The 104,891-nt window shown below is 47.7% G+C and overlaps 2 protein-coding genes across 3 annotated transcripts; both read left to right on the plus strand.

Moving 5' to 3' along the window:
• The first annotated feature begins 39,207 nt into the window (after positions 1 to 39,207).
• FLT4 (fms related receptor tyrosine kinase 4) lies at positions 39,208 to 82,064 on the plus strand. Of its 2 annotated transcripts, XM_049648343.1 has the most exons (30): positions 39,208 to 39,372; positions 54,160 to 54,256; positions 54,873 to 55,117; positions 55,314 to 55,426; positions 55,545 to 55,707; positions 55,924 to 56,063; positions 56,373 to 56,541; positions 56,820 to 56,937; positions 59,527 to 59,681; positions 59,848 to 60,010; positions 61,432 to 61,558; positions 62,626 to 62,734; positions 63,717 to 64,079; positions 64,361 to 64,507; positions 64,610 to 64,741; positions 64,904 to 65,010; positions 65,306 to 65,441; positions 65,890 to 65,994; positions 66,352 to 66,465; positions 66,642 to 66,730; positions 66,864 to 67,011; positions 67,518 to 67,612; positions 68,195 to 68,317; positions 69,435 to 69,546; positions 71,346 to 71,445; positions 71,754 to 71,859; positions 72,368 to 72,513; positions 73,769 to 73,889; positions 75,001 to 75,086; positions 80,633 to 82,064. In XM_049648343.1, the coding sequence occupies exons 1-30, from the start codon at positions 39,306 to 39,308 to the stop codon at positions 80,832 to 80,834; spliced, it is 4,098 nt and encodes a 1,365-aa protein (XP_049504300.1). In that variant the 5' UTR covers positions 39,208 to 39,305; the 3' UTR covers positions 80,835 to 82,064. The 2 variants fall into 2 exon arrangements, with proteins under 2 accessions (XP_049504300.1, XP_049504299.1); XM_049648342.1 differs by lacking the exon at positions 80,633 to 82,064 and having other exon boundaries at positions 75,001 to 76,117.
• Positions 82,065 to 102,184: 20,120 nt separating this feature from the next.
• On the plus strand, positions 102,185 to 103,694 carry SCGB3A1 (secretoglobin family 3A member 1). Its single transcript, XM_049648420.1, has 3 exons — positions 102,185 to 102,282; positions 102,935 to 103,224; positions 103,548 to 103,694. The coding sequence occupies exons 1-3, from the start codon at positions 102,228 to 102,230 to the stop codon at positions 103,569 to 103,571; spliced, it is 369 nt and encodes a 122-aa protein (XP_049504377.1). The 5' UTR covers positions 102,185 to 102,227; the 3' UTR covers positions 103,572 to 103,694.
• The last annotated feature ends 1,197 nt before the right edge of the window (positions 103,695 to 104,891 follow it).

Here is a 104,891-nt window from a genome sequence, read left to right on the forward strand (position 1 = left end):
TGTTGAATGAAATAAATCACTCAGAGAAAGACGGATATCGTATGTTTTCACTCATATGTAGATCTTGAGAAACTGAACAGAAGACCATGGGAGAAGGGAAGGGGAAAAAAATAGAGACAAACAGGGAGGGAGGGAGACAAACCACAAGAAACTATTAAATACAGATAACAAACTGAGAGTGGATGGGAGGTGGGAGGGAGGGGGAAATGGGTGATGGGCATTGAGGAGGGCACTTGTTGGGATGAGCACTGGGTGTCGTATATAAGCCAATTTGACAATAAATTATATTCATAAAAAATAATGCCGCATTGCATATTTCAAAGTCATTAAGAAACTAAGTCTTAAAAGTTCTTACCACAATAGAAAAATTCTGTAACTATGAATGGTGATAGGTGTTGATTAGACTTGCTGTGGTGATTATTTTGCAATATATCCAAATATCCAATCATTATGTTATACACCTGAAATAAAATGTTATCTGTCCATCATATCTCAATAAAAAAGAACACATTGGATAAAAAAAATCAGAACTTAGAGGTAGCAACTTGATATCATTTTAGACACCTAAGAGCAATATTATCTGGGCCTAAAATTTGATCCCTGTTTTCAAGGTCAGGCTTTTCTTCACCCTAATCTTTGTTTTCTGCACCTTAACAGATCCTGTAGGCCTTTGTGTCTTTCTTTTCTAATAAGTCTGAGTCTATGGGATAAGAGACATGACCTGGCAATGCGAGGTGGAACTCAGAAGTCAGCTCCCTTACAAACACTCTGACTGAAGTTAATACGATTAGTTCGATGGTGCACACTTTGGAATACTTAGACTATTTAAAAGTTTTTGATGTTCTAATAATTACCCCCGCTTCTTTGTTGTTGTTTTTTAAATCTTTTTGCCTGCATTTCAATTATTATCACTTAGTGAATGACCCAAGTCCTTTTATTAGACCAAGTAGTTTTTCAAAGTAGTTGTGACAATCTGTACTGCTCTCAGCAAACAGAAGGAAATATGATTCTATATAACCTATATCTAAAGGGATGTACATTAATGAGATATACAAACGGTTTCTAAAACCCAGGAGTTGGACCTTCATTCTTATGCAAAAAAATGTTGACAATATTGACTTTTCAACCTCCCAGTGTTTCATCAGCCTCTTGTGCTTCAACGCCCTTTTTAAAATAAAAAAGAGGAAAAACTCATGATACTACCACAATATGAATGAAATTATCCTAGGTATTTAAAGGTAGCCCTCTACTCTGTTAAAGAAATAAATCTTGGGGTGCCTGGGTGGCTCAGTCGGTTAAGTGTCTGACTTCAGCTCGGGTCATGATCTCACAGTTTGTGAGTTCAAGCCCCACGACGGGCTTTGTGCTGACAGCTCGGAGCCTGGAGCCTGCTTTGGATTCTATGTCTCCCTCTCTCTCTGTTCCTCCCCCGCTCGTTTCTCTCTCTCTCTCTCTCTCTCTCTCTCTCTCTCTCTCTCAAAAATAAATAAAGATTAAGAAAAAGTTTAAAAAAAAAAAGAAATAAATCTTGGGGCACCTGGGTGGCTCAGTCAGTTGAGGTCTGACTTCAGCTCAGGTCAGGATTTCACGGTTTATGGGTTCAAGCCTCACTTCGGGCTCTGTGCGGACAGCTCAGAGCCTGGAGCCTGCTTCAGATTCTCTCTCTCTCTCTCTCTCTCTCTCTCTCTCTCTCTCTCTCCCCCCACTCACCATCCCCCCTGCTTGCATTCTTTCTCTCTCTGTCTGTCAGAAATAAATTTTTTAAAAAAGTTTTAAAAGAAAGAAATCTTAATTGTAGACACAATAAAGTAAAACATAATCATATTTCTGTGATCCAACAAATACCATGTTGAATAATTCTTTTCAACCATTAATTTTTAAACAGCTTTATTGAGACATAATGTACACACCATAAAATTTACTGATATTAAGATTACACTTCAAGAATTTTTAGTATCTTTACAAAGTATGTAAGTTTCACCAAAATCTAAGTTTATAACATTTCTGTTAACCCAAAAAGAAAACTTGTGCCTGTTTGCAATCACTCCCCATTCTTACTCCCAGACCCAGGCAACCACTGTCTCTGTAAATTTGCTTTTTCTAGACATTTCACATAAACAAACTCTTACAATATGTGTTCTTTTGTGTTGAGTTTCTTTCACTCAGCATAATATTTTTGAGGGCCATCTATGTAGTAACATGTATTAATGCTTTATTACTGGTTTTTTGGCTTAAACAGAAACTTATTTGCTCATAATGCTGAGATCAACTTGTCAGCAGAGTGGATTTCTTCTGAGGCCTCTCTCTTTGGCTTGTAGATGACTGTCTCCTCCCTGTGTGCTCACATGGTCTTTCTTTCTTTTTTTCTTTATTTAATTTTTGATTTTTTTCATGTCTATTTATTTTTGAGAGAGAGAGACAGAACGTGAATGAGGGAGGGGCAGAGAGAGGGGAGGACACAGAATCCAAAGCAGGCTCCAGACTCTGAGCTGTCAGCACAAAGTCCAAAGCAGGGCTTGAACTCACAAACCATGAGATCATGACCTTGAGCCAAAGTCGGACACTTAACTGACTGAGTCACCAGATGCCCCTCACATGTTGTTTCTTTTGTGTATGTGTGTGTCCTAGCCTCTTCTTCTTATAAGAACAAGTCATGTCAGATTAGAACCCACCCCAGTGACCTCATTTAAACTTAATTACCACTTTGAAAACTCTATCTCCAAGTACATTCACATTCTGAGGTACTCAGGGCCTCAAAGTGTGAATTGTACAAAGACACAATTTAACCCATAGCACTCTATCCTTTGGTTCTCCAAAATTCATGTCCACCCATGCAAAATACATTTGCCTTATCCCAACAGCCACAAAAGTCTTAACCTATCCCAGCATCAACTTTAAGTCCAAAATACCACCTGAATAGCATCTAAATCAGGTATGGGTGAGATTAGAGGTACGTTCATCTTAAGGCAAAATTCTTCTCTAGTATTGAAACAGTGAAAACAAACAAGTTATCTGTTTACAAAATGCAACGGTAGGACAGACATAAGATAGAAATTTTCATTCCCCAAAAAAAAAAGAAATTGGAAGGAAGAAGGGTAACAGGTCCTAAGCAAGCCCAAAACCTAGCAGGGCAAATTCCATTAGATTTGTAAGTTATTCATATATTTAGTGTATTATATCAACATCAGCACTAGAATTCACATCTTTGCTTCTTCAGCCTGCAATACTTCTACAGAACTCATTTATCAACGTAAATATATGCAGCTAATCTCAAGATGCTTTTGTGGGAAATTCCACCAGATTTTAAGGCTAGAGAATAATCCTCTTTGGCTTAAATGTTCTGTCCTCCAGACCAGCCAAGGTAGTGGCCCTGCTCCCTCAGCCCTGAGCTGCAGCCCCAAACCCTCTAGAATGAAGAAGGAGACAGTCTTGCTGCCTGGGCACTTGCCTCTAAACCCATGGGGGCAGTGACAGCCCTGCTGACCTCTGAGCTCCTTTTGGGGTCATTTTTCCTTGTTACTGAAGGATGATGCATGTTCACATCCAGAGAGCTATGCCATTCCATTTCCTGCCTATGGAATTCCAGAAGTTTGATGGGCTTTCTTCATTTCATCCCACCTCTGGCCCTCCTCAATCCAAGCTACAGTGCTTCTACTGAGATGGCTGATTGAATCCACATGTTCCACACCCACAATCTCTGTAATGGAGGTTGTTCAGCCACACATGGTGTTCTCTATGAGCACAGCTTCTCATTTTTTGCAATATGGATAAACAATTTTTCGAATCTTCACATTCTGGCTCCTTTTTGCTTGATAATTCCTTTTTCAATGATTTCTCTCCTCTCACATTTCACTATAAGCAGTCAGGAGAGTGCAAGCCATGCTTTCAACATTTTTCTTGGAAATATCCTCAACCAAATATCCAAGTTCAACACTTACAAGTTCTACTTTTCACAACACATGGAAACATAGTTTGGCCAAGTTCAGGATTGGCCAAGTTCCAGTTTGCAATAACATATTCCTCATATTCATCTGAGATTTCATGAGGAGAACTTTTAAAGTTCGTATTTCTCCAGAGAGGGGAGAGGAGCTGGAAATGTAGTTAATAATTTATCATGGCTAGGTAAAGAAAACTCCATAAAATCTCTATAGTAAGGGTGTGGAGAGCTTTGAGGTCAGTGAACACAACCATATACCAGGAGGGTGATGTGATCCAACTCTGTGAGAACAGAAGCTTCTGCTCTCAGGACCCTTCCAGATCTTGCCCAATGTATCTCCTTACCTGGCAGTTCATCCATGTCCTTTATTATATCCTTTATTATATAATAAACCAGTAAACATAAGTGTTTCACTGAGTTCTGTGAGCTGTTCTAGCAAATAATCAAATCAAAGAGGAAGGGGGTGATGGGAATCTCTGATCTATAGCCAACTTGGACAGAAGTTGTGGGTAACCTAGGGACTTACTACTTGCAGTTAGCATCTAAAGTGGGGGCAGTGTTGTGGGACTGAGCCCTTAACCTGTGGGATCTGACTCTATCTCCAGGTAGATAGTGTCAGAGTGGAATTAAATGGTAGGAAACCCAGCTTGTGTCACAGAATTGCTTGGTGTTGGGAAATCCCACACACATCAGGTGTCAGAAATGTGACTGTGGTAGCCATGTGAGAGTAATGGAGAAACACACAGAAGGAAGAATGAGGATTTTTCCTACATACAAGGTTTCAAAGGTTTGCTCTTGTGTTTTTGTTTTTTGTATCTAGAAATCGTGTAGCTTTAGCTCTTACATTTAGGTATATGATATATTTTAAATTAACTTTTGTGTGTTATGTAAAGTAATTGTCCAAAGTCATCTTTTTGCATGTGGCTATCCAGATGTAGTAGCATTATTTATAACTTTTAATGCTTATTTATTTTTGAGAGAGAGAGAGACAGAGTGTGAGCAGGCAAGGGGTAGAGAGAGAGGGTGACACAGAATCTGAAGCAGTCTCCAGGCTCTGAACTGTCAGTACAGAGCCCAATTCAGGGCTCGAACTCACGAACCATGAGATCATGTCCTGAGCTGAAGTTGGACACTTAAGTGACTGAGCTACCCAGATGTCCTGCATTATTTATTGAAAAGACTATCCTTTACCCCCACTGAATTGTGTTGACACCTTTGTTCAAAATCAATTAATCTTAAATGTAAGAGTTTATTTCTGGGCCTCTCAATTCTATTCCACAGGCCTGTATCTCTTTTCTTATGCCACTATCAAACTGTCTGATTACTGTAGCTTTGTAACAAGTTTTAAACTTGGGAAGCATAAAAGACCCTGAATAGCCAAAGCAATCTTGAGAAAGAAAAACAAAAGTGGAGGCATCACAATTCCAGATTTCAAGTTATATTACAAAGCGGTAGTAATTAAAACAGAATGGTAGCAGCACAAAAATAAATACATAGATCAGTGGAATAGAACAGAAAACCCAGAAACAAACCCACTATTATATGGACAATTAGTCTTTAACAAAGCAGGAAAGAATATCCAATGGGAAAAAGACAGTCTCTTCAACAAATGGTGCTAGGAAAACTGGACAGCAACATGCAAAAAAAAAAAAAATGAAACTGGGCCACTTTTTTACACCATACACAAAAACAAACTGAAAATGAATTAAAGACTTATATGTGAGACCTGAAACCATAAAAATCCTTGAAGAGAGCACAGGCAGTAATCTCTCTGACATTGGCCATAGCAACATTTTTCTAGATATATCTCCTGAGGCAAGGGAAATAAAAGCAAAAATAAACTATTAGAACTACATCAATAAAAAATTTCTTCACAGTTAAGTAAATAATCAATAAAACTAAAAGACAATGGGGTGCCTGGGTGGCTCAGTCGGTTGAGCGTCTAACTTCAGCTCAGGTCATGATCTCACAGTTCGTGAGTTCGAGCCCCACATCAGGCTCTGTACTGACAGTTCGGACCCTGAAGCCTGCTTCTGATTCTGTGTCTCCCTCTCTCTGCCTCTCCCCCACTTGCACTCTGTTTCTCTCTCCTTCAAAAATAAATAAACATTAAAAAAATTAAAACTAAAAGACAACCTACTGAATGGAAGAAGATATTTGAAAACGACATATCCAATAAGAGGCTAGTATCCAAAACAAATAACGAATTGATACAACTCAACACTGAAAAAAACCAAATAATACAATTAAAATGGGCAGATGACATGAACAGACATTTCTCCAAAGAAGACATCCAGATGGCCAAAAGACCCATGAAAAGATGCTCAACATCACTCATCATCAGGGAAATGCATATGTAAACTACAATGACATATCACCTCACACCTGTCAAAATGGCTAATGTCAAAAACACAAGAAACAACAAGTGTTGGCAAGGATGTGGAGAAAAAGGAACCCCCTCGCTTTTGTTGGTGGGTATGCAAATTGGTGCAACCATTGTGGAAAACAGTAAGGAGGTTCCTCAAAAAAAATTAAAAATAGAACTTAACCTATGATTTAGGATTTGCACTATTGGATATTTACCCAAAAAGTATAAAAACACTAATTCAAAAAGATACATGCACCCCTACGTTTATACCAGCATTATTTACAACAGCCAAATTATGGAAGCAGCCCAAGTGTCCATAGATGAGTGCATAAAGAAGATGTGGTGTATATATATACCATGCAACATTATTCAGCCATCAAAAAGAATGAAATCTTGCCATTTGCAACAACATGGATAGAACTAGAGAGCATCATGCTAAGCAAAATAAGTCAAAGAGAGACAAATACCATGTGATTTCACTCATATATAGAATTTAAGAAACAAAACAGATGAACATATGGGAGTGGGGGAAGAAAAAAGAGAAGGGGAAGCAAACCATAACAGACTCTTAAAGATAGAGAACAAACTGTGGGTTGATGGAGGGAGGTGGGTGGGGGATGGGCTAGATGGGTGATGGGTACTTTTTTCAGTTTATTTATTTATTTTTGAGAGAGAGAAAGAGCATGTGGTGGGGGTGGGGTTGACAGAGAGAGAGGGAGAGAGAGAATCCCAGGTAGGAGTGCAGAGCCCAGTACAGGGCTCAAACTCATGAACCATAAGATAATGAGTTGTACACTTAACTGACTAGGCCACCCAGATGCCCCAGGTGATGGATAGTGAAGAGGGTACCTGTTGGAGCGCCTGTGGCTCAGTCTGACTTCGGCTCTAGTCATGATCTCACAGTTTGTGGGTTGGACCCCCGAGTTGGGTTCCTGCTTTGGATTGTGCCTCCCTCTCTCTCTGCCACTGTCCTGCTCGCTCTCTCTCTCTCTCAAAAGTAAATAAGCATTTAAGAAAAAGAGGGTACCTGTTATGATGAGCACTGGGTGTTATATGTAAGTTATGAATCACTGAATTCTACTCCTGAAACCAATATTGCACCGTATGTTAACTAATGAATTTAAATAAAAATTTGAAAAGAAAAAAAAATCTATAGCTTCATCTCTACCTCCCCCTTTGTACTATTATTGATATAGATAATATATATGTTCCTTTATATGCTAAAAAGCAACAATACAATTTTATAATTATTGTCTTACGCACTTATTTTTAAATAACATAAGAGAAAAAAGAGAAAATATATAATTATACTGTTTTATAATTATCTACATACTTGCTTTTATTGATATTTGTTCTTTCTTCATTTACTGTCTGGTGTTGCTTATTTTCACATTGAAAAAAAAACTTGCTAAACTATTTCTGGTAATGCAGGTCTGCTAACAGTTAATTTCTTCATTTTTGTTTATCTGGGAATGCCTTTATTTCATCTTCATTTTTGAAAAATATTTTTGCTCAGTATAAGATTCTTAGCTGAGAGGTTTCATCACACTGAATATATTATCACACACATGTGTCCTCTGTTGTTTCTGAGGAGTTAGCTTTATCTTGTTGCTTTCAAAACTCTCTCACTATCTTTAGCTTTCAACAATTTGACAATGAGGGGACCGTGTGGATGACTGAATATATCCAACATGGGGTTCATTGAACTTCTTGGATGTATGGATTATTTTTCATCAAATATTTTGGGACATTTTTGGCCAATATTACTTGAGGGTTTTTTTGTTTTGTTTTGTTTTTCTGTCCTTCAGGTACTCCCATTATGCTTAGTTGTGTCCCACAAGACTCTGAGGCTCTTTTTCTTTTTCTTCATTGTTTTAACTTTTGTTTTTCAGATTGCATAATCTCTATTCCTCTGTCTTTAAGGTATTGATTCTTTTTCCTGCCAGCTCAAATCTAGAGCACCTCTAGAAATTTTTCATACCAGTCATTTTATTTTTAATTACAGAATTTTCATTTGTTTTTTAATAATCTTTACCTCTTTAATGATAGTCTCCATCTGATGGATTATTGTCATAATTTTCTTTAATTGTTTAAATATGGTTTTCTTTAGTTCTTTGGACATATTTATACTAACAGCTTTGAAATATGTTTACTAATTTCAACATCTGGGCCCTCTAAAGACAATTTCTATTACCTAACTTTTTTTCCTATTATAAGTCATATGTTCCTGTTTCTTTGTATAGATTTTTTTTGTATAGATTGTATAGATTTTTTTGAATACTGGAAACTGTAAATATCAGATTGAAGTAATTCTGAATTTTGGTCCCCTAGGGAATGTTGTTTTTACTCTTTTTTGCTTTTTCAGTGACTTTCCTTTAAACTCAGCTTTCCCTGTAGTGTGCAGCCCCTGGTGTGACTGCTTAATAGTGTCACACTTAATAGTGAAAGACTAAATGCTATCCTCTATAATCAGAAACAAGGCAAGGATATCTCCTTACACAAGTTACATTCAACATTGCATTAAAGGCTCTAGAAAGTATAATAACTCAAGATAAAGATTTCCATTTAGATTTTAAAAGAAGTAAAACTCTTTATTCGCAGATGACATAATCTTTTAGATAGAAATTCCAGTGGAATCTACCAAAAACTACTAGAAATAAGTGACTTTAGCAATGTTGCACCATACCAAATCAATAAACAAAAATCAATTATATTTCTATGGACTCACAAAGACCATTGGAATTCAAAATATAAAAATCAACAAAAATGATAAAACAGATGAAATAAAATAAATAAAAAACACTGGAATTGAAATTAAGAAATCAAGAAACAGACTCTTAACTACAGAGAACAAACTGATGGTTACCAGAAGGGAAGTGGGGGGGCGATAGGTGAAATAGGTGATGGGGAGTAAGAAGTGTGCTTGTTGTGATGAGCACTTAGTGTTGTATGGAAGTGTTGAATCACTGTATTGTACACCTGAAACTAATGTTACACCATAAGTTAACTAATTGGAATTTAAATACAAACTTTTAAAAAATTAAATTAAATTAACTTTTTAAACTTGCAAATAAGTCTGATAATAAATACATATGACCCGCACACTGAAAACTACAAAACATTGCTAAGAGAAATAAATAATTAAGAAAGAAAGAAAGAAAGAAAGAAAGAAAGAAAGAAAGAAAGAAAGACTCTCAGTTGATTGACCTGAAGATGAAATATTGTTAAGGTATCAATTCTTCCCCAAATGGTCTATAGATCTAATGCAATCTAAATTTAAATTTCAACAGGCTTTTTTTTTTTAATAGAAAATGATGACCTGTTTCATATGGAGATGCAAAAGACTTAGGAGAGCCAAAATACATTTCAAAAAGATGAACAAAATTGGAAGACTTGCACTATCTGATTTCAGGACTTTTTAAAAAACCATAGGATTCAAGGCAGTTTGTCATTCATATAAAAATACACAAATAGATCAATGAGGTCCAAAAACATACCCACATATATATGATCAATTAATTTTTAAAAATCAGTCATTTTTTATAAAAAAAAAACCTTCAAAGTTGTATTAGAAGAAATAGATAAAAATCAAGTACAGGGAGAGGAATATTAAATAATCACAATTACCAAGATGTAAATACATTTTTAAATGCAACCAAACCAAATGAAATTGAAATCTAAATCCTCAAAGGATGTTTTTAACACAATGATTCTAAAATTCCCTTAAAAAAATGTACTAGAAGTAGATAGCAAAAGACCACCAAGATAAGAGCAGATATTACAGCATATTATAAAACAACAAACTTTAAAGCTTTTGACACGAGTACAAAAGTAGAAATATAGAGTACAGTAACAGACTGGAAAACCAAAAAAAAAGAAAGATGATGATATATGTGTATTCTTTTTTTTTTTTTGTACAGTAAGCTTATTTAAAAAGGAAGTAGGTATAGAGTAGTGGGAAGTATTGTGGTAAATATATAACAATTCAGCAAAAATAGTTATGTTAACTCCACAATTTATATGCCAAATGAACCCCAGATATATTCATTAACTAAATATTTCAAATGAGGTCATAAAAGAATTATATCCTGGGGAAAATAATAGAAAATACAACAAGTATTTATTAGTTCTGAGTCAGATTTTAAAACTGGTAAGGAGGGGTGCCTGGGTGGCTCAGTCGGTTGAACATCTGACTTCAGCTCAGGTCATGATCTCACAGTTAGTGAGTTCGAGACCGGGGTTGGGCTCTGTGCTGACAGCTTGGAGCCTGGAGCTTGCTTCAGATTCTGTGTCTCCCTCTCTCCCTGCCCCTCCTCTGCTCACACTGTGTCTCTCTGTCTGTCTCAAAGGTAAATAAACATTAAAAGAAAAAAACAAAGAATGGGTGAAAATATTTGGGAATCACATATCTTGACAAGGTTCTAGTATCCAAAATATATAAAAGACTCCTTTGAGTCAATAACAAAAAGACAAAATATTCAATTTAAAAAAATGGACAAGGGAGGTGAAATAGACATTTTCCCAAAAAAGATATACAAATGACCAACAAGCCTATGAAAAGATGCTCGATGTGATTAGTCATTTGGGAAATGCAAGTCAAAACCACAGTAAAATACCACTGCATATCCACTAGGATGGCCACCATAATCAACAAAACAAAAAATGTCAAGTGTTGGCCAACACATGGAGAAATTGGAGCCCTCATACATTACTAGCAGGAATGTAAAATGGCACAGCTGCTATGGGAAGCAGTTTGATGGTGCCTTAACAAATTAAGTTAGAATTACCATAGACCCAGCAATTCCATTTCTAAGCATGTGCCCAAAAGAATTGAAAACAGGCCCTCAAACACATACATGTACACATATGTTCATAGCAGCATTATTCACAGTAGACAAAAGGTGAACACACCCTCAATGGCTATCAACAGATGAATGGATAAATATGCAGTCTATCCATACAATAAAATACAGTTCAGTCACAAAAAGGAATGAAGTACTGATATGTGCTACAAAATGGATGAACCTCAAAAGCAATGCTAAGTGAAAGAAGCCAGACACAAAAGTCCACAGACTGCATGGTTCTATTTCTATGAATATCTAGAACAAGCAAATTACAGAGACCCAAAGCAGATTTGTGGTTGCCAGACAATGAGGAGAGGGGGAATCAGGATGCCTGCTTTATAAAGAAAGCATCTCCTTTTGGGGAGATGAAAATGTTATAGAACTAGATATTGGTGATGGTTGCACATTATAAAGTACTAAGTCCCACTAAATGGTACGCTTCAAAATGATTAAAATAGTGAATTTTGTTATGCGAATTCTACCTCAACAAAAAGGAATGAATTATGGATAAAATAACTTAGATGAATCTCAAAAGCCTTATGCTATGTAAAAGAAGCCACTTCTAAGGCCTACCTACCTCTTGCATGATTGCATTGTACAATATTCTGAAAAAGGCAAATTACATTAGTGGTTGCCAGGTGTTGGGGCTGCAGGACAGCATAAAGGAATTTGGGCAAATGATAAAATTGTGTATCATGATTAGGGTAGTTGATACACCCATCTATGCATTAGATGAAATTTACAAAACTGCATATCACAAAATTTTATTGTAACTAAATTTTAGAATAAAGCTTTAAATGGGTACAGTATTAATGGTGTCTTTTATTTTCTGGGTTCTGGTGTTTTGACATCTGGAGTCATGGGGACGCCAGAGGGGCTCCCCCTCCAGGGTCTCCCAATTCCCAGAGACAGCGAACAACTCCCAGGAGAGAGAGTGCATCTTTCATATGCAAACCACATAACCCAGAGACCACCCCCAACCACCTCCTTTATTGGCTTTCACACTCTGCCACCTGCTCTAATCTCATCCAGAGCCCCCTAAAATTATTCAAACTAGTCAATCCTAAGTCTGCTGACCCTATGCTTCCCTCTGTGGCCCCTTAGTGTGGCAGCATGTACCTTCTTCCTGGGATCTTTTCGATGGCAATGACTTCATCATCTGTTGGCCTAGCCAGACCCATATAATAATAAAACCTATATTCAAAAAAAATTTTGGAATCACCAAGACACTTCCAAAAAAGCCTAAAGGGATGTGATTTGCTATACCAGACACCAGGATTTATTCCTGATTATTCCTGATTATGCCATAATGATGAAGATGGTTTGGCACAGAGATAGATGAATAGACCAATAGAATAGAGCAGAGAGCCCAGAAACAGACCTAGCTCATATGCAACTTTCAAACAGGTCCTAGCTTGACAGTTCTGAGGGTCTGAGGAGGTGACTCAATTTCCGTATTTTAAGTATTTTGCATTTTTTTGCAAAGAAATAAGTAAGTCTTAATTTCATGAGTAAAAGATTCATTTCACCATGGGTCTTCTGTGGTTTTCTTCATATATAAAGGGAAGCTTGGCTTGTTTCACCAGCTGCTTTACAAGGGCTGAGCCCCTATCACTGAAAGGATGCAAGCCAAAGCAGAGGTCCCATGCAGAGGGTACTGTGCAAGGTCAGAAGACAAGCTATCACCTCTCATGGCCCTTCCAACTTAAAGTTCCCACTGAGTAGCCCTGAGAGGTCATTCATACATGTGTCTACAAGAGCTCCTTATACAGGCCTAATGGGTCCTTCTTGCATGAGCAAGTAAGTAGAAAATCCACAGATAATGGAGGTGTGTGGAGATCTGGCATACCAGGCAGTGCTCCTCACCTCTGTGGCCCTTCCTGATTGCATGATGCATCCCCAAAGAGATGGCCCCTACTTGGGACCATAGATGGCAGGGGCATGTCCAAACTAGCGACAGAGTAATGCTATGGGGCAAGTCAGTTTCCAATAAGAAAAGTGAAGATGAATATAGTACCTACCTCACAGAGTTGTGGTGAGGCCAATAGATTACAAAGGAGCAAGGAGCTCCTACTCATTCACCCCTATATCCTGAGATCCTGTCACATAGTAGGAGTGCAAGGTGTCACTACTGAATGAATAAGCAAATAAATAAATGCATGGAGTACTTACCATGGGGGCTGGCCAGTCAGCACTCAGTAAAATATAACTGGATTGGTCACCTATCTTAAAGAGGGATTTTCTTCTCTAGGCACACGCACCTAAGCACCAGTGGAAAGGGGAAAGATGGACCCTCTTGACTCACATTGTCTACACAGCTCTTCTTCAAAGTAGTGCAGCTCGTCTCTCCCTAAGTATGCTCTTCTCCATAGGTATAAATTATGTGAATTTGAAATTGCATGCTAAAAATCATTCATAAGTCCTCTCTTTGTGCACAGTTTTTAAAAATAATGTGAATCCTTCTAAATTAAAAAAATATTGGGGCAGTGATTTTTTTCGTATGTTTCTGGATTTTTTTATGTTTCTGGACTTTTTTGGTTAAGTTTTTATTTAAATTCCAGTTAGCTATCACACGGTGTAATATTAGTTTCAGGAATACAATGTAGTGATTCAACACTTCCATACATTATCCTGTGTTCATCATAATTGCATTCCTTAAATTCCACATATTAGTGAAATCATAAGGTATTTGTCTTTCTATGACTGACTTATTTCACTTAGCATAATACGTTCCATGCATGTCATTGCGAATGGCAGTGATTTTTTTCATTTTTAATATTTATTTATTTTAATATAACTTATTGTCAAATTGGCTAACATACAGTGTGTAAAGTATGCTTTTGGTTTTTGGGGTAGATTCCCGTGGTTCATTGCTTACATACAATACCCAGTGCTCATCCCAAGTGCCCTCCTCAATGCCCATCACCCATTTTCCCCTCTCCCCCACCCCCCCACCAACCCTCAGTTTGTCCTCTGTATTTAAGAGTCTCTTATGGTTTGCCTCCCTCTCTATAACTATTTTTTACCCCTTCCCTTCCCCTGTGGTCTTCTGTTGAGTTTCTCAAGATCCAGTGATTTTTATAGGTAAGCAGTTTTAGGTTCATGGCCACACAGCACAATATAGCCACACGGTGGCGCCCTTTAGGAAGTAACCAAATTTTTGCTGCAGTTGCTTAGGATCTTGAAACCCAGGCTGCAATATCCCCACATCTCACCTGCAAGTGGTCTCTCACTATGCTTGCTTGCTTGCTTTCTCCCTCTCTCTCCCTCCCTTTCTTTTCTTTCTTTCCTTCCTTCTTCCTTCCTTTTCCCTCTTTCTTTCTTTTTCTTTCTCCCTCTCTCTCCCTCCCTTTCTTTTGTTTCTTTCCTTCCTTCTTCCTTCCTTTTCCCTCTTTCTTTCTTTCTTTCTTTTTCTTTCTTTCTACAATGTGACTATACTATTTTAAAATTCTTATCATACTGTAAGCTGTGTTTCCCAGAAGTACCACAGTAGTGTACCACATTCATTAGGTGGCAACATTAGTGCCAGAGCTGAGAAACACAAATAAGAATCAGTGCTTGAAATTACATGTGCTACAATGTTATGAAGCCAATGAAACTTCTACTACAGTATGACATGCTATAATGCCAGAGAGTCTGTGAGGTAAAAGAGACAATGTGGAGAAGAGAAAATACAGAAAAATTAACCTTGATAAATATATGGTTTCAACTATGCAGGGCCTTTAGAAAACTAGAACCATTCAAAAAGACTGTGTTCCTAAGTTGCCCTCCACCAGAGACAGATGGAAGAAATCAAATCCTGTTCTCCACAATAGCCCATTAGGTATTTGAGTACCAGTACTATCCCCATGTAGGCCAATCTCAGGGGTAAATGAAATCACAATTGTGCCCTGTGCAGGGGAGGGAATGAGGATGAGCAGGTAGGGTGGCCTGTAGGGTGGGGTCAGGGCTGCTGGTGTGTGTAGGGGGAGGGGCTCCACCTGGGCATCTTCCTCTTCCTCCATTCAGGTGGGCCCTGAAGAGTGGAACAGCAGCACCCTGACCATGAGGCAGTGTCTCAATTGGCAGGTCCTGAGATCTATTCATCCTTCCCACCTGTGTCCCCATCTGCCTTCCTTTCTCTCACTTAAAGGGACAATGTTTGCTCTGTCATTTGTACTTTTTTTCAGTTAATCATATCTCAAGGGCATCTCCCCAAGTTAGTGCATATAAAGCAAGCACCACCTTTTAATGGCTATCTGGGATTTCATGATGTGAAGCTAAATTAACCTACTTAACCAAATCCCTTCTTGAGCTTTTCTCTGTCTCACAAATGCGGAAGTTTTGACATGGATATATTGTAACTCAGAGGCACATAAATGCATGGCTCTTTATCCATAATTGAATGAAGTTACTACCGGACAACATCCTCTGTTTCCACAGATTCTGTAAACACACTTGTGCCTACATGTCCCTTTAGTCATTTCTGAATTGAATCTCAGTTCCTCTCAAGCTAACTCAGGCTCCTTTGGGTAAATGCTTGGCATGTCAAGGTTCCCCCAATTCTCCATCAGCTCCCCTCATCCCTGAGGGTGATCTAAGTTTGGGGAGGTTGTAGAGGCTCCCCAGAGTTCACTCTCCACTCTTCAGCAGCTCTGGGCAGAGTTAGGGTCTCCCCTGTATGTAATCACTGCCATGCGGCTGGCTGGCCTGGTGCCATTACCTCCTGTCGTGACCCTGGCTCCTCCAGGCCACACCTGCTACAGGGTCTTATAGAAACCAATTCCAGGACCTCTCTTCAACATTCCTGGCATGCACTGCATGGGGCCTTCCCTGGAGGATGTCTTGGGCCTGTCACTCGGGGCATCTCCCTCAGCCTTTTCTTGTCTACTCTCCACAGGACCAACAGCAGTGTGCTGGACATGGGCTTATCTTTGGTGCTCATGTTATTTCCAGGCAACCCCCAGAATATGGCACTGCCTCTGTGTCCTGAAGTAGCCCCCAACCATCATCTCAAGACCACCTTCCTGGGCCAAGGCCCAATTACTGGGGACATGACATACCCCTGAGAATCCAGGCCTCATCAGACTTGGGTCCCTACACTTCTTCCTGTCTACCTATGATACACATGTCTCTCCTCGGAAAAATGGTTCTTATATCATAGCTACTTCCCTATTTTGTGCCTTCATTTTTTAAATTCTGTGGTCTGAGTCTTCTATTCTTGGCCTTTCTGGAGTTCAACCCAAAATTTCATTCTAACACTTGGAAATCAAAAGCCAACTAGTTTTCAGGTGGTTTCTCTACTCTGAGCTTGATTATTTTTTTAAGTTTTTATTTTCATTCCAGTTAGTTAATATACAGTGTAATATTAGTTTGGGGTGTACAATATAGTGATTCAACACTTCCATACATCACCCTATGCTCATCCCAAGTACACTCCTTAATCCCCATCACCTATTTAATCCATTCCCCCACCCATCTCTCCTCTGGTGACCATCAGTTTGTTCTCTATAGTGAAGAGTCTGTTTCTTGGTTTGTCTCTCCTTTTTTTCCCCTATGATCTTTTGTTTTGTTTCTTTAATTCCACATGAGTGAAACTATATGGTATTTGTCTTTCTCTGATTGACTTATTTCACTTAGCGTAAGACTTTCTAGCTCCATCCACCATGTAGCAAATGGCAAGACTTCATTCTTTTTTTATGGCTGAATAATATTCCATTGTATGTATATGCCACCTCTTCTTTATTTATCTGTCGATCGACACTTTGGATGCTTCCATAACTTGTCTATTGTAGACAATGCTTCTATAAACATAGGGGTGCATGTATCCCTTTGAATTAGTGTTTTTGTATTCCTTAGGTAAATACCCACAGTAGTACAATTGCTGGATTGTAGGCTGGTTCTATCTTTAACTTTTTGGGGAACCTCCATACTGTTTTTGTACAGTGGCTACACCAATTTGCATTCCCAATAGTGTAAGAGGGTTCCTCTTTCTCCACATCCTTGCCAACATCTGTTGTTTCCTGTGTTGTTAATTTTAGCCATTCTGACAGGTGTGAGGTGGTATCTCGTAGTGGTTTTGATTTGTATTTCTCTGATGATGAGTGATGGTGAACATCTTTTCATATGTCTGTTAGCCATCTGTATGTCTTCTTTGGAGAAATGTTTTTTCATGTCTTCTGCCCACTTTTAATTGGATAATTTGGCTTTGGGGTGTTGAGTTTTATAAGTTCTTTGTATATTTTAGATACAAACCCTGAATCGAATATGCCATTTGCAAATATCTTCTCCCAGTCTGTAGGTTGACTTTTAATTCTGTTGGTTGTTTCCTTTGTTGTGCAGAAGCTTTTTATTTTGATAAAGTCCCAACAGTTTATTTTTTGCTTTTGTTTCTCTTGCCTCAGGAGACATATCTAGAAAGAAGATATAGCTGATGTCAAAGAAGTTACTGCCTGTGTTCTCCTCTAGGATTTTGATGGTTTCCCATCCCACATTTAGGTCTTTCATCCATTTTTAATTTATTGTTGTGTATGGTGTAAGAAAGTAGTCTAAGTTTCATTCTTTCGTATGCAGCTGTCCAGTTTTCCCAGCACCACTTATTGAAAAGACTTTTTTTCCACTGGATATTCTTTCCTGCTTTGTTAAAGATTAATTGACCACACAGTTGTGGGTTCACTTCTGGGTTTTCAATTCTATTCCACTGACTATGTGTCTATTTTTGTGCCAGTACCATACTATCTTGAGGACTACCGTTTTGTAATATAACTTAAAGTCTAGAAATGTGACATCTCCAGCTTTGCTTTTCTTTTTCAAGACTGCTTTGGCTATGCAAGGTTTTTTTATGGTTCCATACAAATTTTATAATTGTTTGTTCTAGTCTGTGAAAAATTCTGGTAGTATTTTGATAGGGATTGCATTAAATCTATAGATTGCTTTGGGTAGTATAGACATTTTAACAATGTTTGTTCTAATCCATGAGCATGGAATATTCCATTTCTTTGTGTCATCTTCAATTTCTTTCATAAGTGTCCTATAGTTTTCAGAATACAGGTCTTTTACCCCTTTGGTTAGATTCATTCCTAGGTATCTTGTGGTTATGGATGCAAGTGTAAGTGGGCTCCATTCCGTGATTTCTTTTTCTGCTGCTTCATTATTGGTGTATAGAAATGCAACGGATTTATGTACATTGATTTTATATCCTGCAGCTTTGCTGAATTCATGTATTAGTTCTAGAAATTTTTTGGTGGAGTTTTTTGGGTTTTCTACATAGAGTATCATGTCATCTGCAAATAGTAAAAGTTTGACTTCTTCCTTGCTAATTTGGATGTCTTTTATCTCTTTTTGTTGTCTGATTGCTGAGGCTAGGACTTCAAGTACTATGTTGAATAGAATTGGTGAGAATGGACATCCTCGTTTATTCTTCACCTTAGGGAAAAAGCTTTCAGTTTCTTCCCATTAAGGATGATATTAGCTGTGGGTTTTTTCATAGATGGTCTTTATTATGTTGAGTTATGTTCCCTCTAACCCTTTGTTGAGGGTTTTTATCATGAATGAATGTTGTACTTGTCAAGTGCTTTTTATGCATCTATTAAAATGATCATGTGGTTCTTATCCTTTCTTTTATTAATATGATGTATCACATTGACTGATTTGGAAAATGGAACCACCCTTACAATTCAGGAATCAATCCCAGTTGATCATGGCAAATGATTTTTTTTTATGTATTGTTGGATACAGTTTGCTAGTATTTTGTTGAGGATACGTGTATCTACATTTATCAGAGATATTGGCCTGTAGTTCTCTTTTTTAGTGGGATCTGTATCCAGTTTTGGTATCAGGATAATGTTGGCCTCATAGAATGAATTTGGAAGTTTTCCTTCCATTTCAATTTTTTTGGAATAGTTTGAGGAGAATAGGTATTAACTCTTCTTTAGATGTTTGACAGAATTTGCCTGTGACGCTATCTGGACTTGGACTTTATTGTTGGGAGATTTTTGATTACTGACTCAATTTCTTTACTGGTTATTGGTCCGTTCAAGTTTTCTATTTCTGCCTGTTTCGGTTTGGGTAGTTTATATGTTTCTAGGAATTTATTCATTTCTTCCAGGTTGTCCATTTTTATGACATATAGTTTTTCATAATATTCTCTTATAATTGTTTGCATTTATATGGTGTTAGTTATTTCTCCTCTCTCATTTGTGAATTTATTTGGGTCCTTTCTCTTTTCTTATGGTAAGTATGGTTAGAGGTTTATCAATTTGATTAATTTTTTCAGAGAACCAGATTCTGGTATCACTGATCTGTTCTATTATTTTTTAGTTTCTGTATCATTTATTTCTGCTATAATCTATATTGTTATTTCTTTCCTTCTGCTGGTTTTAGGTTTTATTTGTTCTTCTTTTCCTAGCTCCTTTAGGTATCAGGTTAGTTGTTTGAGATTTTTCTCTCTTCTTGAGGTAGACCTGTATTGCTATGAACTTTCCTCTTCGAACCACTTTGTTGCATCCCAAAGATTTTGGACTACCATGCTTTCATTTTCATTTGTTTCCATGTATTTTTTAATTTCCTCTTTGATTTCCTGGTTGACTCACTCATTGTTTAGTAGCATGTTATTTAACCTCCATGCATTTGTGGTCCTTCCAGATTTTTTGTGTCTGACTTCCAATTTCATATCATTGTGGTGAGAAAAGATGCATGGTATGACTTCAATCTTAAATTTTTTGAGGCTTCTTTTGTGGGTTATTCTGTGATCTATTCTGAAGAACATTCTTTTAAAAAAATTTAATGTTTATTTTTGAGAGAGAGAGAGAGTGAGCAGGAGAGGGGCAGAGAGAGAGGTAGAGACAGAATCTGAAGCAGGCTCTGAGCTGTTAGCACAGAGCCAGACACGGGGCTTGAACCCATGACCCATGAGATCATGACGCAGGCCAAAGTCAGCTGCTTAACTGACTGAGCCACCCAGGCACCCCTATTCTGGAGAATGTTCTGAGTGCACTTGAAAAGAATGTGTATTCTGCTGTTTTAGGATGAAATGTCCTGAATATATCTGTTAAGTCCATCTGGTCCAATGTCATTCAAAATCATTGTTTCCTTCTTGATTTTCTGTTTAGATTATCTGTCCATTGATGCAAGTGGGGTGTTAAAGTCTCCTACTATTATTGTATTATTATTCATTAGTTCCTTTATGTTTGTTATTAACTATTTCATGTATTTGGGTTCCTTATGTTGGGTGCATAAATATTTACAATTGTTATTTTTTTCTTTTTGGATTGTCCCCTTTATTATTATATAGTGTCCTCCTTTGTCTCTTGTTACAGTCTTTGTTTTAAAGTCTATTTTGTCTCACATGTTGCCACTCAAGCTTTCTTTTAACATCTATATGCATGATCTATGTTTCTCCATCATTTTCAATCTGCAGGTGTCTTTAGGTTTGAAGTGAGTCTCTTATAGGCAGCATATAGACAGGTCTTATGGTTTTTTTAATCCATTTTGTTACCCCATGTCTTTTGATTGAAGCATTTAGTCTATTTACAAAGCATTTACCAACTGATATGTATTTATTGCCATTTTATTACTTGTTTTGTGGCTATTTTTGAAGATTTTCTCTGATCCTTTCTTTCTCTCTTTCACATTTTGCTAATTTTCTTTACTGATATATCTGGAATTCTTTCCCTTTATTCTTTTTATATCTACTAGCGGTTTTTGATATACGGTTACCATTAGGTTTGTATATAACCTCTTCTGCACATAGCAGTCTATATCAAGTTGAATGGTCATTTAAATTTGAACCCATTCTTTTCTCCTCCCTCCCCCCACATTTTAGGTATATGTTATTATACTTCATATCCTTTTTTGTGAGTTCCTTGACCTATTTTTTTACAGAAATGTTAGTTTTTACTGTTTTTGTGTTTCCTGCCTTTATACTGTCACTTTTGTTCTCTCTTTCCACTCAAACAGTCCCTTTTAATATTTCTTGCAGGGCTAGTTTAGTGGATATGAACTCCTTTAGTTTTTGTTTGTCTAGGAAAATCTTTATCTGTTCTTCTATTCTGAATGGTAGGCTTGCTAAATAAAGTATTCTTGGCTGCAGATTTTTCCTATTCAGCATGTTGAATATATCATGCCACTCCTTTCTGGCTTGCAAAGTTTCTGTTCAAAAATCTCCTGCTAGCCTTATGGGCTTTTCCTTGTAAGTTGCTGACTACTTTTTCTGTTTTTACAGATTTTTTCTTTATATTTTGCAAATTTAATTACAATATGTCTTGGTGTGGGTCTGCTTCTATTGATTTTGATGGGCATTCTCTGTGCCTCCTGGAACTTGATGTCCGCTTCCTTCCCCAGATTAGGGAAGTTTTCAGATAGAATTTCTTCAAATAAATTTTCGACTCCCTTTTCTCTCTCTTCTTCTTCTGAGACTGCTATAATACAACTGTTATTACATTTAATGGAGTCACTGAGTTTCCTAAATCTAATCTTGTTTTGTGTAATTCTTTTCTCTCTTTTTTTTCAGCTTGATTACTTTCCATTACTCTGTCTTTTAGGTCATTAATTCGTTCTTCTACTTATTCCAGCCTGTTGTTCAATCCATGAATCATGTTTCTCATTTCATTTATTGAGCTTTATTTCTGCTATGTTATTCCTTATTTCTGTGTTAAGGGTCTCACTCATGTTTTTCAGTCTTTTCTCAAGTCCAGTGAGTATCCCTATTATTATTATTGCTTTAAATTCTCTATCAGTCATGTTATTTATATCTGTGTCACTTAGATCTCTGGCTATGTCCTTGTCCTATTCTTTCATTTGAGATAAATTTATCTGTCTCTTCATTTTGTCTGCCTCTCTGTGTCTGTTTCTCTGTGCTAAGAAAGTAAGCTATGTTGGGGCACCTGGGTGGCTCAGTCAGTTAAGCATCCAACTCTTGAGATCAGCTCAGGTCATGATCTCATGGTTTGTGAGTTCAAGTCCTGCATCGGGCTCTTCACTGACAGTGTGGAGCCTGCTTGGGATTCTCTCTCTCTCCCTCTCTCTCTGCCCCTCCCCAGCTTTCTCCTTCTCTCTCTCCCTCAAATAAATAAGTACACTTAAAAAATATTTAAGAAAGTCAGCTATGTTTTCTGCTCTCAGAGTAGTGACTTTAATGCAGATGAGGTCTTGGAGTGCCCTGCAGTGCAGTGTCCCCTGTTCACCAGAACCTGGCACTTCAGGAGAGTAATTTATTTGTGTTGCTTATGCCCTGTTGTTGTGTCTGTCACTTTTCCTTTCAGTGCAGCCATCTGCACTGACTCTCTGCCTGTTGTGGGCTATGCCTGCTCTCTGTGATATTAGTGGGACCCATGCAGGCCAAGTCTGAGGGGGTGTGTGCACTAGGGAGCATGAGTGCAGAGTGGCAGTGTTTAACAAAGTTTGTGTTGGGCCACTAGTCTTATGCCAGATCCCCTGAAGCACTGCAGTGGCTGGGGGCTACATGCCAGAGTGGTTCGGGACACAAGTCTGGGTGTGGTGGGGCAGCTGGGTGCTGTGTGCAGTTGCCACTGTACGCCTAAGTGGGTGCAGCTTACAACAGTGGCAGGGGGCATGGCAGTTGGGCACTGTGTTATGGCTGGGCAGGGTGCACATGCAGCTTTAATCAAATTTGCCCTGAGCCCTGGGCTGAGACAAGTGTCTGTGCAACCCCACCTCCTGCAGGTGGTTCTGTGTTTGTGCTGGAGGTCAGGGAAGGAAAATGGCACCTGTCAGCTCTCTCATTTTCAGAGAAGTCCCCCCAATGCTGAAAAATCAGTATGAACAGATCTGTCCTGGTTTGCCCTGGCATTATGTACACTGTTGTTTTTATGTTGCCTCTCCACACAGGCTGCTATCTCTTTAAGGGCAGCGACCCAGCTGTCACTCACCCTCCCCCACCCACGAGTGCTCAGTTGTCTGACTTTCAAAGCTCCAGACTTTGGGTGTCCCACTGGTTTTACAAACTCACAGAATTCAGCCCCTCTGGTATTAAAGGCCAAACATTATGGGGATTAGTCTTCCCCATATGAGCTCCTGGGTGTAAGGGCCCTTTTCTCTGCCCTCTTCACACATGCAGCTCCCTCTCTGCTGTCAGCAGCCTCCCTTTGCCTCTCTTACATTCCTCTAACCTTTCTCTTTTTTTAGTAGGCTCCCTGTCCAACATGGGACTTGAACTCATGACCTTGAGATCAAGAATCATATGCTGTACCAACTGAGCCAACCAGGTACCCTTGATCTTCCTAACCTTTCACCTGCACTTCTCCTCTATATTTAGTTATGGAGTTTGTTCTGCCAGTCTTTGGATCACTCTCTGGCTTATTGACTTGGATGTGGATGATATCTAGTTGTAAACATGGGACAGGTTGAGCTTAGCGTTCTCCTACTCTGCCATCTTCCCCAACACTTACCTCTGTTCTGAGCTCTAAAACATTTAATTTCAAAGTCAGACCAGAGTTATTATTTGGTGATTCCTCTGCTTTCTATAATCCAGCAGACTATCCTTAACATGTACATGCCACAGTGGTGGTAGGTTCTAAGAGTGTAAAGAGAAATTCTCTTGGCTAAAATCAAGGAGATAAGAAATCAACGTCAACTTTTGATGGAAGGAGCTTCAAAGTCACATAGCAAAAGTGCATGGACATAGGAACAAGTAAGAGATGGTGGCCATCTTTGCAATCTACCTGCCACATTAATAGAAGAGAAAATATGTAATAATAAAAAACACTTAACCCAACTTGAGCTACGACTCAATGCAATCCAATTCAAACTCCCAACAAGTTATTTTGTGGATATGGATAAGCTGGTGTTAAAGTTTAAGTGGAGAGGCAAAAGACCCAGAATAGCCAACTGGATTTTGAAGAAGAACAAAGCCAGACATCTGACATTACCTAACTTCAAGACTTATTATAAAGCTACAGTAATCCAGACAGTGTGTATTAGCAAAAGAATAGATAAATAGAGCCATGGAACCTAAATAGAGTCAACTGATCTTTGACAAAGGAGCCAATGCAGTACAATGGAAAAGAGTCTTTTCAACAAAAGGCGTTGGAACAATTAGGCATCCACATGCATAAAAATAAATCCAAACATAGACCTTACACTCTTCACAAAAATTAACTCAAAATGGAGCATTGGCCTAAATGTAAAATGCAAAACTATAAAACTACTAGAAGATAACATACGAGAAAACCTAGATGGCCCCGGGAATAGTGGTTACTTTTTAGATGCAACACCAAAAGCATGGTCCATAAAGGAAAAAACTAGATTTCATTAAACCTAAAATTTTCTGCTTTGTGAAAGGCAATTGTGAAGAGAACAGTAAGACAAGTCACAGACTGGCAGAAAATATTTGCAAAAGACACATCTGATAAAGAACTGTCAACCAAAATATAAAAAGAACACTTAAAACTCAATAATAAAAACAACCAAATTTAAAAAGGAGCCAAAAACTTGAACAGATATATGGATGGCAAGTAAACACATGAAAAGATGATCCACATTGTATGTCATCAAGGAATTGCAAATTAAAACAACAATGAAATACCACTACACACCTATCAGAATGGTCAAAATTCAGAATACTGATAACACCAAATGCTGGGGATGACATGGAACAATAGGAACTCTCATTGATTGTTGATGGGAATGCAAGATAGTATAGCCAATTTTGAAAGGAAGTTTGGTGGGTTTTTTCAAACTAAACATACACTTACCACATGATTCAACAAGGAGTTGAAAACTTATGCCCACACAAAAACTTGCACACATATGTTTATAGCAGTTTTATTCATCATTGCCCAAACCCAAAAGCAACCAAGATGTCCTTCAGCAGGTGAATGGATAAATAAACTGTGGTACTTTCAGACAATGGAATATTATTCAGCACTAAAAAGAAATGAGCTATCAAGCCATTAAAAGATACAGAGAAATCTGAAATGCATATCACTAAGTGAAAGAAGCCAATCTGAAAAGGCTACACACTGTATGATTCTAACTATGTGGCATTCTGGAAAAGGTAAAACTATTGAGACAATGCAAAGATCAGTTGTTGCCAGGGGTTAGGGGGTAGGGAAGGTTGAACAGGCAGAGCACAGAGGATTTGTAGGGCAAACTAATCTGTCATAGTGGATATTTGTCTAAACCCATAGAATGTACAAATCATTAAACCCTAGTAACAACTATTGTCACTTTGGGTGACAATGTGTCAATGTATGTTCACCAATTGTAACAAATGTACTGACCTGGTGAAGGATGTTGATAATGGGAAAGGCTACACATGTGTGGAAGCAGGGAGTATATGGGAAATCTCTAGAGCTTCTGCTCAATTTTGCTATGAACCTAAAATTACTCTAAAAAATAAAATATATTTAAAGCGTTCAATTGGTCCATAAAAAATAAGAAAGAAGAAATAAATTAACAACAAAAAGATAGGACAAATAGGAAATGAATGACAAGATGATAGACATAAACCCAAATATCTTAGTCATTACATTAAATGTAAAGGCACTAATGTCAGGTTGTCAGCCTAGTTTCTTTTTTAAGTCAACTGAATGGTGTTTATCAAATATTTTAAACATAAGGGAATAGTTACAGTCAGTTATGCTATAAAAGACTTATTTTGAATATTTGAATTTTATTCAACACAATTGACATATTAGGAAACAATTTGACCATAGCACACATTTTGCATTTGCTCTTGTGTGATTTCATTTTCAAGAAATATTAGTAAATGTAGAAAATGTACCCACTCCCAACTGACTCAGCCATATAGAAGTGCAGAAAAGCACAAAGAAACATACCTCCAACACCTAGCATCCACCTTACCTCACCATGTGTTTTATGAGCCATATCCATTCATATGTGGTGTAACAACTTCCAATTCCATCTGATTTCAGATAATCTCCCTTCCATCACTTCACACCGACTCATAAACTGCAATGCTTCCAACAACCATTTCCACAAGCAACCTTGAATTTTATTCAGGGTAAAATGCCATATTTACTGAAGTATTTATCTACTCCTTAACCATTTAATGTGTATAAAACTGTGCTACTAATTCACATGCTATACAATTCATCCATTTAAAGTATATAATTCAATGCCTCTTTGCATATTCAGACAGTTGTGCATCCAACACCAGAATCAATTTTAGGTTTTATAACATTAAAAAGAAACCTAGTAGGGAATACAGGTATGCTGTTTCAAAGGGGCACATGCACCCCAATGTTTATAGTAGCACTATCAACAATAGCCAAAGTATGGAAAGAGCCCAAATGTCCATCGATGGACGAATTGATAAAGAAGATGTAAAAAAGATAAAGAAGATATATATATATATATATATATATATATATATATATATATTATATACATATATATATACAACTATAGATAGATAGATAGATAGATATAGATATATACAATGGAGTATTGCTTGGCAACCAAAAAGAATGAAATCTGGCCATTTGCAATTAAGTGGATGGAACTAGAGGGTATTAGGTTAAGTGAAATTAGTCAGTCAGAGAAAGACAAATATCATATCACTTCACTCATATGAAGACTTTAAGATACACAACAGATGCACCTAAGGGAAGGGAAGCAAATTTAATATAAAAACAGGGAGGGGGACAAAACTTAAGAGACTTTTAAATATAGAGAACAAACAGAGGGTTGCTGGAGGGGGAATAGGCCAAATGGGTAAGGGGCATTAAGGAATCTACTCCTGAAATCATTGTTGCACTATACACTAACTAACTTGGATGTAAATTAAAAAATAAATAAATTATTAAAAAAAGAAAAAAAGAAACCTAGTAGGGAGTGCCTGGGTGGCCCAGTTAGTTAAGCATCCAACTTCAGCTCAAGTCATGATCTCACGGTTCATTGGTTCAAGTCCCAGGTCAGGTTCTGTGTTGACAGGCTCAAAGCCTGGAGCCTGCTTTAGATTCTGTGTCCCCCTCTCTCTCTGACCCCTCCCCCACTCGTGCTCTATCTCTCTCTCTCTAAAAAATCAATAAACATTAAAAAAACAAGAAAACTAGTACTCTTTCACTATCATTCTCCTATGCTCCCTTGCACCAGCCTTAAGCAACTACTATCATATTGTAGTATGTATCATTACTTCATTCCTTTTCATAGCAGAACAATATTCCACCGTATGGATATAACCCCATTTAACTTCCCCATTCATCAGTTGGTAGAAATGAGTTGTTTCACCTTTGGGTTATTCTGAATAATGCTGCTATGAACATTTGTTTACATATTTTTGTGGACATATATTTTCATTTCTCTTGAATATATACACACCAGTGAAATTCTTGGGTCATATGGTAACTCTGTTTAACTTTTTGAGGAACTGCTGAATAGTTTCCAAAGTAGTTCCCACCAGAAGTATGTGGGAATTCCAGTTTCTTCCCTTCCTCACCAAAACTTGTTATTGTTAATTATTTTGATCATGGCCATCCTAGTAGGTGTGAAGTAGCTTCTCATGGTGGTTTTGATTTGCATTACCTTGATGACTAATGACTTTGAGCATCTTTCGTGTTATTATTGGCCACTTGTAGCTCTTCTTTGGAGAAGTGTCTATTTAGATCTTTTGCCCACGTTTAATTGAATTGTCTTGTTATTACTGAGCTGTAAGAATTATTTTTTGAGAGAGAGAGAGAGCATGAGTGGGGGTGGGCGGGATGGAGAGAGAGAGGGAGGCAGAGAATCCCAAGCAGGCTCCACACTGTAAGCACAGAGCTCAATACGGGGCTCAAACCAATGAACCCATGAGAGTATGACCTGAGCCAAAATCAAGATTGGATGTTTAACTGAATGAGCCACTCAGATGCCCCAAAGAGTTCTTTATAGATTCTAGATACAAGTGCTTTATCAGGTATATGATTTGAAAATATTTTCTCCCATTCTATAATCTGTTTTTTCATGCTTTTGCTCATGCCTTTTGGTGTACAAAATTTCTTAATTTTAATAAATCCCAGTTTATCCATGTTTTTCTTCTGTTGCTTGTGCATTTGGTGTCAGATCTAAGAATCATTTACCAAATCAAAAGTCACAAAGATTTACCCCTAAGTTTTCTTTCAAGAATTTTACAGTTCTGGTTCTCACATTCAGGTCTTGATACACTTTGAGTTAATTTTTGTATATGGTGTAAGGAAAAGGTCCAACTTCATTCTTTTGCATGTAGCTGTCCAATTATCTGAGCACTGTTTGCTGAAGAGACTATTCCTTTCCCATGGAATGATCTTGGCACCCATGCCAAAAATCAGTGGGTCCCTCTCAAAAATAAATTGACCATATACAAATAAGTTTATTGCTAGACTTTTAATTCTACCCTATTGATCTTTATGTCTACATTATGCCACTGCTATGCTGTCTGGATTATTGTTGCTTTATGGAAAATTTTGAAGACAAAAAGTCGTGAGTCCTCCATCTTTTTTTTTCTTTTTCAAGATTGTTTGCAATTCTGGGTACCTTGGGTTTTAGAACCAGCCTGTCAACATCTGTAAAAAGGAATTTTATGGGAATTACCTTGAATCTATAGGTCAGTCCGGGAAGTATTGTTATTTTCACAATATTAATTAATATTAATGTCATCGTCACAATTCCAATCCTAAAACATGAACTATCATTCCATTTATTTAAATCTTTAAAGTTTCAGTAATATCTTGTAGTTTTCAGGGTATAATTTTTTAACTTCTTTTCTTAAATTTATTCCTAAGCATTTTGTTTATATGTACATACAATTGTTTTCTTAATTTCATTTTCAAATGGTCACATGTGTGGTTCAGGTGAACCTATTCCTATTCTTTTAGTGCTTTTATCACAAAAAGGTACTGAATTTTGTCAAATGCATTTTCTGCATCAATTGATATAATGTTGTGGACTATTTTTTTTAGCCTCTTGAAATGTGCACTACACTAATTGATTGTCAAATGTTAAACTAACCTTGCAATACTGGAATGAATCCCTCTTGGTCATAATGTATAGTTACTTTTACATGTTGATAGATATTAGTTGTTAGTATTTTGTTGAGGATTATTGCATCTATATTCATAGAAAATATTAGGGTGTGGTTTTCTTTCCTTATGATGTTTTTGTTTTGTTTTGTTTTGGTATCAAGGTAATAATGGCTTCATAGAATGAGTTAGGATGTGTCTTAGGAGGGTTTGTGAACAATTGGTATTAATTCTTTAAATGTTTCATTGAATATACCACTGAAGCTATCTGGGCCTAGGCATTTTCCTTGTGGGTAGTTTATTTGGTTCCTAATTCAATCTCTTTACTTACTCCAGGTATATTCAGATTATCTATTCTTTCTTGAAGTCAATTTTGGTAGTTTGTATATTTCTAGGAATTTGTACATTTCACTTCAGTTATGTAATTTACTGGCATACAATTGTTCATACTATTCCTTCATACTCCTTTTTCTTCTTGTAAGGTCACTGGTAATGTCTCATATTTCATTTTTTTATTCTACTAATTTGCATTGTCTCCTTTTCTCTTAGTCTAGCTAAAGGTTTGTCAGTATTGTCAATTTTCTTCATAAAATTAACTTTTTGCTTCATTAATTTTCTATATTGTTTTTCTATTCTCAATTTCATTAATTTCCCCCTGGATCTTATTATTTCCTTTCATCTTCTTTCATAAAGCTTAGTGTATTCTTCTTTTTCTAGGGTCTTAGGGCAGAAGGTTAGGTTACTAGTGAGATCTTTGTTCTTTTCTAATATAGGCATTTACAGCTATTACCTTAGCTGCATCCCATACGTTTTGTATGTTGTGTCTTTATGTCATTGACCTCAAAGTATTTGCTAATTTCCTTTTTGATTTCTTCTTGGACCATTGGGTATTTAGAAATGTGTTGTTTAATTTCCACATGTGTGTGAGTTTCCCAAATTTCTCTCTGTGGTTGATTTTTCATTTCAATCTATTGTAGTTAGCATGCTTTGTCTAATTTCAATTCTTTTACATTTATTGAAATTTCCTTTATAGCCTAGCATATGGCTTCCTCGGGGACTCTCACTTGTGCACTTGAGAAGAATGTATGTTTCTGCTATTGAAAGTTTGAGTGTTCTATAGATCCTATGGATCCAACTGGTTTTAGTGTCATTCAAGTCTTCGATTTCCTTGTCGATCTTGTGTCTAGTTGTTCTATCCATTATTAAAAGTAGGGTTTAAAGTATCCAACCCTGCAGTTAATAGACTATTTCTTCCTTTATTGTGTCAGGTTTTGATTCATATATTTTAATGCTCTGTTGTTAGGTGCATATTTTTTTATAATTACTATATCTTCATGATGGATTGACCCTTTTATCATAATAAAATGTTCCTGTTTATCTCTAGTAACATCATTTGTTTTAAAGATTATTTTGACTGATATTAGCCCAGCCACACCAGGTTTTGTATGGCTGCTGTTTGCATGATGTATCTTTTTCTAGCCTTTTACATTCAATCCATTTGTATCTTTTAATCTAAAGTGTGTATCCTATAGACAGCATATTGTTGGGTCTTATTTTTGTACAGTCTGATCATCTCTATCTTTTGAATAGATTATTCAATCCATTCACATTTATTATTATTGATATAGATGGGTTTGTTTACCATCTCATTTTTCCTGTTTTCTATATGTCTCATGTATTTTTTGTTCTTCTATTTTCTTCTTCTATTGCTATTCTATTCTCTTTTGCAATAATATCTTCTTATGTAACTTTAATTTATTTAATGATTTTTTTAAACTTTTTTTGTTGTTATTTCCTTAGTGATTGCTCTTGGGCTTACACATACATCTTAACCAATCACAATCTACTCATATTTGTACTGACTCAATCCCAGTAAGATATAGGATATACCCTTTTTTTGTGGTATTATAGTTGGACATATTCCATCCCTGTTACAAATAGAATACACTGTTAAAAATTTAAGGTTTTAATTAGAACTTTACATAATTTTATGTCTTTAATTTAATTTTTTAATTAAATGTCTATTTTAATTCCAGTATGGCTAACATACAACTAACATATTATGTTAGTTTCAGGTGGACAATCTAGCGATTCAACAACTCTATACATTACTCAGTGCTCATTATGATAAGTGTATTCTTTAATCCCCATCACCTATTTCACTCATCCCCCCACCCACATCCCCTCTCATAACCATCAGTTTGCTCTGTAAGAGTCTGTCTCTTGGTTTGTCTCTCTCCTTTTTTGTCCTTTGTTCATTTGTTTTCTTTCTTAAATTCCACATATGAGTGAAATCATATGGTATTTGTCTTTCTCTGCCTGGCATATTTCACTTAGCATTTTGCCCTCTGGCTCTATCCATGTTGTTTCAAAAGGCAAGATTTCATTCTTTTTTGATTCTTTTTTATGGTTGAATATATTCCATTGTGTATATATGCCACATCTTCTTGTTAATTTTATCTTTTAAAGAAGCTGAGAGGCACCTGGGTGGCTTAGTCAGTTAAGCATCCAACTCTTGATTTCTGCTTAGGTTGTGATTTCATAGTTCATGGGACCAAGCCCACATCAGGTTCTTCACTGACAGCATAGAGTCTGCTTGGGATTCTCTCTTCCCCTCTCTCTATGCCCCTTCCCCACCACTGCTTGCTCACATGTGCTCTCTCCCTCTCTCTCTCAAAATAAACTTTTAAAAAATATAAAGAAGCTGAGATAAGAAAGGGGATCAAGTATACAGTTATAGCTTCTGTCACTTTAGCCTTTTCATTTACCATTTCTGGATTTCTTTATATGTTACTGTGGCTTCAAGTTACTACCCAGAGTTATGTCTTCAACTCAGTACAGCTTTGCTCACACTCTCCTCCCTTATGTTATTATTGCAAATATGTTACATTTCTATATTTTAAAGGATCAACAAGATATTACATACATATTATTTTATATAATTGTTTTTAAATCTGTTAGGAGTAGAAAGGAAAGGAAATATTCATTTGAACTGTCTTTTATAATTACTGTTATTGGTGTTCTTTGTTTTTTCACATGAAATTGAATTATTATCTGTGATCACTTACTTCCAGCCTGGAGAAATTCTGCAGTATTTTTTGTAAGGTGAATTTTCTGGCAGCAAATTCTCTCAGATTTTATTTATCAGGAATGTCTTTATTATGTCTTCATTTTGAAAGGGAGTTATATTATCTATGGGATTCTTGGTTGACAGGGTTTTTTTTTCTTTGAACACTTTGAATATGTCATCCGAGTGTCTTCTGGCATCCATTGTTTCTGCTGAGAAGTCAACTGTTAATCTTACAGGGAATTCCTATAGGTGATGATTCATTTTTCTCTGGCTGCTTTAAAGATTTTTCTCTTTGGGGCGCCTGGGTGGCTCAGTTGGTTGAGTGTCTGACTTTGCCTCAGGTCATGATCTCACGGTTCATGGGTTCGAGCCCTGCATCAAGCTCTGTGCTGACAGCTCAGAACCTGAAGCCTGTTTCAGATTCTGTGTCTCCCTCTCTCTCTGCCCCTCCCCAGCTTGCACTCTGTCTCTCTCTGTCTCAAAATAAATAAACATTAAAAAATTTTTTTTTCAAGATTGCTTTGGCTATTCAGGAGGCATCACAACCCCAGACTTCAAGCTATACTACAAAGCTGTAATCATCAAGACAGTATGGTACTGGCACAAGAACAGACACTCAGATCAATGGAACAGAATAGAGAACCCAGAAATGGACCCACAAACGTATGGCCAACTAATCTTTGACAAAGCAGGAAAGAATATCCAATGGAATAAAGACAGTCTCTTCAGCAAGTGGTGCTGGGAAAACTGGACAGCAACCTGCAGAAAAATGAACCTGGACCACTTTCTTACACCATACACAAAAATAAACTCAAAATGGATGAAAGACCTCAATGTAAGACAGGAAGCCATCAAATCCTCAAGGAGAAAGCAGGCAAAAGCCTCTCTGACCTTGGCCACAGCAACTTCTTAGTCAACACGTCTCTGGAAGCAAGGGAAACAAAAGCAAAAATGAACTACTGGGACCTCATAAAAATAAAATCTTCTGCACAGCTAAAGAAACAATCAGCAAAACTAAAAGGCAACCAACAGAATGGGATAAGATATTTGCAAACGACGTATCAGATAAAGGGTTAGTATCCAAAATCTATAAAGAACTTATCAAACTCAACACCCAAAAAACAAATAATCCAGTGAAGAAATGGGCAAAAGACATGAATAGACACTTCTCCAAGGAAGACATCCAGATGGCCAACCGACACATGAAAAAGTGTTCAACATCACTCATCATCAAGGAAATACAAATCAAAACCACAATGAGATACCACCTTACACCTGTCAGAATGGCTAACATTAACAACTCAGCCAACAACAGATATTGGTGAGGATGAGGAAAAAGAGGATCTCTTTTGCATTTTTGGTGGGAATGCAAGCTGGTGCAGCCACTCTGGAAAACAGTATGGAGGTTCCTCAAAAAACTAAAAATAGAACTACCCTACGACCCAGCAATTGCACTACTAGGCATTTATCTATGGGATACAGGTGTGCTGTTTCGAAGGGACACATGCATCCCCATGTTTATAGCAACACTATCAACAATAGCCAAAGTATGGAAAGAGCCCAAATGTCCATTGATGGATGAATGGATAAAGATTGGTATATATATATAATGGAGTATTTCTCAGCAATCAAAAAGAATGAAATCTTGCCATTTGCAACTATGTGGATGGAACTGGAGGGTATTACGCTAAGTGAAATTAGAGAAAGACAAAAATCATATGACTTCACTCATGAGGACTTTAAGAGACAAAACAGATGAACATAAGGGAAGGGAATCAAAAATAATATAAAAACAGGGAGGGGGACAAAACAGAAGAGACTCATAAATATGGAGAACAAACTGAGGGTTACTGGCGGGGGGAGGGGGGTTGTGGGAGGGGGATGGGCTAAATGGGTAAGGGGCAGTAAGGAATCTACTCCTGAAATCATTGTTGCACTATATGCTAACTAATTTGGATGTAAATTTAAAAAAATAAAAAATAAAACAAGTTAATATATATAAAAAAAAAAGAAATGAAAATACCTAATAGAAGATTAGCAGAAAAAAGAAACCAGGGAACTTGAAAAATCAGTAAAAACCATCAAACTGAAATACACTAGAAAAATAGGCTAAAAGAAAAAAATTTTTAATGGCAAAGGACTTAAATAGACATTCCTCCAAAGAAGATGTACAAATGGCCAATAAAGACATGAAAAGATGCTCAACACCATTAACCAATAGGAAAATACAAATTAAAATCATAATAAGATACCACCTCACAACCATTAGATGGCTACTACCGAAGGAAAAACACAGAAAATCACAAGTGTTGGTGAGAATTTGGAGAAATTGGAATCTGTGTGTACTGTTGATAGGAGACTAAAATTATGTAGCTGCTGTAAAACAGTATGGAAGTTCCTTAAAAAATTAAAAATAAAGTTATCATATGAGCCGGTAATTCCCTTAGGTGTATACCCAAAGCAATGTACATAAATCAGGGACTCAAAAAGGTATTTTCACACTCATTCATAACAGCATTATTCACAATAGCCAAAAGGTAGAAGCAACCCATGTGTACATCGACAGATGAATGGATAAGCAAAATGTTGTATACACACAATAGAATGATATTCAGCCTTAGGAAGGAATGAAATTCTGACACATGCTACAAACAACATAGATGAACATTGAGAAAATTATGCTGAGTGAAATAAGGACAAATAAGTTACAAAAGGACAAATACTGTATGATTCCAATTATAAGAAGTACCTAGAGTCATCAAATTTATACAGATGGAAAATACATCTGTGATGGTTTCCAGAGGTTGAGGGGAAGATGAGAGGGGAGTTATTGTTTATGGACAATGGGGATGATGGCACAACAATGTGAGTGTTAATGCTGCTGGACTTAAAAATAGTTAAGATAGTAAAGCTTCTGTTATGTGCATTTTACCCCAATTTTTTAAAAATAAAAAGGCTAGGGTCGCCTGGGTGGCTCAGTCGGTTGAGCGTCCGACTTCAGCTCAGGTCACGATCTTGCGGTCCGTGAGTTCGAGCCCCACTTCGGGCTCTGGGCTGATGGTTCAGAGCCTGGAGCCTGCTTCCGATTCTGTGTCTCCCTCTCTCTCTGCCCCTCCCCTGTTCATGCTGTGTCTCTCTCTGTCTCAAAAATAAATAAACGTTAAAAAAAATTTTTAAGTAAAAAGGCTAAAAAATAAGTCTTGGAAAACTATGGGACAATATCAAATGATCTGGTATTCTTGTAATTAGAGTCCCAGAAGAAGATAGAAGTAATAAAGACTTTTCAGACCTACAAAACCTGAGAGAATTCATCACTAGCAGACTCACACTGAAAGAAATGTTAAAAAAAAAAAAAAAAAGGTCCTATGGGCAGAAAGAAAATGATACCTAATGTTGACAGATCAGAAATGATAAATATACAACATTTTTTCTTATTATTTAAATGTCTTTGAAAGATAAGTGACTAGACAAAAGGAATGATCAGGTGTTGTGGGGCTTATGATAGGAGCAAGTGAAATGAATGACAACAATTGCATCAAAGCTGAGAGAGGAGAATGGAGGTAAACTATTGCAAAAAAATAGCTGTTACTGTCCAGCAAAGTTGAAGAATATACTCTCTGACCTAGCAGTTTCACTCCTAGCCACATGTTTAGAGAACAGGCACATGTACACCAAAAAACATATACAAGCATGTTCCTAGCATCAAAAATTGGAAACCGGTAACAATTCAAACTTCCATCAACAACGTGAAGCAGTATATTATCACTTGAAGGTAGACTAATATGAGTTAAAGATATATACCATAAACCCTAACGCAACCTCTAAAGTCAGAAAACAAAGAGTTATGGCTAATAAGCCAACAAGAGAGATAAAATGAAACCATAGAAGTACTCAGTCCAAAAAAGAGAAAGACAAAACAAGAAACAAAAGACAGATGCGATGAATAGGAAACCAAAGCATGATATAAAGGTGGCAAATTTAAACTTGGCCACATCAACAATCACTTTGAATGTAAGAGGACTAACCACCCTGGGGGCACCTGGGTGGCTCAGTTAGTTGAGTCTTTGACTCTTGATTTCGGCTCAGGTCATGATCTCATGGGTTCGTGAGATCGAGCCTCTCATTGGGCTCTGTACTGACAATGCGGAGCCTGCTTGGGATTCTCTCTGTCCGTCTCTTTCTCTCTCTCTCTCTCTCTCTCTCTCTCTCTCAAAATAAATAAATAAACTTAAAAAAATAAATGTGAAAGACAAAACAATTAAAATTTTTAAATGATAGGGGAACCTGGGTGGCTAAGTCGGTTAAGCATCAGATGTTGGCTCAGGTCATGATCTCGAGGTTCATGAGTTCGAGCCCCACATATGGCTCTGTGCTGACAGCTCAGAGCCTGGAGCCTGCTTCGGATTCTGTGTCTCCCTCTCTCTCTGCCCCTCCCCCACTCATGCTCTGTCTCTCTCTCTCTCCCTCTCTCTCTCTCTCTCTCTGCCCCTCCCCCGATGGCATTCTGTCTCTCTCTCTTTCTGCCTCTCTCTCTCTCTCTCTCTCAAAAATAAACATTAAAAATTTTTTTTCAATTTTTTTAAAAAAATTTGTAAATGATAAAAAAATAGTAAATATCTTCATGCAAGAAAGAGATTTCTTTAAAAGGATACAAATAGCACAACCATAAGGAAAATAAGGGTTCTGCATTAAATTTAAATTTAAGATCCTTTGTCTCACATCCTTCCCACTCTCCCCCCAAAAAAGACACCATTAAGAGGGTGAAAAGATACTGAATGGGAGAGAGGATTCCAGCAGCACATTGTGGCCAAGTGTATTTTCCAAAGATGGCTCAACAGTATCTCCCTTCCCACATGCTCTTCGTCAGTGTGACCTTGCCTCTCCCTATCTAAAAGCTGGATAGTATGTCTCCCCAGGAGGCTGTAACTACCACTTTGAGACCATGTAGCTTCCAGCTGGTTCTCTTGGGGTACTTATCTGGGGAAGCCAGCTCTACTATTCTGAGGTCGCCATGCTGGAATGGCCATGGATGCTGGTTGACAGCCCCAGGTGAGTTCCCAGGCAACAACCAGCATCACCTGCCAACTGTCCAACCCAATCAAGCCTTTGGATAGCTTTTAGCAATTTCATGAGAGACCCCAGGTAAGAATTACCCAGCCAACTCCTCAAATTTCTGCCTTTCAAAAGCCTGAGCAAAATAAAATGGTTGCTGTTTTATATCACTACACTTTGGAGTAATCTGTTGCACAGCAATAATATCCAAAACTGGCAAAGGGCTCATATCCAGAATATATAAAGAACTTCTACAAATCAGTAAGAAAAAGACAACAGACAGTGGTAAAGAGCAAACAACTTAAAATTTAAATGGTCAATTATAAAAATGTGTTCAGCTTCAACAGTAATAAGGGGAAAGCTAATGAAAACCATAATGAGATTGCCCCTATAAGCCAACCAGAATGGCTAAATTTAAGAAATCAAAACTGACAATACTGTGCCAGTGAAGATACAGAGTACAGGGAACTAATTACACTGCTGTGGAGTGCAAAATAGTACAAATAACAACAACAACAACAACAACAAAAATAGCTGTTACTGTCCAGCAAAGTTGAAGATACACACTCTCTAACCTAGCAGTTTCACTCCTAGCCACATGCTTAGAGAACAGCGCACATGTACACCAAGAAACATACACAAGTATGTTCCTAGCAGCAAAAGTTGGGAACTGGTAACAACTCAAACTCAACTCAACAGTAAAGGGACAGATTAATTGTGGTTATCACACAGCTATGAAAATGAGTGATGATGTATCATCATCGTGATACATGTATCACACAAAAGATGCTGAACAAAAGAATATATGGGATGAATCAATTTAAATAAAGTTTTAAAACAGCCAAAACATTTTTTTGGGTAATAACAAGATAAACAGAAGCAGGGAAATGATAAGGCCAGGACTGGTGGGTCATGGAGGATGGATGGGAGGGATTTGTGATGGGAAAGGGTGGGGACTTCTGGAATGCTCCTGCCATTCTATATGCTCTGATCCGGGTGGTGTAGGCATATTTTAAATTAACACTTATAATACACTGATATATACTTTTTATGTGTGCTATATCTTACAACAAGTTTTTATTTTCAAACTAAAAATATTGTAATAAAATCAATATATAGTTGAGGAAAAGTCTAACTTCATTTATTTGGTGGCGGGGTTCCTCCAACATAATTTTTTAAATCATCTGAATTATCACACATTTCTAACATTTAATTCTTACTCTCAGCTGAGAGTTGGTTATGGTTGTTATCAACAATCTGGTCTTGGTTTTTGGCCAGGATGAATGGACTTTTGCGTGGGGGCGGGGGGACTGAAGTGTGAATAAAAGCGGGGGAGGGAGGCTGCGATAGTCATCATCATGGGATTTATTTTTAAATAGGAAAATTCTAGAGACAGAACTGAAAAGAGAAAGGAAGTCTGTGAGAGGGTTGCCAAGTCAGAGAGTAAAGCGTCACCTGATACAAGGACTTATGAATGAGCTCAGAGTAAAACTATTTGGGGAAGATCTAAAGAGGAGGCGGTGCCTGCAGGGCGGAGGTTTGTTAACACTGGATGTCTCGCCCAAGGGTACAGCCTCCAGCCACACAAAGCTTACCGAATGTTCTCGAAGATTTGACATACTGTATTCATTGCTTTTTATTTTTATTACTTTAAACACTGAATTTACTGATTAAAGGAAATTACAGAAAAATTTTACACCCCGTTACATTTTGTCTAACCTTGACCGCTGGGGGGTTCATTCCCTTTTCAGCGCGCAGTGAAGGACTGGTGCATTACTTGCATTCTCTGTCCGCCCGCAGGGGTCCCGCGGGGCTGTAGGGCGGCCACGGACTCCGAAGGAGGACACTAACCAGCCTCCAAGCCGCTGAGCAACACGGGTACCTCGGATCTAGCGGGCAAGCTCCACCCGGCCAGGGGGCGGGACTGATAGGTGCGAGGGGCGGTCCGACGGGCCTGGCCCCACCCCCTGGGGTGTCCGCCGGGACCCCGCCCCGCCCGCGGCCTGGCCCCAGCCCCGCCCGCGCTCTGGCCGCGCGCTCACACACCGAGCCCGAAGCGGCGGCCGCGCAGGTCGGACCCGCGCCGCAGCGGCCGGAGATGCAGCGGGAAGCCGCGCTGTGCCTGCGCCTGTGGCTCTGCCTCGGACTGCTCGACGGCGAGCGCGGTGAGCCCGCCGCCCGCGCGAGTGCGCGGCTGGCCGCGAGGGGGGATACTTCCCCGGGGCGACGAGGGATGGGGTGGGGGGGTCACTGGACCCCCGGGAGCCTGGGGCAGCAGGGGAGACGGGGCTGGGAGCCCGGGGATACGGACGCCGATGGAGCACGGCAGTTAGGGCCTGGGCCCTCCGGGATCAGGAAAGGGCGGGCGGAGACCAGCCGGGTCAGGGACCGGGCACCGTCTGCACCACAGCGGAGGGACTGTGCTCGGGGTCCTCGACCACCTTCCACTGTCTGTGGCTCAGCTCCCTTGGAGCCTGGCCCCATCGCACGGCATTCTCAGATAGGATCCTTCGCTTGCTTACTAGCTCCCCGGCGGAGTCCCGGCGCTGCACGGCTCTGCCCTCAGACCCTCGCGCAACGGGGACAGTATCCCGGTGACCGAGGCGGCAATCCCCGCGGGGCCGCAGACCTGGGTGCGCACTTCCCGACTCCTCCTAGCTGCACTCGAGGTCGGTCCCCCAGAGGGCGCTCCGGGCAGGTGTCCACCTTCCCCAGGCCAGAGATTGCCGGGGCAGCGGTTCGGGGACCGCCAGAGACAGAAGCCGTCAGGCGGATTGGGCGCAGGTGCACGTGGGAACTTGAGGGGAGTCTTGAGTTGGCAATTCAGGAGAGATCAGCGTGGCAAGAGGCAGGATTCCAGCGCTCCCTGTATTTAATGGGTCAGGAGGCTTGAAGGCCAAATTCAAGAGCCTGGACTATATATAAGGCAGCAGCAGCCACGGAAGGATCTTAAGCGCAAGACAGACAGGGTCCGGTCTGTGAAAGGAATATAACCAGAAGTTGCCCCTGTGGGGTTGGAGAAAAGGGAGTGTGGAAGATGAGGGAGGGAACAGAGGGGTATGTTTGAATCGAGATGTCAGGGATAACCCCTCAGGGGTTTGGTGATGATGTGCTAGAAGTCCACGCATGATCTGGTGACCCAGGGAATCAGAGGGTGGAAGGAGGGTCATGGGTCCCCAGTGGTTGGGAGCAAAGTGCTGGAACGGCTGGAGAAGGGGGTGGGAGGCTTACTATTTTTGAACACTGCCCATATTGAGTACTGGCTTTACATGTTTTAACTGTTTTAACTCACAAGGAAGTGTTAGACCCATTTTATAGATGGGGGGCACAGAATAAAGACATATGTAACTTCTTCAAGGTTCTCAGAGGTCAGCAGTAAGGGAAATGGTCAACCCAGATCTATAGGATAACAAAGCCCTCTTCTCTATGCCTTGGCAAGGTGAAGGGCAGAGGACAGGGGAGATGAAGTAGGTGTGGATGAATCTAGAGGCAGGTTGGAGGAGGACATCTGAGTTGGGGCAGGTCAGAGAAGAGGGGCTGTCCTTTAGTCCTTCCTTGCTCTCCTGCATCCAGCTGAGGTCAGGCTCCCACAGATATTTGGTGAGCTTGTTGAGTGACTGAATGAACATGGAGAGAAGTGAAGGTGGTCAGGCTGATAATGGGAGACCCCACCTTGAGGAGATACCCAGCAGGCAGTTGCATGTAGTGTATGAGGCTCAAGAGAGAGGCTGGGCTGGGGAGCTGGAGTGGGAGCAGAGCAAAGGTTCGAGGACGGGATTCCCCCACCCCAGGGAGGAAGCTAGAACAGGAAAAGGCTTCCCGGGAGACAGGGAACATACCACAAGGTGTAAGAACTGGGAGAGCCTGCTGTAGGGTACCCAGGGGGTGGAAGAGTGAAGACAGATGAGGCCAGTCCTACAGGGAGTGCGGGTGGCTCTTACCAAAGTCAGGCAGTGAAGAGGAGAGAGGATGTTAGCTGAAGGGGTCCGTGGAGCAAGAGAGCCCAGGCTGGATCAGTGCATGGCTGGTAGGAAATGAGCCCTGCATTTGCCCTGAGGAGCTCCCAGCCTGGTAGGTGATGCTGGAGCAGACGCATAAACACTTAAATGTAACCAAGTGTCAGGGCACCCAGGGTGGATGGCCAAGTACTGGTAGGTGAGAATCTTGGGAACCCTGAAGCTGACCCCTCAAAGGTGTGCAGTTAGTCCTAGAACCAGATTTTTGTCCCAGCTCTGCCCCTAAATTCCTGGCTTTGTGGCCTGGGACTCTATCTTCCTCTCCCTGCACCTCAGTTTCCCCATGCATAGCAGTGCAGTGGGCAAGCACTTGAGGGCTGTGCTTGGGCCCAACTTTATGGCTTGGGGTCCCAGTCCAGTTCCAAAAAGCTTTGCCTTGGCAGTGTCCCTGTGGAGAGGGCAAGTGGCAGAAGATGGGCCCAAGAGGGAGGAGAGTCCCTCTAGAGAAAGGCTGTTTGTGCCATTGGACAGTAGGAAATCAGCTCAGGGACAGGTAGGGGAAGCAAGTGACTGCTCAGGACTGCCTTGGCCTAAGGACAGTGGCCCCTGCCAGCCAATCAGCTCTCTGCTGTCCCTGTTACTCAGCCCTGAGCCAGACCCAAGTCTGGACAAAGGTGTGGGGGTGGGATGGGGGATGCAAGTCAGCGCAGGCAGGATGTGGGGGCTGGGCCACCTTACTCAGTCCTGTGGACCACTGGCCCTGGCTCAGTCACTGTGGCTGAAAGGCTCTCTTCCTTCACAAAGCACAGTGCCCACACTACCAGGCACCGCACTGAGAATGAGGCATAACAAGAGGATGATCTGGCCAGCTCCCCACCCTGCCCCAGGCAGTGGGACCCTGATCCAGGGAAGGAGACTGCAGTTCTGTGCACGTCGCAAGCTAGGGTGCCTGCTCAGGGTAGCTCAGGGAGGATTTGGACCAGCCCCATCCTGCAGGGGTTTCCTGAGTGCCAGACTGGCAGGGACACAGGCGTGGTATCTGTATCATAGGGATGCAGGTGCTCAGTGACCCCCATGAGGTCCAGCTGGGAGCTGTGGGCTGCTCAGGAAGGTGGCATCATTTCCAGCTCAGGGCTTCTTGAAAGGGTCTGCAGACTCCAGGGAAGGGAATTCCAAGTAGGGCAAAGAACCCCTGAAAGGTTCAGAGGCAGGAAAGTGCAGATGGCCTATGGGGACTCAGGGGTAGTCAGATGACACTAGTCTTGGGTGGGGTGGGGGAGGTGAGGCTGTTGGAGGTGGCAGGAGCCAGCAGCACACCTGGAAAGGGGACGTTCTGGACAGAGAGCCACCTAGTCACGTTCCCTGAAAGCATTGCCAGAGGGGCAAAACAAGATGGGAGCCCATGGCAAGGACAATACACCAGAGGAGGAGACAGCAGGAGATGGTGGGGTGAGAGGGATGTATGCTAGTCTTTGGCTTAAGCCACAGAGTGGGTCGTGAAGACTGTTGACCAGATGGGAGGAGGGGCGCATGTAGGGAAAGAGGAAGTGCTGCCCTGGGAGGCAGGTCCTCCAGGTGGAGGTGCCCAGCAGGACTTCCTGGGAGACCCCAGTTGATGCAACCGGGCCAGATAAGGAAGGAGGAAATTTGGGAGTGCTTGAGTGTAAAAGGGCAGAGAGGAGTCAGGGAACCCAGGGAAATTAAGTGGGAAGTTCTTCTCTGCATCTAGCTTATACTCCTACTGCTGTCATTTGGGTGTTTTCCTCCATATGGCAGATTTCAACCCCCCTAGGGCCTGGCCTGGCCCCCATGGCTCTCTGAGATGCCTCTCAGAGAGGGAGGTGGGCAGAGGGAGGGGTCCGGAGAGTCCCTCACACTCCCTGCACTGACTTCAGAGCCAGAGGCAGCCGACGTGTCCAGCTGGAGCCAGGGATTCCTGAGTTTCGATCCTTTTCAGACACTGGCTTCCTCTGGGATCTCAGTTTTCCGGTCACGCCAAAGGGAGAAGTCTGGGAGCAGGAAGGTGCGGGCATTCAGTGCTGGCAGGGGCTGGGCCTGGGTGGGGCAGCAGCAGGCACGCCCCGGCCAGGACCCGAGCCTCAGGCCACCTCCACCCTCCCACCAGGCCAGGCCAGGGTGGGGGTGGCCCCACGAGCAGGCGCAGGTCTGGGTGGCGAGTGGGGGAGCCCCGCCACGTGTCCAGCGAGGTCAGCAGGGGTTCATGGGAAAGGACTTGTCGGCCACAGGAGAGGACATCCTGCCTGCGTTTCCCTCTTCCTGTGGCAGGAGCCCACGGCCCCGATTTAGAAGTGCTGGGGGGCCACCTCTGAGCCAGCTGGGCTGTCCGATAACACCGCCCGTCCTGCCGCCAGGGAGCAGAGCCCTGACCCCAGGCAGGCCAGGCAACTGCCTGGCACAGCTGCCCTGCACCAGGAGCCCAACATCTGCCAGCGTGCCCCTCCCCCCATATCACCCTCAGGGGGACTCAGGCAGCCCACCCTCCCTGAAATCACCTCCATGCTGCCCTCGTGGGACCTCTAGAAAACAGATCTGATCTGACCTTTCAGTGGCACTGCCAATGATAAGCACCAAGTTCTTGACCCTTCCCACTGGGGTCCCAAGGGCATCCCTAACCCTATGTCTGCCTAGCCCACACCCACAACACACCCCAGCTCTCAGCACATGACCTTTCTCCTACTCTAGATACACCTTGTCTTTCACCCAGCCTTTGGGAGATTGCCAGGAGCTCTAGGCTGGTGGAGGGAGGATGGTGTTGTTCCAAGTGGGTGGGTGGGAGGGGGCTTCATTCCCACTCGCTGTGTGCCTCAGAGGCACAAATGCATGCTTTCAGGCAGTTCCAGGGGGAGCTCTTATCGTCACCCAACCTAAAGCCCCATTCTCAAAGCCACCCTAAATTCTACCAAATGGAGATTCCTCAGTATTAAGCAGCACACAGGCACGCACACACACACATGCACATTTGGAGTGTCCAGCAGCGGGGCCTCACCTCAGTATAAAATGGTAAATCAAATTGCTTTACCCTAGGGTGTGTGAAAGTTTTAGCTTTGTGTCATAGGCTTATTGTGCCCATTTTGGAGATGAGGAAATTAAGGCCAGAGGGGTGAAATGGCTCACAAGTTGCTAGAGTGTTAAGTGCTAGAGTATCTGGTCTCAGATGGCATAGGGCCAAGGGGTTAGAAGGGGCAGGTGGTTGTCCACGTTCCCCAAGGAAGGATCTAGAGGGGGGACCATGGGGGAAACTAAATTTCTGACCACCTCTGGACATTTTTACCTTGATTGTCCCAGAGACCTTTCAAAAGCCACATGCCCCACAGACACGTTGCCTTTCTCCCAAGTCTGCCCCTGGCCAACATGCCTACCTCAATGCAGGACATCTCCATGTCCATCCCTCACCTCCACAGCTGCCCACACACTGTGTGCTGCCCCTTTGCCCCCTAGATCCTCGGGGGGAATGGGCAGCAATCCCAGGCCAAGTCTCATACTGGGGATGCCACCATTAAAGGCGAGCATTAGCTCCCTCATCCTTGCACAAAGCAACTGTCAAATGTAATTGACCACTGCATGGAGCTGCAGAAACATGCAATGGGGTCCCCGGTGAGGGGGGAGGGGCCTCAGCATGTACCTCTAGGGAGTGGGCACTAGATAAAGCCATGCAAAGAGCTCAGCTTCTGCTGCCAAGCAGCAGAATGGTTTTAGGCAGGAAAGCAACTTGTGTTCTAGAAAAATAATCTAACCACTGGGTAAGATCTGGACCAGTGGGAAGACACTGGTGTGGTGGGCCACACCAGACAGTAGAGGACTGGAGGGCTAGACAGCAGGGGACTGGAGGAGGGCAGACCTAAGATGTGGCTATCCGAGCAGAAGGCATCCACTGCTAGATGTCTGCGTGCTGGAAGTGCAAAGCCCTCTGCCAGGGGGGCAGGGAGAGAAGAGGGACAGGCCAAGAGCTCCCAGCCACCCTGCCTTTGGTGCTGCCTCTGAGAATGGACAGACTTTATGACTAATGGGCTGTGGGGGGTGGGCAGAGTCAGGAATGCCTGACAGGTGACCGTCCCTAGGATGGCAAACCTAGTGGAAGGGAGAGCAATGCTTCTGGGCTGAAGGAAGGAAGATGGTCAGATCAGCTGAAGGCCTTTACATTTCATAAACTGCAGAAATGCAAATAATGCGATCCTGTATAGAGTAAGTGGTAACTTCCCATAATCCTGTCCCCCAGAGATCATCTCTGAGCAACAAGTTAACTTCTGTGCCTTAGTTTTCTCACCCGCGAAATGCCAAGAATAGTACCCACCTCAGTGGGGCGTTAGAGGGGTGTGGTGTGCATAGGCCTGGGCAGGCACACAGAAAAGTGTTAAATCCATGTTTGCTACTATTATCCTAAATAGTATGTATGGGGTAAGCAGAATTTGGGGATCAAAGCATGTGAATATTCTTTTATTACGATGAGTGCTTGTGTGCCCACATCCTTGCCAACACTGGGAATTCTCTATCCTTTAGACACTTGCTCATCCACAGCTGTGTGCCCTGTGGCTCCAGCTATCCTGCCCAGTGGTGAGTGTGGTTTGGTAGGAGGGCTGGGGGGTGCCCTGCCAGAGACATCTTGGAAGCAAGCCCCACCCCCAACCAGGGCTGGAGCTCAAGAGAGCTGCCAGGGAGAGTGGGGGAGCTCAAAGGTGGGCTCAGAGCCCTGCCATCACCAGAAGGCATCACCCCAGGGAGCAAGGCCAAAAGTCTGAGGCTGACCTGTGACCTGGGACCCTTTTCTGTGGCCTCATTGACCCACATCAGTTCTGTCTCTGTGACAATCCAAGGTCAGCCATACTCTGGTCTTGCACTTCCCTCTGCCATGTGTGTTCTCCTGGAAGAAACTCCTACTCAGTCTACAAAGCCCATTTCAGCTCACCCCCTCCTGCCAGCATGGCTTTCTCTGACACCCCCCACCACCACCACAACTGTGACATACAAAGCACTCAGCAGACAGTGACAGCCAAGGGCTCAGTGTGCATGAGCCAGCAACAGTTTGTTCTTGCTATGATTCTTATGTGGTATTGTTATTTGTGGTTCCCTGTAATCCTGGGAACAATTCTCATTTCTCAAGTAGGAAAACTGGGGCTTGGAAAGAGCAAGGGACTTACCCAAGGCCATACAGCCAGAGAGTGGCATTGTGGAGCACACAGCCAGGCTCAAGGGGCTCCAAGCACGTTCTGGGAACAGCCCCTCTCATCCCAGCCATCTCAGCCCTGTATGGTCAGGGAACTGTGGCCTCTTGACCCTACCCTTGACCTCTGGAGGCACAGAGATTACCGGCCAGGTGTGGGGGGACTCTAGGACTGAACACCCCTGTGCCTTCTGGCCAAGAGTGAAAGAGAGAGACCTGGAGCAGGTCTCCCCAGATCTACTCAGCTCTAGGACAGATGCATAGAGACCCCAAACCCAGCCTCAACTGGCCAGCTGTCTCCCATGTTTCTCCCTCAGCTTGCCTCCAGTTTGCAGCCATAGCTGCCTCTGTCCTTCTGGACACAGCTGCTAAGGAATGTGTGGATCAGACTGGCATTACTGCCATATAATCTCCATCACCCACAGGGTGACCATGACAGTGTCTGCAGGAAGAAATTATCAAATGCAATAACCACTACCACTATATTCTGGCAGTGTGTGGGGGCACCCCTGAGCTCACAGACAATCCTGACATCATCCCCAGGTTGGCCATACTGGACTTGAGGACAGAGCCATGACCCCCAGGAGCTGCCTGATGATACAAATCCTCCCCATGTAGAGCATCAGGGCCAGGGTAAGGACAATGTGCTCAGCCTAGTGTCTTGGAGCAGAAGCAGTGATTCTCTAGCCACAGAGAGCAGGGAAGGACAAAGTGTACAACCTGAAGCAAGCAGGGAGGTGGGCAAGGACCTAGTAGATGCTGGCTGTGGCAGGAGCATTGGGAGGTGAAGCCAGCCAGGAGGGCAGGGCCTGTTAGGATGGGCATCACCCTGGAGGCCAGGCCAAGGGCATGCACAGCTCCAGAGGGCCTTGAGGGTCCAGTGCAGGTTTCCTCAGGTCACGACACCCCTCTGGGCTGAGGGACAGATTGGAGGCCAAAAAGGAGGCTGCTGGGGATCAGGGAGGAGGAGAGGCCAGCACTCAGGTTAGTGGTGGGAGAGAAGGGGACCGAGACATGTGAGGGCTAGGACTGGGCAGGGATGGGCCTGGACTTTTCCAGACCTGGGCTCCTGCACAGCTGTTAGCCTGCTGCTGCTATGGGGCTGGGAGACTCAGTTTCCTCATTGCCGACTAGATTCATGATTCTTCCCTTCCTCCCAGGCTGTGTGAGGATCAAATGAGACAGTGACTACAAGGTCATGGCCAGTGCCTAATGCACAGAATTTCCCACACCCCCGCCCCCTGCGACTCACCCCTCACCCAGGATCCCAGTGTGCTGCTCCCACAGCCGGCTGCCTGTGGCTGACTCCAGGGTCCCCACTGTCCAAGGCTGCTGACAGCACACAGAAGAGGAGGTGTGCACTCTGGCCTCCCTGACCTCGGCCCAGCGCCTGCCCTGACTGCTCTGTTGCAAGCTGGGGGGCCAGGGACGCCAGCCAGGGGAAGGAAGAAGCCAGTTCCTGGGCCAGGAACAGGAAGGCAGGGGGAGTGCAGCAGAGGCCAGGATGACAGCGCTTCCTGCTGCGGGAAGGGAAGGACAGTGGGGACAGACAACAACCAGGCAGGAAGGATGCATCTTCTTTGGGGTTGCAGGTGGGGGTTGGGCAGCATGGAGCCTCTGGACAAGGCAGTCATTGGACCAAATCTGCCTTAGCTACTGAGCATTCTGGGGTACACATGGTCACCAGGGAGCTTGGTCTTTAAAATTGGAAACATTTTCCAGAGGAATGACAGGGTCTGACATAGTTCCAACCTAAAGGAAAACCTGAGGTTTGTTTAGCCAGCCAGTCAGCCATCCACCTATCCTTCTATCCACCCATCCATCCATGCAACCACCCATCCTTGCTTCCTTCCTTCCATCCATCCATCCATTCATCCATCCTTGCTTCCTTCCATCCATCCACCCATTCTTTCATCTACCCATCCTTCTATCCATCTGTCATCTATCCTTCTATTTATCCATCCCTCCTTCCACCCTTTCATCCATCACCCATCACCCATCCATCCATCCATCCACCCATCCTTCCATCTATCCATCCTTCTATCCACTATCTGTCCATTTATCTTCCTAACTAGCCATCCTCCCTTCCATCCTTTCATCCATCTTTCCATCCACCCATCCTTCCATTCATCGACCCATCCATCCATCCATCCATCCATCCATCCATCTGTCCGTCCTTCTATCCATTTGTCTGTACATCTGTCCTTCCACATAGCCATACTTCCTTTCATCCATCCATTTACCCATCCTTCTTTCCATCTATTTGTACTTCTATTTATCCATCCATCCTTCTATTCATCTGTCTGTCCATCTGACAGTCCAGCTAGCCATCTTTTCTTTCATTCATCCATCCACCCATATTTCCATCCATTCACTCATTCATCCATCAGTCTATCTGGTCATCCATTTATTCATTCAACAAGTATTTATGGAATCTTGATTCTGTGCCAGATGCTGTGCTAGACATGGGGTGGGGTAGAAAAGGAAACTGTCCTGGTTCTTACCCCATTGAAATTTACTGTCTAGTAGAGGAAATGGAAAAATGTAACTTAAACAAATAAGTAAATAAGATAATTACAAGTTGTGACAAGAAGGATTGAGGAAGCAACCAGAAAGTTAAGATGAATATTAAAGGGGGATTTAGGTTTTAGAAGGGGTTAGAAGGTCATGGCTAAGCTAAGGCTTTAAGGTGAGAAGAAGCCAGCCTGTGCAGGGCATGTGAGAGGATGCAAATCAGGAGGAGTGTGTTCAAAGCCCCGGGACAGGAAGGAGCATGCACATTATGGAAGAGCCTGAAGGGCATGATGGCTGGAGAACACGAACACAAGGTGAGGGTGGCCCAAGAGGGAATGGAAAGGGATCAGGGGTCTAGCCATGGAGTTTGGATTTTCCTGAAAATGCAGGGGAAATCACTGAAGGGATTTAACCATGAGCATGATATGGCCCCTTTCTCTTCCCTATGTATCACTTACAACTATGTGGGGGACTGAAGGAGGGCAAGAATAGGCCCAGAAGCCCACTTTGGGGGAAAGTGCAGTTGGGCAGGCCCCAATGAGACAGCAGGGGCTGGCTCTGAGATGCTTTGGTGGTCGGTGATTGGCCAGGGTGAGGAGAAGCATGTCCACAGCTGCTCCCGTATGGAGAGGTGGGAACTATCAAGGAGAAACCTTGGGCAGAGGTGAAGAGGGTGTGAGTCTGGAGTTCAGTATCAGAAATGTCGGACTTGGGGTGTCTGTAAGGTGGCTAAGTGCAGCAGCAGCTGGATACTTCAGGCTGGAGTTGAGAGAAGGACAGGAGGTAGAGACTCTGGAAGTATCCAGACACTTAGGGAAGAGACCTACAGAGAAGAGAGTGAGAGGGAGTACATGTGGTGCTGGGCAGAGGGGAAGGAGGAAGATAAGAGTACAGTGAGCTCACAGCAGGTGGCAGAAGAGGAAGCAGCCTTGCTCTCTGCCTGGAGCACCCACTGGTCCTATAACATGGAGGTCATGGGATGCCTTGACCAATGGCTCCCTGAAGCAGGGGGTTGGAGGAGAAGGAGATCTGCACCCCACAGGAAGGATGGATGAACTTGAGAGGAGAAGGCAGCAAGCAGAGCTTTTGCGGTGAAGGGGAATAGGAAAGGGGAAAGGGGACAGGCACAGGAAGCGAATAGAGGATCAAGGAATGGGTGGTGGCGGGTGGGGCGAGACTTGTTTATAGGATGGGAGATGGAGGTCTTGGCCTTGGGAGTGCGAGTGTCAGGGGGTTCCAGGGCCCAGGTAGGGGGTGTAGAGTTCGGATGGGGAAAGATGATCTCCATATGATGGTTTTACTTCATTAATGCTGAGAGTGAGGGAGGAAAGAACACCTTGAACTTAAGTCTGAGGGCTCATTTAGGATCCATCTACAGGAAAAGAAGGGGGTGGGGCAACAGCACAGGGCTCTGGCTTTGCACTGCGTGCTGAGCCACTGAGGGCCATGGTGGCACTGCAGGGATGGGGTGGAAGGTGAGAGGCAAGGAAAGAATCAGGATGATGGGCTGAAGGCCGCACTATGCCCAGTAGACAAGGGCAAGGCCAGGGAGGGGGTTGCCTATGGGGAGGGGTCCCTGGACTAGGAGTTTTCATGAGGCTGAAGGACTTAGCAGAGGTGGCATAAGGGCACCTAGCAAGAGGAGATGGGGAGAGCAGGGCAAGGCAGGCACTTGGTAATGGTGTAGTTCTCATGAGGACCAGATCCAGGGTGTGCCCAGGAAGTGAGTGGCTGAGAGGAGGAGGAAGGACAGTAGGGATGAAGACCACAAAGGCCAGGACGCTGGTGAGTCATCCACGTGGATTCTGAAGTCATGGGGAATGGTGGGAGTTGTGGTTGCAGGAGCTGGAAAGCTAGGAGCAGAGAATGAAGGGAAGTCACCATGATGGCAGCTGATGACAGCTTTAGTGGGGAGTAGGTGGTACCATAAGAGAACAGAGGTGACCACAAGGAGCCCTTCATTGCCAGGTATGTGCAGTGGAGAGCAGTACTGCCCCAATGAGAGGGGTGGCTTCAGAAAGTCATATTTCAGTTAAGGCTGAGGATGGTGAGGTCTACAGCAAAGTCTGCTGAGCATGCAGAGCCTGGTGGAAGTGAGTGAAGACAGGGGCACTGGAGACAAAGGAGAGGCTTGCACAGATGATAAAAGGGTTGGCAAGGAAAATGGATGGCTTGTCTGTTCAGTACAGTGATATGGATGCTTCCTTTGGTGGTACGGTGCCCTCTATGGAGGAAGATCCTACAGGCCTCATTCCTCATCCATCAATCCACTCCAACATCCACCTTTCCACCCACAATCTACCCACCCATCGACTCATCTACCCCCCAATCCACTCATCTACTCCCATCTACCTATCCACCCATATCCACCCATCCACCCTCCATTCACCAACCCTCTCATCCATTCATCCTCCCACAGTCCACCCATCCATTCCACATCCACCCATCAACCCCCACCCATTCATCCACCCATCCACTCCTATCCACCCATCCACCCATCCACCCACAATCCACCCACCCATCTACCCATCTACCCCTCATCCATGCCCCATTCACCAATCCACCCTCCATCCATCAATCCACCCACCACTCATTCATCATTCCATCCATCCACTATCCATCTACCCACCATCAATCCATCCAACTATTCAGCCACCCATCCACCCTCCCACCTATCCACCCACACCCATCCATTTATTCACCTGATCATTCATCATCCATCTTACCATTCTTGAATCAATCCCCTCAATCTTCGGTGTACATCTCCTCTGAACTGAGCTTAGGAAGATCAATAAAATACAGCCTCTCTTCAGATGTGACCAGAAAACCACAAATCAGTCTGATAAACGTTCTAACAGCAGGAGCCCAGGAGGCAGAAGCTGCCTGAATAATGATGATTGCCCCACCATAGGGAAGGGACATGTGAACTAGGCCCTGAAGAGGGGGCTCTGCAGAAGGGAAGGAAGTACAAATGTCCAGGGTGAAAAGACAGGTGAAAGCAAAGACTTCAGGATATGAAAAGCCCGCCCCTTTGCGACAACGGTGAGCACTCTGTGCCTCTCAGAGATGTGTCAGGGGATGAAGCTGGAGAGAAGGGCACTGGGCAGAAAGTCCTGGCATGCCCCTACTTTATCTTAGAAGCAAAAGCTTGCTGCCAAAGAAGCTGGGCTGACATCTGCCACAGCTCCTAGCCAGGGGTGCCAGGGGTGTGCCCTGGATGTGTACCCCAGAAAATGGGACCCTGGGGGTCCCAAGGCAATGCTGCAGGCCTCACCACAGGGCATGCGCAAGCCTGGGGCAGGTGAGTGCTGGCTGCCATACTTCTCCTCTGGTGCCCACACACCAGCCTCAGGCCTCACCCCTAACTGATCCACTGGGAGGGCCCATCCTTTCTTCCCTCACAGGTCCAAACCCAAGCCCACTGACCTCCCTCTACTGTAGCTCAGAGGCCAGCCATCTGCTTGGTGTGGCTTTATTCACTTTCCACTACCTGGAAAATCCCATTTCTCCTTCAACACCCACCTCTCCTGGGATTTCTTCCTAGCCCCTAACCACCTGAGGGGAGGCTCCCTTCTGCAGGACACCCCCTTCCCACACCAGCCCTGGAGGTGTGCAATGGGGGCTGGTGTGCAGGGAGTGCTAACACTTGCCCTGGGGAGGGTGGAACTGGTGGCAGAGCCCACTGGTCTGAGTATCAGGAGGGGGTACACCTTCAGGCTAAGGAGGGACTTTGCAGTGGTCACAGTGGCCAGACGGGGAGTTGCTTTCTGAGAGCAATGGTGCAGTCCAACTGGAGGTCCTCAGTTTCCCTGTCAGTACAATGAGACTAGATGCTCAGTAAGGGCCTTCTGCCTCTGCCCCACTGTGGTGTGGTGCCTAGAAGGTTTTGGCCAACAGGAGGCACGGAAGGGAAGGGGAGAGCCAGGCTCTGGCTAGTGGCCTTCTTGTCCACATGAGGCTTAAATGAGATCTGAGTGTACAGAGTGTGCTGTCCTACACCCTAGGGTGGGTCGGGGGTCAAGGGTTCAGGGTGGTGTAGAGCCAACTATAGTGGGGGTCCTCTAGGATCCGCATCCCACAATAAGCTGCCAGGGCGGGACACCTGGTATCAGGGAGGTGGGCAGGGAAGGACAGAGGAGCTGGACCTGTGGGTCAGTAGTGAGCTGTGCCCCTCAGAAGGACAGGGACATGGGACACGGTGGGTTGGGGGGAGGGGGGACAGGACACAGCCCTGGGCCTCCAGCCACGCAGTCCTCTCTTCCTGTTGTCTCACGATGGTCCTGGCAGGATGCATCTGCCAGAGTTCCAGGTCCAGACCTCCCCCAAGGCCTGTTCCCACCCCTACCGGGATCTCACACACACACTCACACACGCCCATGGGCATGCACACATGGACATGTCAGACACACACATACACATCCACACACAAAGCCACACACACCACTTATACACCAGCCTCACAAACACGCAGATCCACGCCACACACACACACACACACACACACACACACACACACCTATGGGCATGTGCACACATAAGCACATGCTGTCCTGCTGAAAGGAGAATGGGGGCAAGAAGCTGCATGAGCAGCAGAGCAGCAGGAGGGTTTTCAAAGCAGAGTTATTTGTGTGTTTGGGGTCAAGCCCTGTGGGAAGGATGGAGGAACGAGGCGAGGGGTGTCGGGGGATGCTGGGGCAGCCAGAGGGGTGCGAGGGTGGACAGAAGCAGATGGAGCCAAGGACACAGGAGGCGAACTCCATGGGACCTGGGAGAGGGTGAGGTCACGGGCAGAGTTTGCAGCAGGGGCAGTGGAGGCCCTTGGTTCTGGGCATTTGGGAAGGGTCTACACTGTGCATGTAAGGACCCCCTTACAAGCAGTGGCTGTGTGTCTGGGGTTTAGGAGGGAAAGCCCTTCATATAGTCATGTGGGGGTCACCATGCCAAGGTGACACACTCCAGGCCTTCCCCAATTTAGAGTAAGGCCGGTGGTCTCTCCCATCAACTTCATGTCGGCAGCCCAGCTTATGTGAGCTTATGGGGCCAGAGACTGGGATTCAGTCAGGTCACAGCTCACTGGGGGCTGGGCCCAGTCTGTTGCCAGGGACAAGGGCAAGGGGCAGCCTGAGGTAGAGATCCCTGGTTGTCTTGGGGCCTGGAAGGTGCTGCCCGGGGCCAAGAGCTGGGGCAGCCCTGCCGTAGAGAGGGGTATGCTCTTGTGGGCAGGGAAGGCCCATCAGTCCCAGACTGACATCACCATGTGAACTCATGATCCAGCACCATACTAACCCTGTCTCCCACCCCAGGTCTGGCAAGTGGCTACTCCATGACCCCTCCAACCCTAAACATCACGGAGGAGACATACATCATTGACTCCAGTGACAGCCTGTCCATCTCCTGCAGGTACTCATACCTCAGCCAAGGGATCAGGGGCCCGGGTCCCTCCTACAGAAGGCCAAGGCAGGAGATGGTAGAGGAGAACCTGGAAGGCAGTCCCTCCCAAGGGCAAAGGGACCTCAAGGCTTCGTGGGGCTCCCTGGTTGCCTGGGTGTGGGTTCCTGGAGGCATAGACCATCCCCTGCCCTGCAGACACGCTATACCTGCTCTCGCCACAGATCGATTACCCTGCATCCACCCTTGGGTCACTCCTCACTGACCCCAGGCCACTCCATGCCCCAAGTTACCCTGCATGGACCCCAGGTTCCCTACACCCACCCCCAGCCACCCTCCATTGGCTCCAGGCCCACCCACACAGACCTCAGACCTCCTATCCTCCCTGCAGCCCTAGGAATGACTTGCAGGCTTCTTTGCAAGCCAGCCTGCAATATGTGGGCCCAGGAGCCATGCAAAGGCCCCCAAGGGCCTCGAGGAGCACCCTGCCCAGGGCTGGGTCCATGGGCTGTTCCAACCTCTGGGTGAGACAAGCTATAGGCAAGGCTTGACTTCTGGGAAGGCTCTGCAGGGATTGTGCCCTAGAGTTGCAGCAGGAACCCCCTTGTCCTTTCATGTCCTCTGTCAGGGGGCAGCACCCCCTCGAGTGGGCCTGGCCAGGGGCTCACGAGACACCAGCCACGGGGGAGAAGGACGGTGAGGACACAGGGGTTGTTCGGGACTGCGAGGGCACGGACACCAGGCCCTACTGCAAGGTGCTGCTGCTGCCTGAGGCCCACGCCAACAACACGGGCAGCTACCGTTGCTACTACAAGTACATCAAAGCCCGCATAGAGGGTACCACCGCGGCCAGCACCTACGTGTTCGTGAGAGGTGAGGGCACCCAGAGCAGCCGGCCCCGCGGCTGCCCAGGAGGCATGGGCAGTGTGCTGGATCCTGGAGAGGCATCCAGCAGCTGCACCCCCAGCCCCAACCTGCGCACCCTGTGGGCGCCACCCAGGGCCCCTTGCCTGGGTAGAAAACCCCTAAGCCCTGCCTTCCCCGCCCACAACCTGCCCCCTCTCCTCAGACTTGGAGCAGCCGTTCATCAACAAGCCAGACACGCTTCTAGTCAACAGGAAGGATTCCATGTGGGTGCCCTGCCTGGTGTCCATCCCTGGCCTCAACGTCACGCTGCGATCGGTACAGCCCCCATCCCCAACCCCACCCCAGGATCTGGCCCTCCTGTCTCTGTCACTGGAAAAAGAGTTCCCCGGTCTGGCCAGGAGGAAGTGAGCTGACAGCCACCATGTCTCTGCAGCAAAACTCAGCACTGCGGCCTGATGGGCAGGAGGTGGTGTGGGACGACCGCCGGGGTATGCGGGTGCCCACACCACTGCTGCGTGATGCCCTGTACCTGCAGTGTGAGACCACCTGGGGTGGCCAGGCCTTCCTGTCCAACCCGTTCCTCGTGCACATCACAGGTAGGGGCTGCCCTGCGCTGCAGGCCCTCCTCCTGCCCCACCTGGGAACCCCTGCCCATGTCCTGGGGGGACCGCAGGAAGAGGATGGGGGGTCCCCCAATTCCTGCTAATGGGGCTATAGGTGCCACAGCTGGTCTCATCGGGCACCCTGTGCCCTACACCCTGTGTGTGCCATCCTGTGAAGGGTGTGGGGGTCACTGTGCATGTGTCCACCAGGCAACGAGCTCTATGACATCCAGCTGTTCCCCAAGAAGTCGCTGGAGCTGCTGGTTGGGGAGAAGCTGGTCCTGAACTGCACTGTGTGGGCCGAGTTCAACTCGGGTGTCACCTTTGACTGGGACTATCCAGGGAAGCAGGTGAAGCCAGCAGCCCAGCCAGGGTCATACTGGAACCATCCCCCGGAGTCCCCATTCACTGCCCACACTGTCCCCAGGAGTGTCCATCACTGCCCACCCCCACCCTGGCCTGGTGCACACTGGCCTCTGAATAGAGGGCCCTGCCCCAAGAGCCCCTGTCTGATAGCAAAGTTTTCCTACCCCAAGGAAAACTCTGGGTCTGGGTCCAAGGCTTCCAGAGTCCCTGCTAGGCTGGGGTATGTGCCTTTGGTGCTCAGTTCTGCCAGAACCCACCTGCTCTGACCCTGGGCTTCCCCTGGGCGTGGGCAGGCAGAGCGGGGTAAGTGGGTGCCAGAGCGGCGCTCCCAGCAGACTCACACAGAGCTCTCCAGCATCCTGACCATCCACAACGTCAGCCAGCATGACCTGGGCCCGTATGTGTGCGAGGCCAACAACGGCATCCAGCGATTCCGAGAGAGCACTGAGGTCATTGTGCATGGTATGGCGTGGGGCTGAGTCGGGTGTCAGTCATCAAGCCTGAGGAACAAGGGTCCATGTGCAGTGTGGGCGGAGGTCAGAGGTCAGGGTGCACCTGAGCAGTGTAGAGTCCAGCCAGAAGGAAGGGAGGGTAATGAGTGGACCCCAGAGGGCAGGGTGAGCCCCAGTCTGCAGGCATCTGTCCTCTGGGGGGTGCCAGACCACAGCTGGGAGTCCCTGGGCAGGGCTGGGTCAGTGACTCCAGGCTCCGGCTTTACACTGATGCCTCCCATCTGGCAGAAAAGCCCTTCATCAGCGTCGAGTGGCTCAAGGGTCCTGTCCTGGAGGCCACCGCAGGAGATGAGTTGGTGAAGCTGCCTGTGAAGCTAGCAGCGTACCCCCCGCCGGAGTTCCAATGGTACCAACCCTGGCCCCTGCCTCTTGCTACCCACCAGGTCCAACAAGGCGGGAAGGGCAGCATCCTCCCCATCAAGGGTCTGTGCCCTGAGACCCCTACGGGGACTCTCCTCTGAAGACACTCTAAGGAACATGCACCTAAGACAATATTTAAGCCAGAGGGAAAGTTATCTCTGGTTGCTTCTAAGCTACGAAAGCTTGCAAACACCAGCCTCCTGTTATCAGTGGGTGTGGTGGGCACAATGTAGGGCTTTATCCAACTGATTCCTGCAACTGCTCAGTGTCCCTGAGGGCCCTACCAGCTGAAGGATGTCACAGAGCTTGGGCCTGCCCTACAGCAGTGGCTTTGGGTTTCTTAGGCCTCCCTCTGAACAGGTTACCACCGCCAGGACCCTCCTATCCATGAGTTCAGAGATGCCACACAATTTCCACAGACTGTTGTAGAGCCAGGCTCTGGGCTGGGCCTGAGCTGTGTGGCAGAAAGCAAGAGTTTCCAGGAGGCCCACAGACTCCAGAGCCCCAGCTCTGGTCTGTGACCCAAGAAGGCCTCCCCTTCAGGATGTATTAAGGGTCAGTGAGGGGGAGGGTCCCTCAGTGGTGGCTCCGCCCTTGCTATGTGCTCCCAGAGAGCTCCCTAGGAGCTCAGGTTGGCACAGCATTCCCCACACACACACACCCTTGGGTCATCTGAGCAATCAGTGCAGTCCAACCCTGGGATGTCACACTCTAGCCTGACCCCCATTGTACACATGGAAACAGAGGTGGGGGAAGGGGAAGGGCATTCCTACCTGATCACTAAGCCTCCTGGGAGAACTCTGCTTCATCCTTTCCCAGCTGGCCAGAGAAACCCTGCCCTTCCCAGACCAGGGCACCTCCCTCCAAGCAGGATGACCTTTTCTGAAAGCCTGGAGCTGGGCAAGCAGGGGCCCCAGACATTCTCACTGGGATGTCACTATGCTGGCTGTCCCAGGCGGGAAGCAGGCTTCTCCTGGGAGGGCCTCAGGATGCTGTGGGCCTGGGCCTTGTATAACCCTACCTCTAAGGCCATAGGCTTTGTGGTCCATTAGCAGTACCTGGTAGAAGGCACTGATGCAGCCTGGAGCCTCCCTTACATATCAGCCTCCTGGAGATACCTGGGGCTCTGTCCCCTGCTCTCCAAGGCCAGCAAGACTGACCCATCCAGGGTCTGGCCCAGACCTGAGGCTCAGGCAGCTGGCTGCCTCTCATCATTCCCACTACATCTAGTTTTTCTCCTCTCACCTGGCCAACACCTGCCTCCAAGAAGTGCTAAGCTGGGCCCATTGTCCATTGAGACACCTGCCCCCAGGCACAGTAGCCACCACAGCCCCACAAGGGTCTACTCTTCTAGGCTGTCATGTGATGGCCATGAGTAAGTGAATGGATAGAGATCTAGTGGACAGACAGGCTGGCCCTCAGCTCCTGAAGCACCCTTTGTGTCCAGCACAGTGCTGACACCACAGGCTGTAACTCAGTTCAACCTCATGACCCCTGCAAAAAAGTGCATTTTGTTTCCCCAGTTTTCAGATGATGACATTGGGGGCTTGGGGCCATGAAGGGGGTTGCCGAAGATCACAGACGCAGCAGGAGGCAGACTCAGAATTTTGCACCAGAGCCTGGCAGGCCACATGGCCTCAGGTCTGCCCTGCCCTGTCCTGCTGTGTGACCCTGGATGACTCATGCTCCTCCCCTACGTCCCCCCTCACTGTTGGTCTCTGACCAAGGGTGTGCCTCTCCCACACCACTCTGGCTGAATACCAGGGGAAGGCACCTGCGTGAGGGAGGACCATTTCCAGGTAGAGTCTGGGTTGCAGAGGCAGCTGCCAGCAGCACTCCCAGGTCAGGCCTGGGGAGGAACCACATCTATTTGCATATACACTGAACACCAATGTGTATTTCTCTAAGTGTAGGGACATAGTAGTAAAGGGGACAGTGTGAGGAGAAGCAGGCAGGAAGAAGCAGGGCAGAGGGCAAGAGCCGGTTCATAGGACAGTAGGCAAAGTTTTCTCTAATGAGTAAGTATTTGAATGTAGGAGAGAGGGAGCCATACAGGTGTCTAGGGGACCGAGCATCCAAGCAAGGAGAGGGACAGCAAATACAAAGGTCCCAGGTGGGAGTGTGGGGGCAGCAAGAAGACCCAGCATGTGAAAAGCTCCAGGAAGGGCAGAGCTGGGGTCAGAGAGTGAGGCAGAGCCCCCATGCAGTAAGGGTCTGGTCTGTGCTACTGGAGGACTGCACTTCCAGTCCTTCCCAGTACATACCATTGAAGTCTGTGAGAGACAGTGTGGCCTGGAGACCATCCCCATAGCCTCCAGGTCATCTGCTCTCCATGCAGAGTCAGCAGCTGCCCCAGCCTGAAGCCCTGCCGCCCTTCCCAGCAGCCTCCTGGTCTGGTCCAGGAGGGGTCTCTCACTCCAGCCTGGCCCATCAGGACTCTGGCACCAGCCTCTTCCTGCCTCCCCTGACAGTCTACTGCAGTTATCCTGTAGGGGCCTGGCTGTGGAAGGGAAGGGATGCTAGGACAGGGCAGGCGTTGGTGCACGTGAGCCCCTGAACTCCCTTCTCGGGCCAGGTACAAGGACAGAAAGTCAGTGTCCGGGCGCCATAGTCCACATGCCCTGGTGCTCAAGGAGGTGACGGAGGCCAGTGCAGGCATCTACACCCTCGCCCTGTGGAACTCTGCGGCCGGCCTGTGGCGCAACATCAGCCTGGAGCTGGTGGTGAACGGTAACAGGGGCGACACGGAAGAAGGGACGGTGCAGGGTGGGCTTCCTAGAACAAGACAGGGGACTCTGCTGTCCCTGGGTGGACTCTACAGGAAGGGGCACATCTTGAGTAGAGAATGGTGGGCACGGCAGGGACCTGCTGACCAGCTGTCTGCTTGTGTCCCCAGTGCCCCCCCACATCCACGAGAAGGAGGCCTCCTCCCCCAGCACCTACTCCCGCCACAGCCGCCAGGCCCTCACCTGCACTGCCTATGGGGTGCCCCCTCCTCTCAGCGTCCAGTGGCACTGGAGGCCATGGACCCCCTGCAAGACCTTCACCCAGCGCAGCCTGTGAGTGTGGCTCCAGCCTGTCCTTCCCTGTTTCCCAGCCCCATCCTCAACCTGGGCTGTGTACCCCTCTTGCTGCCCGCACTCCTCCCCAGAGTCCTGCTCTAAACTCGAACCCTACCGCCATTCCCTGACCTTACCTCACCTGAGCAAGGCTCAGAGCCTCCCTAGTATCCATCAGGCTGGGCTGCACATGGGATGGTGCAGCTGCCACCCATCGCCTTGAAATGAAAGCCCCCAAGACACATAACTGCATCATCCAGGAGGACAAAGGGAACTGGGCACCAAGTGGGCAGACGTGAGCTAGTTTTATGAGACTTGTATTGAGCACTGGGGCACACCAATCATGCCCAGTTAACTTTTCCTGAGCAGTGTTCACGATGACCCCTTATAGAGGAAGAAACTGAGGATCAGAGAAGGGCCCTGACTTTCCCAAGGTCACGGCTGTAAGCAGCAGAGCCTGCCCGCCTGACTGAGGAGCCATGCGCCCCTACACGGAGCTGGGTACCAGCAGGACAGACAGACCAAGGAGTTTGCTGAGAGCAGGGACAAATTGGACAAGCAGGGGATGGGAGAAGAGGGTGCCAAGGTAGCCAGCGGTCTGGAAGGCACTAGGGAGCAGTGAAGGGCACGGAGTAGGGGGGCTCACAGGTCACATTTGCCATTGAGCAAGAGATCCTTGTGGGCAGGGTGGAAGGGCACAGGCTGGGGAAGGATGGAGGCTGGGAACCCAAGGAAGTGACAGAGAAGCCGCACCAGGAGAGGGGCTATAGCAACAGGACCATCAATGGTGGAGGCTCGGTAGGGGTGGCCTGCTGCATCCAAGGCTCATAAGAGATTCTTCTAGACCACAAGGCCCTTCCAAGTTTGCTTCCCTCTGATGCTTCTACCTTTTTGCTCTAGGCCAACTGACAGAACCCTAGGTTCCCACTCTGCTCTGCTGGGGGTAGACAAGAGCCTCCCTTGGGACCCCAGACCCATATCCCAACAAGGGACCAAAGGTGCTGGGGTCACACCCAGCCCAAGAAGGGGCCACAGCTCTGGAAGGAGGAGGGGGCTTCCTAGAACAAAAGTGTTGACTCTGCTACCCCTGGGAGATCTAGGAATGGGATGCCGAAGGGACACATCTTGAGTAGGGGATGGTGGGCACAGCAGGATAGAGGGGGCCATGAGGCCACAGGTATGTGCTGCTCCGCAGGCAGCAGGCCTCGGCCTTTGGGGAAGGCTGTGTCTGGCAGCCTTCACAGGATAGGTTGTTACGGGACCATAAGCATAAAGAGTGGAAGATAGTGTTCCAGAAACAAAGCCCCAATCCCCACACGTGTGAGCAGATGACTCTGAGTATGACAAAGTCTCGACCCCCACCCTCTGTGGGGCCTTCCCTGCCCATATCCTGACCTGACCTGGCCCCCTCTTGCTCCCAGCAGCCGGCGGCAGCAGAGAGACCACATGCCACAGTGCCGTGACTGGAGAGAGGTGACCACACAGGATGCGGTGAACCCCATTGAAAGTCTGGACACCTGGACCGAATTTGTAGAGGGGAAGAATAAGGTATGCGTCAGCCGTGCTACTGATAGGGGAGGAGAAGGCAGGCAGAGAGGAGCCCTCTCCTGGCCTCCTCCATTTCCCCTAGGCCTGCTGAGCTCTGACAGTTGGTGGTCTTTCTGCAGTGTCTCTGGGCTTCAGCTCCCCTTCCTGCACGTGGATGGGGGGTGGGACCTCCAGCTGCTTCCTAGACAGAGAAGCTTAGATTCAAGGCAGCCCATCCAGGCTCTGGGCCCCAGCCACCCACAGGCTCCAGAGCTAGGAGGGTTATGCCTGGGGCTAGCTAGGTCTCCACCGAAGGCAACTGAGCCTCTGGCCCAGCCTGGGGGCAATGCCTAGAAGAGGTGGGGGGGGGGGGAGGGACTGAACAAAGGCACCCACTTCCTACAGTCACTTCCTGTTTTCCTACACACCTCCAGAGCCTCTTCCTGTTCCAGGCCTGGCCAGGAAGTGCCCAGCTTGGAATGGGGGGTGGTGGTGTTTGGATGGTAGGCAGGGCCTATTGCCCTCTCCTCCCCCAGCCTCCAAGCTTCCTATTCCCCAGGCCAGAGTCCTTCAGGCCAGTCCTATTCCAGACCTGGGACCCATTCCCTCCCCTTGCCACCATCCAGGGCCCAGAGAGAGGTGCTGTGAGCAGCCCTGGGGTGAATGTGACACATCGCAAGGGTCCCACACAGTGACCAGCTGCTGGCCTTGCTCCACACCATGAATCCTAGCCCTGGCTTGGACCGCCCCAGTGCCAGACTGAGTCTGTCCCCTCCTCCTCAACATGGCCACAGCCTCAGCCTATCCACACCCAGAGGTCTCTGTAGCCCTGCCTAATGCTGCCCTCTGACCTCAGCCACAGCTGATGCTGTTCATAGCTTCGTCCTTGACTTTTCCAGAGAGCCACTTCTGCTGTGCAAAGGCTTCACCTTCTGCTCCCCACCTGGTCCTGTCTCTGAGCTTGGTCCCCTCCAGCTCCAGGCCTCAGTGATCCCCACTACTCTGCTGGGCACAGCTGCCTTCTTGCAGAAAGGGAGGAAGGTCAGGGTGGGATGAACTTGGGCAGGAAATGCTTGTGTTCTGCTTAGACGGTGAGCAAGCTGGTGATCCAGGATGCCAACGTGTCTGCCATGTACAAGTGCATGGTCTTCAACAAAGTGGGCCAGGACGAGCGGCTCATCTACTTCTACGTGACCAGTGAGTGACTTGCACAGGCCTGGGTGGAGTCAGGAACCAGCGGGCACAGGAGGAAGGAAACAAGGCCTGGAAGAGGATAAGGAACCCAAGTTGGGCCCATTGAGTTTCTGATGATGTCAGGCACCCAGGAGAGACATCAGGGGCCCAGTGGGCCCCTGGGTCTGGGTGGGAGGGATAGATTTGGAGGTCATCAGCATATGAACTGGGGTGCCGGTCCACTGGGATGGAGTGGCACCCTTTGCCCCCAGCCCTGGAGGCACCTCCCCACTGGTGCTCCTCCCACCCCCTTCCCACACCGCAGCTGGCTCACATGTACATGTTTCCTGGGGGAAAAAGGTCTGTAGTTTCCTCAGATTTTCAGATGTTTTAGTGCCCCCAATTATGCTCAGAAGTGTATTAAAGGACAGTCACTGTGCCCAGGCATGTAGATAAGGGCACCTCGAAGAGAGATGGGGCCAGAGAGGACACCCTCCCCCAGGGAGGGAGGGGGGAGAGGAGCCCACAAGAGCCGGACAAGGAGTGTGACCAAGGGACAAAAGGAAATCAGGAGCGAGGCATCGCCACAAGCTAATGAAACAATGAGATTGTTTCAAGGAGGGGATAGTGGTGGAGTGTGATCAGCAGCGAGGGAGGATGGGACAGGACGGCACCAAGTGTGCAGACAAGGACCCCACTGATGGTCCGGGCTCCCAGGAGCAGTAGGGACAGCAGCGGGGCTGGGGTTTATCCAATAGAGAGCTAGAAGGATGACAGGCAGGAAATGGTGGGGCTGACTTCAGGGAGCCAGTCCCACTGGTCAGTGATGGGGAGAAGGGGGCTCTCCCTGGTGGTGCACCCGGCCCAAATACACGTGATGCACCCTCTTGATCGAGAGCTGAGTGAGTCCAAAGAGAGCTGGGAAAGGGAGAGCGAGCACCGGGACAGGCAGGTAGGTGCGCCAACTCTGGGTGCAGTGTCACAGAGGTTCCTCCTCCCTCTCCAGACATCCCTGACGGCTTCAGCATAGTATCCGAGCCATCCGAAGAACCCCTAGAGGGCCAAGACGTGCGCCTGAGCTGCCGGGCGGACAACTACACCTACGAGCATCTGCGTTGGTACCGCCTCAACCTGTCCACGCTGCACGATGCGCACGGGAACCCACTGCTGCTCGACTGCAAGAACGTGCACCTCTTCGCTACGCCGCTGGCAGCCAGCCTGGAGGAGGCGGAGCCAGGGGCGCGCCACGCCACACTCAGCCTGACCATCCCCCGCGTGGCTCCAGAGCACGAAGGCGACTACGTATGCGAGGTGCAGGACCGTCGCAGCCACGACAAGCACTGCCACAAGAAGTACCTGTCAGTGCAGGGTGAGGCGGGCAGGACTGCAGGAGAGGGCTGGCGGTGTTTCCCCAAGAGCCTTTCTCCCCTCCCAGAACGCGCCTGAGCCGCCACTGAGGTTCCTCCTCCCCACCCCACCGCCCTGCTGTGGAGGTCCACAGCCCTCCCACTCTGTGCTCAAACCCGATCCTTCCTTGAGCTTCGCACAATCCGTCCCCACTCTCTGCTCCCAGCCCTGCGAGACCCTTTCCCGGAATGCCCTGAGGCTTTCTGCAGCGCTACTTAGCTCGCTCTCGACCCCCACCCTCAGCCCTGGAAGCCCCGCGGCTCACACAGAACTTGACCGATCTCCTGGTGAATGTGAGCGACTCTCTGGAGATGCGGTGCCCCGTGGCAGGGGCGCATGTGCCCAGCATCTTGTGGTACAAAGACGAGAGGCTACTGGAGGAAGAGTCCGGTAGGTGGTGGATCCAGGCGAAGGGCTGGGTGCAGAGAGAGGCTATCCAGGTCAAGGGCCCAGACCCAAAATGAACTCGAACCTCCACCCCACCCCAAACAGGAATCTACCTGGCAGACTCCAACCAGAAACTGAGCATACAGCGCGTGCGTGAGGAAGACGCGGGACGCTATCTGTGCAGCGTGTGCAACGCCAAGGGCTGCGTCAATTCCTCCGCCAGCGTGGCCGTGGAAGGTCCAACCTCCCCATTGCACCCTCCCGCCCACCTGCCACCCGCACTTGACGCCTTCTCATAGTCACCTCCCTCAAGTCGTGCCCGCCAGACAGGGCGCTTCTCGCAGGGTGCATCCCCCTCCCAAAACACACACACAGAGTAGCCCCTTTCTGCCCACTCAGGCTCCGAAGATAAAGGCAGCATGGAGATCGTGATCCTTGTCGGCACCGGGGTCATCGCTGTCTTCTTCTGGGTCCTTCTCCTCCTCATCTTCTGTAACATGAGGAGGGTGAGCGTTTCTCCCCCAACTGAGCCTCTCCACCGCTCCTTGTGGGGTCTCTCTACACCATGCACCGTGTGTAAGATAAGAAATAAAATCCTCATCCGTCCTGGCTCACCTGGAAGCCTCACCTCCTAGGAAGCCTCTCAGACCCCTCCATGCTGGGCTCTTACACCACCAGAGGTTGTCAGTTTGTCCCCTCTTTGCCTGAGAGTCCCAAAGGAGATCCCATCTGTCCTGGGGAAAGTTTTACCCAAGACCATGGTGTGGCCAAATCAGTGAGTCGTCCCCACCCCCACCCCAGCCAGCCCATGCAGACATCAAGACAGGCTACCTGTCCATCATCATGGACCCTGGGGAGGTGCCTCTGGAGGAGCAGTGTGAATACCTGTCCTATGATGCCAGCCAATGGGAGTTCCCCCGGGAGCGGCTGCACCTCGGTGAGGCGATCGCCCAGCCTGCCCCACCCACCCTATCCTGCCTGCACAGATGGGCTTCAGCCTCTGAAGTGCTGAAATCCCTCCATTCTCAGGCCAGAAAGTCATGCCTGGCCCCCACCTGGCCCAACCTGCCCATCTGGGCGTGCATCCCAAGAACTTTGGCCAGGGCTCTCAGTTCTCAGGCCCCCCGGGGTCACTTCCTGCAGCTCTGAGCTGGGTGGGCCCATCGCACCTGCTGGGAGAGGATGCAGGGCCTTCCTGTCAGCTTCTCCTCTCCCTCTCTTCCCGCTCCTGGTCTCAGTGCTCTTCCTGTTTAGCAGAGAGGCGCCCTCTCCTCCCCCTCCTGGGCCTTCCTTCCTGGCCCCTCACAAGGGTTGCCCCTGCTGCCCATCCTTCTTCACCCTCGCCCTCATACAGCTCACCTGGAGCCGGCTCCCTGCCCCCACAGGGAGAGTTCTTGGCCATGGGGCCTTCGGGAAGGTGGTGGAAGCCTCGGCTTTTGGAATCAACAAGGGCAGCAGCTGTGACACTGTGGCAGTGAAAATGCTGAAAGGTGTGGAGTCTGCGGGTCAGGAGGTGGTGGGAACGGTGAGGGGCAGCAGCTCTGGGTGGGCTGGCAGAGCTGTGGTGCAGAAGGGGAAACTGAGGTTCAGAGCCAGAGCCTGACCCAGGGTTCTTCATGGAGGCCTGAGGCTTGGATCCGAGTCATGCTTCCCAATCCCACCCGAAACTCCAGCCTCAAAGAGGCGAGCAGGACCAGCTGGGGACTCTACGCCCTCACGCGCGAGAGCTCTAGCTGCACTTTAGCTAAGCCGGTGGTGGGGAAGAGGGACGCGCACGGACTAGGGGCCGGGGCCGGGGAGGGAGGCGGCAGGCCGGACACCCCGCGAAGCCCCCATATCCCCTCCAGAGGGCGCCACAGCTAGCGAGCACCGAGCCTTGATGTCGGAGCTCAAGATCCTAATCCACATTGGCAACCACCTCAACGTGGTCAACCTCCTGGGGGCGTGCACCAAGCCCAATGGTGAGGAGCTCGTGCCCCACCCCTCCCCTTCCCCTGAGAGGAGGGGCCTGCTGGGCTTGGTATGGGCGGGGCCGGTCCGGGGCGGGGCAGGAGGACTGAGGAGTGGGGCATTGCTGTGGTGCCCGCCCTCCACCTTGCCGTTGGTCCCCGAGCGCCGCGCTCTCGCCCTGCTCTAGGCCCCCTCATGGTTATCGTGGAGTTCTGCAAGTACGGCAATCTCTCCAACTTCTTGCGTGCCAAGCGGGAGGCCTTCAACCCCTATGCTGTAAGTGGGCGCCCTACCAGTGGCCCGAGCTCTGCCGGGGACCCGAAGGATGCCAAGGTGGGCTAGAGGGTGGGGGAGCGCCACTGCCGCGGGTGGCGGAGCCCCCCCTGAGACCCACTTTGTTCATACCTAGGAGAAGTCCCCTGAGCAGCTAAGGCGCTTCCGCGCCATGGTGGAAGGCGCCAAGGCTGACCGGAGGCCAGGAAGCAGCGACAGGGCCCTCCTCTCCAGGCTCCTGATGGGCAAGGGCGGGGCAGGACGGGCCCCTCCGGTCCAAGAACGTAAGAGCCTGGCTTCCCCTTGCCCAGAGAAGTCTGGCTGGCATGATGATACCCATGATCAGGGGACTGTGAGACAAACTGGCCTCACTTGGGCCCTCCTGAAGGGGCTTACATGGGAGAGTGTGTAATGGGCTTTTCCTTTGGAAGGGAAGACACCACAGGGGCAGTTTCCAGAGACTTGACATTTGATTCGTGCATCATTGGATGTACAGACATTTGCCTTCCAGACAAGGGTGGGAACAAACAGGAAGAAGTAGCAGGTGCAAAGGCCTGTGATGCAACAACATTCACTGCTCTGGGAGTAGATAGTGGGTGTCACAGAGAGAGTGGATGCTGAGGGGCAGGAGAAGGGGCCCACACGCCAGTGAGCTAGTGCCAGGGGCTTCAGGGGCCCAACCAGGAGGGATACAGCCAGGGTTGGTGAACAAATGCTCCCTTTGGGGAGGGGTGGAAGATAGGAGTTGTGGAAGGGGCCCCTCATGAGCCCGCCTCACTCCATTGTGCAGCCCGGGACCTGTGGCTGAGCCCGCTGACCATGGAAGACCTTGTCTGCTACAGCTTCCAGGTGGCCCGAGGGATGGAGTTCCTCGCTTCACGCAAGGTGACTGTCCCAGCAGGCCCCTCAGAAGGGAGAAAGGTGCAGACCTACCAGCACACCAAGACACACACTGTCCTAGCTCACCCCACAGTGATGCTATGGTCAGGGGATGTTTCTCCCACTTTGCAGAGGAGGAAACTGACACCAGAGTGTGACAGTGATTTCCCAAGATCTCTAGCTATCAGCAGTGGAACTGGATGTGGAATCTGTCCCACTCCACAGCCTCTTCTGCTGCCCCCAAAGTTCCATGAGCCCCTGGAGAGTCTCAGGGGAGCAAGAAATCTATCCCCAAGGGGTACCTGAATGGTTCAGCTGGTTAAGCATCTGACTTCAGCTCAGATCATGATCTCATGGTTTGTGGGTTCGAGCCCCACATCAGGCTCTGCACTGGCAAGGAAGCTGCTTGGGATTCTTGCTCTCTCCTCTCTCTCTGCCCCATCCCTCTCTCTCTCTCCCTTCTCTCTCTCTCAAGATAAATAAATAAAATTTGAAAGATTAAAAAAAAAGAAAGAGCAGGACTTGGGCATGGGTGGGCCCCGGGGACCTGTGCTGACCACCCCCCCTCACACCTCCTCGTGCCCCTAGTGTATTCACAGAGACCTGGCTGCTCGGAACATCTTGCTGTCAGAAAGTGATGTGGTGAAGATCTGTGACTTTGGCCTGGCCCGCGACATCTACAAAGACCCTGACTACGTGCGCAAGGGCAGCGTGAGTGCAGGCCACAGAGGGAGGGCAGACGATGGGGGCATGGAGCTCCTATCCAGGAGCCAGGTGGGGGACTCACAGCCATCTACATGGCAGGCCTGAGAGCCTATAGGGACCTTAGAGGCCCCACCAGGGCACGTGGGGCAGGGGAGTAGAGACAGGAGCTGAAGAGCAGGGACCGTGGTGTTCCAACTAGAGCTTGTGTTTGGCCCCATGTCCTTGTCCAGTAGGTGGACACTGACTGACTCCACACGCTTGCCCTGCAGAGGTGGACCCTGAATGGTGCAGGGTGGTCACAGAAAAGTTTGTGTGTGCTGGGTGCAGTGTGTGTCTCATTGGTGGCACTCAGAGGCAGCCAGGTAGGCACTAATTTAGGGGTTTGTCCCCCGGAGGAGAAAGGAAGATGCTTGGAGAGGGAGCAGTGGGCGAGATGGGTCTAGGCTGTGATGGGCCACCCTGATAGCATAGCCACCATGCAGAAAGCTTTTGCCCTTCATTCTCACTCACGGGTGAGTAGAGGGGGCTGGAGGGGAGAGTCCAGTGTGCCTTCCAGAAGCCCCCTCTGCAGGCCGTGAGGAAAGGGGAGCAGAGGTGCTGAGGTGGAGGCAGAGGTCAGTCAGAAGGAGCTGTGGCCCTCAGGGCTCCCAGGTAGAGGCCACAAGAGGTTAGAGAGACAGATGATGGGGAAGGCACATCAGGAGCTACAAGAGGAGTGGTCAGAATGATGCCAGGCGTCCAGTGGCTACCCAGTGATCAGAAGAGGAGATGAGGTGGGGATGGTGAGGGGGTGCAGGGTCCCGGTTCCGCTAGAGGCTGGGTCTGGGGTCCAGAGGAGGAGGGGTTCCAAGTGCCCCCCTAAGAGTGCTCAGGGGCAGAAAGGGGCCCAGACAGACCTGGGAGAACAGCAGCAGGGCAGAAGACTTCAAGGAAGACACTAGGCACCTATAGGGTGTGAGAGTCTTCTGAACACAGAAGGGGTGGGAAGGGCCAAAGGCCTTTCTTGGGGTGTGGCTCCAGAGTTCTGGGGAGACTGGGGGTGAGAGAGGGGCTGCCCAAGTGTTTGGCTTTCTCCCTCTCTTCCCTCCCTCCATGGGGACAAGCTTCCTCCCGCCTCCCCCAGGCCCGGCTGCCTCTGAAGTGGATGGCCCCTGAGAGCATCTTTGACAAAGTGTACACCACGCAGAGTGACGTGTGGTCCTTTGGGGTGCTGCTCTGGGAGATCTTCTCCTTGGGTAAGTGCACGGCAGGGTGTGGGGGAGGGGAGAGGCAGGATGGTAGGCTCCAGGTCACACCACCCTAGCCCTTGTGAAGCAGGGGGCTGGGCGGCTCAGACGTGTGCACCTGGAGCAAGCAGCAGCCCTCCACCTCTCCCCTCTGCCTCCAGCGTGGGCCACCCTGGCACCAGCTCTAGCAGGTAGAGGGTGGTGTGCTCCAGTCTCTGTGAGCACAGAGCCTGTGTTTACTAGGCAGTCCCCGGGGCTACCGCAGGTCCCAGAGGAGAGGCCTCACAGGTCCCCCCAGATCGTCCCCTCCCTGGATGAGCCCCTTCCTCACCTGTCACTGGGGATGCCGCTCCTGCCTTCAAGGGCTGAGGTGTGTCCTGGAGGAGACTGGGTGCTGACTCAAGGATTGTACCTACTTAGGAGAGTTCCACGTGGGTCCCTGGGTGGGCCCCCTGGGACCAAGATGAACCCCCCACACACACACTACGGTGGAGCTGGGCAGTGAACAAATGGAGAAGTAAAAGAACTAAAGAGCAACTACCATGAATACTATTACTAAAAATCCAAGGGCCTGGAGAGCACAGGAGGACAGACAGGGGCTGTGTGTGAGCTGGAGGGGAGGGCCTGGCTGATGAAGGGGCTGGGGGAGGGCAGGCAGGCCTGGGAAGACAGCACTCCAGGACTAGGGGGCAACCAGGCCCATCATCCCGGAGTGTCGGAGGTGGGCAGGGGATGAGGAAGGGGCGTCAGGAAATGCAGCAAGAAGTAGGAGAGGTGGTCCATGCCCTGCACGAGCTGACCAGGGTGAGGACCTGGAATTTAAGTCTCATGGAAGCCATTCAGAGCTTTGAATGAGGGAGAGAGCAGTCTGGGTTTTGTCTTAAAAGAATCACTCTTGGGGCGCCTGCATGTCTCAGTCAGTAAAGCATCTGACTTTGGCTCAGATCATGATCTCATGATCCTTGAGTTCGAGCCTCTGCTACCAGCTCAGAGCCTGCTTCGGATCTTCTGTTGTCCTCTCTCTGCCCCTCCCCTGCTCGCATGCAGGCACACATGCGCGTGCATGCTCTCTCTCTCTCTCTCTCTCTCTTCCTCAAATATAAATGAAAAAAAAAGTTTAAAGGATTGCCCTACTGGGGCTCCTGGGTGGCTCAGTGGGTTGAGCGTCCAACTTCAGCTAAGGTCATGATCTCACAGTTTGTGAGTTCAAACCCCATGTAGGGCTCTGTGTTGACAACTTGGAGCCTGGAGCCTGCTTTGGATTCTGTGTCTCCCTCTCCTTTGCCCCTCCCCCACTTGCACTCGGTCTCTCTCTCTCTCTCTCTCTCTCTCAAAAATAAATAAACATTAAAAAAATAAAAAGGATCGCCCTGCTGTTGTGTGGCTTGCCCTTAGGGGCAGAGGGAGACCAAGAGGCTTTTTAGGGCCATCTTTTCTGTGGTCAGGAGAGGCAAGGTGCTGCAGGCAAAGCCACAGGATTTAGGAAGGGACTGGATTGGATGCCTGGGGAGGGTGTCTCTGAAGAGGGGTCACTGTGCCAAACCTGGCTTAATTGGCTCAGTGTGGCTCCCTGACCCTGGGGATCCCTGCAACCGTGTTTTCATCCATCATTCTTTTTTAACCTAATGAAGAACTATAATAGGAGGACAGGAGTGCTGGCCAGCCCCCACCCCCACCCCAGGCCTGGAAGCAGCAGGATGAGCCCTCTGCCATAAAGGGCCAGGACAGAGCCAATCTGAGGGGGCTGGACTGAGCACCGGCTGCCTGCTCCCCACCCACCCTCTGCCTCACCCTGTTCCTGCCATCAGGGGCCTCCCCCTACCCTGGGGTGCAGATCAACGAGGAGTTCTGTCAGCGGCTAAAAGAGGGCACGCGGATGAGAGCCCCAGAGCTGGCCACTCCCGCCATGTGAGTTTCCCCACTGACTCTGTAGGTGTTGGGGGGTTGGTGGGGTTGGGGGTGTTGCATGCAAAAGGAGCAGAACTGGGGAGGTGGCACAGGCCTGAGGCTGGGGTAGAGGCCTGCAGATGGAGTTCATTGCTCCACCCCTGATCCACCCACTGGCCCCTGGACAGCTCTCCCCCACCCGCCCCAGGCAGAAAAGACAGGGTAGGCAGTGAGGGTGTGAGGGGCCAAGGTTAGGGGAGCTGGGCAGTCTGCTGGTGGATGGTGCGGGTGCACTCAGACCACAGGCCAGCAGCCGGCTTTACCCACAGACGTGGCATCATGCTGAGCTGCTGGTCAGGAGACCCCAAAGAGAGGCCTGCGTTCTCGGAGCTGGTGGAGATCCTGGGGGACCTGCTCCAGGGCAGGGGCCGACAAGTAAGTCTTCTCTGTCCACTCTGTCCTGCTGTAGCAACCTCTGACCCCCAACCCCAGGACCATCGGGCAGATGGTCAGAGCCTGTCTTTGGCCATGCAGAGCCCTCGACTGGCCTTCAGGGGGTCTGCAAGCCCTGCCCCCTGCACCCACCTTTCACTTCTGTCTCCCTCCCACAATGTGCCTGGGGGTGCAGAGAGCAAAGCCAGCTCAAGCCCACCCTAGTGCTCTGGGGTCCAGAGGCGTGAGCAAGGGCTGTGCCCACAACACCAACTGTGCCCCAAAGGAGGGGACCCTGGGTTGAGATTGCCCATGTTGTGTCTTCCTCCTTATAAGTGGGGCACCTGGGAAGGCTGTTGGGAGAATTCGGCAGGCAGGCTCACTTAAACCTCAGAGCACCTTGCTGCACAGAGCTTCACTGGTCAGGAACCCCAGCAGTCCTGAGCGTGAGGGTGGGGGCTAAGGGGACACAGTGATGTCTGACCCTGGTGGGCTCTGCCATTCCCACCAGGAGGAGGAGGACTGCATGGCTCCCTGCAGCTCTCAGAGCTTGGAAGAAGGAAGTTTCTTGCAGGCGTCCACCACGGCCCTGCACATCACCGAGGCCGACACCGAGGACAGCCCGCCAAGCCTGCACCGGCACAGCCTGGCGGCCAGGTCAGCCACACTGCCTCAGGTCCAGGTATCCCCTGGGCAGGGAGAAAGCAGTTCTGACATGGTATATTTTATTCTCGTTAGTCATCAAGAAAAAGCAAACCACAAGGACTTGAGAGACCAACTCAGAGAGCACAGTGATTTTATTTTTTTAATTTTTTTTTAATGTTTGCTTGTTTATTTTGAGAGAGAAAGAGCAAAAAGAAGAGGGGCAGAGGAGAGAGGGAGACAGAATCCCAAGCAGGCTCTGCACCATCAGCCTGGAACCCAATGCAGGCTTGATCCCACGACCTGTGAGATCATGACCTGAGCCAAAATCAAGAGTTGGATGCTTAACCAACTGAGCCACCCAGGCACCCCAAGAGCACAGTGATTTTAAAAGACAGTACTGGGGGCTGTGTCTCCCTGGAGGGCCTGGTTAGCTTTGGGGCCCCTCCAAGGCCATATAGACTGCCACTTTGCTTTTCTCTGCACCCCTTCAGTCCTTCTCTCTACCCTCCAGCCTCCTCTGCTTCTGGCACTCATAGCCCCTAAAGGCACTTCCCCTTAGTCTGAAATTTGGGGTCCTGGGAGCAGAGTAGGCCTGTCACTAATCTGTATTCAGGATTCAGACGGTAGCCTAAGTTCCCAGAGTTCTGGATCAGATGTCTCTTGCCGATGGCTGTTTATACTCCAGGAAGGCTTTTTATGTTTCTCTGAAACCCACCACCCCCTGCACCCCAGCATAGAGCAGGGTCAGGCCTGGGAGACAGGAACAGCCAGCTGGTGCCCACGAGGCTCCTTCCACCAGTCATCCCCACGCACACACGGACATGCACATGGGCACACATGTGTACACACACCCACACACACAGGCCAGGTGGCAGCTTGCTGCACCAGACTGCTTGCCTTGCACAGAGAGGCCCGTTCTGGGGTGAAGCCCTCCCTACATCTCTCGCCAGCTCCATGCCAACCACCCGCCTCTGCCCCCCGGGGCTGGGCGCTCTGCACTCACATCCCATGCCCTTCCCAGCAGTGGCCTCAGGAGGTTTTCTCCTCCCGCACACACAGGAGAGGAGACACCGCTCAGCATGGGGAGGGGGGTCGCATGGTAGATGGCTGCAGGGGGCACCCAAGGGGGACCCAGCCCAGCACCGCACCCAGGGCCCGTACTCTCATCCCAGGACTGGGTCCTCCTGGGGAGACATGGGGCAGATGGAGAGGTGGAGAGAGCTTTCTGGGGCACATTTCTTCAGCACTCCCTGCTTTCTCCCCACAGATACTACAACTGTGTGTCCTTTCCTGGGTGCCTGGCCAGAGGGACTCAGACCCAGGGCTCCTCCAGGATGAAAACATTCGAAGAATTTCCCATGACCCCAACAACCTACAAGGCCTCCGTGGTAAGTGGGGCCAGTGGGCCCGGGCACCCCAGATCAGGGTGGCTGGTCTCTGTCTGCTGGGAGAAGGTGCCGGGAACTCCTGAGGCTGGCAGGGGAAAGTCGCTGAGGAAAGGGTGCCGACTGTCCCTTAAAATGTCAAGTCCTCTATTGCACCTCAGGCATGTTGGGGTCTGTGTGCCTCTGCGATGCCACCATCCCTCAGCCGCTCCCCACTGTGCCCTCATCACTCACACAGGGTCTCCTTCCGCACAGCATAGAAACCCAGTGGAAAGACAGCTTCTCCTCCCAGATGGTTATTATTGGATTAGTCTGGGTCAGGGCTTCCCTTTGGTGGCCCCCCAGCCATGTGGCCAGAGAGAAGGGGATGGTGTCCCCAGAGAAGGAGGCCTGGGAACAGGGCACAGGACATAGCTGTGTCCTCGGATTCAGTCAAGCAGAGTGGACCCACCATGCCACTAAGCCGGAGCCCGCGTGTCCACTTTGTAAAAGCACAAACTCACCCTCTTAGCCTATTTCCAAGGCACATAGCCAGGAACCTTCCCATTCCAGCCTCGCTCTGGATGGGCCTGGTCAGTGAATGCTCATGTCGCCTGGGGCCAGGTGAAGATGTTGGAGGGCCCCCAGCTCTGACGAGAGTGCTATTCCCCTCCATGCAATTCAAAACGAAAGTCATGCCCAATCTAAGGGTGACAGAACCCCGCCAAATCTGGGATGTGTCTCCGTGAAGACCATTTTTATCCACTACAAGCTGCCAGATTCTTTCAATGTTCTCCCAGTTTCTCCTTGTGTTCCTGCTCTCCCTGCACCCTGAGCGCTTGCATGGCCACTCTGTAGGACCCCCCAGCATGCGGTATCCCAGCTTTGCCAACTCCTGAGTGCCGGCCAAGCACGGCCCCTCTGGGCCTCAGTTTCTCCCTCCATGCCAGGGGCATGTGACCCTCCCCCGCATGCTCCAGTGAGGGGCGGACACCTGTTTTCTGCTCACTTTTCACAGGACAGGTGTTAGGTCTGCAGCAGTGCAGGTCTGTGCCATGCTGTTCTGGCCGGGGGGCAGCTGCCTGCAGATGGGCTTCAGGGGGGCCTACAGCCTCGGCTTCTTCTCTGCACACAGGATAACCAAACGGACAGTGGGATGGTGCTAGCCTCCGAAGAGTTTGAGCAGCTGGAGAGCAGGTACAGACAAGAAAGCGGGCTCAGGTAGGGCTTTCAGAACCTCTTTCCCTGCAAAGGGCCAGGAAGGGAAGCTGGGCCTGGGTATGCCCATCACTGTCTTACCTGAAACCTTTCATGGTTGCCTATTGCCTTTTTGTGTGTTCAAAGCAAACTACTCTGGAACTCAAGGCCTTTGGCCACCAGTCCTCCCGAAATAGCCCCCACCCCCATCACCATCCTGGCTCAGCATACCTGGTGCTGGTCCCTTACACCTTCCTTCCATATGACGGATGCTCTAGCTGAATCGAGTATGAGCCACCATGCCCACTGTACATACGCACCCGTAGCCAGGGGACTCCACCACCATCCCAGGACCCCAGTATTTAAGCTCAGTGGCAGCAGGAGACAGAGAGATCATGTGACTTGGAGCTGGCTGCTGTCCTATTTTGATAAGAATACCGTTACAGAGAAATCCTTGTGTGCCTGCACAGAAAGTGACCCAGATAGATGACCTCCCTTTGTCCAAGGTGATAGCACCCTACCCACCCCCCCAAAAAAAACTTGAATGTTTAATCTTTTAAGAGTATAGATGAAATAGTTACATGTCTACCTATTCATTCTCCTACTTGACTTGTACATTACTGGGTTTATTTAAGTTCATTTATATATTTGAGAGAGACAGAGGCAGCACAACTAGGGGAGGGACAGAGAGGGGGGGGGAGAGAGAGAGAATCCCAAGCAGGCTCCACGATGCCAGCCCAGAGCCTGACTCAGGGATCCAATTCATGAAATCGAGAGATTATGACCTGACCTGAAACCAAGAGTCAGATGCTTAACCAACTGAGCCACCCAGGTGCCCTGTACATAGCTGTTTAAATGACAGGACTTGGGGGTGCCTACCTGGCTCAGTTGGTGGAGCGTGCAACTCTTTTTTTTTTTTTTTTTAATTTGCATCCAAGTTAGTGAGCATACAGTGCAACAGTGATTTCAGGAGTAGATTCCTTAATGCCCCTTACTCATTCAGCCCATCCCCCCTCCCACAACCCCTCCAGTAACCGTCTGGTTGTTCTCCATATTTAAAAGTCTCTTATGTTTTGTCCCCCTCCTTGTTTTTATATTATTTTTGCTTCCCTTCCCCTGTGTTCATCAGTTTCGTATCTTAAAGTCCTCATATGAGTGAGGTCATATGATATTTGTCTTTCTCTGACTGACTAATTTCACTTAGCATAATACCCTCCAGTTCCATCCATGTAGTTGCAAATGGCAAGATTTCATTCTTTTTGATTGCCAAGTAATACTCCATTGTATATGTATACCACATCTTCTTTATCCATTCATCCATCGATGAACATTTGGGCTCTTTCCATACTTCGGCTATTGTTGATAGTGCTGCTAGAAACATTGGGGTGCATGTGCCCCTTCGAAACAGCATACCCTTTGGATAAATACCTAGTAGTGCTATTGCTGGGTCGTAAGGTAGTTCTATTTTTAGTTTTTTGAGGAAACTTCATACTGTTTTCCATAGTGGCTGCACCAGTTTGCATTCCCACCAGCAGTGCAAAAGAGATCCTGTCTCTCCACATCCTCGTCAACATCTGTTGTTGCCTGCGTTGTTAATGTTAGCCATTCTGACAAGTGTAAGGTGGTATCTCATTGTGGTTTTGATTTGTATTTCCCTGATGATGAGTGATGTGGAGCCTTTTTTCATGTGTCGATTGGCCATCTGGATGTCTTCTTTGGAGAAGTGTCTGTTCATGTCTTTTGCCCATCTCTTCACTGGATTATTTGTTTTTTTGGGTGTTGAGTTTGATAAGTTCTTTATAGATTTTGGATACTAACCCTTTATCTGATATGTCGTTGCAAATATCTTCTCCCATTCCGTTGGTTGCCTTTTCATTTTGCTGATTGTTTCCTTCGCTGTGCAAAAGCTTTTTATTTTAATGAGGTCCCAATAGTTCATTTTTTGGAGTGTGCAACTCTTGATCTTGGGGTCGCAAGTTCAAACCCCACATTGAAATTAACGAATGAACAAATGAATGAATGGATGAATAGATGACAGGAACTACAATACTGTAAGACATTGCCCTTTTCCACTTTCTTCAGACCATTCACTTCTACCTTTGATGTCTGTGTCTGTCTCAGGAGTCCCTTTTTAGGTCATCTGACACAATTTTCCAGAACAAACCATGGCTCCTGCCTCTGCTGTTTTTTAATCACTAAATGAGGTTGTCACTGAATATTTTACACTAAACCACAAGTATTTATTTGTATCACGTTAGGATAGTTGATGCTATTGTTCACCTTTCTGGTAGGTGTATTTATGACATCTACAACTCAACCAACTATTGGATATTTTCCCAGCAGCCTGCAAAGGGTGTGTTTGCAGCGCTGTGAATGCTGGTGGTTGTGGGATCACACACCCAGCCATGACTACTTGCATCTATACCATGCATCTTGGCCTCTTTTTTTGTTTTTCTTGATTCCATCAGGTGATCTCTATTGGTAACCTAGTTTCAGAAAATTAATGCTAACTGCATTGTTGTAAATAGTTTTTGGCTAATGTCCCTTTACCAAACAGTATTTTCTATCTCAAAAAAAGATAATTCAGTAAGAGGGTGAGTCATAGGGTGATTGTTAAATTCTAATCTCCACCTATCTTCGTAAAAACAACACCCAAAATAAGGCCACTCAGAGCCCATACCTGTGATGTAACCAAGAGAAACAGACTCAAGTTTACCTATGAGTAGGGAACTCAGCACTAGGGCCAGCAGAGCCATACCTGAGTCCTGGTGGAGGGAGAGTAAATAGGGACTGTCCCATGAGAGAGGAGTGTGATAAGGTCCTCCAGACAAACTGGGGAGATAATGGAGGAGCCAGAGGTCTGGTGGAGGAGAGCAGGGCTCCAGGGCAAGTCTGAGGCACCAGGGGCAGCCGTCTTGGGAAGGAGCTGCTTGTGAAAGGGAGTGCTTCATAGTGAAGGAGGAAGAAAGTTGCAGAAGATAAGAGTCCTCCAGAAGCAAGAATCCAGAAGACAGATACACACCCAAGGAAACCATTTATTACAGCACTGCACCTCACAATAGAAGTGACAGCACTATTCTTCTCACGGGGTTCCCTGGGAAGCACAGCATGACCAGCCACCGAGAGGTACAGCAGGTCACCTGGTGGGTGCATTCACTTGGTACATGGAACATTCTCCTAACAGGTGCAAAGATAGAATGCACCTTGAAGGGCTCTGTGCAGGGAGAAGGAGGGAGCTTATCTGTCTGGTCCTTTCCTGTCTCCTGTGAACCACCAATCACACTTACCACATAGGGTCCTCACTTCTAGGTCACTCACCTGGCCCTTAAAGGGGCCACTTAGGATGACAGATCCACCCCCTGAAGTGTGGCATTTCATCCAAGTGTGTAGGCAAAAGGAAGATATGGAAGCCCTGGGCTTGTGGTAAGTCAGCATGCCTGTGTGGCAGCAACCACAAGGGGGCCCAGGACTCCCAGCAAAGTCACTGGTTGGTTCCAGGTGACAATACAATGCAGGACAAGAATGGAGCCTTTGCAGAGGATGCAGTTGAAGGAATTCAATGTGACACCACAGACACAGGTCTAGTGCAGCACTCCTAAATTAAGCAACCTCAGAAGCCACCCATATCCCAAGCCCCTTCCATAGGATAACCAGATACTTCTAGCTGAGGAAATCCCAGCATGAATAATCATGAACAGAAAAAAATAATCACTATCCATACAGAATTATTATAAGAATAAAACAATTAGAATGTAGATGTAAATACTCAAAACAACAACAAAAAAAAAGGAAGCAAGGAAAAGCTGATACATACTCCAGTGTATTCAATACATAATTAAACAAAGGAGCCACACCAGGAATCAGAAACTCAAACACTCAGATGGAAATAGGTAGTGTGACAGTATTAAATGGTGGTTGACTACATTTCAGGAAAGAAATTGAAATAAAAGAGAAATCCCCTCAAAAATGAAGACTGGAGAGGGGGTGCCCAAGGATCAGTAGATATGATAATTCTTCCTTGCAGAGAAAGACACCGAAGATGGACATGAAAAGACAAAAGAAAATAAAACCAAAACAAAGAGGTAAAAAAGATGAGAAAGAAAGTTGGTGGTGTAGTAGTTGAGTAGAAAAGATCCAATCTATGTAAAATTGGAGTCTCTGAGGAAGCCTATGCTGACAGTAAAACAAACCTAGTATTTTAAACTTGGAATTCAAGGGGCGCCTGGGTGGCTCAGTTGGTTAAGCGTCCGACTTTGGCTCAGGTCATGATCTCGCGGTCCGTGAGTTCGAGCCCCGCGTCGGGCTCTGTGCTGACAGCTCAGAGCCTGGAGCCTGTTTCAGATTCTGTGTCTCCCTCTCTCTCTGACCCTCCCCTGTTCATGCTCTGTCTCTCTCTGTCTCAAAAATAAATAAACGATTAAAAAAAATTAACAAAATAAACTTGGAATTCAAGATAACCCTCTTAGAAAAGAATAACTAAATCTACATCTCCAAAGATGGACTAGGAAAACTGACCCAGAACAGTAGGCTTGGACTCAAAGCTTAGTTGAACTGTTAGACTTTCAAGGTAAACATTCTGTAAATTCAGGCAAAAAGGCTGAGTCATTTATTTATTTATTTTTAATATTTATTTATTTTTCGGAGAATGCAAGCCGGGAGGGGCAGAGAGAGGAGGACAGAGGATCTGTGCTGACAGCAGCGAGCCCGATGTGGGGCTCAAACTCATGAACCTTGAGATCATGAAGTCAGCCACTCAACTGACTGAGCCACCTACGTGCCCCAGACAGAGTCATTTATGAAGGAAAAAAAAGTCAGGCTGGCATCAGGCTTAGCACCATGCAAAGCAAAATTAAAATCAGAAGCAATGAAGCAACATTTGCAAACTCTCAAAGAAAGTGAGAGCTTAGTGGGGAGTGTCATCTGACCATCACTGAGGACGCAGGGGTTGGGGCTGGTACCTTCAAGGCCTCCCAGGCCAGGGAGAGGAGCTTGGCGTTCATCCTGAGAGTGACAAAACGCCATTGGAGGGTCTGTCAGGAGAAGGACATTCTCCAGCTGAAAGGATCCCTGAAGACAAGGCCCTAGGGAGGCAGGGTTGGGAGGAGGAGAGGTGTGCCAAGTTAGTGCAGAGCATCTGAGGTGGCCACTGGCTCTGGAGCAGGACAGGGCATGCAGAGAGGGACATGGATGCATTCTGCAGTTAAAATGTACAGGCATCTGGGTGGATTGGATGTGAGGGGCTCAGGAAAGGATGTCACCCAGGGGCTTGAGCCACTGAGTCAGCATTGGTGCGTTCACAGAGATGGGCAGGTCTGGGAGAGAAATAGGTCTGGAGGCATGGAGCAGGCATTCTCCATCATCCCACACCCAGGCTTGGGACAGAGAAAGCTCCAGTGTTTGCCAACACTCACATCAGCCTGCTTTGCTGTGTGCATCAAGCCTGTGTTCCTGATGGCTCTGGACTTGTTTGATGCTCTGGTCATGTCTCTGGTGATTCCAACCAGACCCCCTACTAGGGTCCTGTCCCTCTTGTCTTCTTGTCTTACTGACCATCTCCTTCCCTGTCTCAGCAGCTGTAAAGGACCTGGCCGGAATGTGGACGTGACCAGGACGCACCCTGACACCCAAGGGCGGCGGCGGAGGCCGGACCGCGGGGCACGGGGAGGCCAGGTGTTCTACAACAGCGAGTATGGGGAGCTGGTGGGGCCACAAGATGTGGGGGACTGCCCACCGTCTGCCCGTGCACCCTTCTTTGCAGACGACTGTTACTGAGGGCGGCCCCCAGGCAAGGCCCCCAAGACCCTGGGCTCTGACCCTTGGCACGGGTGGAGGGACGTGTCTGGATGGTGAGCAGAGGGTAGGGGGCCCAGGCTGGGAACTCCTCTCCTTCAGCTTGGGCCAGGAGGCATTTCCTCCTCCCTGGTTAGAAAGAATAAAACCCAGGCTCCAAGGCTCCCCAAACTCCATCACCACGCCTGCCCTAGGCCACCCTTTGGATCTCCCGGGGCCTTCTTCCCTTCAGACTCAGATTCCATGTAGCCCAACACCCATGGGGCCAGCCCTGATTGCCCTGCCCACCATGCTGGGTGGTGGCACGGTCCCCAATTTCTGACAAGGACTCCGTAGGTCTGAGAGTCACAGGGACAGAGGTGGAGCCAGACTTGTACTGTGGTCTCCCAGGTCCCGCCCCACCGTCCCCTGCACCTAGTCCCATGAGAATGGCTTTCTTGCCTCTCCAAGGCTGAAGACAGAGCTTTGTACTTCCATCTCAAACAACAAATGAGGAATTGGGGGGTGGGGTGTCCTCTCCTGAGCTTGCTGAACAGCTCACCCTTCCAGGGACAGGGGTCTCTGCAGCACCAAGTGTCAGGGTCACAGGGTACCTTCCCCTGGGTGTTGAGAACTACCCAACAGAACTTTTTTGTTAGAACTTCAGACTATTTGCGCTGCTGTGAAGAATTTACTTTTCAAATCTTTAGTCCCAGGGGAGCCCAGGGAAGGTCTTTCTGAATCTAGACGACTCTTGTCTCTGACCCCTAGTCAGGTGCCACACCAACATAGCACAGGCCACCATGGCCACCTTTTGCTGGAGGAGGGCTCCAGCCCCACCTGCCTGGCCCAAAAGTGGAAGAACCAGGTGATAGTCCAGAGCTGTCCAGCTTGAGAAATGCCTGGTTCTTCCCTCTGGGTCCTCCATCTGCCACCCAAGGCACCTTCCAAGCTGTGAACGGCCTTATGAGAAGCCAACACCGTGGGACCCACTGAGGAAGGTCTTTGGTGCTGGCCCAGAGGACCCAGCAGCATTGCGCTATGCCGGGAGGCTATCAACAGACTTTTTTGTGGCCCCGGGGAGAACCCTGTGTTCTTCCCCTGGTGTGTGCCTGATGTCGGTGCTCTGGCAGGTCAAGCCTTCACAGGGAAGTGACCAGGACCCTCTGGAGGCTGGAGCTGCTCTGCCCGGGCCCCCGCTCCCCGTTCCAGCACCCACTGCCCAGTCACCCCTACCTCCGGCAGGAGAGAGACCCTTCTCCAATTAGCACCATGGAGATTGACATCCCACCCCCACCCCACGAGACGCTTGCAGGACAGGCGGCCGTGCAGCGAGCAGGGGCTTGCCCGGCAGAACACCTCCCCCACTGCCCATTGTGTATTGTTCTTTTAAAATATATCGAATGCACGTGTATGACTGTAATCCTCACTGTCCCCAACGGCCCTCCTCCTAAGCTGTCACCTGACTGGGAGATGTAAGTCCCAGGTTTACCTGGTGGAAGTCCAGAGGCCATTCTCAGAGGGGCAAGGCTCACGGATGCAGGTGCAGGGGCAGTCCCCCAGTACCCTCCCTACGTGCATATCACCTGATTATGTCACCTCTCCTCCTGTCACATAACTGTACACGCAAAACTGGGAAGACAACCTACCGTGCCCTTATAGACCATGTGTCCTGAAAAGATCTAAAGTATTTAACAAAAGATAATAAATTTGATGCCAGTCTTTGAGTTACAATGAATTGGTTCTCAGCTAAGTCCCAGCTGTCTATGAAGATGTGACTCCAGCCTTCTTCTCATGGAGTCATTAGCCCCATGAGACCACAGGACAGGCTACCCAGAGGATCAGGCACCAGAGGCGGCTGAGCCCGGTCCCCTCCCCAGCTGTGCAGTTCCCCAAAGCCACCAGCAGAGGGCACTTGGGAACCACCAGGAGGCCCGGCTGCTCTCCCCAAGCCAGGAAGCACCCAGCCAGGCGTCCTATAAACACGTGGTAATATCTGCTTTATGGGTAAAGTGACACAACTCTCTGTCCCCGACTACTACAGCCAAACGCTGCTTCAGGCCGACCCAGGCTGCCACAAGTCCCTTAGTTTCACTGGGCCTAGCAGGTGCCTTTGACCACCCCCATCACACACAGTGGGGCAGGCCCAGAGGGGTGCAATGCACACTTAGGTCACCTCCCTGGTGTGTGTATCTGGACTCCGAGATCAGGAAGGTCTGAGCTGGGACTCCAGCTTCAATCACCCCCAGATAGATGTGCTCCAGCCAGGGATGTGTGGCAGGGCCCTCCACAGCCCTCCCCTGACATGTTTGTGTGATTTCCCTTCCAGGGTGAGCAGCTGGCATAGAGGTATCTGTGGATTGAGGTGTAACCCTGGCCATATGAATGTGGCCCAGCAGTAGCCTCAGGGGTTCGGGAGGGAGAGCAAGCGATGACCCCTAAACCTGGTTTTGGGCTAGGGCCAGGTATGTGGGGGACAGGCAGGGGACACCTCACCCAGGGGAGCAGATAGGAAGGAGCCCAGCAAAGGTGAGGAGGCTATCCTGTGGCCAGGTCCTATGCCTGCCTTGTCCAGGCCTCTCCCATGCTGGGGAGACTTCTGGTTCCCTACTCCCCTCCTCGGGCTGTGATGCCCACTGTCCTGGCCTCATTTTCAACTCTGGTGGGAAGATCCCCTCCCCACAAAGGCAGTTGGTAATGATGGGCTTGTTGTGGTTTTTCTTCTAAAATAAATCTAATCTGAATGTGAATACAGAAGAGACCCACACTGTCCCCTTCCCCATTGGGTTTGGACATTTTAACTTTATAATGTCATTGGTTGTGTTACGGAACCAGGCTGGAACGCTGGCAGAAAAACCAAGCGACACTCGGAGATCTTGGATCGGAGATTTATTTAACACCAGCAAGCTCAGAGGAGACCGTTTCTCCAAAGATCTGAGCTCCAAATGAAGGGGGGAAGGGTAATTTATATTTGTCAGCTTCCATATCTGTGTCAGGGTTTCGCCCGCATGGCAAACAGGGCAAGAAGAACCCGGAAGAGGGGTCTCTAAGCTAGACACCAGAGCTGCTTGTTTTAGTCCCATTGGCCATCTTATGGTGTAAAACTTTATTCATTTTCCCCAACATTCCCCCCTTTGATGCCTTTTTTAAAATCTTTATTAGACATCACTTTTTAGCTCTAGGAGTTGGTTCCCTCAGAGGGCTAAGATACATGCTGCAGTTTGACAAGCAACAGTGTTTTCAATAAAACGTACCAGAGTAGTTAGTATAGAGGGACCGATGGTCACAAGTAAAATTATGGAAAGGAGGGGCCCTGCCAGGGCAGGGAGCCAGGATGCCCAGTGTGTGAGATCCCATCCTCTCCATTGACCGATATTTTCCTGTTGTCTACGTTGAATTCTTTCCTTGAGGTCCTTAACCTTAGTCCTGACTATTCCTGATTGGTTTACAAAATAGCAACATTCCTCCCCCAGAAAGATACAAGTCCCTCCTTTTTCTGAAGTGAGGAGGTCGAGAGCTGGCCTATTTTGGAGGGACACTGCTGCCAGGGAGTTTATTTGGCTTTGTCAGGTTCCCAGGGAGTCTGCCATCCAGTCCATGTCCAGTTTGTTGATGCAGTCTCTATTAGCCTGACAGCAATAAGCAAGATCGGGGCGATGACACCAGTAAGGGGCAAGGGCTGACAGAGTTGCATCTGAACCCCTGGGCTTGGTCCACACGTTGATTCCTCAAGCTTCTGCCGTGAGCAGGCCAGCCAGCTTCCAGGGTGTGGCTGGAGCATGGCTGGAGATCTCAGGGGCAGTGTCTTTTTGAGGGTCAGTTTAAGCGGGTTGACTGGATCTGGATCACTTCACCAGGTCGAAGGTTCATCTGAGTTGGCCTTCTCAGCTCTGGAGCGATGGACCCATGGGGTGATACCTGAAACTAAATCCTCTATTTGGTTGTATACCTGTAAAGTCTACCTCCAAGTCTTCAAAAGGGGCAGGTTTCTGGTAACTGTCAGATCAGATTTAGGGAAGATATGGTTTGCATATTTAGAGATCCATCCTGTTTTCCAGTTGTTTAAATAATCTTATGCCCATGGAGTCTTATTATCCCCATAGAATAACAAGCACAAAGATTGTCTATACATGAAATACTGTGACAATTTTTTCTGGAGTTTACCTCAAGTTATCTAGTTTAGGCAAACAACAAACATTTAAAGACAATCAGAATAGAATTTAACATCCATAACGGTGCACTGTTGAAATATAGTTTTTCTCTCTAAAACCCCCCTTTCCAGAGATAGCCACATTGAGACCAATGCATTTGTAGAACAAATCCAGTCTTAACAAATCTGGCCTAATTATTTACATAAGCTCAGCAAGAATAGCGATTAATCATGAGGATCTTTTAAAGTTTGCTTTACTGGAACCTTTTATAAGGAATTTCCGGGTTGAACTTTTAGTAGCCTCTCCAGGCCAGAAGCCAAGCTAAATACTTGCCATCAGACAGGCCTGCAATACCTGCAGAATTGGGCAAATTCCTCTTCATGAGGTCCCCAAGATATCCTGAGGTTCCTGCACCTGCCAGGAAGTGACCTTCTTTACTCACCTGGTAAGGCTGCTGGGAACTCTGTAAGCAAGGTATCAGGCCAACATTTCCAAGGGGCTTTATGGCTCCATGTTTTACAAAGCCAACCTTAGTTCCTTAAAGCTGTCTGGTCATATCTGAGTCTATGAATGTCACTCTCAAATATGACATTCCACTCAAAGCCTTGGTAAAATAACCAGTATTTCCAATGGTGACCTGTTACAAGATGAACAGATTCTTACTGAACTTATACAAACAATTGTAATTGCCATGAAAGAAAGAATACTCACTGAGGGTTTTTGAATTTCAGGGAAGTTACGTAGAGAGAAAAGGTAAATGCTTCAGTTTACACATGAATACTTTATGACATTTCTGTATATCATAGATATCTTAAGAGAAAGTTTCCTTAATCTGGAAGAGCAAACATTAGAGAACCAGCAACATTTTCAACCAGAATCACAAACTATAATCTTCCTCAGTTCATTTAATCCCATGTTCCTAATTCTTGTTCAATTTGAATGCAACTTTTTAGTTCTGGAAATTCTTACCCATTTTAGTATTAATATTAAAGATGTCAAATACCTGTATTTGTCCCCAAAGTCCTTTTTATAAATCTCCTTGAAGAAGAAACATGTTTTGTGAGAGAATAAAAACAATTATAAATGACAAAAATCTCAGAAATAGACATTGTTAAAGATCTGATGAGAGTTCATTATGATGCAATTGACAAAGAAAATCGGTTATTTCTGTGACACATAACACTTCAAATAATCAGAATATTAAGTGATGACCTTATATCAAAACATTAAAACTTTAGGAATTGCATATATATTTGGGCAGTTACGGAATTTACTTGTGCAATACAACCTAAGGTTTACCATTGTATGACAGTGCTTTTCCAAGTAACTTAGCATCCCAAATAAAAGGGCCTAATTGGTCAAAAAGACTTCATTTATCATTTAAATCCTGGGAAGTTTGTTAAAACCTTAGGAAGTTATAAGTACACCCTAAATAGGATTACAGATCATTACAAATCTTAAAACTTTATTTATTCAACCAAGGTGGCAATAAAAGATCCTAAAGGTGAATATATAGCATTATATAGTTGTTACCAAAACCTAGCTCCTTTAACATTGAGAAGTTTTAACCAAGTAATCAAAGAGCTGATAGATGAAACCTAAAACTTTGATTTTCCCAGAAGACAAACCTTGTTTGAATTGTTTTATCAAGAGCAGATCAACAGTCCAAGAAAACTTTGTCTTTGAGCAGAGAGAAAAGCAGAATTCAACCTTATACCAGTGTACTTTTAAAATTTCATTCATCTCAACCTTAGTCCCTCTGAGCACACATAAAATTCTTTTCCAAAGATTTCCCTTCATGAACCTTATAGAACTTTCCTTTGCCTTCAAACTTTGTCCCAAAGCCATTTCTCTCCAAATAACCAGTCTCATTTAGGACAAAATTACTTTCTTCTACCCTCAACAAAAATGTTATTTCCATACCTTATATCTTTCTTACACACCTCTTACTTTCCTACATACAGGGTTGCTTTCCTTATTTCCATCAGTCTTAAATACACTTAGCAGAATTTTAACTCTAAAGCTTAACTTTAACTCTTAGGAAACCCTAGTCTTCAATTGAGGACTTAGTAACCAACTGAGAGGTGTTTACACCAGAATTTTTTTAGATGTTAAATTCACAAACCAATTAAGTACAAAGGATGTTTTCCAATAGGTCCAAATAGCCTTAATTTCTCTGCAATAAGAAGTTAAAAACACAAAGCTATGTTCAGTAATCAAAGCTTTAGCAATTCATTCTATTTGAAAAAGACCTAGATGTCCAAGGGGGTGCAATTTACTCCTTGACCTTAAGGATGGGAGGAAGAGCCAATGGTGGTGAGGCACTGAGGAGGGTATAGGAATCAGTTATGGACACCACAACCAAGTTGGTGCAGAAACAGCAGGGGGAGGGGAAGGCAGAAGAGGCAAGGTGCCAGTAGAAGGCAGAGAAGGAAAACCTAATTCAAAACCTTATCTCAGAGGAGCAGACGCCATGTTTTTTCCACCAAAGTGGAAATATGGAGTCCACATCAGGCCAGAGGAGACCGGAAATTTCCCCAAAACAAATGGAGTTTAAGCAACTGCTTGGGAACATTCCTTAAAGTCCCCATCCCGAGGTAGACTAACCACAGTTGGCTCCAATTATAGCTGTTAACCTGGGAAATGAAGGAGAATCCCTCACATCTATTAGGCAGAGGAACAGTGTCCCCTTCAGTCTGATTCTATTTCAGCCAGACCAGTAAGGTCCCCTTCTTGAGGTTCCTCCTGATATTGGTTGGGTTTCTGGGACTTTCCCTGGTTGTGACATTTATTCTTTTAATGTCCTTTCTCCTTGCAGTAGGCTCACTGACCCACTGCTAAGGAGGTTCTGGGCCTCCCCACTTTTGGCAGCTAGACCTTCCCCATCCTTTTGCCGTGGCTCTCTTGTGCCTCTGGAGCAAATGGTATAAGCTTCACATAGCCTTTCAAAATAATCCCTGGGGGAATCCCCTTGCTGCTGGGCATATTCATGGGCTTCTCAGCCCCTGCTCTGATCCCCCCGGGAGGAGAGCCTCTTGGTACCGGTGGATGTGGACCAGCATCTGGAGAGTGTCTGAACCTTGTCAAGGGCACAATCTGGCCACTGGTCCTTGTGGGGGAGGGTTTTCTGGGTCAGGAGGGGAGGAGAGATGGGCCACGGTAGTGGTGGCAGCGGTGGAGGAGGAGGAGAGACAGACGGGGGAGGAGTTTCAAGCTTAGGGGCAGGGGGTAGGGAGCCCGGTGAGTCATAAGGTGGCAGAAAGACAGGATCTTCCCCCTGGGTCTCCTGCAAACACTAGGGGAGTGGTGGGTTGCTTCTTTGAGTTTCCGGATAAGGCCACTAAAACCTTTGTCTGACTCTGCTTGTTATGGATGAATCACACCCAAGGCAGAGGATTTCAGGCAATTTCAAGCCAGGAGGATGTATGGAAATTGATCAGGGTGACCTGGGTCTCCGGAGACAACATGCCAGATGCAGCGGACCATTGAGATATCCAAGGTTCCCTCAGAGGGCCCTCCTACCCCAAAAGTGGGCCATTCTAACTCGTATAGGGTCCTTAACGTGCCAGGGGTTATCTTAATTCCATAGTCTCCAAGCAACCCCTTTTTTGCTCTGTCCCAACCCCATAATGTTCCCATGAGGTGGAGTTGCAAAGACAGACAGAGGGATGGGGGGGTGCCCCCTCTAATGAGACCAGTCAGATGCCCATCTGGCCATGTCCCAAAGGAACTTAGGTGACAGCCGTAGCAGTCTCAGCTTTGTGACTTATGATCGGAAACTGTTCCGATGCCGCCGTAGACTGTGTGCCATTCACCATGGAATCTCAGATGGGCCCACTCAGACTCCATGGGCTTTTGTGGACCTTAAGGGTGCTTGCCCATGGAGCCACAGAATCGAACTCTATAGGCAAGCTAGACCAAGTCGCACATCCACATTCACATACACACCAGAGGTTATTACATTCCCTCCCATAGAATTCCTACCTGTGAGACCTTTGAGGTCTCCAGGGAGTGATCAGGTCCCTCTTCCACTCTTGCGAGTGGGCCTGACTAGATTGGGCCCCAGCCTTACCGGTTCTGATGTCGGGTCCAGGTCCTCACCTGCCAATTCTCCTCCAGTCTGGCGGGAACAGCAGAGCGGGGCCGGCCTAAGGCGACTGAGCGGGAGACTGCCGAAATTCAGGCAGGGCGCACCTTCTCCCTTGCGATCCCTTGTTCCATCACCACCTAGCCATTCTCCCAAACTGGTGGCAACAACAGGCCAGCACAGTTGGGTTTCCTGGTCAGGGAACCAAATATGTTATGGAACCAAGCTGGAATGCTGGAGGAAAAACCAAGCGACACTTGGAGATCTTGGTGGATCAAAGATTTATTTAACACCAGCGGGCTCAGAGGAGACGTTTCTCCAAAGATCTGAGCCCCAAATGTGAGCGGGAAGGTAATTTATAGTTTTCAGCTTCCATATCTGTGGGGGTTTTCATATGCACAGCAAACAAAGGAAGAAGAACCCGGAGGAGGGGTCTCTAAGCTAGAGACCAAAGCTTGTTTTAGTCCCATTGGCCATCTTATGGCGTAAAACTTTATTCATTTTCCCAACAGGTGGATTTAGCCACTGTTCCCTGGAGAGATGCCTCAACCCAGCTGTCAGCCATCAGGACGCCTACCTGGTTGCCCAGCCCCAAGCACACCCACATGTGCTAGAAAGCACCACACGCCCAGTTCCCCACAGGATTGTGCTCATTCTCCTGGGCTCCTCTGCTCCTACCTGGGTTGGATGCTCAGGCTGCACTCAGTGTCCCAAGGTCCCAGCCCTGCCCCACTCCCCACAACAGGTCTCCAGGTGTGAATGAGAACTCAGCCACAAGGGAACAGTTGGGGGTGTCCCATCAGTGTGTTCCGCCTTTGGGTCCCTCACCCCACCTCCCCCTCCGTCCCCGCCTCACACTGCTATCAGCCTCGACTCCTCTTCTTTAGGGGGCATCAGGCCAAGGGCACACTGGAGTGTCCCTTGATGATAATGATTCCATTCTGACATGGCCACTGCAGGCCAAGGGACCCACACCCAGGGTGCCACACATCATCATGGGCAACAGGACATGGCAGAGTCCCAGTCCCCACAGAATTCACAGGCCATACTCCCTGCTGTAAGGAGTGACATGTGGGCAGAGCTCTTCACGGGAGGAAGATTGGCAGTGAAGGCTCAGGTCAGAAGAAAGAAGGGTCGAGGGGATGGGAGGAGGAGAGGCCAGCAGGGCCCATCCCAGTGGGCCTGGGAGCCCAAAATTAGGAGGTAGTTTCTTACTTTAAGGCCAGAGGAAAGTTTTGATAAAGGGGTGATGTGCTCTGACTTACCCTTAGCCTCCTTTTTTTTAAGTGTATTTATTTATTTTGAGGGGGACAGAGTGTGAGCAGAGGCGGGGCAGAGGGAGAGGAAGAGAGAGAGAATCCCAAGCAGGCTCCATGCTGGACACAGGACTCAAACACACGAACCATGAGATCATGACCTGAGCCGAAATCAAGAGTCACATGTTTAACTGGCTGAGCCACCCAGGTGCCCCTATGCTCCTAAAGGAGCAGAGTGGTGTCTTCTGGGAGCAGGGCAAGGGCTTGGTGGGGGAGGCTGGCACCAGGCTTCACCAGAGGCTAGGCTCTGAGAAGGAAGAGAGAATAGCTCTGGGAGACACAGGAGCAGAAGAGGAGCTCAGCTGTGAGCTAGGTCTTTATCCACATTGGATATGCAGGGGTAAAAAAACCATTTTCCTACATGATCTTCTACAAAAGTGGGTTCCCAGATCTGCTGCACCCCCATCACCTGAGACCCAAGGCATTCTCAGTCCTGGAGCCAAAGGGCCGGGGCAGGCCTGGAGGACAAGGGCAGGATGGGACACAGACCCTGACCCACACCCCGGGGGTCTTCCTGGCTTCCCCAGGCCTCGCAAAGTGCCAAGGCCCAGAGGGAGAAGGAAAAGTTCAACAGGGCAAGGAGAGCCGGCACTAGAAGCAAGCAGACTTGCAGGTGGGGTGGGCCTTCGGTGAAAAGAACAGGCAGGGGAGGTGGGAAGTCTGTTCTGAGAAGAATTGGGGTCAAAGTGACGTTAATAGGGGAAGATGTGTCTCTTGCACGAAACGGAATTGGGGAGATCTGGAAGTCAGCAGACACCACCTGTGTATCTGCTTTTCCCAAGCTCAGGAGAAACTGACCCAGCAATCAAGTCTGTCCTGTGCTGGGCTAGGCCACAGGGGAGTTCACAGTGGCCCTTATGGAGCCAACATTTGCAGGGAGAGATGGAAACCCCACGATTAGACTCTGGACTGGAGGTAGCAAAGTTTGCCATAAACCAGATGTTGGGGTGGGGGTAATCCTGAAGACGGATGGCTGCAGAGAGAGAACAGAGGGATTTGGAAAATGGGGCAGGATCTCTGAAGGCCTCAACTGCCCTCTGTGGGACACGGGCTCCAGTTAGCCAAGTAGCTATTGCTCCAGGGGTGACATCTCTGCACTGCTCTGGACCCTGCCACAAGTCCATCAGAGCTAGTGCAGTGGGGTGGCTGGGCATGGCCCCCTGGAAGGAGGCAGCTCCTTTTCCCAGCTGCCCTTCCCATGGGCACAGCCAGGTATCCTGGTCCCTCCACGGCCTCTGAGGAGTGGGAGTAGCAGAGGGGATTGCTATTAAACCCTTGGGTCTTAAGCTTGTTGAATCAGCTTCGAGCCAGCCTTACTTTGGGATGGCAGTGAGTACCTCTCCATGTTGGTGGGGTCCTGGTCCAGAGTTTGGGCTGGGACACCCCTTGGGGTCTGATCCAACTCTCACCCCTCACCTGACAGGTGGCTGCTCCGAGGGGCACCTGCTGTGGGAAGGGGTCCAGGAGACCGTGCAGACCCACCAACTGTCCCAGGACCTCAGACAGATGGCTGATGTTCTCAGGGCTACATTTCTTCTGAATCATGAGTGTGGTACTATCTGCGCCCTCACCCCATACCGTTCCATTTAGGGAGCCACCACCAGCAGCCCCTCCGGTGGATGCTTCCCTGATTGCTGAGGCTCACTCTGGCCCGGGCTGAAACAGGAAAATGGGGCCTAGGTATCCAGGGCATGGCTCAGCCACAGCTGCTGTGATCAGCATAGCCGCTCAGAGCAGCAGATCCCAGGGAACCTCACGGGGCTGGTGGCTGCAGGCCTGGGGAAGACAGCTACTTAGAAACTGGAATTTCAGTCTTTGCTTAAGCCATGCAGGCCAGCTTCTCTGTCACTTTTGCTCATGCTTCAAGCCCACACAGCAAAAACCCTGTGGCCGGCTGCCGAACCTGCCCACCCTCCCTGCAGCAGGGCTCTGGGAAGAGGCAGAAGGAAGTACTTGAAGAAGCCAGATCAGTATTGACCCAAGCAAAGGCCCCATGGAAGCAGGAACACTGCCCAGAGCCTCAGGGCCCCAGGGCCCCAGATGACCAAGCTGTGAAGAAGAGGAAGGAGCCCGAGGTGGGGTGATAGCATAGATTCGTGGTGTGATTCCTGGGTGGGACACTGCAGCCCTTCTCCCCCACAGGTGAGGCCAGCAGCCCTCCTGTTCTGGCCCTGCCCCCAGCCTGCTTCTGGTAAAGCCACTCTGAGGCCCCAGTGGGTTGGCTGCCTCTCGGTCCCCCGAAAAGCCCTGGCCATCCCTGCCTGTCCCCTCATGGTGATGTCTCAAGACAGGAGAGTAGGGGATCATCTGTTGTCTGGTGTGGTGGCCCCGGCCCAGGAGGACTCCCTGCAAGGAAAGAGGGAGGCCATGCCCTCTGGGGGGTCTCTGAGACCAGGCTACAGGTGGGATGGGGGGCGGTCCCAGGATCCAGGAACCTCTCAGGAACTTGCCCATTCTTCCATGGGAAAGGAGCTCATGAGGAATGAGGAAGGACACCAAGGGCACTGCTTCCAGGCAGTGTGTGCACAGGCCACAGAGATGGAAACAGAGGCAGTTCAGGCTTGAGGAGCCTCACAGTCACACCCTGAAGCCCAAACTGTCACACTGCACAGTGCTGGCCTCAGCAGCCCCCAAATGTGAGTGGCCCACAAGGGGACCACGTCGCAGTGAGTTGTCATAGAGAAAGCAAAAGGTGGGCTTGGAAACCTGGTGAGCTCTGGTGATGCATGGTAATCAAGACACCAGCCAGAACGGGGGGCTCCAGCCACCCACAAGTGTAGGGGGGGCAGGGCTGGGCCCCCTGCTCAGAGTGGCCAACCTCCCAACAGGTGGAATTGGTATCATGATCCACTCCAAGTTGCTTAATTTACTTAGCCAGGCTATCAGGCAGGACTCGGAAACCTGTTTCTGGACTTAGAGGCAGACAAGGCCAGCAAAGCAAACATGACCAAATGCTGATCTGGCAAAAAGGGGATGGGAAGAGAATATGGGGGCGCTCAGGGATGGAGGGCACAGCACTCAGTGGCCCCAGCCTGTTGTTTGCTGAAGTCAGAGCCATGGCCCAGGCAGAAGGAGCCGGCTCACTGCCCAATCCCTGGCTCTGGTGTCTGGTGGATTTCTTGGTCCTTCTGTAGCCTTGAACTCAGTAACTGACCCACACCCCCAGGGCTGCCCAAGCTCTTGTCTACCTTCAGCACTTCATTCCAGGAGGAGCAAACCAGCTGATGTTTGTTTTGGCTCAAAGGATGTCCTGCAAACATTGCCCAGGACAGCCTGACCATGTCATCCGCAGGAGGCACACCTCAGTGTCTACTCAGCCTTCTGCCAGCAGGAGGCAGGTGTGTGTGCCAGAGTGGGCTCAGGGAGGCCCAGGTGGATGCTGATGGTCGCCGCCCACCCTGCATACTCTCCTCATGCCAGCTAGGCTGTGACACCCTCTGGACGCCCTCCACTGGCCTGGCAGGGGCAGAAGGCTCCTGGCAGGGGCAGGAGGTGGACATGCACCCCAGCACTACCCAGGTCCTATCTCCTGAGCCTTTGAATGTTATGGGGAAAAAGAGTATTGGCAGATGTTACAAAGTTAGTTAGCTTGAAATGAAGATGAGGAGACTGGATTATCTGGTAAGCCCTGAATGCAAGCAATGGTATGTAATCTTAAAGAGGGAGGCAGAGAGGGGCACCTGGGTGGTTCAGGCGGTTAAGTGTCGGATTCTTGGTTTCAGCTTAGGTCATGATCTCACAGTTTTGTGAGTTTGAGCCCCACATCGGACTCTGCGCTGACAGTGCTGAGCCTGCTTGGGATTCTCTCTCTTCCTCTCTCTCTACCCCTCCCCTGCTCACACTGTCTCTGTCTCTCTCAAAATAAATAAATAAACTTTAAAGAAGAAAGAAAGAAAAAGGAAAGAAAGAAAGAAAGAAGAAAGAAAGAAAGAAAGAAAGAAAGGAAGGAAGAAAGAAAGAGGGAGGCAGAGAGGTTTCACACACACACACACACACACACACACACACACACGAGGAAGAGGCTCCATGACCACAGAGACAGAGACTGGAGTGGTGCGACTATAAACCAAGGAATCTGGGCAGCCACCAGAAGCTGGGAGAGGCCCAGAGAGCCTCTGGAGGGAGCCTGGCCCTGACAGCGCCCTCACTTTGGCTCAGTCCAGCCTCCAGACTGGGAGCAAATAAATGTATGTTGTTTCAGCCACTAAGTATGTGGTGAATTGTTGCAGCAGGATCAGGAGCCAAATGCAAAGGCACCCCCCACGATGCAGGCCACCTAGGCTCTGGACACACCCTCAGCTGCCCCCACCACTGCCTTCTGCCAAAGGTTCCCTAGGGATTGGGGGTAGTTAGGGGGGAAAGCCTATGTGAGGTGAAGGGTTAGTCTGGCTTCAATAAAGTCCTGGCCTTGACCACTATGATTTAGGGGCCTGAGACCAGTCTCTTGGCCTCAGTGGTGAAATGGGGACACAATGACACACACATTGCTGGGTAGCTATGGGGATGTATTTTTGGAGTTGGAAATCTTTGGAGTTGGAAATCTCCTTGGAAGGAGACCTACCATCACTGTTCAGGCTCATGGGAAACCAGGAACAGGTGTACTCTGACCACTATGCAGGAAGGAGGGGTGGGTACTTTAAAGATAAAGAACTCCAGGAAAGGGATGCAGGGAGACCACTGGAATGCCACCGAAAAGCCAGGCTGCTGGAAGCCCACAGATTTCATGCCCCCACCTCCTCCGGCCTCTGGTTTCTCTCTGGTCTTTCCCTGTAGTCAACTTTTTCTAGTCCTGTCAGCACAGGGGAAGGTGTCCACAGGTCAAGTCCCAAGGTCCCACACTGATCACCCCCAGCACTTCTGGGTTCTCCAGTGCAGAATTCTGGATGGGGTCCTGGCTTGCGGGGGTCTCAGCCCTGGGCCAGTGCCAATTCCTTCCAGTCACATGGGGCTGTGCTTGGTCAGCCACTTTGGAGAAACAGGTAGCTGCCTCTGTAATGAGGTGTACTTGGAGGCAGATGAGGCCAACAAAGCAAACACAACTAAGTGTCCATTCTAAGCTCTCCTAGCATAAAGAATAGGACCAGGGTGGCCCTCTCCATAATGCCACAAAAAGTGCCCCTCTCAAAAATGACTCAGGAGGGGTGTCCAGGTGGCTCAGTCGGTTAAGCGTCAGACTCTTGCTTTCCACTCAGGTGAGGATCTCATGGTTTGTGGGATCTTGCCCTGTGTTGGGCTCCCTGCTGACAGCATAGAGCCTGCTTGGGATTCTGTCTCTCCCTGTCTCTTTGCCCCTCCCCTGCTCACACTGTCTCTGTCTCTCTCAAAATAAATAAATAAACTTTAAACAAAATGACACAGGAGGGGCGCTTGCGTGGTTCAGTCGGTTAAGTGTCTGACTTTGGCTCAGGTCATGATCTCATGGTTCATGAGTTTGAGCCCCACATTGGGCTCTGTTCTGACAGCTCAGAGCCTGGAGCCTGCTTCAGATTCTGTGTCTCCCTCTCTGTCTGCCCCTCCTCCACTCATTCTCTGTCTCTCTCCCTCAAAAATAAATAAACATTTTTTTAAATCTTTTAAAAAAATGACACAGGAAAATGTCCCTCATCTGGACTGGGCCTGGTGTGTGGAGGATCATCTACCCCTCTGCACCCCAACCTGGCAGTAACCATGAATTGGACTTGATAAGAACCCTGAAACCTTGATTGTCAGGAGCAGAGCCGGACCCTGAGCTGGGCCCTGGTGCCTGCCCTTACAGCGCAGTGACCATGGACCAGGCCACATGTGCTCAAGCAACACCAGGGCACACGAGCAGCATCACTGCCAGGGGCGGTGCAGAGGGGCAGGTGACCCCCCCAAGCACTCCACCTCAGTCCAGATAAGAATATTTTCCTTCATTATTTTTGGCAGTGACATTATGAAGACAGCCCACAGTTTCTGTGACAATGTGTTGTCTCCAGTTACTTCCACTAATGGCAGATGGTTTCTCCACCATGTACATACAGGAGGCCCAAAGCCAAGTGCCAGTGATGTACTTAAGACCACAAGAAGGTTTTCATTTTAGTTTCTCTTTGAATAAAAAAATAATATAATAATAATTATATGTATAATGGATCCAGTCTGGATTCATCAATGTAGTCATGAAATATATACATGTATTTTTTTAATTTTTGGAAGAAGACACCCACACACCAAGGCAAAAGTCCTGGGGAACCCACAAAAGGCACACTGCAGGCCTGCTTCCTTTTATAAGTAATTGTCACGGATGTTGTCACAAGGCATTTTTGTTGGCATATCTGTTTATGTCTGTAGGATTAATTTCTAGAATTAGATTTGCACAGAGGGAGATTAACAAGAAAGGGGCTTGACCCCTGAGGCCTCTCAAACCCCACAAGGGATTTCTGTCATCTATAGAACTTTGTAAACACTGGTAATTTTTCCCCTAAAGGGTGAATTGTCTTTTATCAATAAATTGTTGAAAATTTCAAAACAATTTTAGTCATTATTTGTTTGAGAAAATTTGGGGCTTGCTTTCTCTGTGCTTGACTTGACAGTGGTCAGAAAAAATGAGGTTTTGCTCCCATTAGTGAGACACCAGGAGAATGAAGCAGGTAGGAAGACATCAGAGACATTTGCAAATTTAAATCTTATGATTTCCATTAAGCACATGCATTTAATTTACTCTCTCCCAAATTTCTACTAAAAATAGACTAATAATAATTGTTTCAAGTTGTAAACCCACAAAGACAAAAAAAAAATGGTCATAAAATGACAAGCCAAGAAATTTCTGAATGATAAAAAATGGATGAACAGGATACCCACATGCAAAAGAATGCAGATGAATCCCTACCTCACACCATATACAAAATGTAACTCAGGGGCACCTGGGTGGCTTAGTCAGTTAAGCGTCTGACTTCAGCTCAACTCATGATCTCACAGTTCATGGGTTCAAGCCCCACATCGGGCTCTGTGCTGACAGCTCAGAGCCTGGAGCCTGCTTCAGATTCTGTGTCTCTCTTTCTGCCCATCCCCTGCTCACATTCTGTTTCTCTCACTCTCAAAAATAAACATTAAAAATTTTTTTTAATGTAACTCAAAATTGAATTGACCAATAACCTAAATGTAATAGCAAAAAACACAAAACTCTTAGAAGAAAATATAAGGATAAATCTTCATGACCAAATCTTGGCTTTGGCAATGAATTTTTATATATGACAACAAAAGCACAAGCAAGAAAAGAAAAAAATAGGTAAATTTGATATCAAATTGAAAACTTCTGTGCACCAAAGAACACTATCAAGAAAGTGAAAAAAAAAAAAACCACAAAAAAAAAAAGAAAGTGAAAAAACAACTTACAGAATTAGAGAAAATGTTTGCAAACTGTTTATCTGATAAGGGTCCAGTATGCAGAATATATAAAGAACTCTTATAGCTCACAACAAAAAGACAAAGAACCCAGTTTAACAACGGGCAAAGGACTTCAGTAGAACTTCTCCAAGGAAGATATGCAATGTCCATCAGTCATTAGGGAAATGCAAATAAAAACATAATTAAGGCACAATTTCACACACACTAGGATGGTTATAATAGCAAAACAAAGACCAGAAAACAAGCGTTGGTGAGAATGGAAAAATTGGAAACCTCACATAAAACAGTACAGCTCCTATAGAAAACAGTTTTGGAGGTTTCTCAATAGGTTAAACATAGAATAACCATAGGAATCAGGTTTCCATTCCTGGGTATCTACCAGAAGAAGTGAAAACAAGTACTCAAATAAATACTTGTATACACATGCTCACAGCAGCACTATTCACAATAACCAAAAAGTGGAAACAGCTCTCATCAGTGGATAAGTGGGTAAGCAAATTGTGGTATGTCCATACAATAGAATAATTGGCCATAAAAAGGAACGAAGCACCACACAAGCTACAACATGGATGAACCTAAAAATAGTATGCTATGTCATACGTTGTTTGATTACATAGATATGAGATACCCAGAATAAGCAAATTCATAGAGACAGGCCATGGACTGAAGGTTTGGCCAGAGCCAGGGAGGGAGTAGGAATGGGAAAGGGCTACTTAGTGGGTATGGGGTTTCCTTTCGAGGGGATAAAAATGTCTTGGAACTAGATAGAGGTTACGGTGGCACAACATTGTTCACTTTGAAATGGTTAATTTTATGTTATATGAGTCTCATCTCAATAATAATTTTTTTTTTAATTTTTAAATATATTTATTCATTTTTGAGAGAGAGAGCGTGAGCAGGGGAGGGGCAGAGAGAGAAAGGGAGACACAGAATCTGAAGCAGGCTCTAGGCCCTGAGCCGTCAGCATAAAGCCCAACATGGGCTCGAACCCACAGACCGTGAGATCATAACCTGAGCCAAAGTATACGCTTAACCGACTAAGCCACCCAGGTGCCCCTCAATAATAATTTAAACCTTATTAGACAAACAATAGAACAATCATTTCCAGGGTGAGGGGGTGGTAGGTAGAGGGATTGGCAGTGCCAAGGAAGGGGAACCCCACGGTCTGTGCAGACACCACCCCACAAAAGGCTCAGAACAGGGAGTCTGGGCAATGGATGGAAACGGATAATCCTATGAGCAGAGCAGCTGAAGCCCCATGTCCCCTACCCCCACATAGAGCCCCCCCACACACACACACACACAGCTGGTGACTACCCAAGCCCCATCCTGGCTGGAGCCTGAAGTTGACCTTGATCCTCTGGGGAAATTGAAGGAAACAAAGGGACACACACAACCCAGGAGGAGGTGATTCCCTGGATGGAATTCCCAGCATGGGGCAGCCACTGGGACCCCCTCACCCGAATGGAGCAGGAAGACACAGTTCTTGACATGGGTGTGTCTCTGTAAATGTCCCCATCCTGTAGATGACCCCAGTGAAGACATCCATGGGAAGAATCAGCAAGAGTAGTAGACAAAACTTAGCAAGTAAAAATACAAGGCACTCAGGGCGCCTGGGTGGCACAGTTAAGCGTCCGACTTTGGTTCAGGTCATAATCTCACAGTTCATGAGTTTGAATGCTGTCAGCATAGAGACTACTTTAGATGCTCTGTCCCCATCTCTCTCTGCCCCTCCCCCACTAGTGTGCGTGCTCTCTCTCTCTCAAAAATAAATATTACACAAAAATAAAAGGCACTTGTGTTTGATATCAGAAAAAATATATACAAAAATGTTAAACGTGACTTCATGCAATACTTTCATTGCTACCTCTTATCTCAGATGCAATGAATATTTGTGGGGGCACTTGCCCTGGGCACCAGATGCAAAGATGGAAGCCCAGCTGGGAACACAGTGACTGTGGCTTGGCTCTGGGGAGGAAGGTCACAAAAGTTCAGATCCCTGGTTCCGTAATTCTGGGTCAACCCTTACAGTCGGTCTTCTCTTGTTGGGCCCTGGTCCTCATTTAGTGCATTTAAAAAAGTCAGATAAGGCTCAATGAAGAGCCATCTGTCCCTGGTGAGGCCAATGTTGGGATTGCAGTTCCATTAGATGGGTTTTGGCCAAGAACTCAGGGAATTCTGCCTTGCTCTGGCCATCCCTTTGGAACCCCCAAGGGAGCAATGGTGGAGAAGAATAAAACCCCGGAGTCCTTTTGGCCCCAAACCACAGAGGCCTGAAGCTGGGTCAGAGCCCAGAGCCTAGACTGCAGGGCTGAGGGGCCGCTTCCATGGCCCGTACCTAAGAGAGAGAAGAGCCACGGGGCAGAGAGGACCAGCACTGGCTGAAGCACAGCCACCTGGACAAAAGAGGAAGAGCAGTGGACCCACCAAATGAGCAGGACCATCAGCTGTGAGGGGCCGTGGACCAGCTGGCAGGAGCTGTGGTCACTGGGGCTGTGGTGCTTGGCTCGGGGTCCCACCCCTGCAGGAAACCTGGTCCATCCTTTTCTTTCTTCTGTAAACCCACCCTGACAGCTAAAGGTGTAGGTGACCAGGAGTGGAGAGCATCACCACCTCCCGACCCCTGCCATCAATGACAGGGTCACTTTGCGTCCTTTGCTTCATGAGGTCAGGACTGCTGTCGGGGTGTGGTCCCAGAACCGTGAAATGGGTCGGTAATTAAGTCGGCCCTGAGGACCCACTAACTCAGAATCGTGCCCTGTTCTGGTTCTTATTTGGAATTGTGTTCAGTTGTGCTGTCCAAGCTCTGTGGATAAGGGGTGCCCTGTGACCACAAGCCACGGAGTCTGGGTGAAGCCAGCCATGCACCACATGCAGGGCTTGACCAACAAGAGGGCAGCCCCATCTGCATTCCCCACAACCAGATGCCACTTGGAAGTCATGGCTGAAGTTCACAAGGAACAGAGCCTGACCTTGCCCTTCTCCCTCTCTCCAATTGCCCCCACCCACCCCCAAGACCCCAGTGGGTCTGGGGTCCTTTCGCTGCCTGCATCTGACAAGTTAGGTGGCCCTGTGACTGCTAAGGCTTCCTTCCAGTCCCAAGCAGGGATGAACCGCATCTCCTGTTTCTTTCTTTCTTCGGTTTTTTAAATATTTATTTATTTTTGAGAGAGAGACAGAGTGTGAGTCGGGGAGGGGCACAGGGAGAGGAAGACACAGAATCCGAAGCAGGCTCCAGGCTCTGAGCTGTCAGCCAAGAACCGACACGGGGCTTGAACCACAACATGTGAGATCATGACCTGAGCCGAAGTCAGACACTTAACCGACTGAGTCACCCAGGAGCCCCTACCCTTCTGGATCCTACCCCTACCCCTACCCTACCCCTACCTTGCTGGATCCAACTCTCTTGTTGGGTCTTGTCCTTGCCTCAAGAGCAGCAACCCTTTGGAAAAATCCCCTGAAGGTGAATTTTTACAAGTTGGAAATGTATATTCTATTGCAATTAGTTCCACACTGAGAATGATAATGCAAAGCGCCCCCAGACAATCAAGACAAAGTGTAAGAATTGTGTGAAGACTACACGAATGTTCACGCACTGGTCACAGCTACTTAATAAATCCTGTGCTGTCTGCAGGCAGAGGGTGCAGAGTGCCTGCCGCGGGAGCTCAGGAGTGGCTGGAGACCCGCCAGGCTGCAAAGGTCAAAACCCTCTTGTAACCAAAGTGGGGGGTGGGGGGGGCGGTATTCTATGACACTCCGTGAAAACTCAGATCTCCCCACCAATGAGCCTGTGTCATGGGGCTAAATATGTTCTGCTAATCCTCCATTATCATATTCTGTAGTGACAGATGTGTAAGGACTTTTAAAGAAACTTTTACTATGGAGACTGATGGCAGAGTTGGAAAACTGTCCCGGGTCCTTGTGTTCTCACTGGTAGCTGGCTGTGGCCTCACCAGGAAGGTGGCCAGGAATGATGTTTGACCTGGGTGGGCTTGGAGTTTCCTCTCTGCCTCTCCAGGACCAGAAGAGCTAGGAGGACCCCCACTGCATGCTATTTCCATGGCCTGGCAGCAGGAGGAAGGACTTGCCCCTTCCTCAACAGGGCCCACAGCAGTGCTGGAGGACCAGGTGGGGTCAGAACAGAGAGCTCTCTGCAAAGGCAACATCCTGGGTGGGCCTTGTGTGCACAAAGCATAGCCTACATTCCTGCTCTCAATGAAGAGCCCAGCCCTCTGGTCCAGGGGCCCTGCCAAAAGGAAGTCCTTGGGCCCTAGGTGTGTAGCAGGGCATGGGTCTCCCAGGGCCCACCAGGCTGAGGAGGAAGTTGGCTGGGGCTCTACTAGCTGAGCAAACAACACATTTCTCAGGAGGATGAGGTGGGTGAGGCCCCAGCCTGGGAGAGGGGTGAGGACAGGGTATATGAATCACAGCGAGGCCTGTCTCTCTTCCCAGGAGCAGCCACTGAGCTCAGTCCACCATGGAGCTCACGGCCACCTTCCTGGTGCTCTGTGTGGCTCTGTTCAGTCATCCTGGTGAGTGCCTGCAGGACTTAGTTCCCAGCTCTTCTCTATGGGGCCTTGGCAGAGGCTCTGGTCGGGTCCCCTGTTGCCCTGCCTTGGGCACCAGGCCACTCCTCTGCTTACCACCTCCTGGGCTCTTTGTCCCTCTGGGCAGGATGTCCTGCTCCTTCCTGGGACTTCAAGGTCCTCTGGGATCTGCCCTGCCCCAGCCCTCAGACTTCCTTTCCTATTCCCATCATTCCTGTTTTCTTCTCTTCACCCAACACCAGGCTGTCCAAGCCTTGGCCAATGCCAGTGCTGGCCCTGGTCGAGGACTACCCATCTGCTCTCTGCTTCTTCCTTCAAGGCACAGCCCAGGTGTCCCCTCATCTGGGAAGCCTGTCTTGGATCCTACTCAGAGCTTTCTTCACCTCCCTCCACCCTCGAGCCATCTTGTATGTCCCTCTGTCCAGTTGTTTGCTTGCTGGGCCACAGCGACCTGCTTACATGACTGCCTCTCCCAACCAGCAGAGGACTCCTCAGGGCTGGGCCTCCCCCAACTCAGACAGGGTAGCTGTCAGTGGGTGGTTAGGGGAGCATGCACAACCTGGAGGAGAGAGGCCCTTAGCAGGTCTCCATAGAGGCCCAGTCCAGACAGAGGGCTCTTCTCTACTTGTGTTTGCAGCTGCCACTTTCTTCATGGACACAATGGTCAAGCCTGTGGCCTCAGCTCTGACTGACCTCAACCCTGCTGTGGAGGCTGGGGCAGAGGCCCTGGCTGGGGCAGAAGACATGACTGAGACAGCAGCTCTGGCTGGGGCAGGGGCCATGGCCAACCCCCTTCTCAAAGGCTTCAGCCCCCTGAAGTTCATCCTGACCATCCTGGGGATCCCAGTGGAACATCTCATTGAGGGTTCCAGGAAGTGTGTGGCTGAGCTGGGCCCTGAGGCCGTGGGAGATGTGAAGTCTCTGCTGGTAATGTGGGCACCCTGTGCACCCTCCCTGTGAAGGCAGTCCTCCCCAGCCATCCTCCCAGAGTGGAACGATCTGCTCCTCAAAATGCCACAAAGGCATCCCAGTCCCATGTCAGGGAATCCTCGTTGCTGGCCCCCAGAAACAGGATGTCCTTGGTTGGGAACCAAGTTGACCACATACGAATGGCAAGGGGGCTGCTGAGGGCACTTGGGGGTAAGGTATAACCCTGTTGGGGACTCTGTCCAGAGTCAATCTGTGCCCTCAAGTGCCCAGTGGCAGTAGGATGGAGGAGAGCACACTCAAACTTGGCTTCTCCTTTCCAGGGGTCCCTGAGGTACCTTGGCTGAGCGGAGGCTGGAGTATCTGCCTGGGGACAACGATGCTGCCATCTGTAGGCTGGGGACCTGCTGCCCAGCCCTGAACATCCAGCCTTCCTTCCCCTACTCTCTCAATAAACATGGATAAGAGCAGCTTTGAGGCTGATTTCTTCTTGCCTTGATACCAATGCCTGTTCCTCCCCCTGCTGTAAGTGATGGTGCTAAAAGGGCCTGCAGGTGGGATGGTCCCTATGCCTCAGGAGGTACACCATGCCCCAGATTATGTGAGGGTGCGTGCCTGTGTGTGAAAGACACTACTGACATTTGGCAGGTGACTCAGAGCCACCAATTAAAGGTGATGGGGATTGGACAAGTATTAGAGTTAGTTAAAATGGATTTTTCCCCCACCTGTTACACTCCACAATTGTTAATGAAGCATGGGAATTGTCTAATCCTTGGAAATCAGTGAGAACCCTCCAAAGCTAGCCATTTGTTGCTAATATTTGAAAGTTTTGTTATCTTCCCTCTGACAGCTTTCTTTCCTGGAATGGAGCAGGACTAAGGGAAGACTATGTCATGTTTGGTTTTTCTCTAGGTTTCTGGTAATTTATTACTGAAATAATTTAGTGACTTTGGGTCCTTCCATTCTACCAGAAGACCCACCATTCCTGGACTGATCCCCAGTGTTGTGGGAAGGTGCCCAGAGCCTGAATATTGATGTCTGTCTTGAGGGAAACTTCCCAGAAAACTCCTTTTTGATTGATAAATTATAACTCCAGGAAAAATATAACTCTGCTTCATGCTTTCTGGGAAGGGTTCTCCCTGGTTTGACTATCAACTCACCGTGGACAATCGAATCCACTTGTACGTACTTTATATGAAAACATGGATCTGGCTTTTTTTCTGTTCCTATTTTGACAAGGACATTCAGGGCTTTAAATGGGGGGGGGGGGGCGCCTGGGTGGCGCAGTCGGTTAAGCGTCCGACTTCGGCCAGGTCACGATCTCGCGGTCCGTGAGTTCGAGCCCCGCGTCAGGCTCTGGGCTGATGGCTCGGAGCCTGGAGCCTGTTTCCGATTCTGTGTCTCCCTCTCTCTCTGCCCCTCCCCCATTTAAAGCCCTGAATGTCCTTGTCAAAATAGGAACAGAAAAAAAGCCAGATCCATGTTTTCATATAAAGTACGTACAAGTGGATTCGATTGTCCACGGTGAGTTGATAGTCAAACCAGGGAGAACCCTTCCCAGAAAACTCCTTTTTGATTGATAAATTATAACTCCAGGAAAAATATAACTCTGCTTCATGCTTTCTGGGAAGGGTTCTCCCTGGTTTGACTATCAACTCACCGTGGAC

This window comes from Panthera uncia, assembly GCF_023721935.1.
Source record: "Panthera uncia isolate 11264 chromosome A1 unlocalized genomic scaffold, Puncia_PCG_1.0 HiC_scaffold_17, whole genome shotgun sequence".
Classification (NCBI taxonomy): domain Eukaryota; kingdom Metazoa; phylum Chordata; class Mammalia; order Carnivora; family Felidae; genus Panthera; species Panthera uncia.

What these genes read in the sequence shown, in the direction of transcription:
- FLT4 (XM_049648343.1), top strand. Translation starts at nt 39,306, where the DNA reads ATGCAGCGGGAAGCCGCGCTGTGCCTGCGCCTGTGGCTCTGCCTCGGA. An exon ending in GGCAGTGAAAATGCTGAAAG is followed by an intron (nt 65,995 to 66,351) that starts GTGTGGAGTCTG and finishes TATCCCCTCCAG; the next exon opens with AGGGCGCCACAGCTAGCGAG. An exon ending in AGGCCTTCAACCCCTATGCT is followed by an intron (nt 66,731 to 66,863) that starts GTAAGTGGGCGC and finishes GTTCATACCTAG; the next exon opens with GAGAAGTCCCCTGAGCAGCT.
- SCGB3A1 (XM_049648420.1), top strand. Translation starts at nt 102,228, where the DNA reads ATGGAGCTCACGGCCACCTTCCTGGTGCTCTGTGTGGCTCTGTTCAGT. An exon ending in GGCTCTGTTCAGTCATCCTG is followed by an intron (nt 102,283 to 102,934) that starts GTGAGTGCCTGC and finishes TTGTGTTTGCAG; the next exon opens with CTGCCACTTTCTTCATGGAC. An exon ending in GAGATGTGAAGTCTCTGCTG is followed by an intron (nt 103,225 to 103,547) that starts GTAATGTGGGCA and finishes TCTCCTTTCCAG; the next exon opens with GGGTCCCTGAGGTACCTTGG.